At 34.8% G+C, this 127,285-nt stretch overlaps 12 protein-coding genes and 3 pseudogenes across 12 annotated transcripts; 8 read left to right on the plus strand and 7 right to left on the minus strand.

Moving 5' to 3' along the window:
* Positions 1-18,328: 18,328 nt before the first annotated feature.
* Positions 18,329-19,102, minus strand: LOC113558331 (protein ALP1-like). Its single transcript, XM_026963795.1, has one exon. The coding sequence runs from the start codon at positions 19,100-19,102 to the stop codon at positions 18,329-18,331; it is 774 nt and encodes a 257-aa protein (XP_026819596.1).
* A 16,546-nt stretch (positions 19,103-35,648) lies between these two features.
* On the plus strand, positions 35,649-37,739 carry LOC113558330 (annotated as a pseudogene).
* A 247-nt stretch (positions 37,740-37,986) lies between these two features.
* Positions 37,987-38,755, plus strand: LOC113558329. Its single transcript, XM_026963794.2, has 3 exons — positions 37,987-38,380; positions 38,446-38,556; positions 38,616-38,755. Exons 1-3 carry the CDS (start codon positions 37,987-37,989, stop codon positions 38,753-38,755), a joined length of 645 nt encoding a protein of 214 aa, XP_026819595.2.
* A 330-nt stretch (positions 38,756-39,085) lies between these two features.
* LOC113558574 lies at positions 39,086-40,110 on the plus strand. Its single transcript, XM_028188636.1, has 4 exons — positions 39,086-39,254; positions 39,304-39,408; positions 39,462-39,957; positions 40,014-40,110. Exons 1-4 carry the CDS (start codon positions 39,086-39,088, stop codon positions 40,108-40,110), a joined length of 867 nt encoding a protein of 288 aa, XP_028044437.1.
* A 7,374-nt stretch (positions 40,111-47,484) lies between these two features.
* On the minus strand, positions 47,485-48,212 carry LOC113558986 (annotated as a pseudogene).
* A 376-nt stretch (positions 48,213-48,588) lies between these two features.
* On the plus strand, positions 48,589-49,334 carry LOC113558328 (annotated as a pseudogene).
* A 7,785-nt stretch (positions 49,335-57,119) lies between these two features.
* On the plus strand, positions 57,120-60,175 carry LOC113558326. Its single transcript, XM_026963792.1, has 4 exons — positions 57,120-57,259; positions 57,334-57,532; positions 59,525-60,048; positions 60,106-60,175. The coding sequence occupies exons 1-4, from the start codon at positions 57,120-57,122 to the stop codon at positions 60,173-60,175; spliced, it is 933 nt and encodes a 310-aa protein (XP_026819593.1).
* A 7,356-nt stretch (positions 60,176-67,531) lies between these two features.
* Positions 67,532-68,954, plus strand: LOC113559022. The gene is made up of 2 exons (XM_026964615.1): positions 67,532-67,763; positions 68,842-68,954. The coding sequence occupies exons 1-2, from the start codon at positions 67,532-67,534 to the stop codon at positions 68,952-68,954; spliced, it is 345 nt and encodes a 114-aa protein (XP_026820416.1).
* A 4-nt stretch (positions 68,955-68,958) lies between these two features.
* Positions 68,959-71,008, minus strand: LOC113558325. The gene is made up of 2 exons (XM_026963790.1): positions 70,577-71,008; positions 68,959-69,774 (listed from the first exon to the last, which is right to left on the minus strand). Exons 1-2 carry the CDS (start codon positions 71,006-71,008, stop codon positions 68,959-68,961), a joined length of 1,248 nt encoding a protein of 415 aa, XP_026819591.1.
* Positions 71,009-76,117: 5,109 nt separating this feature from the next.
* LOC113558324 lies at positions 76,118-76,510 on the plus strand. The gene has a single exon (XM_026963789.1). The coding sequence runs from the start codon at positions 76,118-76,120 to the stop codon at positions 76,508-76,510; it is 393 nt and encodes a 130-aa protein (XP_026819590.1).
* Positions 76,511-81,546: 5,036 nt separating this feature from the next.
* LOC113558323 (protein ALP1-like) lies at positions 81,547-83,694 on the plus strand. The gene is made up of 2 exons (XM_026963788.1): positions 81,547-82,050; positions 82,924-83,694. The coding sequence occupies exons 1-2, from the start codon at positions 81,547-81,549 to the stop codon at positions 83,692-83,694; spliced, it is 1,275 nt and encodes a 424-aa protein (XP_026819589.1).
* Positions 83,695-86,178: 2,484 nt separating this feature from the next.
* On the minus strand, positions 86,179-87,316 carry LOC113558322. Its single transcript, XM_026963787.1, has 3 exons — positions 87,220-87,316; positions 86,932-87,152; positions 86,179-86,508 (listed from the first exon to the last, which is right to left on the minus strand). The coding sequence occupies exons 1-3, from the start codon at positions 87,314-87,316 to the stop codon at positions 86,179-86,181; spliced, it is 648 nt and encodes a 215-aa protein (XP_026819588.1).
* A 755-nt stretch (positions 87,317-88,071) lies between these two features.
* Positions 88,072-90,008, minus strand: LOC113558321. Its single transcript, XM_026963786.1, has 4 exons — positions 89,958-90,008; positions 89,092-89,396; positions 88,531-89,038; positions 88,072-88,443 (listed from the first exon to the last, which is right to left on the minus strand). The coding sequence occupies exons 1-4, from the start codon at positions 90,006-90,008 to the stop codon at positions 88,072-88,074; spliced, it is 1,236 nt and encodes a 411-aa protein (XP_026819587.1).
* An 18,231-nt stretch (positions 90,009-108,239) lies between these two features.
* Positions 108,240-110,363, minus strand: LOC113558318 (E1A-binding protein p400-like). Its single transcript, XM_026963784.1, has one exon. The coding sequence runs from the start codon at positions 110,094-110,096 to the stop codon at positions 108,240-108,242; it is 1,857 nt and encodes a 618-aa protein (XP_026819585.1). The 5' UTR covers positions 110,097-110,363.
* A 12,041-nt stretch (positions 110,364-122,404) lies between these two features.
* LOC113558474 (glutamate--cysteine ligase-like) lies at positions 122,405-127,279 on the minus strand. The gene is made up of 3 exons (XM_026963933.2): positions 127,255-127,279; positions 123,072-123,253; positions 122,405-122,994 (listed from the first exon to the last, which is right to left on the minus strand). The coding sequence occupies exons 2-3, from the start codon at positions 123,251-123,253 to the stop codon at positions 122,820-122,822; spliced, it is 357 nt and encodes a 118-aa protein (XP_026819734.1). The 5' UTR covers positions 127,255-127,279; the 3' UTR covers positions 122,405-122,819.
* Positions 127,280-127,285: the final 6 nt, after the last annotated feature.

Consider the following 127,285-nt stretch of genomic DNA (forward strand, 5'->3'; position numbering starts at 1 on the left):
CAGGTTTCAATAATTTAACTTAATTTCTCTAATAATCATTAAAAAATAAATATTACATATTTATCTCCATGTTTTATAGTAATCAGAAAATCAGGTAACAATGTAAAAAGTAATAGTTAATTATGGAAAATAAGAATGATAATCGATATCTAACTGTCAAGGTGTGAATTTTTAACTTTAATATTTTTTTCTAAAATATTCATTTAAAAATATAAATATTACACATTTATCAAAATAATCATTTAATTACATGTTTTATACTGATTAGATTAATTAGGTATAATTTTAAAAAATATTAGTTATAACAGCAATTATATTGTTTAAGTATACCTAACTGGCAAGATTTAATATATTAACTGAATAATTCATTATAATAAATTCATTTAAATATATAAATTTTATACATTTCTCAAAATAATCATTTAATTACGTGTTATATTGTGTTTATAATTTAGGAGGTAAAATTGTATAAATAACAGTTAATAAAGTAATAAGAATGGTTTTCTCTACCTAATGGTCTAAGTTTCAAAATTTTAACTTAATATTTAATATCTATCATATTCATTTAAAAATATAAATGTTTACACATTTACCCGCATGTTTTATAGTAATTAGAAATATCAGTTAGCAATGTATAAAACACATTTGAGTATGAACAATAAGAATGATTATCTATATTTAATGGCCATGGTTTCAATAATTTTACTTTATATTTAATTTCTCTCTCACATTCATTCAAATATATAAATATTACACATTTATCTGTATGTTTTATAGTAATTAGAAAAATTAGGTAACAATGTATAAACATATTTAAGTATGAAAAATAATAATGATTATTGCTATCTAACTGTCAAGGTTTAAATATTATAACTTAACATTTGATTTATAAAATATTTCATTATAATTTATAAATTTTATACATTTATCAAAATAATCATTTAATTACATGTTTTATAGTGATTAGAATTATTAGGTATTATTTTAAAAATTAGTTAATAACAGCAATTTATATTGTTTATGTATACTTAACTGGCAAGATTTAATATATTAACTGAATAATTTATGATATATTTCATTTAAATATATAAATTTTATACATTTCTCAAATAATCATTTAATTGCATGTTTTATTGTGTTATAAATTAGCAGGTAAAGATGTATAATTAACATTTAATAATGTTAAATAAGAATGGTTTCTCTATCTAGTGGTCAAGGTGTCATATAATTTAACTTATTTCTCTAATAATCAGTTAAAAATATAAATATTACATATTTATCTCCATGTTTTATAGTAATCAGAAAAAACAGGTAACAATGTAATAAGTAATAGTTAATTATGGAAAATTAGAATGATAATCGATATCTAACTGTTAAGGTTTGAATATTTGAACTTATATTTGATTTCTAAAATATTCTAATTAGACAATATAAATATTACACATTTATCAAAATAATCATTTAATTACATGTTTTATACTGATTAGATTAGTTAGGTACTACTTTTAAATCAAATATTAGTTAATACCCGCAATTGATTAATCTGATGTTTCGTATAGCGCTAACACTTGCAAGATTTAATATATTAACTGAAATATCCTTATAGCTAAATTCATTTAAATATATAAATTTATCCATTTCTTCAAAATAATCATTTAATTACGTGTTATATTGTGTTTTATATTTATGAGGTAAAATTGTATAAATAACAGTTAATAAAGTAGAATAAGAATGGTTTTCTCTACCTAATGGTCTAAGTTTCAAAATTTTAACTTATATTTAATATCTATCATATTCATTTAAAAATATAAATGTTACACATTTACCCGCATGTTTTCATAGTAATTAGAAATATCAGTTAGCAATGTATAAATAACATTTGAGTATGAACAATAAGAATGATTATCTATATTTAATGGCCATGGTTTCAATAATTTTACTTTATATTTAATTTCTCTCACATTCATTCAAATATATAAATATTACACATTTATCTGTATGTTTTATAGTAATTAGAAAATTAGGTAACAATGTATAAACAATATTTAAGTATGAAAAATAATAATGATTATTGCTATCTAACTGTCAAGGTTTGAATATTATAACTTAACATTTGATTTATAAAATATTCATTATAATTATAAATTTTATACATTTATCAAAATAATCATTTTAATTACATGTTTTATAGTGATTAGAATTATTAGGTATTATTTTAAAAATATTAGTTAATAACAGCTATTTATATTGTTTATGTATACTTAACTGGCAAGATTTAATATATTAACTGAATAATTTATGATATAATTTCATTAAAATATATAAATTTTATACATTTCTCAAATTAATCATTTAATTGCATGTTTTATTGTGGTTAATAAATTAGCAGGTAAAGATGTATAATTAACATTTAATAATGTTAAATAAGAATGGTTTTCTGCTATCTAGTGGTCAAGGTGTCAATAATTTAACTTAATTTCTCTAATAATCAGTTAAAAATATAAATATTACATATTTATCTCCCATGTTTTATAGTAATCAGAAAAAACCAGGTAACAATGTAATAAGTAATAGTTAATTATGGAAAATTAGAATGATAATCGATATCTAACTGTTAAGGTTTGAATATTTAACTTATAATTGATTTCTAAAATATTCATTTAAAAATAGTAAATATTACACATTTATCAAATAATCATTTAATTACCATGTTTTATACTGATTAGATTAGTTAGGTTTAATTTTAAAAATATTAGTTAATAACAGCAAATTATATTGTTTAAGTATACCTAACTGGCTAAGATTTAATATATTAACTGAATAATTCATTATAATAAATTCATTTAAATATATAATTTTATACATTTCTCAAAATAGATCATTTAATTACGTGTTATATTGTTTTAAAATTTAGGAGTTAAAATTGTATAAATAACAGGTTAATAAAGTAAATAAGAATGGTTTTCTTCTACCTAATGGTCTATAAGTTTCAAAATTTTAACTTAATATTTAATATCTATCATATTCATTTAAAAATATAAATGTTACACATTTACCCGCATGTTTTCAAGTAATTAGAAATATCAGTTAGCAATGTATAAATAACATTTGAGTATGAACAATAAGAATGATTATCTATATTTAATGGCCATGGTTTCAATAATTTACTTTATATTTAATTTCTCTCACATTCATTCAAATATATAAATATTACACATTTATCTGTATGTTTTATAGTAATTAGAAAAATTAGGGTAACAATGTATAAACAATATTTAAGTATGAAAAATAATAATGATTATTGCTATCTAACTGTCAAGGTTTGAATATTATAACTTAACATTTGATTTATAAAATATTCATTATAATTTATAAATTTTATACATTTATCAAAATAATCATTTAATTACATGTTTTATATTGATTAAAATTAATAGGTATAATTTTAAAAATATTAGTTAATAACAGCAAATTATATTGTTTAAGTATACCTAACTGGCAAGATTTAATATATTAACTGAATAATTTATTATAATAAATTCATTTAAATATATAAATTTTATACATTTCTCAAAATAATCATTTAATTACGTGTTATATTGTGTTTATAATTTAGGAGGTAAAATTGTATAAATAACAGTTAATAAAGTAAATAAGAATGGTTTTCTCTACCTAATGGTCTAAGTTTCAAAATTTTAACTTAATATTTAATATCTATCATATTCATTTAAAAATATAAATGTTACACATTTACCCGCATGTTTTATAGTAATTAGAAATATCAGTTTAGCAATGTATAAATAAACATTTGAGTATGAACAATAAGAATGATTATCTATATTTAATGGCCATGGTTTCAATAATTTTACTTTATATTTAATTTCTCTCACATTCATTCAAATATATAAATATTACACATTTATCTGTATGTTTTATAGTAATTAGAAAATTAGGTAACAATGTATAAACAATATTTAAGTATGAAAAATAATAATGATTATTGCTATCTAACTGTCAAGGTTTGAATATTATAACTTAACATTTGATTTATAAAATATTCATTATAATTTATAAATTTTATACATTTATCAAAATAATCATTTAATTACATGTTTTATAGTGATTAGAATTATTAGGTATTATTTTAAAAATATTAGTTAATAACAGCTATTTATATTGTTTATGTATACTTAACTGGCAAGATTTAATATATTAACTGAATAATTTATGATATTAATTTCATTAAAATATATAAATTTTATACATTTCTCAAATTAATCATTTAATTGCATGTTTTATTGTGTTAATAAATTAGCAGGTAAAGATGTATAATTAACATTTAATAATGTTAAATAAGAATGGTTTTCTGTATCTAGTGGTCAAGGTGTCAATAATTTAACTTAATTTCTCTAATAATCAGTTAAAAATATAAATATTACATATTTATCTCCATGTTTTATAGTAATCAGAAAAAACAGGTAACAATGTAATAAGTAATAGTTAATTATGGAAAATTAGAATGATAATCGATATCTAACTGTTAAGGTTTGAATATTTTAACTTAATATTTGATTTCTAAAATATTCATTTAAAAATATAAATATTACACATTTATCAAAATAATCATTTAATTACATGTTTTATACTGATTAGATTAGTTAGGTTTAATTTTAAAAATATTAGTTAATAACAGCAAATTATATTGTTTAAGTATACCTAACTGGCAAGATTTAATATATTAACTGAATAATTCATTATAATAAATTCATTTAAATATATAAATTTTATACATTTCTCAAAATATTCATTTAATTACGTGTTATATTGTGTTTATAATTTAGGAGGTAAAATTGTATAAATAATAGTTAATAAAGTAAATAAGAATGGTTTTCTCTACCTAATGGTCTAAGTTTCAAAATTTTAACTTAATATTTAATATCTATCATATTCATTTAAAAATATAAATGTTACACATTTACCCGCATGTTTTATAGTAATTAGAAATATCAGTTAGCAATGTATAAATAACATTTGAGTATGAACAATAAGAATGATTATCTATATTTAATGGCCATGGTTTCAATAATTTTACTTTATATTTAATTTCTCTCACTTTCATTCAAATATATAAATATTACACATTTATCTGTATGTTTTATAGTAATTAGAAAAATTAGGTAACAATGTATAAACAATATTTAAGTATGAAAAATAATAATGATTATTGCTATCTAACTGTCAAGGTTTGAATATTATAACTTAACATCTGATTTATAAAATATTCATTATAATTTATAAATTTATACATTTATCAAAATAATCATTTAATTACATGTTTTATAGTGATTAGAATTATTAGGTATTATTTTAAAAATATTAGTTAATAACAGCAATTTATATTGTTTATGTATACTTAACTGGCAAGATTTAATATATTAACTGAATAATTTATGATAATAATTTCATTTAAATATATAAATTTTATACATTTCTCAAATTAATCATTTAATTGCATGTTTTATTGTGTTAATAAATTAGCAGGTAAAGATGTATAATTAACATTTAATAATGTTAAATAAGAATGGTTTTCTCTATCTAGTGGTCAAGGTTTCAATAATTTAACTTAATTTCTCTAATAATCAGTTAAAAATATAAATATTACATATTTATCTCCATGTTTTATAGTAATCAGAAAAAACAGGTAACAATGTAATAAGTAATAGTTAATTATGGAAAATTAGAATGATAATCGATATCTAACTGTCAAGGTGTGAATGTTTTAACTTTATATTTGATTTCTAAAATATTCATTTAAAAATATAAATATTACACATTTATCAAAATAATCATTTAATTACATGTTTTATAGTGATTAGAATTAATAGGTATTATTTTAAAAATATTAGTTAATAACAGCAAATTATATTGTTTAAGTATACCTAACTGGCAAGATTTAATATATTAACTGAATAATTCATTATAATAAATTCATTTAAATATATAAATTTTATACATTTCTCAAAATAATCATTTAATTACGTGTTATATTGTGTTTATAATTTAGGAGGTAAAATTGTATAAATAACAGTTAATAAAGTAAATAAGAATGGTTTTCTCTACCTAATGGTCTAAGTTTCAAAATTTTAACTTAATATTTAATATCTATCATATTCATTTAAAAATATAAATGTTACACATTTACCCGCATGTTTTATAGTAATTAGAAATATCAGTTAGCAATGTATAAATAACATTTGAGTATGAACAATAAGAATGATTATCTATATTTAATGGCCGTGGTTTCAATAATTTTACTTTATATTTAATTTCTCTCACATTCATTCAAATATATAAATATTACACATTTATCTGTATGTTTTATAGTAATTAGAAAAATTAGGTAACAATGTATAAACAATATTTAAGTATGAAAAATAATAATGATTATTGCTATCTAACTGTCAAGGTTTGAATATTATAACTTAACATTTGATTTATAAAATATTCATTATAATTTATAAATTTTATACATTTATCAAAATAATCATTTAATTACATGTTTTATAGTGATTAGAATTATTAGGTATTATTTTAAAAATATTAGTTAATAACAGCAATTTATATTGTTTATGTATACTTAACTGGCAAGATTTAATATATTAACTGAATAATTTATGATAATAATTTCATTAAATATATAAATTTTATACATTTCTCAAATTAATCATTTAATTGCATGTTTTATTGTGTTAATAAATTAGCAGGTAAAGATGTATAATTAACATTTAATAATGTTAAATAAGAATGGTTTTCTCTATCTAGTGGTCAAGGTTTCAATAATTTAACTTAATTTCTCTAATAATCAGTTAAAAATATAAATATTACATATTTATCTCCATGTTTTATAGTAATCAGAAAAAACAGGTAACAATGTAATAAGTAATAGTTAATTATGGAAAATTAGAATGATAATCGATATCTAACTGTCAAGGTGTGAATGTTTTAACTTTATATTTGATTTCTAAAATATTCATTTAAAAATATAAATATTACACATTTATCAAAATAATCATTTAATTACATGTTTTATAGTGATTAGAATTAATAGGTATTATTTTAAAAATATTAGTTAATAACAGCAAATTATATTGTTTAAGTATACCTAACTGGCAAGATTTAATATATTAACTGAATAATTCATTATAATAAATTCATTTAAATATATAAATTTTATACATTTCTCAAAATAATCATTTAATTACGTGTTATATTGTGTTTATAATTTAGGAGGTAAAATTGTATAAATAACAGTTAATAAAGTAAATAAGAATGGTTTTCTCTACCTAATGGTCTAAGTTTCAAAATTTTAACTTAATATTTAATATCTATCATATTCATTTAAAAATATAAATGTTACACATTTACCCGCATGTTTTATAGTAATTAGAAATATCAGTTAGCAATGTATAAATAACATTTGAGTATGAACAATAAGAATGATTATCTATATTTAATGGCCGTGGTTTCAATAATTTTACTTTATATTTAATTTCTCTCACATTCATTCAAATATATAAATATTACACATTTATCTGTATGTTTTATAGTAATTAGAAAAATTAGGTAACAATGTATAAACAATATTTAAGTATGAAAAATAATAATGATTATTGCTATCTAACTGTCAAGGTTTGAATATTATAACTTAACATTTGATTTATAAAATATTCATTATAATTTATAAATTTTATACATTTATCAAAATAATCATTTAATTACATGTTTTATAGTGATTAGAATTATTAGGTATTATTTTAAAAATATTAGTTAATAACAGCAATTTATATTGTTTATGTATACTTAACTGGCAAGATTTAATATATTAACTGAATAATTTATGATAATAATTTCATTAAATATATAAATTTTATACATTTCTCAAATTAATCATTTAATTGCATGTTTTATTGTGTTAATAAATTAGCAGGTAAAGATGTATAATTAACATTTAATAATGTTAAATAAGAATGGTTTTCTCTATCTAGTGGTCAAGGTTTCAATAATTTAACTTAATTTCTCTAATAATCAGTTAAAAATATAAATATTACATATTTATCTCCATGTTTTATAGTAATCAGAAAAAACAGGTAACAATGTAATAAGTAATAGTTAATTATGGAAAATTAGAATGATAATCGATATCTAACTGTCAAGGTGTGAATGTTTTAACTTTATATTTGATTTCTAAAATATTCATTTAAAATATAAATATTACACATTTATCAAAATAATCATTTAATTACATGTTTTATAGTGATTAGAATTAATAGGTATTATTTTAAAAATATTAGTTAATAACAGCAAATTATATTGTTTAAGTATACCTAACTGGCAAGATTTAATATATTAACTGAATAATTCATTATAATAAATTCATTTAAATATATAAATTTTATACATTTCTCAAAATAATCATTTAATTACGTGTTATATTGTGTTTATAATTTAGGAGGTAAAATTGTATAAATAACAGTTAATAAAGTAAATAAGAATGGTTTTCTCTACCTAATGGTCTAAGTTTCAAAATTTTAACTTAATATTTAATATCTATCATATTCATTTAAAAATATAAATGTTACACATTTACCCGCATGTTTTATAGTAATTAGAAATATCAGTTAGCAATGTATAAATAACATTTGAGTATGAACAATAAGAATGATTATCTATATTTAATGGCCATGGTTTCAATAATTTTACTTTATATTTAATTTCTCTCACATTCATTCAAATATATAAATATTACACATTTATCTGTATGTTTTATAGTAATTAGAAAAATTAGGTAACAATGTATAAACAATATTTAAGTATGAAAAATAATAATGATTATTGCTATCTAACTGTCAAGGTTTGAATATTATAACTTAACATTTGATTTATAAAATATTCATTATAATTTATAAATTTTATACATTTATCAAAATAATCATTTAATTACATGTTTTATAGTGATTAGAATTATTAGGTAAAGATGTATAATTAACATTTAATAATGTTAAATAAGAATGATTTTCTCTATCTAGTGGTCAAGGTTTCAATAATTTAACTTAATTTCTCTAATAATCATTTAAAAAAATAAATATTACATATTTATCTCCATGTTTTATAGTAATCAGAAAAATCAGGTAACAATGTAAAAAGTAATAGTTAATTATGGAAAATAAGAATGATAATCGATATCTAACTGTCAAGGTTTGAATATTATAACTTAACATCTGATTTATAAAATATTCATTATAATTTATAAATTTTATACATTTATCAAAATAATCATTTAATTACATGTTTTATAGTGATTAGAATTATTAGGTATTATTTTAAAAATATTAGTTAATAACAGCAATTTATATTGTTTATGTATACTTAACTGGCAAGATTTAATATATTAACTGAATAATTTATGATAATAATTTCATTTAAATATATAAATTTTATACATTTCTCAAATTAATCATTTAATTGCATGTTTTATTGTGTTAATAAATTAGCAGGTAAAGATGTATAATTAACATTTAATAATGTTAAATAAGAATGATTTTCTCTATCTAGTGGTCAAGGTTTCAAAATTTTAACTTAATATTTAATATCTATCATATTCATTTAAAAATATAAATGTTACACATTTACCCGCATGTTTAATAGTAATTAGAAAAATTAGGTAACAATGTATAAATAATATTTAAGTATGAAAAATAATAATGATTATTGCTATCTAACTGTCAAGGTTTGAATATTTTAACTTAACATTTGATTTATAAAATTTTCATTATAATTTATAAATTTTATACATTTATCAAAATAATCATTTAATTACATGTTATATTGTGTTTATAAATTAGGAGTTAAAATTGTATAAATAACAGTTAATTATGGAAAATAAGAATGATTATTCCTATCTAACTTTCAAGGTTTGAATATTTTAACTTAACTTTTTATTTCTAAAATATTCTTTTAATTTATAAATATTACACATTTATCTGTATGGTTAATAGTAATTAGAAAAGTCATGTAACAATGTATAAATAATATTTAATTATGGAAAATAAGAATGATTATTCCTAGCTAACTTTCAAGGTTGGAATATTTCAACTTAATATTTGATTTCTCTCATATTCATTTAAAAATATAAATATTACACATTTATCTGCGTGTTTTATAGTTATCAGAAAAATCAGGTAACAATGTATAAATAATATTTAAGTATTAAAAAATAAGAATGATTATTGCTATCTAACTGTCAAGATGTGAATATTTTAACTTAATATTTGATTTCTAAAATATTCATTATAATATATAAATTTTATACATTTATCAAAATAATCATTCAATTACATGTTTTATATTGATTAGAATTATTAGGTATTATTTTATAAATAATAGTTAATAACAGCAAATTATATTATTTATACAAATCACAAATTAAAAATATAAAAGCATGATGTATAGTGTTTTTGAAATATCAGGTAAAATTGTATAAATATAAGTTAATAATGATAAATAAGAATGATTTTCTCTATCTTATGGTCAAAGGTTCAATATAGTTACTTAAAAATAAAATATATTATAGTCTATAAAAAATATGAACTTTAATATTTCATAAAATCTTTTTTTAAACCCTTTTATTTAAGACATTTTTAAATATTAGGTTAAATTTCAATTTAAAACCATTTTCTCTATCGTATTGTGTTAATACATTCACTTAAGAATTAATTATATTATATTCATTTCAAAAAAATAATTCTATACTTTTGATTATACCATAATATATAATAATATTTTATAATGTTTATGTAGTAGTAGTTAAAATTTTATAAATAATACTTAATTATACAATATTTCATTGTTTATTTATACCTAACTGGCAAGGTTTAATATATTAACTTAATAATTCATTTAAAAATAAAAATTTTATACAAATGACAAATTATAAAATAAAAGTATGATTTATAGTGTTTATGAAATATCAGGTAAAATTGTATAAATAATATTTAATAACGGTATATTAGAAATAACTTTATTTATTTAGTTTTTATTCATCCTTTATTATGATTATTTTTATTTTATTAATTAGATTTTTACAAAAAAAAAAACGAATGCTGCGTTTTGCATTAAATTAAGTATTAATTCTTTCCTAGTTTGTGGATTTAATATAAATTAGTCATCGCAATTGCTAGATATCTAAGAATCCATGCATGGATTATTTATACAATAGCACATATGTGGGACAACTTATAATCCTCATGACATGCATGTGCTGCTTTTAACGTAAAGTACATCTTATAGACAACTTAAACTTAAACATCAGTGTGTGTGCTGGTTCAATTTATCGTCCTGACTTCTAATCTAGCAACTGAAATTAACATTTAAGTAAATTATATCTTTTCTTATTTTACAGAATTTTCTAAATTTAATTAAATAAATAATATTATCGTACTTTTATCACATAATCTCAAAGTGTGTGGATTTATTTTATATGGTGCACATGAAATGATAACCTATTGTAATGATTCATAGATGGCTAGTGAATAATGTTTATATATACTTAAATACACCAATTGCTATTCAGCGAAAACTGAACGAGAAAAATAAAATAATATGCTTATCAGAGCAATTGAATGATATTTGCGCTAGGTGCATAGGGTACGTTAAATAAGGAATGAGAAACACTTACATTGTTGTACCGAAAATACATTTACTTAAAATGTATTAACAAATCGTAAAATGGCTGTAGACTATATATCATTACTGCTCGCGGTTACATATGTGAACACAATAAATGGAAACTAGATTCACACACACACTGATATGTACAAAAATATTGCTTAAAATTAACTTATTATTAGCTAATGATTAAATCCCAACGCGATCTCAAGAACACTTTGTATGATGTTGACATTGGACAATTCCCATTTTCCCAGATGCAATTCTGAAGCATTGGTGATATCAGTCGTGATAATGATAGTACACACGCAAGCCCTATCCGGTACCACTATAGACAGCACATCCAATGTAGTAGGTAAATATAATGTATCATTGTTGGATCATTCCTGAAATAACACGCAGGCAACAGTTGTTCTTTTGACATTAATTATTTCCTAATACAATCGGTATTCTTATAGGACATTTAAGTATTTCTGGTGAATAATGTATTTTGATTTTGGTAACCATAAGTGCTTGGCCATCTACCCGATACGAGTATTAACCCTTTAAATATTCCATGTATGTCGCATGACTCACATTTCCTTTTCACAAAAATCCTGGTAAGTTCACCATCTATAACATCTCACACTTTTATTGGTTTCAGATTCACCACGGAGTATCATTTGAAGATAGCGGGTGTAAAGGGTCGCTAACCCACGCCCCCCCTCAATATATTCTATTACATAAATATCATAATTCTCAATGTATTATAATAATAATTACTACAGGTCATTAATAAGTTAATTTTATATGGACTTGAGCACTCTATGAGTACTAGGTAAAATTGCGCCTATGAGCGTATGCTAAGAATAATAATATAAATGTACAATAAGAATACCGGCCAAAGAAATTGTTTATAAATTATGGTCCAAAGAAAATACGTTACCAATAGTACACGAACAGAACATGTTTCACACACCAACCAAGGGCGCAACGAAAGTTGGCGGGTGATGGACCCGATGAAGTGTTGCACCGTCGAGCTCCTAGGAAATGGCAGTTGGCTTTGATGACTTGCGAAGTGTTGACATCTAATATAAAAATATAAAATTAATGTAATAATTAATATAATATAAGCGGAGACATCTGTTAATAGACGAATAATACAAATACAAACACCTTGCGATATACAAAAAAATCTAGTTTTCTTAAATATATCGTAACATAATATGTATAACGATATAAGAAACGTTTTTCAGTGTCCCTTGAAATTCGCTATACCGTGAGTTGGCTATAATAAGTACTTAATAAATAAGAGCTGCATTACAAAAATAATTTTGATAATAAATACCGGACAGTTATACATTAAAATCTGCACCTTTTTTATTTACGGTTTCAAGACAATAACTTAATAATTGGGCGTTTTAGAATCATTTAAAAAAAAAGAAATATTTAAATTAGTCAAAATAATCATAAAAGAGAATATTTTATAGTGTTTATCAAATATCAGATATAATACCTATTACATAATATGATAGTTAATAACGACAAGATTGAATAATTTTTAAATTACTGTACTTTAGTACAAAACCCACTAACTATACATTTGTAAATAAACCGCTAATAGACAATTATTTGAACTCATTTATGAAACTTTTATAAATAAATTGCTCTCTAGAGGTTTTTCATAACCCCAATATAGACCAATTAGAAAAATAAAATGAGAATTCAATAACGGAACACATTTTAGAATAGGCCAAAATTAGGCCATAAAAAGTTTATCTGAAATCAAATCTGATATTTGATTTTCATTAGTAACAACAACATTATTATTAACAATTATGTCTTGATTTGGTACATGATTTCTTGATAAATTTGGGTGTTGACAAATTCTGTTAACATCATTTACTTCAATTTATTCTAAAAACTACTACAAACTAGGTATAGTGAATTCAGCGAGACATATGTCAAATAATAATAACCATAAAATCTTTTTATAAATAGTTATTAGGTTAGTTAAAATTAATATAATTTAGTATACAATTTAATCTAGAACCTAAGTAAATAATAGATATAACACAATACAGCAAATTTAAAAAAAGCATAGATAGATTATTTTAAAAATAAAAGTTACTGAACTCTAAAGTTTAAATAATGAACAAAATAAGTAGGTATATTATTAGAGTACCTATTTGTAAAGTATATGTATACTGTATACAGTCAATTGTAAATGTAGATGAGTACAAAAGATATCCAATTTTATTAGCTAGGTATATTTTGTTGACATATTATAATATGTTTACATAACTTTAAGTTGAGGTTAACCGCCAAAGTGCTTAAATAGTTATATTATTTAAAAATATATATTAAACAAGTACCAGCTAAATATTATTAACAAGGCTAGGATGTATTATTTACATGCTAATAGTAACAAGAAAATATGTGTTAGTGTTTATAAAATCTTTAAAAATATGCATTCAATTTTTATCAGATACACACAAAAATTATAGGTAGGCACAAAAAAATATTTAACTGATATAATTCAGTGATTGACTGATTGTCATAACATAATAATATGATTGATATTAGAAATCAAAAATTATTTATATTCATAAATTATATTAATTCACATTCAACAGTGGATGTACATGTATTATAATTGCATGTAATCACTACATGAACGCGCACACAGCTTCTGTGCCTTAAAGGCACTAATATGCTCATACACTATATTGATATCAGAATGAATTTACTACTGTAAAAATAAATTGCAAGAAATAACTTTCTGTAATAATAGATTTTGTTATATAATAGTATAAAAATAAAACAATAATTGATGGCCTCTTTGGAATAAAATATCTAAAAGACAATAAATTAATTGGCCTGCTTAGCACTATATAAAATATGACATAAAATACCTAATATGAACAAAAAATATATGGTTATGACCCAATACAAAAAAGAATAAATTATATAAAATAATATAATATTGTTGGCCTATACTAGTTCAATAAGAGTACAAGAATAACAAAATGTAAAAAAATAATGGTAACAATATTATTATATGATTGATCTAAGCTGGTACAATACATAGTAGTAATACTTAAAGCATATAATTGGTCTAAGCTGGCTCGACAACAATGTATGAAAATATAATTATCTGAGAACTGGTGTCCATTGGTGGCTTCGAACCAAAACGCTACCGTCTCGGGATGCCCACACTTGTACAATAAAAAGAATATAATATCAAATAAAATGTATGACAATCCCGAGAACGTACAATCAACGGGTCACCAGCTCAGACAAATAACTCAAATAAAATACGCACAACAAAATCAAAAATACAAACAACTAATTCATGTGATTCTGCGAGTATGTCTATCGTCGCTCTGAAGTGGGTGATAACATTAATGGCTTAATAAAAAAATAATGACGATACTTACAGAAACCAATATAAATACACAAGACGTTAAGAACAATAAGAAGAACCACTGGCTGGTTATATGTGTGAAAAATGTTTCAATGCTGACAAAAACTGCTTGTATAAAAGAAAGACCAGTGGCTAAGAACTGTCGTGCAGCTAGAGAGGCAGAGAAAGAAAAGCGAACGTAGAAAAATAATTTGAGGTTTTGGCCGAACTTTTACATAAAAACACAATGACCAATTAAAAGACACATATTAACAAAAAATGCATTTCAGCACTACCTTAAACAAATATAAACATTGAAATACCGATTTTCGGTGGCACTGAAAGCATTACATACGATTTAAGACATAAGAGAACATTGAAGACGTAAAATATAAATAAAAAGTAATAACCGTTGGGGACCTACGCACGCCGCTCACTATCAGTCCGATAAAAGCATATCGCTATATTACTATCATGAGCCGACAGTGAGACAACGTACGCAATCGCGGCACAATAATTCTCGCGCTGCCTGATGACACGAACACCACATATTTTATATCAATTTATTTATATTACCGGTTTAAACATAATAAATACACTCGTACTAGAATATTATGCAAATATATGCACTAGGCTCAATGTATTATGCGAAAACATACAAGTTAAAAATAGTACCATTTCCGTTAGAAAAATATGAATCGTAGTACCGTACATATTATTACTTTTTCATTTAAACTATATAAACATAAAAAATAAAACGCGGTGTACTGGTGTTGCATACAAATCTTCGCCCTGATTATTATAAGTAGGTAGGTACTTACCATTAGGTATAACTACGACAGCAAGCGTAGCAACAATAAAACACCAATAGACACTGCAGAATGCAGATGACTGTCGAGTCATTGAACAGACGAAGAAAGAGTTATGAGTTTATGACGATTGACAATAAATAATCGTTCGAAATTTTCGATTATTTTTATTCTATTTACAAAATTAAATTGTATTGTTTTCACACGCGACGTGCCGACGTCTTACCACAGTTGTATCGCACACACGAATTAATTCGTGGTATAACATGATATGATGACTGACGTCTGGCGGGATAAGAAATGATAATTTACGACACTTTCAATGTTATTAGATATTCTATTTTTTATTTATAAAGTAATTATTTACTTCATGTCTTATCAAACAGCCTTTCCGGTCGAGACCGCCGTTTTCACTGGGCGGGTGTACATATTATAAACAATATACATACATACATATTATTATTATAGGTAGGTACTTTATCTTTATAATTCGCTGGAATCGTCTAAACTGTTTCGGTGTATAGATACGGCGAAATAAGTTTTAATGACAATTCCGAATCGACGAACACCCTAATTTTCTCCGTCTTGCAAGTGTATATCATGGCAAAACTATTTGCGTGGGATAGAACCACTCAGGCTGTGGTGATAGTTAAGTATCCAAATTAATACATAATATAGTTGAGAATATTATCTATGAAATATCGCTTTTTTTTTTTGATATCACTCATACGAAAAAAAATTCTTTTTGTTTCAAAATCCATTATTTTTGAACTCTAATAACTTTTTTGTGGTTCCCTACTAGAATTTTTTCCAGGGAGGGCATAGTGGGGCAAATATTTCTTTTAGATGGGCTAAGGTTTTTTCAACAATCAATGAGGTTATTTAAATAAAATATAAATATTTTCGATCATATAACATAAGATAATAATATATTAATATAGCTATTAGCTATATAGTACAAACTTTTAAATAGTTAAAAATGTTTTAAGAATAATGCCATATATGTACATATATACATATATACCATATATTTTTTTGTGTATCTTATGTGAAAAAAATTTTAATCACAGACCTTCAACAACTATATTAATAATAATGTACACAAATGATAATAAATTCTTTATTACTTTAATATTACATATCTTTGTAAATGAACGATTATGTTTTTTTACTTACATTTCATAAATATAAATTAAACTTAAAGTAATTGTGTTTAGTAATAAACAAATGAATTTGTTTGACTCAACTTTAATGCAATGATTTGGGATACGTTTGTTTGTTTATTTTTATCCAGTAATTAGTACTCAATTAAGGTAATAATAAATAAATAAAAGATTTTTTCTTATTTTACAAATTTCAAAACATATTTTATTGAAATTGTAGTAAATTTTTTCCTTATTAGACAAGATATCTGGAAATTCACCCAATTAATTCACTGTGTGACTATTCACCGCCAATATTTCACCGCATTTACAACTCACCGCGTGCACAATTACCGCGGAATTTAGGACATCTCGACGAAAATAATTTCGGCAAAAATATATATTGGCGAATGGATAAATTGGCAAACGGATATATTGGCGAAAATGCATTAAAGACAAATCTTTAAATAAACGTAACACAGAGTTTGTTCGTAATTGAATACGTTATCGATGGGGATCGTATGATCACAGGTTTTATCTTTAATTGTATTTTCGATCATAACGTTGTTATTTGTCCGATACGAAGTAGGCTCCCGTTTGTCTGCTTCGGCTCCCGCATTTCACTTGAAAGTGGTCGTACGTAAAATATAACTATGTATGGCTGGGGTCACACGAGCGTTATATTGACGTACGTTAAGACGGACGTTATAACGTCCGTTGTTGAATTATATGATTTTACTATACGATGGTCACACGCTTGACGTCCGTTGGATTTACCGTCCGTTCGACGTTGCTAACGTCCGATACATGCTACGACGGACGTAAATAGCGCTTATCGGACGTCGTAGTTTATTATTAGATACTATTGACTCGGTCACACGATCATTGTTTTGACGTACGTTAATCGTGAAAACTGTGAATTTTTCTGCAGAAAATATTTAAAAAAACATTTGAAAATGGAGGTAGAACTATTAATAACAGAAATAGAAAAACGTCCAGTTAAATGGGATGTAAGTGACGAACTGTATAAGGATAGAAATAAGAAAAATGATGGATGGATGGAAATTGCAACTGTTGTATTTGAAAATTTTGGTGAAAAAACTAAAACAGAACAAAAAGTTATTAGTAAGTACTGACTATATTAATTTATTTTCATATGATATTAATTAAATAATTAATAAATAAATAAGTTTATTACTATTTACTAATTATTTAATATATATGTAATATGTATACTGGATATACAGATGGACATAAATAATAATATTTTAAATTTTTTCATTCTGCCATGCCACTTGTCCTAATTCACTATTGAAATAATTTGTCAGTGCATCCCGATATCTGTTAATAGATCTGTTTACATTTAAATTATTATCTAGTTCAATATCGTCCATACCAGTTACCATAAGAGAATCTTCAAATTCATATCCATCACGTGCGCGAACAAAATTATGCAAAACACAACAACATTTCACAATATCAATTGTTAATTCTATATCAACATCTATTGCGCAGTGAAATATTCTCCATTTATTGGATAAAATTCCAAACGCACACTCAACATAGCGTCGAGCACGTGAAAGTCGATAGTTGAAAATCCTTTTATTGATTAGTAAACATTTTCCTGCATATGGTCTTAACATATTTGTAGATAACCCAAACGCTTCATCGCCCACAAATACATATGGCATAGGTATCTGAATACCACGTATTAGATTAGGTTTTGGAATGTTTAGTGAATCATTTTGTAGTTTCTTATATAAAGTTGAGTTTTTAAATATTGTAGGGTCTGAGTCTTTGCCAAATGAACCAACATCAATAAACGTGAAACAATAATTAGAATCAACCACTGCTAATAAAACTATAGAAAAAAAGTGTTTGTAGTTAAAATAATGAGACCCACTTCCATGTGGTTTGATAACCCTGATGTGCTTTCCACCAATAGCACCTATACAATTAGGAAATTGTGCACGTTGTTGATAACCTTCCGCGATTTCTAACAATTTTTCTTCATTTGGTGTTGGTATACATTCATTGTGCATAACTTCCCATATTTGCGAACACACTCTCCGTATAATACCACATAAAGTCGATCTACCAATTCTATATTCGTAGTGTAAATCTTGAAGACTGTTTGTACTACCCAGGTACCTGCAAAGGGAAAACTTTGATAAACATAGAATTACAAAAATAAAATTACTGTTAAAAATAAAATTAACCAATTACTAAAAGTATGTTATATAGACCATGGACGTATAGTATGTTATGCATAATATTAAATCTTGCATTTTAGATTCTGAACGAAGTGATGAATGTGTAGATTTCAAAATGATGTGTTTTTTTGTGTGTCTATAGTCTATGTAAAAAAAAAAAATCAAAAATCGTTAATTACGATTTACGATGCGTTTGAATTTTAAATTTTTATGAAATCGCGTAATGATAACGATTTATCTTCAAATGAATTTAAATATTTAGTATTATTCAAAAGCATAAGACGTATAACTTGAAAATTTTACTAGTTATTTAGATTGCCATTTTCTTTAAATTTAATTTTCAAAATATTACGCTTATTTTAATGCTATATTTATAGATATTTGATATATTTGTTTTTGATCAGTTTGTTTTTTGTTTTTTATAAATATCGATAAAAATTTTTTGGCGGAGTTAAAATACTTGAAAATTGAATACAAAGTTCCTCATAAGTTAGTCTTGTAGTGATTCAAAAATTGTAAGAATACATAGGCACAATTTTTTTTTATTAGCATTTGAAGTTCAAATATTAACAAAAAATTCGTCAAAATCATGAATATTTACAAATTATTTTGTAGGTATAATTCATGAAAATTTTTTCATATACAATGATACTTATCATTGGATTCAAATTTAATACATCTATTATAGTGACCTACTAATTGGCTGCTAAACAGCAGAGCGTTACTCACTTGTTTTTTCTATTTGTTTTACACAGTACAAGATCTTATATCAAAATGGAGAAGTGTACGCGATAATTATATTCGTAGTTTAAAAAAACAAGCAGAATGTAATAAGTCTGGAAGTGGTAGAAAAAGAGTTCAACGTTATATTTTTGAAGAACAGCTTTCATTTTTGAAAAAAAATAGAGAACTTCGTCCCACTACTAGTAGTATTCAATTAAAATCGAATGAGGAAGATCTTGATGCAACGCAATTGTCAGATAACATTAATGTAGTAGATGAAAGTTTAATAGATGATAATATAAATAATATAAATAATGCAGAAAAAACTATTTCGACACCTCCACCAATTAAAAAAAAAGAAAATTAATTTAGAAGAAAAACTTGCTTTGTTTTTGGACTCGAGACAAAAAAAAAGTAATGAACCAAACCAAGATACTGATAACGAGGACCTAAACTTCTATAAGTCAACATTACCGTTAGTTAAGACATTTAACATGGATCAAAAAATGCAATTTCGTATTCAACTCATGCAGCTTCTACAACGTATAAAACTAACCAATAATGCACCTTCATATTTCCAACCACCTGGTCCAATTTTTGACCCCAATTCTGGTGTATCGATATCTTCATTAAATCATAATTATAACTCATCTATGCCTATGTACCCGTCTACAATACAACACACTCCAATGTACAACTATGACGAATTGTCACGAGGAAGTATACCTAACACAACTTCACCATTATCGTCTAACAACTCCGTTACTGGATATTTTAGTCAGTTTTCTCCAGATGAACAAAACACGTCTACAAGTAATATGTAAATTTAAAATGATACATAAGATAATGTATATAATTTTAATTTTTTTATTAATTAAATGCTAAAGAATAAGGATCACCAATAAGCATACTAAAAGTGTATTGTTATTTTATTTTTAAATTTTTCATTAAATATAATTTTAAAAAAATGCAAATATAATTATTTATTTTGTACATATCACGTACCTCAAAGTAACGGCCAACATCTCTTCTGCTGGTATCGCAGATCTCATAACTGTATCTTGACGCATTATTTTAGACTTAATTTTGTTGAATAGCTCGTCAAATGTACTTTGTGACATGCGAAAATAATTGAAAAATTTTTCATTGTCAGCTCTTAGCATGTTGTATAGATTGTAAAATGTACCACTTAACAATCGTTCACTATTTATTGGATGAACCCACCATCTTCGATTCGCGCGTTTTATTTTTCGTAATACTCTTATAGCTGAGTATACAAAAATTGCGGTGTCTAAATCGTCCATTTTGTAAGATGTGAAATTGTCGACTGACGTTTTACGTTCATGTGACTAGGGTAGTGACGTCCGTTAAGACTTAACGTCCGTTGCAACGTCCGTTCTTTCAACGCTCGTGTGACCCCAGCCTATTCGTTATTGTAATCGAACGCAATACGGCGGACGGCAAGGGACAACGACCCGGAGACAATACGGACTCATTAACGTCTAGCGGGAGCCGATACGGTATCATCCGTCCGATAACGTCATGACGATAACTTTCAGTCAAACCGTAATAATCGAATGTGTTTTTAAAGTTACAATGTATTGGTGATCAAGTCGAGATCAAACGGTTCCTCGTTCCATATTTATTTTGTTAAACACTGTGTTATTTTTTATATTTTTTAATTTTTATAAGCTATGAATACAATAACAATTAGATCGAAACCAAAATTGGTGGACGAAAGTAATTATTTGCTACATTATAGACAAATCGTATAACGGAAAAGTAAGTAAAATTATATTATGTTATTAATAAATATAAAGTGTACAATTTTTATATACTTAGTTATTTTTTTTCGTAAATTAAACTTAGACATACTAGAGATGTGAACAAAAAGATGATTGTCCAGCACGGGTTCACACAAACATAGATTATCGGCAAATAATATTTCGTTAAAAAAATACACAGTCATGCTCCAAATTTAGCAAAAGTTATTGCACTGGAAGCTACAGTCGAAATGATAAAAAATGCAACACTCGGAGTCAATTCCAATCAACAAATTATTGGTGAAGCTACTAAAAATCTAAATGATGCTGTATTAGCTCAACTTCCGAAATTAAACACAATAAAACAAAAGTTAAGGTGAGTCATTTAAATTTAAATAAAAATTTAAAAATCAAGTGCTCATAAAATATAGTTTGAGAATTATTTTTGTGGATTTACGCTAAGAATTTTTTTTTTGAAATTTCCATTAATATTTAACTTAATTAATATTAAATGTTATTAGGCGAGTAAAAGCACGTGCTACTTGGCATCCACCTTGTCCAACCAGCATAAGAGATTTAATGATATCGAACTAGTATAAATGTTTATCTGATGGATCACAATTTATTCTTCATGATTCTAGTGTAGATGATGACGAAAGATTCATAATTTTAGGATCAATGACTGGACTTCGTGCACTATCTATGTCAACACGATGGCATGCAGATGGAACTTTTAAAACAACACCACTTATTTTCAAGCAATTGTACAGCTTACATGCAGAAATAGGAAACAATTCTCTAGTGGCGGGTGCGTTTATATTATTGACACGTATGACCGAAGAAGCATATACTAAGTTATTTTGTTATTATTAATTAATAAAAATTGAATGTGAAAAAAAATTGATATGTTTATACTTTTTAGATGTATTTCCTGTTTAAATACATTGTTAACACGCAATTCGACAAATTTAAATATAGTGGTAGATTTGGAATTAGCAGCTATTAATGCATTCACATCTGTATATCCTTCATGTCAAATAACTGCCTGTTTTTTCCACGTCTTCCAATGTCTGTGGCGTAAAATTCAACAAGAAGGCTTACAGACAATATATTCAACAGATGTTGACTTTGCAGTTAATGCGAAAATGTTGGCAGCGTTGACTTTTTTACCATTACAGGATGTAGTCCAAGCATTTGAAGAACTTGTAGACTATTTATCTGAATGTATTTTACCAGTAGTAGACTATTTTGAAGACAATTTTATTGTTAGGTTATATATTATAAACACATATACCTATGTATATATATGCACAAGGTGATTTTTTAAGCATATTCACCCAATTATTTGCTTAAATTATGCATATATTCAAATTCTGATTTTTACACAGTTTCAAGTTGTTAAAAAACATATTTATTAAAAAATTATATTTTTAAATATTTTTTATCCTTAAATTTTTTTAAGGTTTTTACCTTTTTGAATGACAACATAGTTTTAATTTCATATTCCAAGCAAAATATTTTTTTGGGTATTTTGATACATGAAAATCAAATTTAGGGCGAGTAACTTAAAAAAATCATCTTGTGTGTATATATATATATATATATATAATGTATAATATTTAACTAATTTTTGAAAATTTTAATTTTGAAGGAAGGTCGATGAGACAGATAAGACGAACAAAATTTCAATCAAAATTGTGGAATCTCTACGAGACTGCCATGCAGGGACTAGCTTGTATCAATAATGGTTTGGAAGGATGGTATAATGGCTTTCAAAAGCAAGTTGGTGTTCATCATGTGTCAATTTGGAAGATGTTTGAAGGTCTACAAAGGGAGGTTGGACTAGCTAAATTAAAAGTGGCACACGTCGAGGCAGGCAAAGAAGAAAATCAAAAATTAAAACGGAATAAACCACAGAAAAAATTAAAACGAAGGAGAAAAATTATTCAAATGTAGACATATTACCATATTTAAAAAGTTTGGCATACAATATTGACTTTTAAATTTTAAATATTGACTAAATTATTGAATTATATAATATTGAATTTAAATTATTCAAAAAACTTTAGCTGGTAAATTTTCGGTTTCGTTGTTTTGCGGATTCGCCGATTACCCATTCGCCGATGTATCCGTTCGCCAAAATGACCGGTTACCTTTACCGCGCGTACAATTCATCGCAGTTGTTTCTTTGATAATGTAAAATGTTTAAACACAATATCTTAAAACCAATTTATCAGTCGATATCTATATATTAAATTACGACATGGCATTTTTGATATGATGAGCCATTAAGTTTATCTTACTGATACAAATTGATTTCCTTATCCAAAATTCTAAATTTAAAAAAATCACCAGATTGGCATAAGTTATACGATTACATACGTTGCTGATTATTGAATTATTGTGTTGGAATTGTCCAGTACGTATATCGACATATACAAGAGTATTTCATTTTATAGCTATGAATAATATATCGTATATTAAAAGTGAACGGGGTAAAGATAAATTAATATGGAAGTGCGAAAATTATTAGAAGATAAAATGAAAAGGACATTTACATGTTTGTAATGACGAAGTAATAAAAGAATTTCAACATAATCATGTGCCGGATTGTGCAAAAGTTGAAGTATGCAAAGCAATCAACGAATTGATAGAAAAAGCTATCGAACGACCCGATTTAAGAACACTTACAGTTCTAGGTTCAATTTCGACATCTGTAAGTACACTTATTTAAAATACTACTTTTATTAATTGTAAAACTATTCTATTTTATAATATTATAAATCTTGTAGTTGACTACTTCAGCAACAGCGCATTTACCTAAATTAAGTTCTCTTAAACGAACAATTGGGCAGATAAGAAATGAGAAAGATACTTCACCACCTAACCTAAAATCACTAAGTGATTTAATGATTCCCCAAAAATACCAATTGACGAACGATGAACAACCATTTTTGCTGTACGATAGTGGTCCAGGAGATAACCGATTACTTTTATTTTCGACCGAAAGAAATTAACGTCTTATAGAAAACTGTAAACATTGGTATGCAGACGGAACATTTTCGACATCGCCTTCATTATTTACTCAAATATATACAGTAACTGTTTTAAATTATTTTTTTTAATTCAAGTACACTAATAAGGGTATAAATAATAATAGATAACCAATCAAACGTTATAATTTAGTTACTTTTTTTTTTAACATTCTTAGTTAAAATTAAATATATATATACCCGCATTATATCGTCGGAGTACGATTGCGTGCATTTTACCTTTTTAGATATAAGATTGCGCGTGAAATTGCAATCGTACGCCTAAAAAGGTACCACGTGCCCCATCATACACATATTTAAATTTTTTTTTTTTTGTACTTGTAAATAATTTTAATGAAATAACCTAATACATTACAAATAAAATAACGCGTTAATTCTCTTACGTTACTACCCAACACTGGTATTTAAACAATATATTTTTTTTAACTCAATATGTAATTTACTATATATTTTTACAGATACGTGTACAGTACAGTAATGTTTTCCCATTAGTGTTTGCATTATTACCAAATAAAATGGAATCTACATAATATTGTCACCTATTCGAAGCATTGAAATCAATAAAACCTGAATTGAATCCGGATACATTTATGATTGATTTCGAGAAAGCTGCCATAAATGCCATCTCAAAAACGTTTCTAGTTACAAAAATTTGAGGTTGTTTTTTTCATTTCACACAGTCTCTTTGGAGACGCGTTAAACAAGCTGGACTTCAACAACAATATACTGAAGATTCAGAATTCACTCTACAAATAAGAATGATGACCGCTCTTAGTTTTGTACCTGTAGTTAATGTTGAACAGGCTTTCAATGATTTAATGGATACGAGTTACTACACAACACATGAAGAACTTTTAACTCTACTAGTTAATTATTTTGAAGACACGTGGATTGGTCGAATGGACCGTAGGAACAGAAAAAGCCAGTCTTATCAAGCCTTATTTTAAAAACATTTCAAGAACAAACTATTATAGAAGGTTGGCATAGTAGTTTTTTATCAACATTAAATGTAATTCATCCTAGTATTTGGAAGTGTATTGAAGTGTTTAAAAAAGAAGAATCATTAAATAAAATCCCTGTTGAACTGTTTATAGCCGGGCATTCAATGGGCATTAAAAGAAAATACAAAGACTTTGCTGAAAGGTTAGAAAATGTGTGTGACCACTATCATAATAGAATAATAGAAGATTACTTAAGAGATATAGCCCATAATTTTCAGTTAAATGTTTGATTATTTATGTAGATAGTAATTTATTGTAATATTATTTTTTTTGGACAATATGTAAATCTATTTGCATCATTTATAACTTTTAATTAAATGAACAATAATTATACTATTATGTTATTAATAACTTATTAATACATTTTATTATATTCACGACGAATTGTAACCGCAGTGAATTGTAAATACGGTGAAATGTTGACGGTGAATTATCCGCGATCCTTAGACAATACTAGTAGGTTAATCCATAATAAAGAGACCAACGATGTTATTTGTTCAAACTTCATTAATTCAATTAATATAATTTATAATAAATTCAATTTATTCCTCAATTGATAATGTTTTATGACTTAATTATATCGTTCCTTTTTTTTTTTAGTGGTGTGGAGGGGGAGGAGGGGGGCTGTGGAGGGATACCGATATCGAAAAAATAAAAACGATATTTCACTTAGTCAAAGTTCTCCGTTTTATGTGGTGAAAATTTCATTTCATAGTTATGACTTAATAGGTTATGATTGTAGCCTTTTTGGTTTTTTCTGCACATGAAAGTTTTTGCCATGTTCTACGAGGGTTATCCATTTGTGCCGAAAAAAATTAATTCGTTTTAGCCCATTTGCGCCAAACTTACCTGAGTAAACATATTACATTAATAACTTGGTTAATTCATTTATTTAAAACACGTCATATCTGTAACATATAATAAAGTTATTTTTATAAAAGTTTATTGATTTTAAAGCTCTGTATATTATTGTGTTTGTTTTTCGCCCGTACAAAAAAATAATAGTTCGTTTGGGCGGCGACTATCATTTGTATCGTATGGGCGAGTGAAATTATTTTTATCTATATGCGAGGTAAAATCCTGGTGACAGATACTGTTGATATTATTGTTAATCATTATTAATCACTATTATCGACAATTTAAACAATTAATTGTTGAATGTATATCATGAGCATTTTAATACAAAGCCAATAGATTACTTAAAATTTACTAATTATATTATATATGTAATTTTATTTATCACTTTTTGATTGTAGATTACTATCTACCTACCTATATAAAAATATTATTAATATCTATACCAATAATTTTTTTTTAAATCAGACTTTTTATTAATTATTTATATTTTGTATCATTTTGTTTAATTAAATTGTTGAGTATATATTATAATATATTATAAGAATTTTCGGACCTTTTCCGTTAATTCACTACCACTATTTTTTTTGGTTTTTCCGTTATTTTAGATTATTATATATTATTATTCACTACCACTATTTTTTGGGAGGTTTTTCCTGTATCTTATGTTATTGACTTATCTTATCGCTTTGAAAGAACGCACGTAGGATCAGCACATTCGGTGGTCAGTCAATGGTTGAATTTGAGTAGGTAACCATGAATTTCCTTACTCTAGCTAGCGAATGCGATACAAAAAATAATGCAGTGAGTTTTTTACAAACTCGTGGCATTTTGCATAATCCGAGATTATGTAAAAATAAACATGAAATGGTTTTGCAACTCACTGAAAAACAAGATCGTTGGTGTTGTTCAAAACGTGAGTGTGGACAATACGCGCCATTGCGTGCGGATAATTTTCTGGCTAGTTCTCGTCTCGACTACAAAACAATAGTAATGTTTATTTATTGTTGGAGTAAGGAATACACTTCAATAAAGTTTTGTGAGGAAGAACTTAACATGAACCACAACACAACAGTGGACTGGAACATGTACATGCGTGAAGTCTGTGAATACACTTTAACAAACAATAGTGCTAAAATAGGTGGTGTTAATACAACTGTTGAGATCGATGAAAGCTGTTTCAGTAAACGTAAATATAACAGAGGAAGATTGTTACCAAATCAATGGGTTTTAGGTGGTATTTGTAGGGAAACCAAAGAAACTTTTCTAGTTCCTGTTCCCGACAGATCAGCACGAACATTGTTGCCAATTATTATTGAACATGTTGCTGCAGGCACGACAATAATTACTGATGAATGGCGCTCCTACCAAAGGCTAGATCAAACTTTTCACCACATGACCGTGAATCATTCTATTAATTTTGTAGATCCTAATACTCTGGCTCACACTAACACTATTGAGAGTTCTTGGGGCAAAATAAAATCTCGAAATAAAAAACAGTGGGGTACCTACCGACCAATGCTGAATAGCTACTTGGTCGAATACATGTGGCGTAAGCGTTACGGTCCTAATAATTTATTTGAAACAATGCTACAACATATTGCACACTTCATTCCCCCAGAATCAAAATAATATAATATAAAAATAATCTAAAAAAAACGGAAAACCAAAAAAAATAGTGGTAGTGAATTAACGGAAAAGGTCCGAATTTTCATAACGCCCAAACGGTATTTTTAGTTGAATAAACCCTCGCCTAAACGGTATACATATATTTATTCGCCCAAACAGACCATATTTTGGATCGATTCGTCCAAACGTAAACGTTTTTCGCCCATACAAAATGAACCCGTGTTAAGTTCAGTTGCCTATAACTATAATGCTAACAATGCTAACATTTAGCGTTAGAATAAAAACTAATTTTGGTTTTCTGATTTGGGATATTAGGAAAAAAGTCCGAGAAAAAATTATTTAAATATATTAATTATTAAATTAAAATAAAATTAGTTCTTAAAAAATCTATTAAACAAAAATGTTTTATTGAGTTTAGTTATTTTTTTCAAAATTGTTTTCGCTCTGTATACTCAAGTAGTCAAATGTACTTACTATTGAGACAAGACGTACGTTTCCCCAGCCCCCCAAATATCAATTTTTGCAAATTTTCTTTTGCCAATATTTAGTACATCATTTGTTTATATTTGTTTGACTATGCTCAGAATTTGTTTGATGTCGGTTCATCTCGAAAAATCGGTTTTCAGTAGGTAACAGTATTTATATACAAGGTTATTCATTTATCATGAAACACTCATTATTTCAAAAAGTATTCACGTTTTTGAAAACATTTTTTTATATAGTTTTAAGTTGTTAAAAAATCAACATTTTTATTAATAAATTATATTTTTAAATATTTTTATCCTTTTATTTATTTAAGTTTTTTACTTTTTTGAATGACAACACAGAGAGTTTTAATTTCATATTCTAAAGCATAATATATTTCTGCAATACTTGAAATTGCAAAAGTTCTCGCATGTTTATTTGCATAACTATGATACGTAATATATTATACATTTGGCTAGCCTCCCCTTCAATGAGAAATTAAAAAAAATAACTATGCAGATATTTATCACGTAATTCGCACAAATTCGAAAGCCTAGTTTCGAAATTTGCACGACACTCCTTTCCCTAAAAAATAAAAAATTCATGGAGGGGCAGCAACACATCTCACCAGCCCCCCTCATAGACAAAATTACAACTTGTTTGGTCTAACTTTGTAAATTCGAAAGTTTTAATTGGCCGCCCGGATCATTTGCAAATTCTAAAAATACACTTGCAAATAGTTACTAATTTTAAGGCTTCGTTTCATACCATTTTCAAAGTTTTAGGACAACTTGGCTGGGCCAACTTCACAAGTACAAAAGTTAATAATGGCCACCCAGAGGACTTGCAAATTGTAAGAAGGGGCCTAAGATTACTTGCTTATCATTAGCTTTCGTTTGATACCGATTTCGAATTTCTGGGTCAAACGTGGAGTTGGCCCAACTTTAAATTTTTCGTTTTCACGGTGAAAGTTTGGACTTGCAAATTCTAAAATCTGACTTGCAAATACTTGCAAATTACTTGCAAAATAATTGCAAAGTTTAAAAAAATTGCAGTACTTAGGTGAGCCAACTTCACGAACGTCATAATTACTATGTTAGGTTGAATCAATTAATTTCAAAAACAATGAATATATTATTTAATTTGCGTAATTCCCTTAATTTATTGATTATTTATTAGGGACGAAGGAAAATAATAGATATTAAAATGTTAAATAACTTGGGCCAAATTTGGCTAAAAAAAACTGCTTGTCGAAAAGTTTTCGATTTTATTGGAATTAATATTTATAACTCAATGCCTAGCCATTTAATAAATATGCAACTACCACTTTTTAAAAAGCAAATCTCACAATGGTTAATGTATGAATACATGAATATGACGCTTCTAAAATATGTGAATTATGAACACCATTATCTATTATTTATTTTAAATGTTTGTCTTTAATTTGTATACGCTACTTATGTATTAATTTATTTTTATCTATATCGGCGTGTAAACTTTTTAATTGTAAACTCTATGTATGAAATTTAAATACGTTTAAGATATAGATAACCCTGAGCCTCCACACGAGTTATCTCAGTGAGGCCCAGTAATCTATAAAAATTTTTTTTTAAATAAATAAATTAGAAACTAATTCGGTATTATAGATAATATAAAAAATAAAAATCATTTAAGGAGCTAAAATAATTATTTTACGCATGAATTTCCAAATTCATAAAAATTTTAACTTATAATTATTATTCACTTAAACAATTTTTATGGAATTTAATTAATTTACAGTAGTATAAAATAGACAGTTCAGAAGTATGAGCCCTTGAGCCATTGAAAATTGCTGAACCCGCCGCCCGATCGCGTACGTGTGTGACGTATATTTTACCCCTCCCCATCTCATGAGTCTTATGGTGGTTACACACGAATGTCGCAAAAACAGTGGTTGACTGAATTTATAGAAATATATAAAAATGAGCCTTGTTTATGGCAGAATAAAAGTAAAGAGTAACCATGATTGGGATTTAAAATTAGCAGCTTATAAGATTCTTCTAGAAAAATTTAAAGAAGTGGACCCCAATGCAACTATAGATACAGTTAAAAGTAAAATTAATACTATTCGTTGCACATTCAAAAAAGAACTTGGCAAAGTAAAAGCTTCACAAAAATCTGGATCTGGTACTGATGAAATTTACATACCAAAATTATGGTACAATGATTCATTACAATTTCTTAAAGACCATGAAGTACCAAGAGAATCACGATCAAATATAAGTGGAAATGATGAAGAAACAATAATCGAAGACGTGAGTAAATAATTTTATAATAGTTTATTAAAAATAAAATAGTATAAAGTAGTTTATTGATATTAAAAAAAAATATAAATATAAATACTCTAATATCTATGTCCTATCTGGTGATGTGGTTTTTATGAAATGATTGTGTATAAGCGTAATGACGTATTATATAATAAATAATAATATATAATAATACGTATTTTTATATTATTTTTAATCGAGGTTATCTCTAGTTTCTACATGTTTACGTATGTTATTATTATTATTATTTTAATAAGTATTTGATTTATATCTAAAAATAAATATTCTATTCAGATTATTTTCGGGCCACGACGTACGGCACAGTCGCCGTTATCGTAATAATTGAAATAGATATTTATAATATTTATAATTAATTATTTATATTATTTATATTTATAATATTTCACTATTCATTAGATTACAAATAAATATCTATAAAATGTGCGCCCCCCCACAGAAAATTCCTAGATCCGCTCCTGTATTATTATATATATTAATATATTATTATAATAATAATTAATATTATAAATGGTTAAAAAGATAAATCAGGCGAATCTATATTTATTATTATTTAATCTAAATATTCTATATCATTTGCCACTGATTAGATTCATAATATCCTTCAAATGGTGTTATTTGGGGCACAATTGGCAAATTATGATTGTAGATAAACAGATAAAGTAAACATGAAACTTAAAATATGATTTAAATGTGAACTGTTGGCAGTTAAATAATAATACTAACATAAATACATCTTTATCCATCTATTACATTGGTTTGTATTTTGTATCAATACATTTTTAATTAAATGGTTATTGTATAATTTAATAACTTAATAAATATTTGTATACTAAAAAATATTATTACATAGTTTATATTAATATATAGCATATTAATATACGAGTATAGTGTTCTATAAAAAAATTAACTAACAAAGTTACTCTGCCATGGAACTTGTCCTTCATTCACAAAATAGTCCATAAAGCTTTCCCTTATTGTCTTTGCTGCATTCGTTACATTTCCTTGTTGTCTTCCATCTAAATCTATCATGTATGAACCTGCCGAAGTTGAACCCGGTATAATTGTACCATCATCAAACATTTCCGTATCATGGGTTTCAGGAGGACTGTAAGAAGCTTGATTTGTTTCAGTCAAGTAATTGTGTAAAGCACAGCTTGCCATAACAACAGATTCAATATTTTTTAAATCAATATTTATATCTGTATGGAATATCCGGAATCGAGACGCTAAAATACCAAATGCATTCTCTACAATCCTTCTTGCTCTTGATACTCGATAATTGTTTATTTTTTTCTCATAAGTATTTAGGTCTGCTTGTCTGAATGGTTTAATCATATTAGTTCTTAGAGCAAATGCATCATCAGCTACAAATACATAAGGTAAACTTTTGTTGCTATTTCTGACAAGTTCCTCGGCCGGGATGTTTAATTTATTGTGTTCGAGTTTATCGAAAAATACAGTATTTCGTAATACACCACCATCTGAAATCCTCCCATTAGTACCAAAATCACATAAAATAAACTTATATTGGGCATCCACAATAGCCAATAAAACCATACTATGTCGGTTTTTATAATTATAAAACTCTGATCCACAACCAGGTGGTAGAGTAATTGAAATGTGCTTTCCATCAATGGCTCCTAAGCAATGAGAAAAGTTTCATCTTTTTTCAAAATGTTGAGCTATATATTTCCAATCTTGTTCTGTTTTTGGAAACTGAAAATAAAATATAGATATGTATTAATATTTAATTGTGTGTGTATTATTGTTACAGAATGACTCTAGACCAGGTTCATCACTGACAGGTGATTCTACTTTAAGTCAAATTGGATCTGATGAACCAAATGTAGCAACATCATCATCACCATCGACTACAGCTCAACGTTCGAGACCAAAAAAAAGAAATCCTAATGCACTTGATCCAAATTTAACAAACGAAGTTCTATTAAGTGTCAATGATCATTTCAAACGTCCTATACAGCCCGACGATCGTTTCGATATTTTTGGGAAAAATGTGGCAATGAAGTTGCGTGATCTGACTAGAGAACAGCGCATTTTGGCCGAAAACATTATCAACGAAACACTATTCTTAGCTGAAATGGATACATTGACTATAGGCCACAAAATATCGGGTCCTTCATATAATAAACCTCCACCCATAACTATGGCTAACCGAGCACCAATGCAACAACAATATGCCACACTCTCACATTTAAATTATTTAAATTCAAACAATGAAGCGTCAGAAACCATATTTCAACCATACAATTTAGAAAACAATGCAACACTTGTAAAACTACCAATGAATGAAGTACCCAGAACTTGTGAAGCACAAAATACAAGCACTGCAGCATTATATTTATCTCAGTTTGGGCAAGAAGATTCATTGAACTAAGATAATACAGAAGTAAGATAATAATCTGAAAAGTGAAGACCCTATATAATTTAATTTTTAAGTATATATAATGTACCTATAAGTATGTATTTAAGTTTAATCATAATAAAAATATGCATTACAAATGTTCAAAGTTTTTATTACCTTTAAATATTTTTTGGAAAGAACTTCATATATGGCTTCACATGTTTCCGGTATTATGCTGCTGAGAGCTTGAGGTGAAATAATAGTAGAAAATTTCAAATCCTCGTAGCTTCTGCCAGTTGCTAGAAATCGTAACGTCGCTGTTAATCTCTCGTGTGGCGAAATGGCTTTTCTCATAACCGTATAATTTTTTCTAATGAGTGGAGTTACTAGAGAGAGTAGATTGAAATAGGTTTCTTCATTCATTCTGAAATAGTTGTGCCAATCCTTTGGAAAAACTTTAAGGCCTGTTAATAAATTTACATTAGAATAAACATTCCTTTTTTCAACCACTCTTTGCACCATTCTTTACGTTTATTTTTGTTTTTTTATTTTTCAAAATTAATAATAGTGAAAACACGGCTAAAACATCATCATCAGATGACATCTTGTAATCACAACTACACAACACAAGCAAATGAAAAAAATTATGTTTATTTTCAGTTAAAAATGAACGTGTGTGTACACAAAGGACGTCAGTTTTAACTGACAGTTTTTACTGAACAGTTTCAACTGTCAGTTAAAACTGATCGTGTGTAGCCACCATAACTCACCCACCATCTACTCACGTATGTGTGTGACGTATATTTTACCCCTCCCCACCTCATGAGTCTTACTCACCCCGCCACCTCCGATTCGAACATTGCTGAGCCATTGAACATTATTGAGCCATTGAACATTGCTGACCCCGCCGCGCGCCGCCTGATCCGCTACGTGTGTGACGTATATTTACCCTTCATCACCTCACCATAGCCCTACTGGTCCGCCACCGGTCGCGTATGTATGCGATGTACATTTACCCTCTCCCCGATCTATATATTTAACCACTACGTGTTTACATCTGATCAGTTATCAAGTTATCATTATCATATTATTGTATACATTAATAGCTATAGGTATAACAACAAATTAATATATACCTATTATTGAATAACATACAATGATATCAGAATCTTCCCACGAAATACTATCATACCTATTAGTTAATAACAATAAGATAAAATTAATATTATTGATTAACATATTAATTACTGATATACATAAAGATATTTGTACTTTCCCACGAAATACTATCATACCTTTAAAAAATCCTAAAACATTATTGAATGGTCAATGATATAGAATCAATCTGTTCTAGACATCTATAATTGTACGCATACGTTGTTCGTTACGTGTTTTCGAAGTCTCCACGCAATTATTTTACCGTTTACAATAAATTGTCTACTATTTTACAATTATCACTACGTGTTTTTCTGTGTTTATTTTTTTTAACATATTATATTTGTTATCAATTATTCCTTAAACTATATCATTATGTTTAAATGCAATGAATGTTCATCAGTCTTCACCGTGAAACGTAATTTGACCGTTCACCAGAAGAGGCACGCGGATGTATGTTTTAAGTGTTCTATATGCATCAAGACATTCTATAACAAGTCACATTAGAGATACCCAATTCATATTTTGCGACCCCGAAAATGCTGAGATTTCTGGACACTCGCTCCGTTGTCCGCCAAGACAGAGTCAGTCTGTTTCAGACACCCATAACTTTAACTGAAATGCATTTCGTTCTCTCCAGTGTATTCACAGTCCTTACTCAACAGTATTTAAAAATTTTCTAAGTGTTTAATTTTTATCAGTGAGATTATTTGTCTGTGTTTTTTTTAAACACTATTCGTTTCACTAGTTTTCATTTCACTAGTTTTCATTTCAAGAATTTTAAACATGTTTAAATGCGTACAGTGTCCGTCGGTTTTCTCCGCGAAACACAATTTGACTGTACACCAAAAAACTCACACAGGTGTACGTTTCCCGTGCACTGTTTGCCAATCAACATTCTCATACAAGACCAGCCTCAACAAGCATCTTAAGAACGCTCATGGTATGTACTAATAATATAAAGTTTTATTTCTATCTTATACAATATTAATTTATATTATTTTCCTAAGGTATCGTCAATATTCCACCCCATTTGAGACCAATGCCTGCTGCACCGATCGCTAATCCCGTTCAACCAGCACGACCAAGCGTGATACAGTTCGCGCCTCCTACCACTCCACAGATCCAGATAGCACCGCAAATATTTGTCCCTGATGTCCCGGCTGGTGGTTCAAATACGGTGTCCGATGACGACGTTATGTGTATGCAAGCCATGGACAAATTTGAGGATACAGGTTAGTTTTATTTTATTTTTCGGAATCAATTAGATTTTTAAAAGACCCGTTGATTTTAAACGTCTTGAATTATTTATACGAAGAAGTTGAATTTTTAAAGATATGCTGATATGAAATATTTATTGACCACAAGTTAATTAAATTTTTTAAAATACATACCGTTAAATTAGATTTATTATTCGATACATGTTAAATACATGTTAAATAGCTGAAATTAGTAGTGAGGTTAATTAGATTTCTAATAGATTCGCTATTAAATTTATTTATTAGATATTAATATTAGGTATTTTATTTTTAAAGATTCTTACATCGTTTCCATTAACGGTAAGCGTGTTTCGTCTGCTAATACCACCTCAGCTGCGAACGTTAAAAAGGTTAGGTTGAATATGGTTTAGTCCCCCGGGTTTGTTGAAATTTTATCGTCCGCGAACCGCAAAATCGTCTGGTTCTATGCCAAAAATATCACCAATATAAAAATTTATTCAGATTTTTTCCGTCCACTTATGCCTGAGCTAGTAAATTTGCTGAAAACATACATACAGAAACATGCAATTAAATTCAATTTGAAACTCGAGACAACATACAACCGACCCAACATGCCAAACTCATCGGAGAACAGGGCGTTCAAAACAGTGGCGGTAGAAATTTTCCCAGATAGTGACATCAGAACGATTGCAGAGAGGGCGTATATCAAGTTGATGAAAGAGAAGGACGAATATATGGGAAGAGGAAGTGGATTTACATTAGAGTCGATAGACGGGTTATTAGTTGCTATATATAAATATATACCGATGGGTGGATCGTCGTATATTGAGTTGCCGGCGTTCATCGATAGGAAGCGGGATACCATCAACCCACAGAATACGGATCAGGAATGCTTCAAGTAGGCGATTTTAGCGAGGCATGTGATGGGACCGGGAGCATTTCGTATCGGTGAAAATTATAAAAAGCAAGAGGACAAGTATAATTTTGAAGGTATTTTATTCCCGACACCTCTGTCCGATATATCCAAATTTGAAAAAAATAACACAAACGTTTCTATTAACGTGTACGGTATCGATAAAAAATTTCATCCACCCAAGAAATTCCCCACGTACGAGGTGTACCCGCTACGTGTTGTTGACGAAGAAAAATCCAATCATTTCGACTTATTGATGGTGACGGACGGTGATAACTCGCACTACACATATATTTCTAATTTTTCACGGCTCGTTCGTGCACAGAAAACCAGACATGATGGACGCGTTGTTTTCTGCAAAAGGTGTTTCACGAGTTTTGACAAACAAAATTGTAAGTTCAAGTTGAGTGGGCAGGAGGCGTTAGAGCAGCACAAGCTGATATGCGGGGAACACAAACCAATTTTACCGGAGATGCCGAAGGAGGGTGATAGCGTTGAATTCAAGGCGTGGAAAAAAACGGTTAGGCACCCGTTTGTCATATACGCCGATTTTGAGTCATTGCTGGCGAAGACTGAGGAGAAAAAAGGAGATAGCACGACAGTTATACAGAGGCACGAGGCGATGAGCTACGGGTTTTTGGTGAAGGCGAGCCACAACGTACCGGCAGCACTTTTGGAAGAGTACGAGATACCGGCGGGGCCGGTAATATACAGAGGTGATGAAAACAGGACGGACGTGGCGAGACATTTTGTGGAGTCAATAGTTGAGGTGACCCAGAAAATTGAAAATCTGATGAAGACCAATATAGCGATTATTATGACCGAGGGCGAAGAAAAAACACACCAAGAGTGTACTGTGTGTAACTTATGCAAATATAGTTTAGCCGGGGGCGATAAGGTTAGGGATCATGATCATTTGACGGGCAAATTTAGGCAGACCTTGTGCTCTAGGTGTAACTTAGAGTTGCAACAACCTAAATTTGTCCGTCTTTTTTCATAATCTCACAAACTACGACTCGCACTTCATAGTCACTGAACTTGATTATGATACTCAGACTATCAACATTATACCGAACAGTGAGGAGAAATATATATCTTTTTCGAAACATATAAGTAGTACTTTCACTGTTCGGTTTATCGACACGTTCAGGTTTATGGCGTCGAGTTTGTCGTCCCTGACCGAAAATTTAGTTACACCCGAACATGACAACTTCCGTAAGACAGCTAAACAGTTTGTCACCGGAGATATGCCGCTCGTGACTCGGAAGGGGGTGTACCCTTACGAGTACACGGATAGTTGGGAGCGGCTGAAGGAAACAAGATTACCGAGGAAGAGAGACTTTTACAGCACGTTGATGGAGACTGGTATAAAGGAGGAAGAATTTGAACACGCGAAGGACGTCTGGGACCACTTTGATTGTGAAATGCTCGGGGATTATAGCGACCTCTACCTAAAAATCGATGTTTTACTACTGGCAGACGTTTTCGAAAACTTTCGTGACGTATGCATGAGGGCGTACAACCTGGACGCTGCTCACTATTATACTGCTCCCGGCTTAAGTTTTGACGCTATGCTAAAGTTCACGAGTCAAAAGTTACAGTTGCTACACGATTATGACATGTTGCTAATGTTTGAAAATGGTTAGTATATATATAAATATTATTTTTAAAAATGTACATATAATAATCATATTTATTTTTTATAGGTATACGTGGTGGATTGGTGCAGACGAGTAAACGGTACGCGAAGGCGAACAACGAGAAGACCCCGGGGTATGATGAGGTGAAAGAGAAATCGTGGATTATTTATCAGGACTGTAAGTATATATTTTTTATTAATTTTTTTCTTACTTATTAATATTTTTTATTTTTATAGGCAACAACTTGTATGGATGGGCCATGTCGCAGTACATGCCATACGGTGGGTTCAACTGGGTTGAGCCCACTTTGAACGGATTAGATGATTTAGAAGATACATCAGCCATAAGACGTGTATATGAGGTGGATGTGTCATGAGAAAAAAAATTATATTATACATTATAGGAATCTGCATCAAGCGATTAAAAATGGATTAATAGTTGAAAAAGTAAATATTTATATTTTATAAGATTTTAAAACAGATTTTTAACATTTTTCTTATTTTTACAGGTACATAGAGTGATACAATTTAACCAGTCTGACTGCCTGGCTAAATATATTAAGTTGAACACCGAGATGAGGAAGAAGGCGAGGAATGATTTTGAAAAGGACTTTTTTAAATTGATGAATAACGCTGTATTTGGTATGTCACTTTATTTATTAAATTTATTCTATTTTTACTAACATTTTATTTTTCTAGGAAAAACTATGCAATCAAAGAGGAAGGAGATGAAGATGGAGTTGGTGTCTTGCGAGAGGAGGTTACAGAAACTAATAAACAAATGTACATTCAAGCACTGTACAAATTACAGTGAGAACCTAAATGCTATTGCTTTGGAGAATAAAATTATAAGATTTGACAAACCTATTTATATTGGTAAATATATTACACTTTTATCATTTATTAACACATTTATTATTTACAGGATTTACAGTACTAGATATAAGTAAGACACTGATGTACGACTACCATTATAATGTAATGCAGAGACATTATGGAGACAAAATTAAATTAATGTACACTGACACAGGTAAATATTTTAAAACTATACTTATATAATATATTAATTTATTATTTTTTCAGATTCACTAGTATATCACATTCAGATGGATGATTTTTATGTGGACTTGGTGGCTAACCCTAGCTTGTTGGACAGGATGGACACCGCCAACCTGCCCAGTGACCATCCTTGTTATATAGCAGAGAGAAAGAAGGAGCCGGGGCTGTTTTCTGATGAGGTGGATGGGAATATAATCACTGAGTTTTGTGCATTGAGGGCAAAGTCCTACGCTTTCAACATACATTCTGGAGCGGAGGACAGAGTTGGTGGTGAAAAGATCAAGGCGAAGGGGATCAGAGCTCATGTGGTTAAGAATCACATGACTCTTGAGGACCATAGAAAGTGGTTGTTTGATGAAGCTGGAGTGGAATTATACAAGGAGAATGTATCGATACGGTCGTTTAACCACCAACTTAAAACAATAAAAACTAAAAAGTTGACATACAACAGCTATGACGATAAGAGGGCGGTGTTAGAAGATAAAATAAATACACTGGCCCATGGACATTATAGTTTAGAGTAAGTTATTACAAAATATATATTTAAATTATTTTACTAACAATTTATTTTTACAGGGAAGATGACATATGGTCAAAACTTGAGGAAGATGGATGGAACTGGAACGAGGAAGAGAAAGATTTGATGAGACTGCTACTGCAATGTATAACCTAATTTATGCTTATATAGTTTTATTGTAAATATAAGTTTTTTTCTGTTTCAGATAGATGGAAACCCTTATATTTAATTAAAACCTTGTAAATACCGACATATAAATGTTAGCATATAAATAAATAAAAAAACAATGTTAAAATATTATTATGTTTATTCAATAAAATGTATACAATTTTTAAAATTAAAAAAAAAAATAAAAAAAATAATATTATGATTATGTTTATTACATATTATTATATATCATATATAAAATTGTTACGAATTATTTATAAACCATTTCCTTATAGCAAATACTTTATAGAATGTACATTGTTTTGGATTAAATTCCATATGAAAAATACAGCAAGGTAGAGTTTCTTCATCACATATTTGATCCAAACGTGGGCATCCATGGTCTTCGATGTTGATGAGTGTGACTTGAGGTATAAATTCCATAAGAAGTTGTTTTTTCTGTTCGCCTTTGACGTAAATGCACGTGAACTTTAATGAATTTAAGATTCTATTTAGTTCTTCATACTCTACGTCACCATATTCTATAGTTAGTTTATGATAGTTACGTTCCAGCCACTTGTTAGTTTTTCTACTCTTGTTGTCCTGCATTGATTTTGAATTTTTAAAAATCCAATGTTGAGTTGCCCATGTTTGTGTGTCGATTATAGACATTTCTTTAATAAAATACTTATTGTTTGCTCCAAGAATGCATTGCATGTCTATGATGGCCGAACACATTATGACTCGCCTTTATAATGAGATTCGATAGTATTTATTATATCAGGTGATATTTTTCTCAATTCAATACTTATATAGTTTATCAAAACTCCAATACTTTTCACTTGCTCTGCAACTTACACGATAATTGTAACGTTTTTATTTGTTCTTCCTGTGCACGATTAGATTTGTAATTTTGTTCAAGTAAATGCTCGATTTTATCAAATTTATGCGTATATGTTTTGAAAAATTGTTCGATATTTGTAATAATGTTTTTAGTATCACCCGACTGAGAACTACCAAACACGTTCATAGCTAAAATACGACTGACACTATTTTTTAACATCACATGCATTTATCCAACTATTATGTGTATTATCAAACCCGAGCCACTTGACAAATATTTGTTTCCCCTTCTTACGAATTATTTTTTCGATCAAATATTCGTTTGGGAAATTAGTTTTGAATATTTCCTCAGAATAAAAACAACCTGCAATAGGTTTACCCATATAATCTTGTAATTGATAAGTAACAGGTAATGTTTTATTTATTTTTATAATCTCGAATATTTCCGTAGACCAGTTTGGTAGATAACCTTTTGTAAACACGCCTTTTTGTGTACTGATACGAACGTTATCGCCGACTTTGAATTTAATTTTTGCATTATTTATTTCACGGTGTTTTATTTTAACCGACTCAGGGTTAGCATTTGCCTGTAATCGTGACATTCCTATAGTTCTATGTCGTGAATTATTGTATTCTTCAAGCAACTTCGGTAAAATAGAAATCCACTCGTGTGAACCACGTGCAGTGAACTCACTAAACATTTTTTCTTTAAAGTTCTATTAAACCTTTCTACAATACAAGCTTTTAAAATACTGAATGTCGAATATTTGTGTATGTTATACTTGGTCATTAATGCATCAAAAGTGGTGTTATAAAATTCTTTACCGTTATCGAGTTGTAAAAGTTTTGGCGAGTCTTCAAGTAATATTTTTGACATTGCGCTAGTGACTTCTTTACCTGTTTTGGACTTTAATGGTAATGCCCAGGCTCGTTTCGTGAAACAGTCAATTACGGTCAAAATGTACTTGTAATTTTTATTTTTTTTGGAATATGGTATCATTTCAACCAAGTCAGCTTGCCATAAATCATTTTTTCCATATACGTTAACTCGACGCCTAGTGAAATTTTTCCTTGCTGGCTTGTGAAGTTCATTAGCTATTTCTCGTTTAGACATTTGGAATTCGTTTTATTAGTCCGACCTCGCGTAATTCGTCGAAAATCGATATTATTTCGTTTGAAACTCCTGTATTGCCAGCTGCCTTTGACGCGATAAGTAGACGTAATCGATCGACTAGTTCATTCGGATCGTCCCAGTACACTAAGTTATTTTTCTGCAATTTCATAAACAGTTCACCACCTGAAGGAAATAATTTATTAATAATATTAGAATATTTATTACCCGTCTTTTTAATAGTTAATCCGTTTGCAGTTAAATTTGCTGATGTTTGAATTAATACCGATTTATATATTTTCAAATCATTATCAGTATATATAAGTGGATTTTTCAAAAATAATAATTGAAAAATACCTGAGGTAGTTGGGTAAGTAGTATCGTCGACGACAAGTATTTTATTTTGCAAAAATTTGACTTCTTTGTTACCCATGGTAATTTCTCCGCTCGTAAGTTTTTTCGGTCCATAGATTTTATCTATATCAGAAGACTGGAACCAATTTTCAATTTGTTGTTGGTAGTTGATATCATCATTAATAGACGAAGTATCATTGTTTGATTCATTTATTGTTTCATGGTTATTAATATTTCTAGGATCTTTATTATTTTTTTTGTCTGTAAATTGTGTAATCGATATTTTAGTTAAAGGATCAATAATAGGTTTTAATGTCTGTGTCATTAGTTGTTGAACATTATCTGATCCAGTTTTTAACGCGATATATTTTCGTTTAATGCTTTCCTTAGCTTTGACAAACTCATCTAATACAGTAGTTTCTTCCGTCATGGCTGTGTTTTAAATGATAATATTTATTTTTTGTGTCGTCTTATATAACCACATATGTGTCAAAACCATAACGATGACGTCCGTTATCATATTCGCTATCTTTGCAAATAACGACAAAGGCAAACCTATCGCGGTTCCAACATGTCATACAAAAATGTTTAAATTGTATATATGCCATGTCCCCAAAACAGTGCTCTTGATATATATGCTTTAAATTGGTTTCATCTTGTTTGAATAATACTATTAAATTAGCATTGTCACGTATCAACTGTTTAGGTACTTTTGAATAACTCTGAGCCAAATAAAATATATCTATTTTATTGTGGCGACCTCGAGAGAAATAGTCCCTTATTACGTTTTGGTGTTCGCCGATAACATCGTCCAAGATAAAAATTGAATTCGGTAAAACTTCCTCGGGTGGAATTACTTTATCATTTTCGAAAAAAGTAAAAATGTTAATATCATAAATACCGTCAATAATACGTTTTAATAATTTATATTTTGGTTGTTCCAACGTTTTTGAGTAAATGTAAACGTTTTCAAATCGTAACCCGTTTTCATCTACTAGTAGAAAATACATCAGATTGGTTTTTCCGCATCCCGAGCTTCCAAGTACCAATGACCTTATCGTATTTAGAAAAAGCTCTCCATGTCTTTGTTGAATTGTCTCGGGGGTATCAATATTATAAATTCGTAGTTTTTTCTCTTGCTCGATAAAACGCATTTTTTCACTATAAATATAGATGCTATGTTAGCGAGAGCGTCACACGATGTCTCATGTTCGTAAGCGAAACAACAATAAGGGTTCTGGACTTATTAACTCTGTTATAAATCATTTACCTGTGGAATTACATTTACCTGGTTATAGGTAAGTCATAATAATATATTATTATTATTAAATACTAATTAAATTATATATTTGTTATAGATTTGCTGGCCCAGGGACCAAATTAAAAGAAAGATTAGCACGTGGAGAACGTGGTATAAACAGACTGGACGAGTAGGCCAGAGCTCACGATATTGCATACGACGAAAGTAATTCACTCACTGATAGACACAGAGCGGATGAAATATTAGAAAATCAGGCGTGGGAGGTGTTCAAGTCTAAAAACACCGGTATTAAGGAAAAAGCTGCGTCTTGGTTAGTCATCACAGCTATGAAGGCAAAGCGTAAGCTTGGGGCCGGATGTGGTTTTAAACAAATGGTTTCAGCGGCTAAAAAAGCAATCAAGAATAAAGTGAATGAAAAGAATATAACTAAATTAGTAAGAACTTGTCTGACAGCTGCAAAAAAATCGAAAATATTTAAGAAAAATAAGAATACTAAAACTCCAAGAATTATACCCATACCGAAAAAGGGTGGTGTTTTACCTTTAATACCTATTTTTGCTGGTTTATCAGCATTAGGTGCACTTACCGGAGGTGTAAGCAATATAGTAAAAGCCGTGAAAGAATTAAATTCTGATAAAAATAGTCCTATTCATTTGGGCAAAGGCTTATATCTTGCACCTCATAAGGGTAGTTCTTATAAAATTGTACAAGGTAAAGGATTATACCTAGTACCATACAGGGGCGGTTCAGTTAAGTCAAAAAACTAATATCTACGTTACCCAATAGAGCGTTGTACGATTACGAGATTATAAAGTACGCTGTGTTGTTGAAAATACCTCATTTCATCGGTGTATTTTCTAGAGACAAGTTGCCTCAACGATCACATAATCAAGAGTCTGGTGTAGTTAATTTAGACATCGAAATCGGAACAGGTACTCATTGGGTGGCGTATAAGAAAATCGGAAAACAAGTTAAATATTACGATAGTTTTGGTAACTTACTCTCTCCACTGGAATTACAGAAATATTTCATCGGGTGCAATATCGAATATAATTACGATAGACATCAGAAATATAATACAACAAACTGTGGACACTTCTGCTTACAATTTTTATCATGTATACTATAACGTTAACCGGTAACTCAAGCGAATTGTCATGTGACTTTTTCCCTCCGATAGAAGTCAGTGAAAATGCAAAAATCTGCCTATTGGGTTTTCAAACGAATAATTCTATTCCTAATGTAAACAATAAGTGTAATAAAATAGGATTCGTATATAAGAGTAAAACGAATCTTTTAATCAGCGATATATATACATTACCTATAGGCTCATATGAGTTGAAAGAAATCGAGACGGTAATAAATCGTTTATTATTATTATCTGAATCTGGAGGAACGTTTGAGTTGAAGGCAAACATTAACACATTAAAATGTGAAATGTCATGTAACATAACTGTAGATTTTTCCGTGACTAATAGTATTGGACAGCTGATGGGGTTCAAAAATCGAATATATGATGGTAATGTCAATTACGAATCAGATACGTTGGTCAATATTACCAAAACAAACTGTATATATATCGATTCAAACCTAGTTATGGGTTCATTCAACAACGGCAAGCAGTGCCATACAATACACGAGTTTTACCCGAATGTACCTGCAGGTTATAAAATAATAGAGGTACCAACACATTTGGTATTTTACCCTCTTAATACTACATCTGTAACACATGCAAATATAATTTTTAAAAATCAAGACAACGAGTTGATCGATCTACGAGGTGAGCCAGTATCGATACGATTATTGATTCAAGACTCGTGATGGGTCTGCCATTTTATAATATAAATACGTCTGCTTACGTAAAACCTGTCAGTCGTGTTAAAAACATTAACAAGATAACAACTCATAAGAAGAAAAAATATTCTAGACGTAAACAGGTCGGACTAACAGCAGAAAATTTAGCTTTTTTACGCTCACTAAACGCTATTTAATACGGACGATATGTATTTAGATGTCACGGCGGGGTACACCGACGATTGTAAAATAACTCAAATCGACTATCATTCTTTTTTGCCATACTCAACATCAGCTCTTTCTAATAACGATTAGGTGCGTATTGCGTTACATAACACAGAGTCTTATACTTTACCATGCGAGAGTTATATCTACATCGAGGGAACAATAACCAAACCCGCAGAAATAACCGATGAGATTAGATTTGTAAACAACGGACTGTCATTTCTTTTCTCTGAAATGAAATATGAAATAAACGGTACTCAGATTCAAAAACTCGTCAATCCAGGAATATCGACTACATTAAAAGGATATTGTTCGTATAATAAATCAAATATTATATCACATCATAACGTTGCCTGGGATAGTGATATTAAAAATGCCAATAAAGATTTTATCGACAGCGGTAATTTTAACGGGTGTGTTAATTTTAAAGATTTGTTTTGTTTTTGTGAAGATTATAAATGTATTTTAATAAACTGCAACCAGCAACTTATATTGAATAGAGCATCACTCGATATAAATGTAATCAAACAGTATAAAAATAATGAAGTTGTTTCAGACGCACCGAAACTAAAAGACGTTAAAATAAACATAACGAAAATATTATGGAGAATACCGATAGTGAAAGTGAGTGATAGAGAAAAAATACGACTGTTGAAAGTAATTAATAATCAGAAACCGCTTACATGTGCGTTTCGATCGTGGGAACTGTGTGAATATCCATTTTTACCTCAAAACACTTCGCATTCATGGAAAGTAAAGACATCCAACAAATTAGAAAAACCTAGATATGTCATAATCGGTTTTCAAACCGATAGGAAAAATAGCTCGAGTAAAGCAATGTCATATTTCGATCATTGTAAAATTAAAAACTTGAAGGTCTATTTAAACTCTGAAGTATTCCCCTATGAAGATTTTCAAAGCGACTTCACTAAGAATAAGATGTCTACATTATACCGAGCGTATGCCGAGTTCCAAAAATCTTACTACGGACATAACGAAGTGACACCTCTATTGAACAGATCAGATTTCAAAAATCTGTCCCCGATTGCAGTTGTTGACATGAGCCGACAAAACGATAACGTGAAAATGTCAACTGTGGATCTCAGAATCGAACTCGAAGCCAACGAAGCGTTTCCAGCTTCAACTTCAGCATATTGTTTAATATTACACGACCAAATTATAACTTATAATCCATTTAATGGAGAAATAAGAACCTTGTAAATACTTATTGTAAACCTTAATATTAATAAATGAAAATACTTTTTTTATATATCACGCTTGTTTTTATTTCACATAAATTATTTAATTATTTAACCTTATTAAAATAGACGCGGCTTAACATTGCGTACTGATGTCGGATGTTCGGCGAATGTTGGATGAGACCGTTTGCGAAATGGCGCTGCATGTTCAATGTGAGTTGCTTGAGACGATTGTGAAAGTGAGCTAGATCGAATGTGTGATGGTGTGTAAGTTGATGGTGAATAAAATAGATTGAAAAAATCTGGTCCGTCGTTTACGTCGACCGATTGTTGATTGGAAATCTCGTCTGGTATCTGTGGGTTGTCAATATGATCCGGTGTCTGTGGGTCGTCAATATGATCTAATGGCTGGAAAAAGTAAATAAAATTAATATTTTTTTTTTATTTTTAAAAATATGATTATATAAATTACATTTAACTGTCTAAGTATAGCATATGTAAGTGGATCGTCGTGTATGCTGAATATGTTGGTGACCGGTGAATAGCTTGGCGACGTCGGTGAATTCATCTCAACATTCTGAAATAAAAAAATGTTATTAAATATTTTTTCTACATGTAATATTATATTTATGAACTACCTTATTTAGCACAGATTCTGCTAATTGTTTAGTTGAGCACATTTGTATTTGAGCTGATAGGTTTGGAAAAGATTTTATACCTCGATCGTCTTGTACGTTTTTAATGAATGTCGTCATCTCATCCAAATTTTTAGCTGGCGACTCCATCTGTGTACATTTTTCGTAGATATGTCACAAACTCTTCGGACTGGTAATGAATTAATGGTACGGTGTATACTTCTTTTCGTATAATACTTTCTATAATGCTCCGCTCCAGATATTGTAGTCGAATAAGGTCCTCCCGGTTCAATAACACTCTGCAACCGATTTGAGTTTTATCTTCAATCACCAACACATTTTCACCGGTATATACCGTGGATGATAGTTTCATTATTTCATCTTCGAAAAATATAACGCGACTATATTTCTGCGGTGTATCCAGTATGAAGGAAAGTATATGTCCCATATAAGAATATATATTTTTTTAAAAAGTCTGTAGTAATCTGAACGTATCGCGATGAAGTTAATATATTTACAACGACCTGGTAGTTTTCATCTGATAGAATACCAACTTGTACAAATTTTCGGACCGCAAAGTCGAGTGTGTAGCTTGTGGATTCAATGAGGTCGGCTGGTGGCGATGGCGGCACATAAGTAAAGGCCTTCTTCTTGTATAACGTTGCGTTTTCTTCAATTGAACCAGCCATGTTTTTAAAAATCGTTTTAAAATAATAAACACTTGGAAATTTAAAATCGTTTTAAAATAATAAGCACTTGAAAATTTAAAAGATAAAAATTACTTTTAATTCCATCCTCAACGGCAATAATTGCTTAAATTCTGATATTCCGCGCTCTAACGGGTTTCACGTAAATATTCCCAGCAGCCTCATATACTCGTATGGAATCATTAAACTAGATATTAATATTTCCGAAGAAGAATTTTTCGAGGGTCAATGTTCACCTGTTACAATAGAGGCATTCAAACGCATCTCTATTCAGAAAGATGGAAAAACTATCCAAACTCGCACAGTAGAACTGAAATTCATTGCACCTAAAATACCATCCGGCATTTCTATCTACAATATGATATTCGAAGTTATGCCCAGCATCCGTTCCCCTGTCCAATGCAACCGTTGTTTAAGATTCGGTCACACCCAAAAATACTGCCGTAGTGAAGCTAGATGCAGCCACTGCGGTGAAACCAAGCACTCAATAGACTCGTGCCCCTCCACACAAGCCACCGACCCGATCTGTCTGTACTGCAAACTTCCTCACCTAGCCACTGACCTGTTCCTGCCGGGAATGGTTACTTCAAAAGTATATTAAAAAAATCATGGCGACAGAAAACCTATCCTACAAAGACGCGTTAATATTTAAGAAAAATAAATGTTACACACCAGCCTTTAAATATTCCGATATTGTAAACAGCCAGCCTCATATCTCTGAAAACATCGAAATCGACACTTCTCTCCAGAATGATCACTTTCCTAGTTTAAACAATTCCCACCATTTCTTCAATAATAAAAAAAAAAAAAATACATATCTAATCCATCCCAGGTGTACAATAATAAAAAATATTTCTTACCTGTTGATTCCTCTTATACCACCCCAAACAGGAGCTACTTAATTAATCCCAATGGCCCAATTAAGTCACCCGATGAAAGCGATAATGACTTCTCCTGGATACACACCCTTCCCTCAAATTATCCGAATCTCTTATAAACGCACCTTCACTCTCCTCTCCTTTTTCCCCGTCTTATCTTCAGAACCTAATTGAGTCGTCATTAACTTCCCTCCTCGCCGTTCCAAATTTTGTTACAACCGACTAGGTAATGTCCATATTTTCAACGATTCTATAATTCATAATAACTAAATTACCTAACATGTCCCAAAATTTCAATAATAAACATCTCATTAACCACTACAATATACTGCAATGGAACGTTAGAAGTATTACAGCCCGACTTCCTTCTTTACAGCATTTACTCACCACTCACAAATGTTCCATAGCCATCTTATCGGAAACCTGGCTACTTCCTTCACGTACTTTTAAATTACCAGACTTCAAAAACTTCAGATTCGATCGACCTGATGGTTATGGCGGCGTAGCTATTGCCATTCATAACTCTTTTAAAACTAATCTTATGCCCATTAACGACATTACTAGAGATAGACTCTCCCATCACAATATCGACCTCATCGGAGTAGAGGTTTTAGGATCAGATTCTTCTAATCCTTTAAAATTATGGTCTTGTTATATTCCTAACAATATAAATGTTCCTATCAACCTCTGGCAAACTATTTTCAACCTAGTAACGCAAAACTCTCTACTATGCGGTGACTTCAACGCCTTTCATCCCGCATGGGGATCAAACTCATTTTCACGTCGTGGAAATCATATATACAATATAATTGACTCACTCGGCCTCTGTATCTTAAATGACGGCAGTCCTACCCACATTGGGCGCTTAAATTCTACCGACTCAGCCTTGGACCTCTCCATTTGCTCTTCCGATCTTATTTGGAATCTATCTTGGCACACATTAAGTGACCCTCATGGCAGTGATCACATTCCGATCATAATAAAGTTAAACTCAAGCTCTACCACTAACATTTTTCTCTCCACTACCCATTCTAACCCTAGCCAATATAATCCAATATACTATAATTTCAATAAAGCTGATTGGGCAGCCTACTCTCTCCTAATACAAAATTCATTTTCCGCCCTATCAGATAATATATCCTCAACAATGTCCTATTCATCTTTCACTAATATTATAACTAATTCCGCTAATGCATCTAAAATATCTTCTGCTAGAACTAAAACTGAAGCTATTGTTAATAATGTCTTAGCCCCACATTCATTAAAAGAAGTTTTAAAAATCATTAATGATAACAATATTTCATTGATTGAAGTTTGTACAGATGGGTCTAACCATGGTGCTGTGAAAATTTTTCCTCTTTTAATTCAATATTTTGATAAAAATTTTGGGATTAAACATAATTTAATTGAACTTAAGTCATTACCAAATGAAACTAGTGAAACAATTTGTAATTTATTGATAGAGACTTTAGAAAACATGAATTTACTTTCGAAGTGTATAGCCTTTTCTGGAGATAATTGTAACACCAATTTCGGTGGTGTAGAAAGACGAGGAACAAATAATATTTTTTATCGTCATCAACAGTATATTAAAAAACCAATTATTGGAATCGGATGACCTGCTCATATTTTAAATAACTGTGTTCAGCATGCAATTGATGGCTTACCGATAGATATAGAGTCTATTATATTAAAAATATATAATTATTTTTCAATTTATACAGTACGTACAGAAGCATTAAAAAAATTTTGTATTTTTGTCGATGTTGAGTACAAAAAACTTTTATTTCATTCAAAAACAAGACGGTTATCATTATTTCCGGCTATTAATAGATTGTTACAAATATATCCAGCACTTCAGTCATATTTTTTGTCACAAAATCATATACCGATTGCAATTAAATCATTTTTTGAAAATCCATTAAATGAAAGTTATTTATGGTTTATTCATTCACTAATGTATGTATTTCATTCAAAAATTGAAATAATGGAAAAAGAGAATAATTCGATTTGGGAGATTTCGTCAATTTTGTTGTCTGTAGAAAATGCTTTACACGAACGAAAACAACAAGAATTTTTACCCTTAAAAGTAAAAGAAATATTTAAAAATAATTATAATCAATCAGGTGTATCTAATTTAAAAAAAGAAATGTTAAATGTTTATGATCATGGTTTGTGTTATTTGAAAAAATGGACAGTCAATTTTGATCAATTTAATTGTTTAAAATGGATGTCTTTAAACACCAAACCTTTATGGACTGATATAGAAAATAGCATTGTATTTTTAAACAAATATGATCTACAATTAAACGACTCTTTATTATTTGATCAATCTCAAAACTTAAATTTGTTTTTGTCGCAAATGGAAAAAAATGAAGACTTTTCATCATTATTATCAGATAAAAAGTGGGTGAAATATTTTGAACAAAGAAGCTATGATACATCTTCAGAACTATTAAAAATATGCACGTTCTACTTCGCCATACCTGCTCAAAATGCCAATGTCGAGAGAATATTTAGTCTTATGAAAGCACAATGGACTGATGACAGAAATAGACTTCTACCCGATTCTGTAAAAAATTTGTTGATGACACAATACAATTTTAAGCATTTTGACTGTACTCAGTTTTATGATTATTGTATTAAAAACAAATGTTTGCTATCAAAAATACGAAGCAGTAATAAATATTAAATTCTTAAACATATATATTAATCAAATACCCGTGTGGCGTGTACCTAATTAAAATTATAAATAAAAACTAATTTTTAACCAAATATATCATAGGTATATGATAATATTATGTATTTCAGTATTAACTATTAAGTATTTCACACATAATTTAGTATATAAAATGTCTTGTTAATTAAATAAATATCAACTATGAAATTAGAGTTTTTATATTATCTTTATGGCTTTATATATTACGTACTCTTTTCCTAAAGACAAGTCTTCTCAAGTATATTGTGCGATATGGAACGAGGCTTTGGTTGGACGCTCGGGCAATGATCTAGCTAGTGCTGTTATTTTTATCTTAACTAAAATTGTTGAAGACATAGATAGTATAGAACATATCATAACTTGGTCTGACAGTTGTGTACCCCAAAATATAAATTCCATTATATCCACTGCTATGATCAATTTTTAATCGAATAATCCAAAAATAAAAACAATAACAATGAAATATTCTATTCCAGGCCCTTTTTGTATTCAAGAAGTAGATAATGCACACTCTCAGATTGGAAAAAAAGAATAAAAAATTTAGAAATTTGGTCCCCACTTGGGTTCATTAGAGAATTATTAATGAAAAAAACCCCTTACAATTTTACAGTTAAATAAGAATACTTTTAAAAATTACCAATTTACATCCAAACAATTTAAGTTTAATCTCATTCCTTTCAATTCTGTAATTCAACTTCAATTTTCCAATATAAATATAAATATAGTTAAGTATAGAACATTACATGGTGTAGATGATTTTATTCAAATTAACTTGTGTTCTAACTCAACTCCAAATTTTATACAATCTTTAAAAAAAATAAACTTAGCTGTATCAACTAAAAATAATCCAAAAATAACAAAAGAAAAAATTCAAGATGTAGAGTATTTATACAAATTTATGCCCGAAGGTGAACGTATGTTTTATACTAATTTGTTTCGCAGATAAAAAAAAAATATATTAGTGTATAACTAAGAATTTAATAATCTTTTATTAGTTAAAAAAAATTGTTTGAATTTTGATTCTTTTATTATTATTTTCATTGTATTTTATTTTATTTTTATGAATTTATTATTAAATGTATTTAATGTTGCTTCACAGTATTATACATTTACACAGAATATTTAAATAAAAAGTGATTTAATAAAATATTAATAATTGACGTTTTAGATAAAATTATATCATAATATAATTATAATTGGCTTAACTGATCAAAATTATGTAATGTGCTATAGGGTAAATAGGTTCTATCTATTAAATAAAAAATATTTAGAGAATAAAATAATCCTTTGTATAGAACCTTTTTACTACAAACAGTTTTTTTGATGTTTTATATTTTTAGAGAATTAACGAAAAAAATGAGATGTTATATTTGCATGTTATATTATTATAGACAACATGCTTGATTTTTTTATGTCAATTATAAACAATTATCCCCATATGATAAAAATATATTTGACAACAATCCTTAAAAATGCTCTCCTGCAAAATTAAATATTAATAGCAATTATTTACTATGTATTGGTCAATGGAAACTCACAATAGAAGAACTACTTATATTTCTGGATTAATAACTTTTCATGAGAAAAAAGTAAACCGAAAACGTAGATTGACACTGAAAAAACAAAAAAAAACAGGAATACAACTATTCATTATTTTATTCCCAATAAAAATAAACTCTTAGTTAAAGTTTGCAAGGGATGTTTTCTCAAAATATTTGGTGAAACTACTAAATTTCTGCGCAATATTCGCAATAAAAAATTGAATTCTCCTGCTAATAATATGACATCTGATAAAAGGGGCCTCACACAGCCAGCAAATGAAAGAACCTCTGAGGACATACAAGCAGTTATAGATCATATAAAGAATACAACAATAAATATGTTTTGTCCTTCGATCTCCAGCAGTGTCTTCCTACTCCACTTTTGGAGTCTTCAGTTGCATTTTACAGTCGTCAGTTATGGACTTACAATTTAATTGTACATAATATAAATACTTCAACAGCATCATGTTTCATATGGAGTGAACCTATTGCAAAGAGGGGAAGGAATGATATTGGTTCTTGTGTTTTTAATTATTTAAAATGTGTGTCTCCAGAAATTAACCATGTAGTAATGTATAGTGACTGTTGCTCTGGCCAAAACAAGAACAGCATTATGATGGCAATGGTTCTTTGGTTCGTGGAACATCAAGATACTGTCACTATAATAGATCACAAGTTTTTAGTTCCTGGCCACACGCAAATAGTGTGACTAGGATCATGCATGTATTGAAAAAGGACGCAAACGATACCCTCTACCAATAAACCACCTTAATGATTGGACTCAAATGATTCGCTGGGTTGGTAAAGAAAAGTTAAATGTCATTGATATGAAACAAATCAATTTTTATGACTTTAACAGTTTGATTAAAATAAAGTAACAAAAAAAAAAAAAAAAAATACAACTGAAGAAAAATTTGTATTCCATGATGTCAAATGAATGCGTTATGTAAAAGACCGAAAGAATACAGTTCTTTACAAGGCATCACTAAAAGATAAAGCTGTATTTCTTGAAGTAGATTTGACATGGAAAAAAAGTAATGTAAGTAGCTTACCTATGGCCTATGACGAAGAACTACCCAGAAAAACTGAAAAAAAAACAACCAGATCTTATATTACTACTACCACTGATTCCAGATGTGTTTCATGACTACTATAAAAATTTAAAAACAAAAAAAATGTGAACGACCCAAAACTGTCTGATGACGAGTAACGTTCTTTGGTTGTTATTTGTTGTTAATATTATGATATATTTTAATTGATATTATTTTATTATTTTTTAACCAGTACCTAGTCACAAAGAATGTGTGCAATATTATTAAAATTTAGTTTGTTATCTTTATTATTTAAATACTAAAATATACATTATTAGTTATTGTATGTCTTTATTTTGTTTTATTACCTTATAATATTAATTTATATTAATCAATAAGCATTATCATATTAATTAAATTTATGAAGTAAATGAAAAAGAGCATAAGTCAATTTCTTGTTTTATTAAATGTGTTATAGGACACAAGTCAGTATATGAGAAAGGTCACAAGTCAATATTGTATGTGCAATTGGTCACAAGTCATTAACAAATGAGAAATAATGAAATTTATTTTATACAAATAGGTTAAAAAACATATACAATTATAAATAAAATATAAACAAAAAAAAAATTTAATTCAGAAAAAATTAAAATTTTGGGAATGTTTTATGAGTCTCCTAACAACTGACAAAAAATGATTTGTGCCCCTTTACATAAAAACCGTCCAAATATACAGTGCCAAGATAAGACACTACAACAGGGCGTTGTATTACATTCAAAAGAAGATGAGTTTAATAAAGATCATCTATTCATCTCACTGTTTGCAGTCAAACAAATCAACTAATTGTGCGCAGTTTGGATATAGGTGAGCAATCATTTAATAACCCCAGTGACATCAGTGATCATAATTGTGTATTAACAAGAGAAAATAGTACAAGTCCAAGAGTCATTGAGAATATTAATAAAACTGTTGTTAATACTTCACCTGTGGCTTCGACTACCCAAATTCCATCAGACATTTATAGGCACGCAATTGTATGGAAATTGTCCACTGATAAGTCTCCAACAGTTTCAAATACTGTTGTCCGTCGAAAAATTACATTTCACTGCCACCGTGTTTTCTTTGGCGTCAACACCGTTCGTTTGTAAACCAATTTAATTTAATAAACAAACTTCAAAAATGCCCATTGTCGAAAGAGTAAGTATTTACAAGTTCGCGTAGCGCGCGCAATATAAAAACACGAGTAGGCGTTCTGTTATAGCGTTGGGTGATGGAAAATCCGACGGTTGTTCGCGTCTGTTTCCCACTCATCGATGAATCAGCGTCGTACCCGCGCAATATTGTTAATATTGTATTAACTACACCTGAGCTAGTTGTGTATGAAATAATTGAAACGGGAACTAACAAGCATTCAGGCGTTTATCAATTATTAAAATAATTGCTTGTGAAATTGGACAAAAAAAAGTAATTTCAGTTGTTTCTGATAATGCTAAAAATGTGGTAAAAGCTTGGGATATATTTATAAAAAATAATCCATCATCACAAATGGATGTGCTGGTCATGTATTAAATTTACTTTGTAAAGATATTGTAAATCTGCCAACATTTAGAGAAATTCAAAATTTGACCAAAAATATTATTAAACCGTTCAAGTACTCTCATACACTTAACGGATTGTTTAAAGAAATTCAAACTGCTGGGATTAGTACTGAAGGTGTTCAAAGCAGTCATAATATAACATTGAAACTACCAGTAGCTACACGTTGGAGATTTGAAGCTGCAAACTTAAGGAGCTTAATAATTAATAAAGAATAAAGCAAATAGCAATTTCAAATAAGTCAATAAATTTATTAAGTAAAAAATCAGTAACAAGTATATTAGATAACACAATATTTTGGGTTCAAGTTGAAACTATGTATAATCTTTTAAAACCAGTAGCAAATTGAATATGCATTTTAGAATCTAAAAACCTGTAATGTAGGTAATATTGTATTTTTTCTGTCTTGTCGTATAGGCCTTTTCTAGAGAACGAATTTTGTAGTATTAAAAAACTAATAAATTGATTGAAGTTTTACACTAAAAAATACCAAATATTGCATTTAAAATATTAAAAATATAACTAACAAAAAAGTTAGGAAAATTTACGAGATGAATATGAATTCGGGATGTAGAGGTTTTTGGTCACATAGCTACTAAACATCAAAACTCCCAGGTAACTAATTTTCGTGCGGCCGCAGTACAGCGTATTAATTAGTATGCGTGCGTGGTTTTTAATTTTTTTGACCGTGTTCCGGACGAGTCAAAGGAATTAACATACATAAAAAAAAAATAGGAAAATTTACAACGAGAAAGTTAGTTGAATATTTATAAATAATATTAATTATTAGTTAAGCAATTATATTATACTACTTAGTACTTAGTCTTAAGGCGGGTTCCCACGGCGCGTGGCTCGGCGAGCCACGAGCCAAATGCGCTGGCTTGGTATACTACACGCGCCGTGGAAACGCTCTTGCTCGTCTAGGCGCGGTATAGCTCGGCCAGGCTCGTGTCTATCCGAAAATTGTCGGTCCGATGTGTCCGCGCCAAAGGAAACGAGCCGAGCATTTAAACAGCGTTCCCACGAGCGCGCGGTTCGGCGAGTTTACTGTAGTGAATTAATTAAATTTTTTCATATTTATGCATATTTTTGGTTTTTTAAATTTGATAAACTAAATTAAAAACATGGAATGGACCAATGATGATGTATTAGAGTTTTTGGAGTTGTATGAAGCTCAACCAGCAATTTGGAATCCACGTCATATTGGTCATAAAAATAGAAATATAGTTCACGATGCTTGGAAAGAAATTGAAAGCAAGCTAAGGTAGCAAACTATTTTTTATTTTTATTAAAATAAAATATTTGTTTTTAATTATGTATTTTTGTATTTAATGTTAGTGTCAAAACTGATGTTACTGAAATTAAAAAAAAAAAAGATTCGCTTATGGCCACATATAGAAAACTTTCCAATAAAGTCAAAGCTAGCATGAGTACTGGTAGTGGTTCTAACGAAGTTTTCAAACCTGATTGGTTTGCCTACAACTCAATGACATTTTTACGTGATGTTTATGAGGCGAAAAAAACCATATCAACGGGTGCAAGTTTAATTAATTTTGTTTTTTTTTAATACATTTTAGTGTTGTAATTTAGTAAAGGTGAAATTTAAATTTAAAGGTTTAATTTAACTATTAAAGTAATAATTATTACCTGATTTTAACAAATTTTTTGATCTATATAATATTATGGAATTACTCTGCATTCACTTTAGCTGCCCATAAGAATGAATATAATTCTATTATGTATTGTAGGCTATAGGTCTCAATGATGTTTTTGTTCAAGGTAGGTATTCACATTTTTCCAAAATAGCGATGTTTATAGTTTATACGTTCTATATTATTATGTGGATAAGTTGTACGATGTATATCATTGTTACAATATCAATGATATTAATAACCATTAATTATATGACTTACATAAATACGCTATACGAAAATAAATATAAATAACATGAAAGAAACAAATACAAAATATAAATTTATGTTTAGTTTGATTCTAAAAATGGAAACATCTTTATTTTAATATTTTAATAATAATTGTATTTATGCTCGTTCTTGCCATGCCACTTTTCCATTTGTCACAAAATATTCAGAGAACTGATCTCTAACAATTTTTGCGTCGAGGCCGGATCTTCTTGGCAATCTTTGTAGTGGGAACATGGAACTCGAATCATTTTGTTCGGACCTCCAAGAGCCTGGAACTATACTTCCATCATTACTTTCACTATCGAAAATTCCTGGTGGTGTGTAAAAAGAACTTGATGATTTGCTTCTTCTTAAGAAGTTATGTAACAATACACATGTCATTGTAATTGTTGTTACTTTTTCCGGCTCTAGAAGTATAGGTCCTCTAAATACGCGGAAAACTGATACCATTATTCCAAATACATTTTCAACTACTCTGCGTGCTCGAGAAAGTCTGTAGTTGAAAATTCTTTTGGCGTTTCCTTTTTCGTATACTCCCGAGTACGGTTTCATCATATTTGTACTTAAAGGAAAAGCTGCATCCGTCACAAATACATACGGTAGCGACACATCCGTATTGGGAAGTATTTCGTCGTGAGGCAATTTCAATTTATCTGTGTCCAATTTTTTAAAGAACGATGTATTCCGTAATACGCCACTATCACTGATTCTCCCTTGACAGCCGATATCCACAAAGGTAAAACTATAATTGGCGTTCACTACAGCCATGAGCACAATGCTAAAAGTCCCCTTATAATTGTAGTATTCCGTTCCACTATTGACAGGGCTTTGGATAACTACATGTTTTCCGTCAATAGCTCCGAGGCAGTTGGGAAAATTCCATTTTTCATTAAAATCTAAGGCTATATTTTTCCAATCACTCGAATTTTTTGGCAACTAAAAATAACAAAAATTATATATTTTTCATTATGTTCCGTTTTGTATTTTAAATTATATTATTTTATGTATATTTTATAAAAAATTTTAAGACATTTTTCAAATAACTACTTGTTAAGAGGATGTCAGCGCACTATTTGTTTTCTCTCTCTGGCCCACGTGCAACATAGACAAAACGCATTTACGCAGAATCATTTTTTCTATGTTTTTAAGTAATCTCAGAGTGAAATCAACCATTACAAAGAAGATAGATAATAATATTTTTGAGCGAATGACATATCGATTTTATATTTTATTGTTATTTGACTTTCAACATAAACAAAATAATGTTGTAAATTTAAATTGTTTGGTTTTAGAGACAAACTAATAATATAAATTAAATATAATAATTAATATGAGCGTTATCGTCGACGCACAGCGACGACGCGGACAAAAATAGTACACCATATTTTATTTTAATCTGAATCTTGTTTATATAATCTAAATTCGGTTACTTTTACTTTTACTTAATTTGGTTTACTTATCTAATTTGGATATTTTAATAGTAGTGTACGTCTCTGATTATACACATAATTTCAAATGCAATGTTTTCGGCAAAAATTAATTCATCCTATACTGTATTAGCCATTAGGTACTAAGAGTAAATACTAAATCATATTTATTATATTTAGCAATTGGACAATTCGGTAGATGGTAGTGAAATTACGGTAGAAGATAGTCAATTGCAGGACAGTTCTGAAATGGATGTACCTCAGAATCTGAACAACAATTTCAAAAGCCCATCTAGTAATTTCACTAAAAAAAGAAAAGTTGACGATAAAGTAAAAATAATTGAAAACAGGATGGACGAAGCATTTTCGTTTTTAAAACAGATATCACTAACTCCGGCAAAAACTAAGTGTTCACTTTTTACCGACTTGTTATGCGTAAAATTACAAGCACTTAGTGAAGAAAATCAAGATATCGCAATGATGGAGATCGATAATATTATGTTTCGCCTCAAACATTCTGTTAACCAAATGGTGCAGCCATCATCTCATTATCAATACCCAAGTACCAGTTTCCCGACATATTCGCCATACTTAGCAAATGATAATTATTCAACCACATCATCATCATCATCTGCATCTTTTCAGCCACAACCATCGCCCGACTACATATCATCTATGCCATCTACTACATATTATTGTGATTTATCTCAAAACCAGCAATCCAGCTCTGGGTACTCAACCTCCATGCCATCTCCAAAATGTCAGGAATTTCAAAATCCATCACCAACACCATCACAACATAGCAATGTAGGAGAACAAAATTTGGATTAAGTACCAAAAACATATACACATGTAATAATGTACAAACATTTTTTTTTATATACCAGGAGTTACAATATAAAAATGCTTTATTTTTTATTGTTTATACATTTTATACTGCCTATTCTTAATTATTTTTTTTATATTATTCTTTTAAAAGTAACCTATTATACTTATTATACTTATACAACAGTTATTTTTAATTTGAATACAAATACTTTACCGTGATTTCAGATTCTAACTCCTGATTTAAAGCTTTGCAAACATCTTGTACACATCTGGAAACAGTTTGAACGGAAAACTTAAATAAATATGACAAGCTCTTGAAGCTATCTCCCGAGGCTAAAAATCTTAGGGTAACGGCCAGCCTTTCTTGGACAGGAATGCACTTCCTCATATTTGTATCCGTTTTTGATATTATTGGACCAATTTTTTGAATAAGGTATTCAAAATCTGTCGCCGACATCCTACAAAAGTTTTCAAATTTATTTGAAGGTCCTTGTCTCAAATCGTCTAGTAAGTTTGTGGCATTGTATCTGAAATATAATTATATTTGAATTATTCTTATTTACTATTAAAAAAATAAGTATACGTTAAAGCACTCGCTTCTAATGTATATGTAACGAATAACGATTAAATGATAAACTATTATGTCCTTATGGGTATTATATTATGTAAATTTAATGATTAAAAAAAACTGTTAAAAATATGTGTCTTTATAAAAGTTTTAAAATTATCTAAATAAATAAATATGTTTAATATACAATGTATATATTTATACATATTTAATGTATATATATTAAAAAACTTAACACTGATATAAATAAATAAAAAATAAAATACAATTGGTGCTTATTTACTTATATTAAAAAATATAAAAAAATATTTGAATAAAAAACTCAAGATTAATTATTATTTTACTTCAGTCTTACCTAGAACGGCTTTTGTATACTTCATGCATCCAGTGTGATCTTTTTTTGGATTTTGTTTTTTGTTTTTCATTTAATTTTTCTTTTAAATACTCGCCACTTAATATCACAAAATACGCTGCTGCGCAAGCAGCAATTTGCGTCTGGTCTACAGCACTAGTCATTTTGAACTGAGAAATTTGGTGGCATCATTTTGGACCTAAAAAAAAGAGGCAACTCTATTCGGCTCGGATAAGCTCGTGGCTCGCCAAGTCACGCGTTGTGGGAATGCTGTAGACATTGAAGGCTCGTGATATGCCGAGCATATATGTAGGCTCGGTACAACAACCGCGCCGCGCCAAGATCGCCGAGCCACGCGCCGTGGGAACCCGCCGTTATACTAATGAGTATTAACATAAAAACATAAAAAATAATAAAATATAAAATAAAATATAATATATATTATATATAATATATTATAAAATTATAATAGGTATTAAACACTAGGTACCCTTTCAGTTATTCATAATATTATGACTATACAATAAAAAATATTTAAAATTGATTTATATTATAATGAACAAACAAAAGCTATTTATATTCTGAGACTGAAGTCTATTTCTTTTAGCATCATACATTAATCCTACCTCTGAAAATGATTTTACGGAGTAAACACTGGATACTGGTGTTATAAAATAATTACACTCAGTTCATTTTGAGGAAATGTAAGGCATTCATTTTCAATTTTATTCCATCTAATTTTTAAAAGAAATTAGTTTTTTTGTAATTATGAGGTTGTTTGTATTTTAGATGGTCAGAAAGATGGTTTTTTCTAGTATAATAAATATTCAGAAACTTCAAAAGTCTTGGTTGATGACCTATTCCAGGACTTGGGAATCTAATGCCCTTATACCTCAGCTAAACGAATTGGCCCAGTAGGATCCCGGTCTCGTCCTATTGTTGTTCAGCTCAACTCTCCATCTGATGTCCATATAGTTCTAAAATCTAAACGGAAACCACGGGATTTTGAGTGCTGTATAAAAATGTATGGATTCATTAGAATCTTACTCTCATTCGACTCGAGCGTTTAAGTGATAGTGGTAATCATGGAATTGGTTATAAGCAGGGCTCGGGACTTATAACATTTGCTTATTTTTTTTTTTTTGCTTAACATAAAATCTAGCAGAGTGCTATGGAGACTCCTATCATGTTACAATGATCTAAAATATAAATTTTGAAAGTTTTCCTGAATATTTTTGCTTTTTCGCATATTTCTGCTTAATTATGACACATAAACATATACATTGTGAACGTTTCTCAAAGCAATGTACACCGGAACTTCGATAATCAATACTCAACAAATCGCCAATCATATTCATATTCAAAATATATATTTTGTCATGATCATATTCACATCTATATGTATGACGTATGTATTATTATAATATATACTCAAGTATATGAATATTGTACTGTTTGGTACACACGTCGTTGAGAAAAACTTTAATGCTGTATAACAAAACCTATGGTTGAAGATATTTATAAATGTTAAGCTATCGAGAACAACAAAATAATATAAATATAATGAAATAGTGCAATTTATTGAACCAAAAGTAGTATTGTACATCGTCAAATAATCGCTGGACTTGAATCAAACATCAAGGCTTTCCGTATAAAAATATACGTGAAAATATAAACAAAAACAATAGAATCGATCGGCGTCCACAATCCTAATCACTCGTCACCATCACATGAATCCGATGTGTGTACAAATCGTATACGAACGGCTTTCGAAATACTCGTACTACGCAAATAATTGACAGATCAGACGTGAAAAACGCGAAAATAAAATAAACTTAAGAAAAATGTCTGGATGACCGTCTACGGCAGCAGTATTCATTACCGTGATTGCGACTACCACAAACGCGAACGGCAAAATAACCCGTATAAGTACGGCTCACAAAACATACTGTTATATACTCTTTCGGTAAGGCCAAAAGGTATATATATATTGTAAAAGAGTTCGTTCATTTACGGGTTGTATTCAAAACACCACACAAAATCTGTTTAACTTTAAGAAAATATTTTATTAATTATGTTATTATAAGAATATTTTAACAACACAGTATTATACGAATCGGTTACTTATTCACGACTAACTGTTGCTTATTCTACGTTCTTGTCTTGGCGACGCAGTCGCTTACAAAAAAAATACACATATTGCTTACACTACTATATTGTATAATATGCTTACTAATCTAAAGTGTGTGCAAGGGTTCCTAACAATACGCACTATGCGAATACGAAAATAACGGGTTGGAGAAACTCGGGTAAAGATTTTAAATCTATTGAAAAGCGTAAAAATTTCGCTAAATCACGTCAGTAATAATAATAAAAATTATGTTATTAACCGACCGGAGCGCATTCTTTTTTCTGTTTTCGGAACTGCGGTTAGTATAGCAAGAGCTCCACGACGCTTGTCCTGATATTGTTACTTTATTGGTACCCTTTATGAAATAATTATTTATAATAAATTATATTATCATGGTTGGTATTGTTTTTTATCACCGGCGCTATTCCTGCCGTCGTCGTTATAACGGCTGTTGATGATTTTTTTTGACGCCACCATCGCCGTTGGTCTTACCAACAATGATGGTGTTGTAGTAGCAACTATTGATAATACCATTGATTATAACTAGGGCCCGGATTTTTATGCAAATGCATATTCTTCTACATTTGACGTATAATAATTCTGATTAAATATCTTGACGTTTCGTAAAACGTAGATTCTACTGTTAATTTTTTATTTTGCATATTTTTGCATATTTCGGGGTAATTACATAAAATGTGCATATTTAATAAATACTTGATAAAATATTTTAAATTTTACTCAAAGTTTGATATACATGCCGATATTGCCCGATCGCCGACGTTCCTGACAAATATAATTCGACCGAATAAAACAAAATATTTTATAAAAGGGAATTCCGTGACAGACGTATAGACGCATTATAGACGTTATCTTATAGATAAATATATATATAATATATATATATATATCATAATCTGATTTCTGGGACATACGATTAAGCTAACATAATATTATAGTAATATTAGTTACTGGCTGTTGTTCGTCGGTGTAATGTGTCCACGGTTTTTTTTTTTAATATCAATTATCTACATTTAAAAAAATGCCAAAGGCAAATTAAGCACATTATTATGTAACCGAATATCCAGGCATTTTTAAAACAGACGGAGGTGTATTATTTTGTATTTGTTGTGGTATCAACGTGTCGTGTAATAGAAAATCACAGGTTGCACAACATTTAGAAACTTCAAAACACATCGGAAACTATAAGTTGAAGTCTAACAAAGAACAGGTCAGTCAACAATTTATTCAAAAATCGTTTACTCAAGCTAGAACAAATAACCAACATTTAAATGAGTTTAACAATGATTTAACAACGTTTATGGTAGCAAATGATATCCCTTTATGGAAATTAAAAAACGCAGAATTTAACAATTTTTTTGAAAAGTATATTAAACTAAAATTACCCGATGAATCGACTGTACGAAAAAACTATGTTCCATTATGTTACGAAGACGTATTACGTAAGATTAGGAAGGAAATAGGGAATAGCTCTATTTGGGTATCAATAGACGAAACTATTGATGTCCAAGGACGATATGTCGCAAATGTAATAATTGGTTCTCTGTCTTCTGAAAATTCAACAAAACCAATTGTTTTAACTGTTGAACATTTAGAAAAGACAAATTTTCAAACAATTTCGAAATTATTCAATGATTCAATGAGTATATTATGGCCTGAAAAAGTATTGCATGACAAAGTGTTATTGTATGTCACAGACGCCGCTCCTTATATGGTAAAATCTGAACATGCGCTTAAGGTATTTTATCCTAAACTAATCCATATTACTTGTATGGCCCATGGGCTTCATAGATTATCAGAAGCTATTAGGGATGAATTCTCAAATGTTGATTTGTTGATATCTAACACAAAAAAAGTTTTTTTAAAAGCACCTAGTCGTGTAGGTACTTTTAAAGAAAAATATCCAAACTTAAGTTTACCCCCACAACCTATTATTACCCGATGGGGAACGTGGCTTGATGCAGCGTTTTATTATGGTAAAAACTTTGACAAAGTCAAAGAAGTTATCGAAACATTTAACCCAAATGATGCAAAGTCTATTCAAAATGCACAACAATTATTTAATGATAACTCGATCAAAAATGAACTTTCGATAATTCTATCAAATTTCCAATGCATAACAGACAATATTACGTGTCTAGAAAAATCGGGTGTCAATCTTGGAAAAAGTCTAGAATTGGTTCAAAATGTAGAAAATAAATTGAGTGAAGGAGGACGAGGTATTGAATTTGCTAAAGTTAAGTTATCGGAAGTATTATCAAAAAATCCCGGATTATCACAAATAAAAAAAATTTCTGAAATTATAAGTGAAGAAATAAGAAACGACAATGAAGACCTTGCAGAGTTGTCACCAGAAGATATTTCTTGTTTCAAATACGCACCAATTGTGTCAGCAGATGTGGAAAGAAGTTTTTCGAAATACAAGGTAATGCTACGCGACAATCGTAGAAGTTTTCAATTTGATAATTTAAAAGCACATTTTGTTTCATCATGTTGGTATTCTTTCAATAATTAATACAACTTTTTATGCTTTATACAAATTTTAAAAAATTATATTTAAATTGTATTTTTTTTCACTTAATACTATATTTTTTAATTTTTTTTTAAATTTTGTATTTTTAAACAATAAATTATTTTGCATATTATTTGCATATTTTTGAATTTTTGAGTGCATATATATGTGCATATTTAACAAAAAATGTTGCATAAAAATCCGGGCCCTAATTATAACCAATACTAATACTTACGGGTCACATTGAAATATTATTAAAGAATCTGTTGTGAAAATATTACTTTTATTTGGCGGTAAAGATATGTCGTTTAATAATCGCTTTTCTTCATGCGATTTAAAATGAATATTTTCATGTTCTTATAATTTAATATTTTCTAATTCTTTTTTAATTAACTTCGTAAAATATTTATATACTAAATGCTATTAATTTATTTAATAGAAAGTTTTATTGGAATCGATGACCATAATACAACAGATATTTTGGACAATGATGTTGTATGTATTATTGAGAATGAAATAAAACAAGCAATTAAATCTATTCTTACCCTAGTGACAATGTTACAAAAAGATATGGATAAAGTATAATAATTATGATTTTGTATATTTTGCTTTGTTTTTTTTTCATTTTTAAACTCAGAATCAAGTTTTAAGTGTATATACTAATAGTATATTTTTTGTATCTTGTCGTATAGGCCTTTGCTAGAGAACGGATGTTGTAGTACTAAAAAACTAGTAAAATTGGTTGAAGTATTACACTAAAAAAAAACAGCGTTTTGTTAAAAATGTTTTAAATTTACTGTAATCACCAAAAATACAAATATAATTCAATTTTACTAGTTTTTTAGTACTATAACATCCATGCTCTATTTATTATCAAAGAAAAAATTGTATTTCCTATTCATTTAAAAGATCACAAGTACACATGACTCTTTATTTTGATAGTTAATATCTGCGCATGGCGAAGATATGAGTGTCATATATATCTTTATCCATTTTTTTTTTTTGTATACAAAAGGTATAGCTCATGAAAACAATATGACACTAGTTGCCGTCGAATGAAACAATTACCATTTTTTATATTTATATATGTTATTATTTATTTAAAAAAGAACCGGGCATGCGATATAATACACTATAGAAATACAATTCCACTTATGCACGATGTAGATGGCGGCCTACATTGATTATGTTTTATTTAATACTCCTAAACAGTAAACATAGCAATCGACTTTTACATTTTCTGCTACAATATAGCATCGACTTTCGACGTTAGGAGGTATAACAATTCGCCGTAGGATTGCCGAGAACATGTATCGATTAACGATTTACACTGATTGAAGACTGATAGCGAGACAAATCATTTATACTTTCGGTATGTATTTTTTCTTTTATTCATTCAAAAAAGAACCGGGCATACGACGGGACACAGTATTGCACCAGTGGATGACTACCTAATAGCGGCTGACATTGAATTGAGTCCCACTAATACTTTAGGGTTATCGGAGTTGAGTCCGTCCAATATTGTTAAGGTGCGTATCCATTACGCGCGGCAAACTCTCGAACATTGGCGCGCGCGGCAGCCGCGCCAAATGGATACCTAGTTGCCGCGCTAGCCAACATTTTTGTTGCCGCGCTCGAACACGCCGCGCGGCGAGCCAAATTGTGTCGGTAAAAACGCACGCGGCAAAGGAGCTTCAGTTAATTGCTCGCGAGCAGTAGGGACGGCCATTGTCGGTTCAAATTTGCTCGCGCGGCAATACGACGATTTTGCTACCACCATGGATAATGAAAAGTGTCGTGTTTTAATACAATTGTATGGAGCTAAAGATTTCTTATGGAATAGTAAATCTCCACTTTACCACAATAAATCAGTGAGAGAAGATGCGTGGAAAGAAATAAGTTCAGTAATGAACATACCTGCTGTCGAACTGAAGAAGAAAATGACAACGCTTCTGGCGTCTTATAGAAGAGAGAAATCAAGAATAGCCAAAAGTCTTATTACTGGTTCTGGTAAGTACCTATCACACAGTATTGTAAAGAATACTTAAATAATTTATTTAAGATACCACAGAAGTACATAAAAAGTATTATTTATTATATTATTCAAAACCCTTTCACTACCCATGTGTACATACAAGTGCGATAACAGCACTATTAATGATAATAAAAAACCTAAATTTTTAGAAGTAGGTATCTTTCCCACAGTTTTTATTTTATCTTCATAGTTAAAATTATCATCAATGCTGATATTTTTTTTACATGCATAAACACAATATTTATAAACTTTTTTATTCATATGGTGTTTGTTGTCAAGTAACCGTTAATCGTTATCATTACGTTATTTCGTAAAAATTTAAAATTCAAACGCACTTAAAATTTTTCCTACAATAATGTTTCGAGTTTTCTCTATAGCTATTTGTAGGAAAACTTGTGGAAAACTTAGTGTTGAATTTTTTAACCTTAGACATCAACACAAAAATTTTTTATGATTTTTCAACTACAAAATTACTTACAAATTTTCGCGACTTTGACATATTTTGTAAAAAATTGAACTATAAACGTTTATAAAAAAAAATTGTGATAAACAATTTTTGATTTTTTTTAACTACAATAAGAACAACTCATAAGGAACCTAGTATTAAATTTTCAAGTTTTTTTATCATCCAATTTTTTTTTATCGACGCTTTAAAAAAAATATTTAGAAAAATCGAAAACTTGAGTTGTCGGTGTTGAAATTGAAGCATTATTTCAATAAGTTATGCTGTACACAGACACAAAAACAAAAAAAACACACATCATTGTAAAATCAATACATTCACCAATATTAATATAAATATAATATAATATTTATATGAAATTTTATTGTATTGATTACCAATGTACCGTAGTGAAAGGGATAATGTGGCAAATAAAAAAAAAAAAATACTGTATAATATTATACTAAGTTTTTTATTTTGAATTTTACTTGTTGATAATATTTAGAATTAATAATAGTAGTAATTATATGATAATTTTTAATTTTAACATTAACTTAACATTTAACACTTTATGAATTATTAATTGTATTAATATTATTTTATTAATTTAGGTATACATCAAGTTTACGTATCAAAGTGGTTTGCTTTTGACGACTTTGATTTTATGAAAGATAAAGACGTACCTAATGAAACATCCGATACTATAACGGAAGATGTAAGTTAACAATTTAATATCTGTTTTGCCACGGTATTTCACCACTGGTAACAAAATGATGTGCTAGATGTGAACGTATTTCTTTCGCATAGTTTCCAGCTCTTCGTGGAATACAAGGCATAGGCAGTAGTGATGTAGGTGCAGGTTCATTTCTCCAAGTTCCTGGTCTAAGTTCCCCATCTGTCTCACTATCTAGAGATCCAGGTGGCGTGTATAGTGATCGCGTATTTGGTTTTTTCCTCAAATAATTATGCAAATGAATAGTGGTTAGAACAATTTTAGTAGCCGTTTTAGGTTCTAATAACATAGGCTTCCGTAGTACTCTAAATACTGAGCTCAGAATTCCGAAAGCATTTTCGACTACTCGACGTCCTCGAGATAGCCTGTAATTAAAGATTCTTTCCTGTGAACCTCTGGCTGGTTCTCCTTTAAATGGTTTCATAGTGTATTCATTAAGTGAAAAAGCTTTGTCAGCCAGAATTACATAAGGTATTTTGATAGCATAGGGGACCTGAAGTATTGATGGAGGGGGTATTTTCAAAGATTTTTCTTCTAGTTTTTTGTATAATTTAGTATTCTTGAAAACACCACCATCAGAACGTCTACCTTTACAACCAACATCTACGTACCTAAAGCAATAGTCAGCGTCTACTAAAGCCATTAGTACTATACTGAAAAAATGTTTATAGTTATAATATTCTGTACCACTGTTAACCGGTGCTTGTAACATTACATGCTTTCCATCTAACGCGCCTATTACATGAGGAAAATTCCATTTTCTTTCAAAATCTTGTGCTATCTCTAACCATTCTTCTTCAGAGTCTGGTGCCTGTAACAATTAAATTAAATAAGCATAATATTTATTTTTATTAATTTTATTCGTTATTTTATAGACATCAACCACTCAAAATGTGATAACATCTGAAAATAATGATGGAGAACCCACACCATCAGTTACGAACAGTACAGAGAAACATGTTGAAGAATCAACAGATATTTACAAAGTCCCTTATAGTCCTACAGTTAAAAAGAAAAAAAGAAAAAAAATACTGAAGAAGAGTCTCCTGTGTTGGAAAAAGCGTTTCAAATTCTAAATGAAACAACATCGTCAACCGACTCATACTTTACTTATGGCCAGCACATAGCTAACGAACTCCGTAAATATGATCAACGAACTTTAATTTACGTGAAAAATGCAATCAACAATGTGATTTATGAAGCTGATTTGGGATTTTATACTCCTACTAATATTGGACATGCTTACTATTACAATACTACTCAAAACTCAACACTATCTCCTCAGCCACCAGTTCCGTCTCCTCAGCCACCAGTTCCGTCTCCTCAGCCACCACTTCGGTCTCCTCAGACTCCAGTTCCGTCTCCTCAGACTCCAGTTCCGTCTCCTCAGACTACAGTTCCATCTCCTCAGACTCCAGTTCCGTCTCCTCAGCCACAAGTTCAATTTCCTTTACAACCATCTTCAAGCTCCTCTATCGAAGAAGATTTGGAATGGATTCTGAACTGATTAAAAGTGAATAATTTCTTTTTTTTTATTATAAAGTTTATTTTAATTTTAAGCGATTGCAATAAATGGTAATATGTTAAATTAAAAGTGTCCATTATTTACTTACCTTAACCCAATCTTTCAGAGCATTACATAATGCATCACAAACTTCTGGAACTATTCGTGAAATGGATTGTTTTGATACTCGAAAAAGGTATTGCAGGCTTGTATATGAGTCTCCAGTTGCTAAAAATCTTAATGTTATGCCTAATCTTTCCGTTACTGAAATCGCTTCTCTAAATTGTGTGTCCATTTTCTTCACCTGTGGCTCAATTAATGATTTTAAGTGCTCAAACTCTATAGTTGTCATTCTTGTAAAATTTTTTATTGTATCTTCAACGGCTTCATATCTCATATCTTCCAAAAGTTTAACACCACACTGCATTCGATTAACGTACAATTTCTTCATCCACCATCGCGCTTTTCGTTTAGGTTTTTTTTTAATAATGTGATGTATTATGATGAAAGCAGCAGCTGCTCGTGCACGTGAAACGTCCATGGTTGCACACTTGTACGCGAAGACTGAACGTTGGGATCGCACTCTGCAGCAGGAGGTGAGCGAGCTGAAAAACTTGCCGCGCGAGGTTGCCGCGCTTTAAAATAAAGTTGATACATCAAATGGCTCGCGCGGCAAATAAACGGTTTGCCGCGCGCTCCAATGTTCGAGAGTTTGCCGCGCGTAATGGATACCCACCTTTAGGTTGTTCGAATTGAGTCCTTTCAGCCTATTATTGATACATATTTATTACTTTTGCTTACATTGTTTATAATAATAACAATTATGTATAATATAATAATGTTAATAATTAAATAGTGGCTGGTAAAAAATTTAATGATACAAATTTTAAAAAGTCAAATCTTCAAATTTGCCTATTTATATATTTGTTTGTCTGCTTCCGTAAATTTTTGGTACTGGTTTATTATAGCCCCGCCGCAGCGAGTGAAAACTTTATAGCCCTGCCATTCATATAACAATAAATACATCGTATATAAATATATTAAAAATTGAAAAATAATTAATATAAAACAGTGATATAATTAAAAATGTTTATGCTTTATGTGATTCCCAAAATTCTGCTTTATCTTTCAAAATAGTTTCAAACGGATCACTATTATTCAGTTTTGATCGCCTACATAAATTCTGCCAAGTACAAGTCTAAAAAATTTCTATCCGTCTCTACGTTTTTTGTTGCCCCATTTGGCCGAACCCCACATTCTTTCAACATTTTGTGTGTGGGTTCCTGGGTTAGGGTCCACGAAATTATATTTTGTGATTGACTTGATTATGTTGAAATCCATGTTGTTGTAAATTAGCATAAGCTTTCCAATTGTCAGAAAAAATTATAGAACCATGTCTAATATACCGGTTAATAATAGATATCAATGTAATTTCTGATCTATTTAGCACACTAACTATGTAACATTCCTTAGTTTCACAGCATATACCACCAAACATCCATTGTTGAAGTAATATACGCCCTGCATTATTTTTCTAGCGTACGAAAAGACTTACATCATTTTCAACTATTAAGTTTGGACCACCTACTTGATTGTTGTTGCTCTCTATGCGCCAAACACAAACTTCTTGTAAGTAGTTGTTCCAATCGACTACCGCATTTTTTCCAATACCCAATTCACGTTTGCAATATGTCACTGAAGTAAGTTCATAAGCCCAAGAGTATATAAAATACACAATACTAAACTCTATTCCATCTAAGAGTGAACCACTCGGCCGACCAAAACTCGTTTTGTTCACGCATCCCCACCACAAGACGGGCGCCGCCGCGAACGTTGGTGTGGGCCGTCACGAAACTGCAGCTGCCTACGTAGTGAGCTGTATTAATGCACGGGTCACATTATGCTGGTTGCCAGCTGCTGCTTACCAGCGGCTGGTAGTAGTACCAGCAAGCAGCAGCGGGCAATCTGGTCACACTACTGTTGCTGCTACTCGCACTCTCCAGTTAGTTATTCACTATTCAGCAACCATGTTGTCTGTCGTTTCACGTAAAAAGTTAATTAAGCAGTTGTTAAGAGAGGGTGTCAGGGAACTTAGTTTAGAAATGCTTAACGAGCTTCACCACAAACAGAGACGATGGTGGGTCAGGCCATGGGTACAAAGAAGGGAAGAATTAGGGGCATCGTCAAGACTTCTCCAAGAACTGAAAGAAGAGGATCCAGAAACATACAGAAATGTTTTAAGAATGACGGCCCCTCAATTTCAAGAATTGTTAGAATTAGTTGAACCTTTAATTAAAAAACAAGATACAGTATTCAGACAGGCAATCCCGTGTAAAACGAAGCTGGAAATTACTCTAAGGTATCTCGCAACTGGAGATAGTTTTAGGTCTCTGGCGTTATTATTTAGAGTACCGCACAACTCAATTTCAGTTTTTTTACCTGAAGTGTTGTCCGCTATTTATGAAGTTCTCCAACCATTTATTAAGGTAAGTAATATAATTCAAACTTATTTTTGATTACTTTAAGTAATAATCACAAAAAAAATGGAACAAAACTACAAAATCTAAATTAATAATTTGTTTTTTTTTTGGTTATGGTACGTATTTAAAAAATATCACATCATATAAAATAAGTTATAAACAGTTTGAAATATAAAAACGATGTATTATATTATGCTTCTGTACATTTTTATAAACAAACTCAAATAATACATACAATACAATAAATACATACAATACATTTTATATATTGTCGTCGCCATCATGCAACAAATCTTCGGGGTTTTTACAAATACTTATTAATGCTTCGTTCAGAATATCCATGTCTTGTGGAGACTCTCTCTCCGTGAAGCACGAGCCAGATGATTCACTATATGTGTTTTCAGGTTCACTATACATAGTAGTCCCAATAAATTCGTGATGTGAAGTTGGACTAATGCTGTTTGGACGACTTATGACACCACTTTGTGATTGTAGTTCATTGTAATTTCCATATAAATTTGCGAGTTTCTCTTCAGTTATTAGGTTTTGAAACTTGCTTTGAAGTATAATGAAATTTTTCAAAGGGAGTTCTCGCATTTGAGAAGCAAGATGTCTGCCAAATTTGTCATATTGGTCTTCTGTGTCTGCAGTAGCCATTTCTGCTATCTTTTGTAATTTGTTGATTGAATTTTCAAATCTATTCGGAATTTGTTTAGTACACGGTGATCCTAATTTTATACGTTTCGGTGGTAACTTTCCTAATGACGGACGCTTTCCTAATAACTTAGGTTTACAAGAAGCAGATGTTGAAGGTTTAACAAAACTTTGTGACTCTGGCGTTAACACTTTTGATACTTCAGACGTGTGCTCAGTGTCACTTTCATTATCAGCAATACATGATGATGAGTCTAGTTCGTCTTCAGACATCGAACATTGCTTTATATTCTGAAAAAAAAGTATCTTATACTATCTCGTAACTATCATAGCAGTTTAGTTTCCACGACTTATACTTTTTGAATTTTTACAAAATTTTTAAATCGATGGGGGATAATTCGTTATTTTACTCGATTTTGTAAACATTTAAATTTAAGATTTTATTAGAGTTTATAATTTTTTTATTTAATTATTCTTAGGTACCAGAGACAACGATCCAGTGGGAGGAGATCCAGAAAGGATTTGAGTATAAATGGAATTTCCCTAACCTCTGTGGGGCTCTGTATGGGAAACATATTCGAATTAAACGCCCTCCTAATTCGACATCAATGTTTTTCAACTACAAGGGAACCTATAGTATTGTGTTATTTGCTATGGTAGATGCAGACTATTGTTTTAGATATATAGATGTTGGACAAGATGGTAGAGCCAAAGACAGCACTGTATTCAGGAACTCAACTTTAAAAATAGCACTTGAACAAAACCTCTTCAATTGGCCAAGAGGAGGACTTTGCGTAGGAGATGATGCTTTTTGCCTGACAACATACTGTTTGAAACCTTTTTCACATAGAGGTCTAACAGTAGAAGAGAGAGTCTTCAATTATCGACTATCGAGGGCCAGGCGCGTTGTTGAAAATGCGTTTGGTATGTTGGCTAGTAGGTTTCGTGTTTTTAACACGCCTATACCACTAAATGTGAATACCGTAGAAATTTTAGTGAAAACGGCTTGCTCTCTACACAACTGGCTACGACAAACTTCTCCCAGAATATATTTTCCTTCAGGATCTGTGGACGATGAAGACTTAAACACGGGGGTTATAGCACCAGGGGCGTGGCGAAACATGCCGACCTTAATGCTCCCAATAGACCGCCTTTATTCTTCAAATAATTATGGTCGAAATGGAGAAGAGGTTCGGCAGTGGTACATGCATCAATTTATGACACAATTATCAGTTCCATGGCAAATGACGTCAATTGGTATAGAACCAACACTAACAGTCGAAAATGAATAACTTTTTTAAAACGTATAAGTGTATGTATTTCACTATTTCATCAATATTATAGATAATGTAATAAAAGGTAATATAACCAAATATACATCAAAGTATAACATTAATTGACCCATGTTTTCTTATTTATTATAATAAAATAATACATTTCTGAAACTAGCATTTGTAAAATTATTATTGACTTTTTTTGAGCTATTTATAGGCAGTTGACATTTTTTATTTTTCTTGGTTTTTTTTTTAAATGTCTATAAAAATAATTTGGCTGGCCAAAAATTGTTTAAAATGTAATGTAACGTTTATCATAAGTTCTACTTATAGCCATTAAAAAAAATCAAAAATCGTATGTCACAACTTTTTTTTATAAGCGTATAAGGATCAAATTTTTACGAAATTGATAAAATCCCGAACATTTTAAGTTATTTTGTAGTTGAAAATGCATTTAATTTTAAGTATAAATACCTAAGGTTTGAAACTGATACATAGTTCTCCATAAATTTTTCTTCAAACATCTGTAAAAAAAACTACCACGCTAAACTAATATTTATTTACGTGCGTTTGAAATTTAAACTTTTACGAAATCACGTAAAACAACGATTTCTGATATTTGTTTTTAAAAAAGAACTATTATAAACTATTTTATGTAAAATACCTATAATTATTAATATTATATATATAATAAATATCAATTGGTAAGGTTATATATGAAACTTTAATAAATACATGCCAACATACAGTTAATAGATACATTAACTTTGAGGCATTCTTAAGGTTTGTAATTATACAATTTATAATATTATTTCGGTATTAATATATTATTCTTAATATTTATTTATTGATAGGTAATTGATTCTTTATTATTTATCTATTTACTTACCAAATTTGAAGACGATTCTCTTCCTATGATAGATCGTTGCCAGAATACTTCAACTGAAGAAAACCATGCAAGCTTTGGCTTGTATACATCATTTGCACCGGCACCACTTTTTTTTAACCTTTTGCAATTCCTTGCGGTAGGTATCACGTAAACTTTTTATTTTTTTTTTCAAAGAATCAAGTGATCCTGGCAAATCTAACATGTGTAAGTTGTCTAATAGTTTGTTGTACGACACCTCTTTAAAATTTCTATTTAAATAGTCTTTCGACGTAACGTCCCACAAACAACGTGCTATACTATTCTGCGTATTGCACTACACTGCACTTTCGTGAAGTATTGTAATTAAAAAAAAAATGTCTCGAGAGAAAGAATCTCAGTGTATTGAAGATTTTATTAATATTTATCGAAGCGAAGATTGTTTGTGGAAAATAAAATCTAAAGCATACCATGATAGATGCAAAAAGGACGCTGCCTACAAACTTTTAGTTGAAAAGCTAAAAGAAATTGACTCTTCTGCAACGAGGTCAGAGGTAGTAAAAAAAATAAATAACTTGAGCAGCAGCTACCGGAAAGAAATAAAAAAAGTAAAGGAATCAACTAGGTCAGGATCAGGGGCAGACGATGTCTACCAGCCGAAATTATGGTACTTCAATATGTTAAGTTTTTTTGACGACCAAGACACACCACGTAATTCACATTCAAATATTGAAAGTGATGACGAGAATAGTGCCTCTGAAGTATGTTAAATTCAATATTTACTTGATAGTTGATATTTCTAGATAGATTATTTATATTATATTATTATTTATAAATTGATATTATGTTATTGTCAATATAAGATATTTTATTTTGGTAGTGGTGCTGTCTGCTATCTACATACATAAACAGTTTTATCTACTTTCGCATTAATATTGGTGCCATATCATTATATCTTTTATTAAAATTTAAAATAATTTCTAATTCTGAATAGATGTATTTGTATCTGTGTTTAAAAACAATTATATAAGTATTTTACAAACATCATTTACATTATAATTAATAAGACCTTTAATATATTGATTATTTTTATAATATACAGCACACATAGACGTTTATATATTGTTTAATTATAAAAACAGCACACAGCTATACGTTAAATTTAATAATAAAAATGATAAATAAAATTAAATATAGTATATAATATATATTAGTAAACAAAGTTAAGTTGCCAGGGAACTTGTCCTTCATTTGAAAAGTAACTCACAAAATCCTCTCTAACATTTTTAGCATCATTGTTTGTATTTCCTTGCGTTCTTCGGTCAAGTCTATCCATGTTTGAATCTTGTGAATCCAGCCCAAAACTTGTTATTCCATTTTCTAAATCATCGTGATCCAAAAGTTCTGTAGGTGCATATGTGTTTGGCGCTGACTTCATTAAAAAATTATGCAGTATGCAACAAGCCATAACAATAGAATCAATATTTTTCGGTTCTAAATTAATTTGTGTGTGAAAAATCCTAAACCGTGCTGCCATAATACCAAAAACATTTTCGACAATACTTCTTGCCTGTGATAACCGATAATTGAATACCTTTCTTTTAATAGAAACTAAAGCAGCTCGTCTGAAGGGTTTCATTATATTTATCTGCAAAGGAAATGCATCGTCTGCCACAAACACGTATGGTAGCTTTCTAGAAGTATCTTTGACTGTCTCCATGTCTGGAATTTTTAAATTTTTCATAAAATGTCGTGTTGTTTAGAACACCACCATCCGAAATCCTACCGTTCGTTCCGATATCACATATTATAAATTGGTAATCTGCATTAACTATTGCCAATAGAACCATATTATGACGGCCTTTATAATTAAAAATTCCGATCCACTTCCACTTGGAGGAATAATGCTTATGTGTTTCCCGTCCATAGCCCCAAAGCAATGCGGAAAATTCCAATTTTTCTCAAAACGTTGAGAAATATTTCTCCATTCTTCTGATGTTCGTGGAAACTATAAATAAAAAAAAGGGAAAGTGGATGTTGTTTTTTTGGTTACTAAGCAATAAATGCTTATAAAAAAATTGTATGCCTATGTATTTTTAATATTTTTAACTGCTTTTGTAACAATTCATTTGGAGCCTTGTATTAATTTCCTAGTTTTTTGATCAAACAAATAAAATTTGATTGATATTTATAGAAAATAAAAAACACATATATTTATATCACATATTATTGAAGTATTACCTACACATATTATTTATTTATTAAAAAAAACCTTGCTACCATTTTAAATAGTCGCATTTTTTTAGGGAGAAACACAATCAGTTACCACTAATTCGCCAGACCGTGATGCAGAAAATATAAATGCATCAATTTTCACTACAAGCTCACCAGTAACAATATCACATCAAACTCAACGCATTCGCCAAAGACCACACAGAAATACATCGGATCAATCCGCGTTAACAAATGAAGTTTTGCTTAGTGTAAAAGACCACAACTAGCAGGCATAACTAACAGGCCGACCGGACCGTGTGTGGGCTACCTTAACGCATAGGCCTGGTAGTGGACCGCATCCTGGACGCGGTCGTGGCGGTTTACCCCATCGTGGTCCGCAGTAGACGTAGTGCACACACGACTACGACCATTTATACGAAGGCGCTGAGGTCTATTGTATTAGTTAGTAAATATTGGTTAGTTTCATATTAAGTTATATTGTAATATTAATATTAATTAAGAAATAGCCTATAATAAAGTATTCTATAATTGTTTAAATAGTTGAAATGGCTACGTCAACAATAATACTACGTACTACGTGCGTGTGTATTGCGTAATTTTTTTTCGTGCGTACTACTGATTTTGGGTGATGATGTGTGGGGGGTTTTGCTTTATTAATGGTGTTTATGAAAACAAATTGTTTTTAATTATTGTTATTGTTGACAATATTATACCTATTATTAAATAATAATTAATATATATTATAACCAGTAAGACAGTCTGACAGTCTTTCAAAGACTGACTATTGTTGAAAATCAGTTCTTTTAAAATTACAACGGTACACAAATAGCCTCACAGAAATTGTTTAATTTATTTTTTATTTTTTGAATAAACATGATTCGTTATGTTTCTGGTTGAATAGTGTCATAAAAACTAAAATATTTCTTTTCAATGTTAATAATTACTATAATGATTGATGTAATGGAGTCAATTACATATGTATTGCTGAAAATAACTTTTCCTTGGATATTTTTTGTTTTGCTACTTTTTAATTCCTCAAATCAAGACCCATTCTTTAAAATTGGTAATGACTTCATACTCCGTGAATTACTTATATCAAGATATCGCAAATGAGTTGGGAATTAGGTATGATTTTGATTTTCTATGTTTTTTACGATTCCAATTTTTCAAGAGCCAAGCTCTCTTCAATTTAACTTTTTTGTTCTAATACAAAAATAAATAATTTTTAAAAATGAAATAGTAAATTAATAATATTATAATACATATTTATTTTTATAATATGATTACAAAAATTTTTAAAGTAATGTGGGAAATGTTTCATACATATTTTTTTTTTTTACTTGTAAGTTAAAAGTGAAGTAGATAAATAATATATATGTCGTAGGCCATATGAAAATTAGTTTTTTCAAAAAAAAATTATGTAAAATATTAAAAATTATAATGTAATATTTCAACTTAATTTAATATTTTACATATAATTTTTTTTAGTATTATATAATTAAACTAGTAATTCAATAGTCAACAACTGTACAAAATTAATAAGTAATAAATAATAATGTTACATATTACATTTATGTTACATACATTGTACTGTGTTATTATCAATAACCCTTAAAATAAAATAATAAAATAGTTTTTACCATAAGATGATTGTAGTTCTTAAAGGGCCTAACTGCTGTTAGTCTGTATGTAATGAGCATGAATAACAGCAGGCTGTTTGGAAAAATAATAAGTAGTTCGCAAACAAGCTACCCCATTGCAAAGTACCTAGTCTTTTTGGAAAAAAACTACGAGATATATATTTATAAGCTTATTTATAATGTTAATATAAATAAATATGTTGTTAACTCGATAAAGTAAGACTTGATAGTAAAATTTGTTTTATTATAGAACAAAATATATTTATTTTTCTAATTATACTAAACGTCTACACTATTTTTTTTATTACCATCAACTATACCTATACAATAATTAGAGTTGAATAAATTATTTCTATCCTTATTTTGAACGAAATAGTAGGTAAAAAAATCAATAAATATTAAATTTAAAAATAATTTTTTATATGGGACGAGTTTTATTATTTTTATAATATTATTATTGTTATTATAATGATTTATTGTTTTTAAATTTGTATCAGATTAATAAATCTCAAACTAAATTAAAATTTTAAAATTAATAAAATATACGAATTATTTAAAATTTAAAAAAAATATTATATATACCTATATTACTTGACGGATAAGTTTTATACTCGATACTTCTTTCTTCTGATATTTCGTCATTCAATTTTCCTATTACGACGTCATCAACCATAATATTTTAAGTATCATCAATTGTATGAATAACGTCACCATGATTTCTACAAAACTCGTCTTCATTGTCAATTGTATCAGTATCACCTTCTAAAATTTCGCACGTCGTTATTTGAGGCGTAGAGTTGATATTATGTACAAGCGGTGAATGATAAATTTCATTTTTGGCAGAACGTATCAGTGAGGATCTTTTGAGTACTTGAATGTGGTTTTCCAAAAATATCTCGATATTTGTAGGTAAAGTTACGTGTTTCATAGTAATATTTTTAAGTTTCTTAAAACTTGATTCTACAGCAGCATAACTTGAAATGTCTTCTCCGTAATTAAAAATTGGTATCATTACACCTGACCACAAAGGTATATATTTCATTGTTTTTATAAGAACTGAAACCAATTCAAGGCAATATATTAGATTTATACCTGTTCCATCTTTTATTAATTTCTTACTTTCTATAAAAATAGCATCTGCCCATATTTGAAATGGATTCTCATGTGAATCTAAAGCTTCGTTTTGGCGTTCATTGTCGTTTTCTAAGAATGTGCGAGCATCATCTTGAGTTTCGCCTAAGGATAATATTATCTCATCAACAAAACCAATTGATATAGCTTCAATTAAAAGACGCTTATGTTGTTTGCAGGGAGTTTCTTCACCATTTTCAATGTCTGTTCCATTGGTTTCGTTGGTTAGCAATACAAATTGTAACGTCACGAAATTTTGGGGCTCTTATGAATCGTGTATAAATTATTATTATTATTAACAGTTACCGCGCAAATAGTATTATCAATGACAACAACAATATTATATAACACCATTCCCCCCCGATCCCGCACTCAGCAGTGTTTACGCACACGACCCGCAGCCGCTGGCGGGTATTGCCGTCACCGTCGTCGTTGTCGAAACTGGTACCACACACAGTGCTTTCTGACCCCCAAACAATTATGTACAATCCCGCAAATCAGCTGCCATGACGATTTCCGGACTCTGGCATTTTTTTTCACCGTCAACTGTATTCCGTTGATGCTATTCTTTTTCTTCTTCGATCTACTTGCATACCGACAAGACGATTTTTTCAAGTGTATAACACATGGACAAGGTCCACTCTGGTTGCTGACCACTATCCACAAAAAACCACGTGATCAAAAAGTCATCAAATATCTTCATTCTTCAATATTCCGAACATAAATAAGACCTCGTTTACACTTATCAAAGTAGCCACGTCCGTGAACCACGGATCAGTGTAACTTTGATTCGAGTACTGATGACAGTGTTTACACTAGACAGTGGTGTCCAAGTAAATTTATCAGTAGCCAAAATGGAACCAGAACTGGCAGACGTAGTGTTATCAGTCTGCGGAGTTTTGGCTCAAGAGTGTGCAAACCAAATTATTTCTAATCGTAAAAAGAAAAGAAAAATATGGTTGCGAGATTGGGTTGCCAGGCGAAATATTTTAGGTGGATCAAATACGTTATTAATGGAGCTCCGAGTGGAAGACAGACCAGGTTTCATGAACTATATGAGGATGAGTAATGGTCATTTTAATATTTTACTAAAAAAATTGGAAACCCGTATTCAAAAACAGGACACATTTTTTCGAGAAGCAATACCAGCTAAGACAAAGCTGGAAATCACATTAAGATTTCTCGCTACTGGAGAGTCGTATTCGTCACTACAGTACTTTTTTCGAGTGCCCAAATGTACCATAAGTTTGTTTGTACCTGATTTTTGTACAGAAATCTATAATGTTTTGGAAAATTTCATAAAGGTAATTTTATTATAATAAATTTATTTTCACTTTAAATAATTATATCAGTACTTATGAAATATATAATATACATAAAAAACAATTAAATATATAAAAACAAAATGATAAATACGCTGACATAACTTTTATTGACTTATGGAACTAAATAACTGTTCAAATGTTTGCGGTGCGGGTTCTTCTGTGTCTTCAATATTATACTCAAAAGATTCATTATACGTATAATTTGAACTTACTGATGGAATATTTAAATCAATGGATGAGGATGAATTAGATAGTAAATGGTATTGGCCTTCTTCGTAGTTTGATTGACGAGATTGAATAGTGTATGTATCATGATGAATTTGAGTTTGTTTATTATTTGATTCACGGCTTTCTTCGTACTTCAACAATTCCTCTGTTAAGATAGTTTGTATTTTCAATTGCGATGCAAGTGCTTGCCTTTTAGGAAGTTGATTAAGTTGAACAGCAACACTTTTACCAAAAATTTCAAACGGATTTTCAACTTTTGGCGCAGATGCAATTGCTGCAATTTTTTCCAATCTATCTACTGTGGTATCAATGTTAAAAAAATTTTGTGGAGTTAATTTTCTTTTTTTATTTAAATTTATCGGGATTGAGTTAGTAGTTGACATTGGTTTGGTTAAAGATGGATTAATAGTTTGAATGGTTTCAGTACAGTTTTCGAAATTAACTTGGTTTTGTGGTGATGTTTTTTCTGTAGTCTCTGAATTTTCGTTATCACATTTTTCATTTTCATTCTCAATGCTACTACTTTGAGTGCAAAAAATTACATTAGATATCTACAAACATAAAATAATAATATTGATAAATTATTTTATTAAGTAATTTTACAATAAATGTTTGATATTTCAGTGTCCATCAAGTGTTGAAGAATGGAATGAAATAGGAAAAAATTTTGGTTTAAGATGGAACTGTCCTGATTGTTATGGAGCAATAGACGGAAAGCATATAGTAATAAAAGCACCAGCTAATAGTGGATCTGAATTTTTTAATTATAAAGGATCATTTAGCATAGTATTATTAGCTGTTGTTGATCATGATTATTGCTTTCGCTACTTAGATGTTGGTGCAAATGGAAGATGTTCCGATGGAGGAATATTTCGAAACTCTTCATTAAAGTTAGCTATTGAAAATGATTTTTTAAATTTACTAGAAAATGGTTATTTTGTTGCCGATGATGCCTTCCCGTTAACGAAATATATGATGAAACCATATTCCAGGAGAAAATTGTCAAAAGAACATTACATATTTAACTATAGACTATCAAGAGCGCGTCGTATAGTCGAAAATGCTTTTAGGATATTGGCACATAGATTTCAAATTTATTTGAAACCAATACAACTTCAACCAAGTAAAGTCGAAGAAATTGTTAAAGCAACATGTGCTCTACATAATTGGTTGCGTATCACATCGGGGTCATCATATATGCCTCCGGGATCATATGATGAAGAATTGGCGGGAAGTACAACAGTTCGAATGGGTTCTTGGCATTCTCAAATACAACCTACAAGTTTAGTTGAAGCTCCACCATTAAGATTTGGGCAAAATTATCCGAGAAGTGCGATTGAAAAACGAGAGCTTTTATATAAATATTTCAACGAAGAAGGTGCAGTACCATGGTAAGAAAATATTTTCGATGTGTAATATTCATTGCGAATTTAGAAAATCGAAATGTATTAATAAACATAGTTAATGTTAATTTCATAATTATTTGTCGAATAATTATTTATATTACATTTTCTATCTGCTATTATATAAACTATGTTTATTATTTCTATGCTTATTAAAAAAAATGTGACTATGTATTTTTAATATTTTTAACTACTATTATAACAATAATTCTATAAATTAAATTTACCAAATTTGTTTATGATGGCCGTTGGATTACATGTGATTTAAGAAAAAAATCCATTAAATTAAACCAAGGTACTGAAGGTTTATAAATAGAATCGGTTCCAGTTCCTAAAAATAATGAAAAGTATGATGTATAAAATGAAAATTATTACTTATCTAATATAGATTAGATACCTGAATGTTTTGATGCAGACACTTTTTCACCTCTTGGCAATAAGCAGAACGTATATTATTAATTTTTGCCTTTGCTTCGTTTACACCAAAATTCTCTATGGCCATTTCATTGCATATTTTTTCAAGCGCTATTTGTCTAGCATGTTTGTTTTTATATTCAGATATACTTGTATTCCAAAGAACTTCATGGCTTTCGTACAAATGAATAAATTTCATTGTTTTGTCCTCAGACCATTTTTTTTCTGCCATTATAATTTTATGTACAAGTAAAAAATTAAATTGAAAAAAATGTATACAAAAAATATTATTGTATTAAATAAATTTAATATAAATTATATTTATTATAATAAATTTAATATTGTAAAGAACCAAACATGAATGAACATTTCACTGAATGAAAACTAGACATATTAAAAATATAAAAATAAAATGTTCTCCCTACGTATGAGAATTTTGATACATGTCCGTGCCGGCACGGATCGGACAACACGACTTGTACGAGCTTGTCACACGTACGTGTGGTGTGTTTATATTATCAAAAAAGAATCCGTGCCACTAATTTGTGGTTCACGGACGGGGCTACTTTGATAAGTGTAAACCGGCCTTAAACCAACACCACGGACCGCTGGTGCCCAAAGATGCCAGTCTATCAACTCCACAACACTATTTGCTGCTTCGTCGTTTTATTATATCGTAACTATATTTTCCCCTCTGTCCCCCCAAAAAGGCACGATTTGTTATGCGTCGCAAGACGCGAGTCACTGAAAATTCCCCTTTCAGTTGTTTTGAGTCTTGGTAAACTCAGTGCTAAGCCTCGGTAACCCTGTAGATTGTGTAATGGTTACACTAGTAACATGTAGTACCATAATCCATGACTTTCCTTTTGTGATGTTAGTGGCTTCGGTGGCAAAGGAGTAGTTGTTGTTGTGGTTGTGGTAGTAGTAATAGTAGTAGTAGTAGTATTAGTATACTCCGGCCCACGAGAGATCGACCGTAATCCGCGCATCGATACTGAACGTTGCGAGCGCTGTCAACCTGATTTTCTCCCACCATAGTTCTATTCCCACTACTCGGCGGCGTGTATACAGCGGTTCATAAAAACACATAGCAAATGCATTGCGTCGCAGCGCTAGTTCCATTGTGTATTATAATACAAGTGGTATTTTTTGTTATAAACATAATAAATAATCATAGATATTATTGATTAAATGAAGAACCTAAAATAATAAACTGGGAGAGCATTGATACATTTTTTCCACCGATATTATAACACATTTAAAATCTACGTAAATAATAAAAAAAATACCAGCATTTTTTTTTATGTGATATGGTTATCTACTTTTTTTACTAAATACCATAATTTATTGATTATCATTGTTTTTAATATTTTAACATTTATTGATTAGGCACATGCCTGTTTATAACTAAACCAAATGAAAAATATATTTAAAAAAACTTATTTTATTTCTCTACTTTGTATACATGTTATATTTAATAGTTTTTATTTTTGCCTATATTATAATAGTAGTCAAAATTCTATATACAATTACAGTGTGTAAACGGTAATCGAGAACACTCAATATCTTTGCGTAGAGACCTGCTATTTGAATTCTGTTTTTTTGGCAGTTGTTATGACATAAAAATACACATTTTTATGGTCTTTGAATTTTTTTTTACTTAACTAGTCACGCGCATGCGCATGTCAACTTTTTTTTTTTAAATGGCAACCCCCTGCCTTGACCACAAATTAATTTTTGCCTATTTTTTTAATGAATTTTGGTAGTTGAGTCAACTTTCTAAGTCCAAAATTGACCAAGTTTGACAAGATTGACATTTTTATAATTATTTATTACGGTGATATTCATACGTTATTTTAACTTCAATTACTCAATAATTTTCTCTTTAATTTGTGTAATAAATCATAACTTATTATAGCAGAAAAAACGTAAATTAGTATGTTGTTTATTTCTTTACATTTAATGGATCTATTAGAACGTATTAATAATTAATAAAAAATTCAATTCTTATTTAAGTTACCAATTTATTTAATTAATAAAAATCTAAAAATAAAAAATAAATCTAACGAATAAATTGTTCAAACTGTTCTCCGCCGTGAACAAAACATGCTTCAGCGCGCCGCATAAATTCTTTATTTGTTGCAGCAGTAATTTGTTCATCAGTCAGTCGATTGCATGTTTCTGTTATCTTATCTTTTAAATTTTGAAGATTTATAGGAGGATCAGCATACACTATTGTTTTCAAGTGTCCCCATAAAAAAAAATCTAGTGGCGTAAGGTCAGATGATCGTGGTGGCCACTCAATGGGTCCGTAAGTTCCTAGCCATCGATTTTGAAATTGTGCATTTAAATAGTCGCGAACTATGTGAGCATTGTGAGCTGAAGCACCGTCGTGTTGAAAAATAATATTACCTCTTAGAGCTAAAGGAATATCATCAAGCATCATTGGTAATTCATTTAGTAAAAAATTATAATATCGTCTACCATTTAGTGTTCCATCGTAAAAAAATGGACCAAGCAATTTACCACCAATTAAACCACACCAAACGTTTGTTCCCCAAACAGTTTGATTGTTGGTTTCAAATGTCCAATGTGGATTTTGATCGTCCCAGTAACGGTTATTCTGCTTATTAATTACACCATTATTAGTAAATTTGGATTCATCTGTCCATAATATTGAGTTTAAAATAAATGGATTTTCGTCTAAACTGGTCATCAACCACGCAACAAAAGCTAGTCTACGAGGTGCATCACCCTGACGCAAATGCTGAACTAAATCTGGTCGATATGGATGCATTTTATATTTTTTTAATATCTTACAAACTATGGTATCAGATATTCCAAGCTCTCTACCAACGTGCCGTGTTGAACTTCTGGGATTTGCTCGAACATAGGCTAATAGGTTTTCCTCGACCTCTTCACCTAAAGCATCACCTCGTCTTTGTTGTAAATTATTTACCCTTTTAGAAAATGATCCATAGGTTCTTAGATTCCTTTCTAAGTTATAAAAAAAACTATGGACAGGATGTTCTCTATCTGAAGTAAATAAAAATAACGAAACTAACTTAGAAGATTATCTAAAGAAAAATAAAGACAATTATACCTGGGTAACGTTGTGCATATGTTTGTGCCGCAAGACGTGAATTTTTTTGACACTCCCAATAAATAAACAACATATCAACTTTATCTGAATGAGGCATATTTGTCACGGAGTAACGCACGGTTTGAACGATGAAAAATATCGAAATGTTCAGTTATTTCATTTATCTCATCGTATTTAATTTTATATCAAATTGTCATACAGATAAAAGTTTACTATAAGGTAAACCTAATGTTTAATCTTATTAATGACCGAAAAATACGATAAGTATTAGATTAGCAGAGGTAATTACCTAATTAATTTGAACAATTTATAAATACATTTATAATTTAACGTTCTAATTGAAAATTATTCAGTAATTGAAGTTAAAATAACGTATGAATATCACCGTAATAAATAGTTATAAAAATGTCAATCTTTAACAATCCTATAATAATTATTTTCAGAGTTACAATCAAAAAGTTGAAAATCGAGCGCATTTTTTTTCTATTTTTTTTTTTTTTTTTTTGAATTGCTGTAACTTGGTCAATTTTGGACTTAGAAAGTTGACTCAACTACCAAAATTCATTAAAAAAATAGGCAAAAATTAATTTGTGGTTAAGGCAGGGAGTTGCCATTTAAAAAAAAAAGTTGACATGCGCATGCGCGTGACTAGTTAAGTAAAAAAAAATTCAAAGACCATAAAAATGTGTATTTTTATGTCATAACAACTGCCAAAAAAACAGAATTCAAATAGCAGGTCTCTACGCAAAGATATTGAGTGTTCTCAATTACCGTTTACACACTGTATAATTAACAACTTAAAAATACAATAATAAATTAACAAACATGATTATGTACAAATATAAAAAAATTTCAATCACTGTTTTCTGAATCAGAAGTCGTCTCTCCGGTTATAGTTAACACGTGCGATGTCGATGCCTGTGTTTCTTCCAACATCTCATCAGAAATGAAGTCCAACTGCCAAAATTTGTCCTCTTCTTTAATCGTATGTGACACAAAATTGGACCACATTTCAGGTGTCACCTTTTTTATACCGTCGTTAAATAATTGACGAACGTCGTTCAATTTATATGTCGTATTATTTTTTTTGACATGTCCTTTTACCACCGACCATGCCAACTCAATTGGATTAAGTTCGCAATGGTACGGTGGTAAACGCAATACAATTTGATTGTGTTTTTTCGCCTCTTCGTCAATAATAAACAAGTCGTATTGATGTTTGATCTGTCGCACTTTTTGAAGTAGTTCAAACTTCACCAAAGGTTCGGTGATATTGACGCCTTTTGACTAGAGCCATTCAATTATTGCTACCTTCGTCCATGAGGGGGTCGGTAGGTGATCTTTTTTCACCGAATGGTACGGTGCGTTATCCATCACTATAACCGAGTCGTCTTTTAATAAAGGTAAAACGCTACAGAACCATTCGAAAAATGTATCGCCGTTTATTTCGTCGTGGTAGTCTGATGTGTTTTTTTTGGATTCAAAACACAAAAGACAACCTGCGACGAAACCCTCGGTCGACCCAATGTGAACAACAATGAGCCGCTTGCCTCTTCCAATAGGATTCTTTGACCCGGTAGTTAAGCCTCTGTTAAACGCATCTCTGTGTGATTTCACAGTTTTGTCGAACCACACTCTTGATGAACAATCCCCGGCGTTGATCCACGTCTCGTCCAAAAAATAAATTGTTTTTCCTTCTTTGCGATAACGTCGTATGTCAGCAATATATTTCCGTCTCCATAAAATAAGATCCTCTCTTTCAGTAAGAGCACTGTTTCTATTTCTTTTGGTGTATTCGAATTGCAAGTCCTTCAACAACCTTTGAAGTGAAGTACGTGAAAAACTAGGAAGATCAGGGTCATCGTTTATCACTTGTAACATTTTCGGTAAAGTCGGAATTTCTCGTCTGAACCAAAATGCGTGGATTTTTGACGAATTGCATTTTTGTCGAAATCGTCCACTTTATCAACTACAGTTGGTCTGTTCTTTTTATTAACTGGTGAGGATAGTGTGCCAGTAGACTTATATTCTCTGATAGTCCTTTTAATTGTTCCGATTCCAATACCACTTTTTGTAGATATTTTGTTCAATAAATTATCATATTTTATATCAGGTTCTGTTTTCAATAGATCTTTGTATATATTTATGACGATTTGTTTCTGGCCAGAATGAACAACCTAAGTAAAAAATATTGTGAAATGTAATTTTTATTCGATTTTTTACTTTTATAATTATATTAAATTATTATTATAAACGCATTTACTATTTTACTCTGAAGTTAAACTAGATATTTTTACGACGGAAAAAAATGATTTTTTTTAAACGTTTAAAACATAAATAATAAACGTGCATTTTAAACAATATTTTTACTCCTGAAACCTTTAATGATTTTTAAAATAAAATATATTAAGTCGTAACGTTTTTTAAAATAAAATATATTAAGTCGTAACGTTTTTTAAAATAAAATATATTAAGTCGTAACGTTTTTTAAAATAAAATATGTAAAGTCGTAACGTTTTTTAACCTAACCTTACCAAAAAACATGGCTTTAACAAAACAAAAAACATATTTTAACAAAACAAAACACGTTTATACACATAAAAAAAACTATCTTTAAAAAACATAAAAAAGCTGTTTTTAACGGTAAAAACGTCTTAATAGTTTTTTTTTTTTAAACTTGTTTTTTAAAGCATAGTAAATAGCTATTGCATAATATAAAGATATATGAAAATGCTTACCTTTCCTCTCCGATTCCTTTTTGTGGGTGTCACTTGAATGAGATTGTCCATTTTAAATACAAAATAAATGTAATCGCAAAAAAAAAATCGGTAAAACATAAACGGCGGTTCAAAAACAAAATTGAAAAATCGTTGCTACTGCTATCGCTACGTATAAACGAATGTCAACGATGCCTGTCGGCGATCGTTGCCGACCGGCTTCCGATCGGTATATGGAAGGGGAATCGATGCGCAGCGTCGGACGAGTTTTTACGGTCGTTCTCTCGTGGGCCGGAGTATAGTAAAAGAAGTACTTGTTGTTTTTCTAATTATTGATTTCAATACTGGAACAGTAGTACCAGCAGGGATAATTATAATAACATTAAAAAAGTGGCGTCCCCATCACCCAGTATATCGCAAGGTGCACTGCAATAGCCAAAATAAGTCAAGATAACGTGTAATAGTATCATACCGCTCTCGTTCTTTGTTTTATTACTGTGTCAATAGAAGATCGTTTTTTCCGCTTTATGTTTTAACAGTTATATAGATAATAAGTGCGTGCGTATACCAATGCGTTTTTGAGTCAGTCTGCCCAAAAATACTACCGTCATAGTAGTTTTTTCGATTTTTAATGAACAAGCGGCTGCCGTGCACTTCTTGCCGTCTAGTTTTAGTACGTAAGTTTATTTAAATTTTATCGGCACAACAGTTATCGACTGTGCTATCTCGTCGTCCTATTGTTGAAGTTAGACATAATTCCTTTTTGTTATTATCTAATTCTAGCTTATGTTATTTTATAACTTTTGTATTATGATGTTTAAATAATTATTTTTTTTTGCGTTACCCAGTTACGTAAAGTATAGACCATGCTGTCATGAAACTAATTTTTCTTATTAATTAATTAATTATAAAAGTGTCTTATAATAAAGTTTACGTTGCAGTTATTAAAACACGGTTTTTCTTTTTAAATCAATAGGTTATGAGCCCAGTCACTCTATCCTGGCTATGTAATAATATATATATATATATAAAAAAACGTGTTTTCGGTTGTTGCTAAAGTTTCGTTTTTTTATAAAATGAAAGATGACAAATTCAAAGTACCGCTATTCAATGAAAAGAATTTTTCCAATTGAAAGTTTCGGATGGAAGTATTACTCGAAGAACAAGAACTTTTGAATTTCGACACGGAAGAATCAAGAACTGCGTAAGACAAAAAGAGACAACTAAAATGTAAGTCTTTAATTATTCAGAGAATTGCTGATAGTCATTTGGGATACGTGAAAGACAAAAAGTCGGCAAAGGAAATCTGGGACACTCTAAAAGAAACTTTTGAACAGAAAGGTGTTGCTGGTCGTCTTCATTTGATCAGAAAATTGCTGACAATGAAATATGATGAAAAAGATTCATTGGAGGCACATTTTCTATTATTTGAAAATCGTGTACGTGAGCTTCAGAGATCTGGACAGCAAATGGACAAATCATTTGTTATTAATATTTTGTTGTTAACTTTACATCAATCGTATGATAGCATAGTTATTGCATTGGAACCTATGAGTGATGATAAACAAACATTTAATTTTGTTAAGAGTAAATATTGGATATTGAACTACAGAAAACAGATAATAGCAAAAGAGTTAAGGAAGTGTCTGGAGCAACTTTTTCTGGAAATACAAATAAATATCCAATTAAAAACCTCAATTTTCAATTCAAATTTTACAACTGTTGGCGAAAAGGTTATAAACGCTCTGATTGTCGTGTAAAGATACAAAAGTCTAAAATTCAACAGAAAACAAGTAAAGCAAATCATACTGAGGAAGTTAGTAGTGCAAAAGAACACATCGCTTTTCATACTCAAGTTGCAGCCACCGTGAATGGGAATTTATCAAGTTCAAATATAATATGTTGGTACTTGGACTACGGAGCATTAGACCACATGGTGAATAGTAAAGAATTTTTTACAGAAATTCAAGAATTGGAACAACCTATAAAAATCGTTGTGGCCAAACAAAAGGAAATGCTCTACGCCAAATACTAAGGTACAATCCATGTATTCTCTAATGTTGAAAATATTTTTAAAAACATTACTTTTAGAGATGTACTTTTTGTATCGGATTTGTTGCATAATTTATTTTCTGTTAGAAAACTTGAAGAGAAAGGAATGAGAATAATATTCTACAATGCTAAGGTTTTAATACAACAGGAAGATAATTTAGTTGCTATGGGTGAAAGGAATGACAAAATGTATCAAATTATTTTTAATATGTATAATATGCATGATTCAGCTAATGCTAATTTAGTTATTGGGGGAAATGCAAACTTATGACATCAAAGGCTTGGTCATTTATGTAAATCAAACTTGTCTAGATTAATCAAAGAGAAAATGGTTGACGGAATTGACATTTCTACTAAGGACACTTGATGTTGTATGTGAATCATGTTAGGAGGTAAACAAAAAAGACGTCCATTTAAGGAGAGATTGCTTCAAAGATCAAGTCGCCCTTTGGAACTTATATATACGGATGTTTGTGGTCCAATATCTCCTGCGACATGGGATAACAAAAGGTACATTTTAATGTTAATTGATGACTTCGCCCACTTTACAATCGTTTATCTTTTATCAAAAAGAAGTGAAGTATTAGAATATGTCATACAGTATGAGGCTTATGTACATTAAAACATAACTGTAAAATATCTCATATAAGATGTGATAATGGAGGAGAATATATTTCTTAGGATTTTAAAGAATTTTGTGTTACTAAGAGTATACAAAGTCAATACACAACGGTGTAAATACCACAATTAAATGGAGTAGCTGAACGTATGAACAGAACCCTGTTAGAAAAATCCCGCTGTATAATACTAAATTCTGGTGTTAATAAAAAATTATGGGGAGAAGCAATTGTATCATCTACTTATGTAACAAACACAGATCCTTGTCGTTCATTACAATGTAACAAAACTCCAGCTGAGTTGTGAACAAATAAAAGGGTAAATCTTTCTATATAAAAGTTTTTGAATGTGAAGTTTTTGTTCACATTCCTGGGTAAAAGAAAACAAAGTTAAATTCAAAAACAAAGAAATGTATTATGGTTGGTTACAACATAAATGGTTATGGACTTTGGAGTGAAGATAAAAATAAAATAGTTGTATCAAGAGATGTAATATTTAATGAAAATAAATTTCCAAAACAAACAAGTATTAAAGATACACACATTATTGATGAAATTAAATGTCCAGAACCAAATTATGAAACTCGAGATATAGAGAGAACAGCTATGAATGAAGAACAACCACCCAAAACTTCAAGATTCAGAAAAACACCAATATGTCATGAAGACTATGATTTTTAGTGCATTGGCACTGAATGCAGATGCCTTGATTGATGATTTACCGTATGACTATAATTCAATTATAGGTCGACATGACGAAAAACTATGGTTAAATGCAATTAATGAAGAACTTCAGTCGCTAAATAAAATAACACATGGGAATTAGTACAATTACCTTTTTTTTGTTTTTTTTTTTTTTGAACCGGCAATACACTCACCACCCGGAAACGCCGTGAGGCAATACTTCGGGTGGTGAGTCGCCATCGTTTATTGATAAACGATAAAAACAACAACAATATATATAAAACAATATAAATAAATTATAAAAACAAAATAAACGGTATTCGTTATATGGGGTGAGGAAGGGACAATCCCCCTTCCACAACCCCTTACAGTGGTACCCTAAACCTATTGAGAGGCCTGCCCTCAGCCCGAGGCTAAGAGAAGGCCGCCCCAGCCGACGACCCAGCTAGCCGCCGAGGTCGCCCCGCCGAACGCGTCGCCGTCATCTCCGCCGCCTAGACGGAGCCACCCCCTGCCGAAACTGCCTCCCGCGTTCGGCCTCCTCCTTGGCGGTCATCACTGCCCTCGCGTAGTCGGCAACCGCCCCCCAGTTGGCCGGGTTCTCCAACATCTTGGGGACCAGCCCGCCAGGGTCGAAGGGTCCGATCACGTCGACGAGACGCTCACGTTCACCCCTGAACGCTTCGCAGCGAACGAGGGTGTGGTGAGCGTCGTCGACTTCCTCACCGTAGCCGTCGGGTGGTCCGCAGTGGGAACACCCGGCAGACGGTGCACGGTTGATCCTCCGGAGAAACCGGTTGAAACAACCATGCCACGTCATCAGCTGGGTGAGGTAAAAGGACATCTCCCCGTGCGTCCTGGACACCCACCGGCAGAGCAGGTCCGGGGGGATCAAGGTGCGGGTCCACTCGCGTCCGCTGTCCGCGGGCGGAACCTCGCGCCGCATCTCCCGAGCCCACTGTGCCAACACCCGAGCCCTCAGAGCCTGAGGGTCGTGTGCCGGCGCTGCCTCCGCTGGATCGCCCGGCGGGAGGGGCCCCCCGTCGTCCGTTCCCGTCGGCCGCGTCGCCCTTCTGGCCCCGAACGACACGAATCGTTCCTTGGCCATCAGGACGATGGGGATGGTGCGCGCGACGACCGTCACGGCGTCGTAGGACACGGTCCGGTACGCACTCACGCTGCCAATGGCGGCGATGCGCTGAACCGATGCCAACACCTTCGGGCCGGTCCTGCTGACAGCCAGGTCAGGCTCCCACGTAGGAGCGCCGTACAACATCACTGAATGCACGACGCTCACCAGCAGGCGCCTCCTGCTCTCGCGAGGACCGCCGATGTTAGGCATCAGTCCGCGCAGCGCCGCCATGACTCGCCTGGCCTTGTCGGCCGCGGCGCGAAAGTGCGCGTTGTACCACGTCCCCTTGCCCTCGTGCAAGATCCCCAAATAGTTGAGGGTCTCGCACAACTGGACGGCCTGATCCCCGATCCGCAGCCTCAGGTCGGGCGACCCATACTGAGCCTTGAAGACCACAGCCTCCGTCTTGTCGACGGCGAGCTGCAGCCCCAAGTCCCCGATGTGGCCGGCGACCGTAGCCAGGGCGGCGTTCGCGCGGTCCTGCAGCGCCGACAACGTGTTCCCCTCCGACACAATGAGCGTGTCGTCCGCGTACCCGATGATGGTTACACCAGCGGGCAGCGGCAAGCGGAACACGGTATCGAACGCGACGTTCCACAGGAGCGGTCCGAGCACGGAGCCCTGAGGGACTCCGCACGTGACTCCCACGGTCACTGGAACGCCCCCGCTGTCGTCGCACACGTGCAGGACTCGGTCGCTGAGGTACGAGTCGAGAACCCGTCGTACGTATGGCGGGAAACCCATCCGCACCAACGCCGCGCGCACCACTCCCCACCCGACGGTGTTGAACGCGTTCCGGATGTCCAGACTCACGGCAACGGCGTAACGGCGTGCGTTCACGGCGGCCGGAGCCGCCCGCGAAGCAACCGCAACGCGTCGTCCGTGCACCGTCCGCTCCGGAAGCCGAACTGCCTTTCGGACAACTCGACGCCCGAGGCGGACATGTGGCTGTTCATCCGGACCGCCAACAGGAACTCGAAGATCTTGCCGACGTCGTCCAGGAGGCACAGCGGACGGTACGAAGACGGCATCCCCTCCGGCTTTCCCGGTTTGGCGAGAAGCGCGAGCCGAGCGCGCTTCCACCGGCCGGGGAAGATGCCTTCCCTCAGGCAGAGGCTGAACACGTCGACCAGCCACCCAGGACTCACCGCGTGCACGACGCCCCAGACCCGGCTTGGAATGCCATCTGGACCGGGCGCCCTGCAGCGGCTCCGAAGCGACCGACCGCCGCGGTAACCTCCTCCAGAGAGAACTCCGCAACGTCCTCGGGCCGCACTCCCACGAGATCGGCAGGCTCCCCGTCTCTATCCCCTCGGGGGAAGAGGACGGCGGCGATGTCGCAGACCGTCTGCGGTTCCATCGACGCCGTCGCCGGGGGCCCACGGAGCTTCTTCAAGACGACCTTATAGGGTTTCCCCAGGGGTCGTCGTCGACGGTCTTCACCAACTCTGCCCAGCACCTCGCCTTCGCCTCGCGAATGCGGTGCTTCAGCTCCTTTCGAGCCTCCCGGTAGTCTCGCTCGACGTCCGCCGCGGACACGTCACCGCCGTGGGCGCGTCCGCGACGCCTGATCCACAGCCGTTTCCTTCGCACGCATTCGGCGCGCGCGGCCGCGACATTGCCGTTCCACCAGTAAACCGGTGGTCTTCCCCGAGGATGTGGGTTCCTCCGGGGGAGAGCCATGTCACAAGCCGCGGTCACGCAGCCGACCAGCCTCTCGGCCGTGGCTTCGGCGCCTCCGGAACCGGCTGGAGCTACCGAGGGCAGAGTCGCTCCCGTCCACTCTACGGTGAGAACGGCCGCGGCGAGCAGGTCCGCGTCCATCCGGGAAGTACGCCAACCCGGATGCCGCCGACCAGCCGCTGCCGCCGCCGGGGGATCACCGGAGGTGTCCGGGAGCGTGCGTCCGGTGCGATATGAAAAACACAAGTGATGGTGGTCACTCATGTTCTCCACGTCCGTACGCACGGTCCACCCCCGAATCCTCCTCGCGGCGGATTCGGAGGCAAAGGTCACGTCGACGCACGAACCCCTCCCCCTCCCGAAGAACGTCGGTTCCCGACCCGAGTTGATGACGACCAGCCCCAAGGAATCGGCGAACGCGGCGAGATCGTCACCGCGGACTTCCGTGAGGCGGTCCCCCCAGGACGCCGACCGGGCGTTAAAATCTCCCCCAACAATGAGGTCGATTCCAACACCGCGATCCCTCCTCACAGAAGCCTCGAGACGACCCAGGAACTGCCCGAACTCAGCGACGGACATGGCGGGGGAAGCATAGCAGCTGAAGGCGCGAACCGCGCCCCCCACGGTAGCCGCTACGAACCCGTCGCCCGACTCTACGTCGCTGAGTGTAAGTCCGGGGCGGAAGACAGCCAAGGCGGCTCGACCCGTGGAGTCGAAGTGCCAGCCAGTTCGACCGCCACCTTGCGGCTCACTGACCAGCGCCACCGCGATGTCTTCCGCCCTCACGAACTCCCCGAGCAGGTCCTGGGCTGCCCGGCAGTGGTTTAGGTTCGTCTGCACGTACCTTAGCTCCATCACGACTGCGGCCCCGACGACGACGACGCGGAGGCGGAACGGCCCGCCGGCCGCCCGGCCAACTGCTGCGACGACTCCTCCGCCACTGGCTGCATCTCGGCAGGCACCTCCTCCACCGCGACTGCTGTACCACCGCTAAAACTTCCTCCAACGACCGAAGATGGGCCGCCGCTTCCTCTTCTGCCTTCCGAGCAGCCCCGCGAGAGGTGGCTGGTGGCTCCACACCTGTAGCAGGCCCGAGGCTTTGCCGCGTTGCGGCACTCGGCGGCGAGGTGGCCCTTTTGCTGGCACCGGAAGCAGGTGGTTTGCTTCTTTTCAAGAAGCTTTACCCTGCAACGGGTCCAGCCGACCACCACCACCTTTGCCTCGGCCAGAGCTATGGCGTCGCGGAAAGGTAAATCTACCCTCGCGACGCGGTCGCCGCGGCTGCCACCGTTTTTCCTGATGGAAATTCGGTCAACGTCAGGAGCCGCGACGACAACTCCGGCCGCGCCGAGCCCTCCGACCACGTCCTCCACTTCTACCCATTCAGGGACATCCAGAAGGAGGACGGGAGTCTTCCGCTCGGGCCTTCTTACTCTGGCGGCCTCTCCTACCACCTCTCGGATCCTCCTCTCCAGGATTCTGGCTTTTTCCTCGCCTTCCACTTCGAGGAGGATTCCGCCGGCTTTGGTGCGCCTCGTAGTCACCACTTTGACCCCGAACCTAACCTAACCTAACCTAACCTAACCTAACCTAACCTAACCTAACCTAACCTAACCTAACCTAACCTAACCTAACCTAACCTAACCTAACCTAACCTAACCTAACCTAACCTAACCTAACCTTTTTTTTTTTTTTTTTTTTTTTTTTTTTTTTGAACCGGCAATACACTCACCACCCGGAAACGCCGTGAGGCAATACTTCGGGTGGTGAGTCGCCATCGTTTATTGGGTAAAAAACAACAAAATATATATACAACAATATAAATGAATTGTAAACACAAAATAAACGATATTCATATGGGGTGAGGAAGGGACAGTCCCCCTTCCACAACCCCTTACAATGGTACCTTAAACCTATTGAGAGGCCTGCCCTCAGCCCGAGGCTAAGAGAAGGCCGCCCCAGCCGACGACCCAGCTACCCGCCGAGGTCGCCCCGCCGAACGCGTCGCCGTCATCTCCGCCGCCTAGACGGAGCCACCCCCTGCCGAAACTGCCTCCCGCGTTCGGCCTCCTCCTTGGCGGTCATCACTGCCCTCGCGTAGTCGGCAACCGCCCCCCAGTTGGCCGGGTTCTCCAACATCTTGGGGACCAGCCCGCCAGGGTCGAAGGGTCCGATCACGTCGACGAGACGCTCGCGTTCACCCCTGAACGCTTCGCAGCGAACGAGGGTGTGGTGAGCGTCGTCGACTTCCTCACCGTAGCCGTCGGGTGGTCCGCAGTGGGAACACCCGGCAGACGGTGCACGGTTGATCTTCCGGAGAAACCGGTTGAAACAACCATGCCCCGTCATCAGCTGGGTGAGGTGAAAGGACATCTCCCCGTGCGTCCTGGACACCCACCGGCAGAGCAGGTCCGGGGGGATCAAGGTGCGGGTCCACTCGCGTCCGCTGTCCGCGGGCGGAACCTCGCGCCCCATCTCCCGAGCCCACTGTGCCAACACCCGAGCCCTCAGAGCCCGAGGGTCGTGTGCCGGCGCTGCCTCCGCTGGATCGCCCGGCGGGAGGGGCCCCCCGTCGTCCGTTCCCGTCGGCCGCGTCGCCCTTCTGGCCCCGAACGACACGAATCGTTCCTTGGCCATCAGGACGATGGGGATGGTGCGCGCGACGACCGTCACGGCGTCGTAGGACACGGTCCGGTACGCACTCACGCTTCCAATAGCGGCGATGCGCTGAACCGATGCCAACACCCTCGGGCCGGTCCTGCTGACAGCCAGGTCAGGCCCCCACGTAGGAGCGCCGTACAACATCACTGAATGCACGACGCTCACCAGCAGGCGCCTCCTGCTCCCGCGAGGACCGCCGATGTTAGGCATCAGTCCGCGCAGCGCCGCCATGACTCGCCTGGCCTTGTCGGCCGCGGCGCGAAAGTGCGCGTTGTACCACGTCCCCTTGCCCTCGTGCAAGATCCCCAAATAGTTGAGGGTCTCGCACAACTGGACGGCCTGATCCCCGATCCGCAGCCTCAGGTCGGGCGACCCATACTGAGCCCTGAAGACCACAGCCTCCGTCTTGTCGACGGCGAGCTGCAGCCCCAAGTCCCCGATGTGGCCGGCGACCGTAGCCAGGGCGGCGTTCGCGCGGTCCTGCAGCGCCGACAACGTGTTCCCCTCCGACACAATGAGCGTGTCGTCCGCGTACCCGATGATGGTTACACCAGCGGGCAGCGGCAAGCGGAACACGGTATCGAACGCGACGTTCCACAGGAGCGGTCCGAGCACGGAGCCCTGAGGGACTCCGCACGTGACTCCCACGGTCACTGGAACGCCCCCGCTGTCGTCGCACACGTGCAGGACTCGGTCGCTGAGGTACGAGTCGAGAACCCGTCGTACGTATGGCGGGAAACCCATCCGCACCAACGCCGCGCGCACCACTCCCCACCCGACGGTGTTGAACGCGTTCCGGATGTCCAGACTCACGGCAACGGCGTAACGGCGTGCGTTCACGGCGGTCCGGAGCCGCCCGCGAAGCAACCGCAACGCGTCGTCCGTGCACCGTCCGCTCCGGAAGCCGAACTGCCTTTCGGACAACTCGACGCCCGAGGCGGACATGTGGCTGTTCATCCGGACCGCCAACAGGAACTCGAAGATCTTGCCGACGTCGTCCAGGAGGCACAGCGGACGGTACGAAGACGGCATCCCCTCCGGCTTTCCCGGTTTGGCGAGAAGCGCGAGCCGAGCGCGCTTCCACCGGCCGGGGAAGATGCCTTCCCTCAGGCAGAGGTTGAACACGTCGACCAGCCACCCAGGACTCACCGCGTGCACGACGCCCCAGACCCGGCTTGGAATGCCATCTGGACCGGGCGCCCTGCAGCGGCTCCCGAAGCGACCGACCGCCGCGGTAACCTCCTCCAGAGAGAACTCCGCAACGTCCTCGGGCCGCACTCCCACGAGATCGGCAGGCTCCCCGTCTCTATCCCCTCGGGGGAAGAGGACGGCGGCGATGTCGCAGACCGTCTGCGGTTCCATCGACGCCGTCGCCGGGGGCCCACGGAGCTTCTTCAAGACGACCTTATAGGGTTTCCCCCAGGGGTCGTCGTCGACGGTCTTCACCAACTCTGCCCAGCACCTCGCCTTCGCCTCGCGAATGCGGTGCTTCAGCTCCTTTCGAGCCTCCCGGTAGTCTCGCTCGACGTCCGCCGCGGACACGTCACCGCCGTGGGCGCGTCCGCGACGCCTGATCCACAGCCGTTTCCTTCGCACGCATTCGGCGCGCGCGGCCGCGACATTGCCGTTCCACCAGTAAACCGGTGGTCTTCCCCGAGGATGTGGGTTCCTCCGGGGGAGAGCCATGTCACAAGCCGCGGTCACGCAGCCAACCTAACCTAACCTAACCTAACCTAACCTAACCTAACCAGCGGCTCCCGAAGCGACCGACCGCCGCGGTAACCTCCTCCAGAGAGAACTCCGCAACGTCCTCGGGCCGCACTCCCACGAGATCGGCAGGCTCCCCGTCTCTATCCCCTCGGGGGAAGAGGACGGCGGCGATGTCGCAGACCGTCTGCGGTTCCATCGACGCCGTCGCCGGGGGCCCACGGAGCTTCTTCAAGACGACCTTATAGGGTTTCCCCCAGGGGTCGTCGTCGACGGTCTTCACCAACTCTGCCCAGCACTTCGCCTTCGCCTCGCGAATGCGGTGCTTCAGCTCCTTTCGAGCCTCCCGGTAGTCTCGCTCGACGTCCGCCGCGGACACGTCACCGCCGTGGGCGCGTCCGCGACGCCTGATCCACAGCCGTTTCCTTCGCACGCATTCGGCGCGCGCGGCCGCGACATTGCCGTTCCACCAGTAAACCGGTGGTCTTCCCCGAGGATGTGGGTTCCTCCGGGGGAGAGCCATGTCACAAGCCGCGGTCACGCAGCCGACCAGCCCCTCGGCCATGGCTTCGGCGCCTCCGGAACCGGTTGGAGCTACCGAGGGCAGAGTCGCTCCCGTCCACTCTACGGTGAGAACGGCCGCGGCGAGCAGGTCCGCGTCCATCCGGGAAGTACGCCAACCCGGATGCCGCCGACCAGCCGCTGCCGCCGCCGGGGGATCACCGGAGGTGTCCGGGAGCGTGCGTCCGGTGCGATATGAAAAACACAAGTGATGGTGGTCACTCATGTTCTCCACGTCCGTACGCACGGTCCACCCCCGAATCCTCCTCGCGGCGGATTCGGAGGCAAAGGTCACGTCGACGCACGAACCCCTCCCCCTCCCGAAGAACGTCGGTTCCCGACCCGAGTTGATGACGACCAGCCCCAAGGAATCGGCGAACGCGGCGAGATCGTCACCGCGGACTTCCGTGATGCGGTCCCCCCAGGACGCCGACCGGGCGTTAAAATCTCCCCCAACAATGAGGTCGATTCCAACACCGCGATCCCTCCTCACAGAAGCCTCGAGACGACCCAGGAACTGCCCGAACTCAGCGACGGACATGGCGGGGGAAGCATAGCAGCTGAAGGCGCGAACCGCGCCCCCCACGGTAGCCGCTACGAACCCGTCGCCCGACTCTACGTCGCTGAGTGTAAGTCCGGGGCGGAAGACAGCCAAGGCGGCTCGACCCGTGGAGTCGAAGTGCCAGCCAGTTCGACCGCCACCTTGCGGCTCACTGACCAGCGCCACCGCGATGTCTTCCGCCCTCACGAACTCCCCGAGCAGGTCCTGGGCTGCCCGGCAGTGGTTTAGGTTCGTCTGCACGTACCTTAGCTCCATCATGGCTGCGGCCCCGACGACGACGACGCGGAGGCGGAACGGCCCGCCGGCCGCCCGGCCAACAACCTAACCTAACCTAACCTAACCTAACCTAACCTAACCTAACCTAACCTAACCTAACCTAACCTAACCTAACCTAACCTAACCTAACCTAACCTAACCTAACCTAACCTCACGTCGACGAGACGCTCGCGTTCACCCCTGAACGCTTCGCAGCGAACGAGGGTGTGGTGAGCGTCGTCGACTTCCTCACCGTAGCCGTCGGGTGGTCCGCAGTGGGAACACCCGGCAGACGGTGCACGGTTGATCTTCCGGAGAAACCGGTTGAAACAACCATGCCCCGTCATAAGCTGGGTGAGGTGAAAGGACATCTCCCCGTGCGTCCTGGACACCCACCGGCAGAGCAGGTCCGGGGGGATCAAGGCGCGGGTCCACTCGCGTCCGCTGTCCGCGGGCGGAACCTCGCGCCCCATCTCCCGAGCCCACTGTGCCAACACCCGAGCCCTCAGAGACTGAGGGTCGTGTGCCGGCGCTGCCTCCGCTGGATCGCCCGGCGGGAGGGGCCCCCCGTCGTCCGTTCCCGTCGGCCGCGTCGCCCTTCTGGCCCCGAACGACACGAATCGTTCCTTGGCCATCAGGACGATGGGGATGGTGCGCGCGACGACCGTCACGGCGTCGTAGGACACGGTCCGGTACGCACTCACGCTGCCAATGGCGGCGATGCGCTGAACCGATGCCAACACCTTCGGGCCGGTCCTGCTGACAGCCAGGTCAGGCCCCCACGTAGGAGCGCCGTACAACATCACTGAATGCACGACGCTCACCAGCAGGCGCCTCCTGCTCTCGCGAGGACCGCCGATGTTAGGCATCAGTCCGCGCAGCGCCGCCATGACTCGCCTGGCCTTGTCGGCCGCGGCGCGAAAGTGCGCGTTGTACCACGTCCCCTTGCCCTCGTGCAAGATCCCCAAATAGTTGAGGGTCTCGCACAACTGGACGGCCTGATCCCCGATCCGCAGCCTCAGGTCGGGCGACCCATACTGAGCCTTGAAGACCACAGCCTCCGTCTTGTCGACGGCGAGCTGCAGCCCCAAGTCCCCGATGTGGCCGGCGACCGTAGCCAGGGCGGCGTTCGCGCGGTCCTGCAGCGCCGACAACGTGTTCCCCTCCGACACAATGAGCGTGTCGTCCGCGTACCCGATGATGGTTACACCAGCGGGCAGCGGCAAGCGGAACACGGTATCGAACGCGACGTTCCACAGGAGCGGTCCGAGCACGGAGCCCTGAGGGACTCCGCACGTGACTCCCACGGTCACTGGAACGCCCCCGCTGTCGTCGCACACGTGCAGGACTCGGTCGCTGAGGTACGAGTCGAGAACCCGTCGTACGTATGGCGGGAAACCCATCCGCACCAACGCCGCGCGCACCACTCCCCACCCGACGGTGTTGAACGCGTTCCGGATGTCCAGACTCACGGCAACGGCGTAACGGCGTGCGTTCACGGCGGTCCGGAGCCGCCCGCGAAGCAACCGCAACGCGTCGTCCGTGCACCGTCCGCTCCGGAAGCCGAACTGCCTTTCGGACAACTCGACGCCCGAGGCGGACATGTGGCTGTTCATCCGGACCGCCAACAGGAACTCGAAGATCTTGCCGACGTCGTCCAGGAGGCACAGCGGACGGTACGAAGACGGCATCCCCTCCGGCTTTCCCGGTTTGGCGAGAAGCGCGAGCCGAGCGCGCTTCCACCGGCCGGGGAAGATGCCTTCCCTCAGGCAGAGGTTGAACACGTCGACCAGCCACCCAGGACTCACCGCGTGCACGACGCCCCAGACCCGGCTTGGAATGCCATCTGGACCGGGCGCCCTGCAGCGGCTCCCGAAGCGACCGACCGCCGCGGTAACCTCCTCCAGAGAGAACTCCGCAACGTCCTCGGGCCGCACTCCCACGAGATCGGCAGGCTCCCCGTCTCTATCCCCTCGGGGGAAGAGGACGGCGGCGGTGTCGCAGACCGTCTGCGGTTCCATCGACGCCGTCGCCGGGGGCCCACGGAGCTTCTTCAAGACGACCTTATAGGGTTTCCCCCAGGGGTCGTCGTCGACGGTCTTCACCAACTCTGCCCAGCACTTCGCCTTCGCCTCGCGAATGCGGTGCTTCAGCTCCTTTCGAGCCTCCCGGTAGTCTCGCTCGACGTCCGCCGCGGACACGTCACCGCCGTGGGCGCGTCCGCGACGCCTGATCCACAGCCGTTTCCTTCGCACGCATTCGGCGCGCGCGGCCGCGACATTGCCGTTCCACCAGTAAACCGGTGGTCTTCCCCGAGGATGTGGGTTCCTCCGGGGGAGAGCCATGTCACAAGCCGCGGTCACGCAGCCGACCAGCCTCTCGGCCATGGCTTCGGCGCCTCCGGAACCGGTTGGAGCTACCGAGGGCAGAGTCGCTCCCGTCCACTCTACGGTGAGAACGGCCGCGGCGAGCAGGTCCGCGTCCATCCGGGAAGTACGCCAACCCGGATGCCGCCGACCAGCCGCTGCCGCCGCCGGGGGATCACCGGAGGTGTCCGGGAGCGTGCGTCCGGTGCGATATGAAAAACACAAGTGATGGTGGTCACTCATGTTCTCCACGTCCGTACGCACGGTCCACCCCCGAATCCTCCTCGCGGCGGATTCGGAGGCAAAGGTCACGTCGACGCACGAACCCCTCCCCCTCCCGAAGAACGTCGGTTCCCGACCCGAGTTGATGACGACCAGCCCCAAGGAATCGGCGAACGCGGCGAGATCGTCACCGCGGACTTCCGTGATGCGGTCCCCCCAGGACGCCGACCGGGCGTTAAAATCTCCCCCAACAATGAGGTCGATTCCAACACCGCGATCCCTCCTCACAGAAGCCTCGAGACGACCCAGGAACTGCCCGAACTCAGCGACGGACATGGCGGGGGAAGCATAGCAGCTGAAGGCGCGAACCGCGCCCCCCACGGTAGCCGCTACGAACCCGTCGCCCGACTCTACGTCGCTGAGTGTAAGTCCGGGGCGGAAGACAGCCAAGGCGGCTCGACCCGTGGAGTCGAAGTGCCAGCCAGTTCGACCGCCACCTTGCGGCTCACTGACCAGCGCCACCGCGATGTCTTCCGCCCTCACGAACTCCCCGAGCAGGTCCTGGGCTGCCCGGCAGTGGTTTAGGTTCGTCTGCACGTACCTTAGCTCCATCATGGCTGCGGCCCCGACGACGACGACGCGGAGGCGGAACGGCCCGCCGGCCGCCCGGCCAACAACCTAACCTAACCTAACCTAACCTAACCTAACCTAACCTAACCTAACCTAACCTAACCTAACCTAACCTAACCTAACCTAACCTAACCTAACCTAACCTCACGTCGACGAGACGCTCGCGTTCACCCCTGAACGCTTCGCAGCGAACGAGGGTGTGGTGAGCGTCGTCGACTTCCTCACCGTAGCCGTCGGGTGGTCCGCAGTGGGAACACCCGGCAGACGGTGCACGGTTGATCTTCCGGAGAAACCGGTTGAAACAACCATGCCCCGTCATAAGCTGGGTGAGGTGAAAGGACATCTCCCCGTGCGTCCTGGACACCCACCGGCAGAGCAGGTCCGGGGGGATCAAGGCGCGGGTCCACTCGCGTCCGCTGTCCGCGGGCGGAACCTCGCGCCCCATCTCCCGAGCCCACTGTGCCAACACCCGAGCCCTCAGAGACTGAGGGTCGTGTGCCGGCGCTGCCTCCGCTGGATCGCCCGGCGGGAGGGGCCCCCCGTCGTCCGTTCCCGTCGGCCGCGTCGCCCTTCTGGCCCCGAACGACACGAATCGTTCCTTGGCCATCAGGACGATGGGGATGGTGCGCGCGACGACCGTCACGGCGTCGTAGGACACGGTCCGGTACGCACTCACGCTGCCAATGGCGGCGATGCGCTGAACCGATGCCAACACCTTCGGGCCGGTCCTGCTGACAGCCAGGTCAGGCCCCCACGTAGGAGCGCCGTACAACATCACTGAATGCACGACGCTCACCAGCAGGCGCCTCCTGCTCTCGCGAGGACCGCCGATGTTAGGCATCAGTCCGCGCAGCGCCGCCATGACTCGCCTGGCCTTGTCGGCCGCGGCGCGAAAGTGCGCGTTGTACCACGTCCCCTTGCCCTCGTGCAAGATCCCCAAATAGTTGAGGGTCTCGCACAACTGGACGGCCTGATCCCCGATCCGCAGCCTCAGGTCGGGCGACCCATACTGAGCCTTGAAGACCACAGCCTCCGTCTTGTCGACGGCGAGCTGCAGCCCCAAGTCCCCGATGTGGCCGGCGACCGTAGCCAGGGCGGCGTTCGCGCGGTCCTGCAGCGCCGACAACGTGTTCCCCTCCGACACAATGAGCGTGTCGTCCGCGTACCCGATGATGGTTACACCAGCGGGCAGCGGCAAGCGGAACACGGTATCGAACGCGACGTTCCACAGGAGCGGTCCGAGCACGGAGCCCTGAGGGACTCCGCACGTGACTCCCACGGTCACTGGAACGCCCCCGCTGTCGTCGCACACGTGCAGGACTCGGTCGCTGAGGTACGAGTCGAGAACCCGTCGTACGTATGGCGGGAAACCCATCCGCACCAACGCCGCGCGCACCACTCCCCACCCGACGGTGTTGAACGCGTTCCGGATGTCCAGACTCACGGCAACGGCGTAACGGCGTGCGTTCACGGCGGTCCGGAGCCGCCCGCGAAGCAACCGCAACGCGTCGTCCGTGCACCGTCCGCTCCGGAAGCCGAACTGCCTTTCGGACAACTCGACGCCCGAGGCGGACATGTGGCTGTTCATCCGGACCGCCAACAGGAACTCGAAGATCTTGCCGACGTCGTCCAGGAGGCACAGCGGACGGTACGAAGACGGCATCCCCTCCGGCTTTCCCGGTTTGGCGAGAAGCGCGAGCCGAGCGCGCTTCCACCGGCCGGGGAAGATGCCTTCCCTCAGGCAGAGGTTGAACACGTCGACCAGCCACCCAGGACTCACCGCGTGCACGACGCCCCAGACCCGGCTTGGAATGCCATCTGGACCGGGCGCCCTGCAGCGGCTCCCGAAGCGACCGACCGCCGCGGTAACCTCCTCCAGAGAGAACTCCGCAACGTCCTCGGGCCGCACTCCCACGACATCGGCAGGCTCCCTGTCTCTATCCCCTCGGGGGAAGAGGACGGCGGCGGTGTCGCAGACCGTCTGCGGTTCCATCGACGCCGTCGCCGGGGGCCCACGGAGCTTCTTCAAGACGACCTTATAGGGTTTCCCCCAGGGGTCGTCGTCGACGGTCTTCACCAACTCTGCCCAGCACTTCGCCTTCGCCTCGCGAATGCGGTGCTTCAGCTCCTTTCGAGCCTCCCGGTAGTCTCGCTCGACGTCCGCCGCGGACACGTCACCGCCGTGGGCGCGTCCGCGACGCCTGATCCACAGCCGTTTCCTTCGCACGCATTCGGCGCGCGCGGCCGCGACATTGCCGTTCCACCAGTAAACCGGTGGTCTTCCCCGAGGATGTGGGTTCCTCCGGGGGAGAGCCATGTCACAAGCCGCGGTCACGCAGCCGACCAGCCTCTCGGCCATGGCTTCGGCGCCTCCGGAACCGGTTGGAGCTACCGAGGGCAGAGTCGCTCCCGTCCACTCTACGGTGAGAACGGCCGCGGCGAGCAGGTCCGCGTCCATCCGGGAAGTACGCCAACCCGGATGCCGCCGACCAGCCGCTGCCGCCGCCGGGGGATCACCGGAGGTGTCCGGGAGCGTGCGTCCGGTGCGATATGAAAAACACAAGTGATGGTGGTCACTCATGTTCTCCACGTCCGTACGCACGGTCCACCCCCGAATCCTCCTCGCGGCGGATTCGGAGGCAAAGGTCACGTCGACGCACGAACCCCTCCCCCTCCCGAAGAACGTCGGTTCCCGACCCGAGTTGATGACGACCAGCCCCAAGGAATCGGCGAACGCGGCGAGATCGTCACCGCGGACTTCCGTGATGCGGTCCCCCCAGGACGCCGACCGGGCGTTAAAATCTCCCCCAACAATGAGGTCGATTCCAACACCGCGATCCCTCCTCACAGAAGCCTCGAGACGACCCAGGAACTGCCCGAACTCAGCGACGGACATGGCGGGGGAAGCATAGCAGCTGAAGGCGCGAACCGCGCCCCCCACGGTAGCCGCTACGAACCCGTCGCCCGACTCTACGTCGCTGAGTGTAAGTCCGGGGCGGAAGACAGCCAAGGCGGCTCGACCCGTGGAGTCGAAGTGCCAGCCAGTTCGACCGCCACCTTGCGGCTCACTGACCAGCGCCACCGCGATGTCTTCCGCCCTCACGAACTCCCCGAGCAGGTCCTGGGCTGCCCGGCAGTGGTTTAGGTTCGTCTGCACGTACCTTAGCTCCATCATGGCTGCGGCCCCGACGACGACGACGCGGAGGCGGAACGGCCCGCCGGCCGCCCGGCCAACTGCTGCGACGACTCCTCCGCCACTGGCTGCATCTCGGCAGGCACCTCCTCCACCGCGACTGTTGTACCACCGCTAAAACTTCCTCCAACGACCGAAGATGGGCCGCCGCTTCCTCTTCTGCCTTCCGAGCAGCCCCGCGAGAGGTGGCTGGTGGCTCCACACCTGTAGCAGGCCCGAGGCTTTGCCGCGTTGCGGCACTCGGCGGCGAGGTGGCCCTTTTGCTGGCACCGGAAGCAGGTGGTTTGCTTCTTTTCAAGAAGCTTTACCCTGCAACGGGTCCAGCCGACCACCACCACCTTTGCCTCGGCCAGAGCGATGGCGTCGCGGAAAGGTAAATCTACCCTCGCGACGCGGTCGCCGCGGCTGCCACCGTTTTTCCTGATGGAAATTCGGTCAACGTCAGGAGCCGCGACGACTACTCCGGCCGCGCCGAGCCCTCCGACCACGTCCTCCACTTCTACCCATTCAGGGACATCCAGAAGGAGGACGGGAGTCTTCCGCTCGGGCCTTCTTACCCTGGCGGCCTCTCCTACCACCTCTCGGATCCTCCTCTCCAGGATTCTGGCTTTTTCCTCGCCTTCCACTTCGAGGAGGATTCCGCCGACTTTGGTGCGCCTCGTAGTCACCACTTTGACCCCGAGACTTGCCAAGCTCACGGAACCAGACACCCTTTTCATAACTGCCGCCAGCGAACCCCCCTCGGCCGGGCGGTCAATGGTGACGGCTGCGGTCCTAGGGGCTCTCTGGCGAAGCAATGAGATCTTCTCCGTTGCCGGAGAAGACTGGGCTTTGGGCCGGGACGGGGATTTCTTCTTTCCCCTTTGGACCACCTGGCTCCATGTGGGCTGCTCGGATCCCTGAGGGCCTCTTCGCCTCCGCTTCCGCTGCTGCTGCTGCTGCTGCTGCTGCTGCTGCTGTTGCTGCTGCGGCTGCTGCTGCTGCTGCTGCTGCTGCTGCTGCTGTTGCTGCTGCGGCTGCTGCTGCTGCTGCTGCTGCTGCTGCTGCTGCCGCTGCCGCTGCTGTTGTTGCTGCTGCTGCTGCTGCTGCTGCTGCTTCTGCTGCTGCTGCTGCTGCTTCTGTTGCTGCTGCTGTTGCTGCCGCTGCTGCTGCTGCGGCTTCTGCTGTGGTTGTTGCTGCTGCTGTTGCCGCTGGCGCTGTCGCTGTTGTGGCTTCTGCTGCGCCTGGTCTGTCGTCTGCGTCCCCGCACAGACCCTTTTGACCGGGTTGCTCCCAATCGCAATGGTCTGCGTAGAGGCACATACGCCCGTCACGCCTGCTGCCGCACCACCACTCCGGGACTGACCGCCATCGTTGACCGCCTTTGTCATGGCGTTGGCAGCCTTTGCTACCGCTTCACGGACTGAACCTATTGCTGCTACAGCAAGAAGCACCCCTTCTATAGCCGCCTTGGCTTCGATGCTTCTCACTTTAACAGACCACAGCTCGAGGTCCCTCGCTTTGGCTGTCAGGAGTTTAAGGTCTCCGTCCTGCGCCTTCAAACAGCCCCTAAGGTTTTTCCAACCGTCGGGGATGCTCATCGAACCAGCTCCAGTTGATCCTACAGTATCTTCAGTGGCTTTCCGGCCACTGGAGAGAGCCTGTTTCGCACTCCCTCCGGCAGTAACTCTACCAGCTCCGTTGCTGGCGGTAGAAGCCTGCCTCAGCACTTCTACACTTTTAGTGCTTACAGGTGATGACGACACCTGGGGCGAGCACCGTCCCCCAACCGCCGGCTCTGGGGTCTCCGATACCCCTGAAGCAGTAACCGTTTTCTTGGTGCATGAACTGTCCATTTTGATTGGTGGTTGGCTAGGCCTCCACTGACGACACCAGCCTCGCGCCGTCTGTCCGGATATCAGTCCATGGTCCAGATCTACCAGGGCACCGGGGGTCGATCAATCCCCCGATGGTGGTTTACGGTTCCTTCCGTGTCCGTTTGCTGTTGTTAGCAGGGGGACAAGACCTGCCGATACCAACCAATTAAGGTCAGGACCGGCGCGAGAGTGGAGACCTCTTAGCACCAACCAAGTGATTGGCGGTGAGCCCCCCCACCACGTCAAGGTGGGTCCCGTCGGGGGGGAACCTAACCTAACCTAACCTAACCAAACCTAACCTAACCTAACCTAACCTAACCTAACCTAACCTAACCTAACCTAACCTAACCCTAACCCTAACCTAACCTAACCTAACCTTGTCCACTGTAACCAACTGGCCCGTCATATGTTCTAGTAGATGCCGTTCTTCATCCCAGGCCGGGCACTCGACTACAGTGTGCTCCGCGCTATCTGGGCTCATATTGCAGTGGTTGCACATGTCTGATTCTTCTTTTTTAATTCTATGGAGATAGACCCCGAAGCAACCGTGTCCAGAAAGGATCTGGGTTGTATGGAAGTCCAGGTCGCCTTTTTTTCCGCACCACAAATCGACGTCCGATATTAGCCGCTTAGTCCAGCCACCGGTTTTTGCTTCGGCGATGCGCGCTTTCCACTTCCTCATGGTAGCTGCTCGGGGGGAGAGCTGGCAGCGTGAGGCAGACCTCTTCTCGATAAACATGGCACTCCTTTCTTCGGCCAGTAAGTCGGCCGGTGGACTGCCGGACAAAATGTTCGTAGCCGTGTCTGAAACCGTCCGGTAGCCGCATATGCCTCTTAGAAGCGCTTTACGTTGGACTCTATTTAAAATAGTCTTATTCCTGGGAACCAAAGACATTGTTCCCGCCCAGGATGGTGCACCGTAGAGGAGAATAGACATTGTGAGTGATACAAGCAGCTTCCTTCTTGCTTCTTTGGGGCCGCCTAGGTTCGGCATAAGTCTCCCAAGAGGGTTCGCCATCTTTTCCGCCTTATTTGCCGCTGCTTCGACGTGGACCTTAAATAGGAGGCTTCGTTCCACTACCATCCCGAGGTACTTCATATCATTCTTCGGCTGGATGGCTTGTCCGTCAAGTACTATCCTTGGGACATCGAACTTGTACATATTAGTAAACACCACCACCTCTGTTTTCGTCACTGATAGAGAGAGGGCTATGTCCTTGATCTCACCCGAAACCAGCGCGAGCGTCTCGTTAGCAATACTTTCTAATTTTGGAATAGTTTTCCCCGAGCTGATTACCAGAGTGTCATCGGCGAAGCCGATGAGTCTGGACCCAGATGGAAGCTGCAGACGGAGGACCCGATCGTAGGCCAGGTTCCAAAGAAATGGCCCGATGACAGAGCCCTGAGGGACACCGCATGACACTTGGATCTCGACTTTTTGGTCTCCAGCTGTAGTTTTGGCGGACCTCCCTGAAAAATAGTCTTGGAGAACTTTCTTCATGTATGTTGGAACTTCGGCATGGTTAAGTGCCATCATTACTTTGTTCCAACCGATCAAATTAAAGGCATTTTTTATATCCAGACTGATCGCCACGCAAAACTTGGACGAAGGATAATTAATTTCCGATAGGATCGTTTCCTTGAGTTTCCGCACCGCGTCATTAGGAGAGACTTGTTTGGTAAAACCGAATTGGTTGGGGGACAAGCCGCCTTTACTGGCTATGTGCTCGTGTAACCTTGACACCAACAGGGACTCGAAAACTTTTCCTAAGACGTTCAGGAGGCAGATCGGCCTATACGACGAAGGTTCTCCTTCTGGTTTGTTGCCCTTCTTCAAGAGGATTACGCGAGCTCTCTTCCAGTCTGAGGCGATGACTCCTTCTTTAATACACTGGTTGTATAATCCCAGCAGCATGGACGGGCATATTTTGTGGACAACGTTAATTATCCTCCCGTTTATGTTGTCCATGCCCGGAGCAGTATTTTTACGCTTGGCTCTTTCCACCGCTTTGTTCACCTATTCCATTGTGAAGGGGGGAGGCATCTCATTGACTTGGAGGACTTGCGTTGTCATCGGCTGGTGGAGGGGAAAGAGCACATCCGTGATCCGCCGTACCGACTCGCATTCCAACATGCTTGTTGGGGAAGGACCCTGAAGCTTCCGAGCAATAAGCTTGTAGGGTTTTCCCCATGGGTGACCCCATGGGTCACTATCGATTGTTGCGAGCAGTGAACGAACAGCACCTTGTCTTACTTTGTGCGATGGCGTTTTTCAGTCCTTTTCGGGCTTCCTTGTAGATGTCGTTTGTTGCGATCACAACTTCCTCTTCACTGGTTGAGTTTTGACCACGTGCGCGACGCAGGTGGACTTTTTCAATGCACCTCGTCTTGGCTCGCTTTGCCGCCACGCAGTCTCTACGTTTCGAGGCAATCTCGGCGTTCCACCAAAAAGCCGGGGGTTTCCCCGGAGGGCAGGGGGCGAGGCGCCTAAGGGCGAAATCGCAAGCCGCGGTAATGGAATGTTGGACCGCCCAGGCACGCTGGCCAGCGTTGGCAGATGCAGTGTACAGTGCACGTTCGCCGGTCCATCTCGCCAGAAGAAGTCCAATTTCCATGTCTTGGCTGCTGATCTCACCATCCGTCTTCCAGCCCCTCGGCACCCATGGGTTTGCGTACCCACCGTTTCTGGAGGCCTCCAGTTCGAACGCGATGTACTGATAGTCAGACATGCTTTCCACCTCGTCGCAGACTCGCCACCCCGTAACGCGACCTACGAGGGACTCAGACACCGCGGTAAGGTCAACAATGGAGCCTCTTCCTATACCCACAAAAGTTGGCTTTGATCCCTTGTTTAGGACCTGCAGTCCGAGAGAGTTGAACAGGGTGCTCAGATCGTCCCCTCGAGTGTTACGACACCAGTCGCCCTATGCCGCTGAACGCGCGTTGAAGTCTCCAGTGATCAGTACAGGGACCCCTGGTTCGACCGCCCTTACCTTAACATCCAGCCTCTGCAGAAAGTCTTCGAATTCGACCATCGACTTATTGGGCGACGCGTAGCAGTTGAATGTTTGGATCCCGTTGAGGCGGGCAGACATGAACTCTGGGTCTCTGTGGACTTCGGCTGCGGTGACTCCGCTGCCTGCTAGCCAGATGGTCGCTCTCTGGGTTCCAGAACTTGTGAGCCATGAAGTTGATCTTTCGGGGACGGAATAGGGGTCGGTTATGAGCGCGACCTCTACGCCCTTCTCGACCACGTGCTGCCGGAGCAGATCCTGAGCCGCCTTGCAGTGGTTCAGATTCACTTGGATGAATTTAATCATCTCTCGCTCCCTCTGCGGATGCCGAAGCCCCGCCCTCCTCTAGCCGAGGTTTTACCTCTTGCTTGCCTCGCGTTGACTCGATTTTTTGTCTTGGTGGAGCCACGCATTCTCGAGCCAGGTGTTCCAGAGATTTGCACTTGAAGCATGCCTTCGGCTTCGTCTCTGAGTTGCAGGCCGCCGCTATGTGCCCTGTCCCTTGACATTTGTAGCACACACTTTCTTTCTTCTCCAGCAGTTTAACTCTGCAAATCGCCCAGCCTATGCGGATTCTTCCAGCGTCCGCAACCTTTGACGCCACCTTCATCGGTATCCTACAGAAAGCTGTTCGGGCTCCCTGGTTATCGGATATTCGGATTTGACAGTCCCCGAAACAGCTGTCAAAGCATACCAGATGCGACACAACTTCTGCTTCTTCTATCCAGTTCGGTACGTCCCGGATAAGAATAGGTGTGCTTCTAGTCGGTCTCCTAACGGCTGCTGCCGCTCCAACGGCCTCCCTTATCCCATCTGCCAGTCTGTCGGCATCCTCCTTCCCGTCTACTTCGATAATGATGCCACCCGCCTTGGAACGTTTGGCACCTTTCACCGTGACACCGAGCGGGTTAAGGTCAATGGAGGTGACTCTTTTCATTACAGAGGCGTAGGTCTCCCCTTCAGCCAATTGGTCTATCATTATAGCCTCGGTCTAACCTAACCCCTAACCCCTAACCCCTAACCCCTAACCTTATTATTATTAATGTCTATATTATAATCATAATCTATTTTTTTTAATTCACTTATGTTCCTCATATTTTTATCATTACTTTTAACATTTTCAAGATTATTAATAGGTGATTTGATTTCATTATTGCAATTATCGTTAAGATTATTTAATTGTTTTATTGTTTTATAAAAATAGTAATTGTTATGTATTAAATTTATAACGTTTTGATGTTCTCAAGTTTTTCAATTATTCGTTATGTGTGTTTTATCTTTATGATAAATGAGAAGATTGATATTTGTGTTAAGAAATTCTGTAAAAATTGTTTGTTTAACAATTGTCCAATTACATTTGTCTATACCTGATGCAATTGTAGGGATAGCTATTTTGTAATCGTATAATTTTTGCATTGATTTTTTTAAGTTTTGAATAGTAAGCTTTAGGTTTATGAAAGTATTTTTGTTTTGTTACTAGGTGATAAATTATTTTATTTCCGATTTTTATTGGAATTGCGTCGCCTATTTGTGGGTTTAACTTTTCAAGTTGAGGCGTTGTGTTTCCAAATGTTGTTTTTATTCGAGAGGCTATTCCTTTAGACATTTTTAAGTCTGCAGATATGCAATGGGCAATCGAGTAGTCAGAATCTACAGGAAATATATCAGCTATTTTCTCTTTAGTATTATTAATATTTGTATTAGATAGATTAGTGTAAGTTTGTATTGTAATTGAATCATTTAGTGATAGAGTTTTATTATGAAAATTGATAATAGCCTTATTGTTATGCAGAAAATTATTTCCTATTATTATATGGCATGTTAAGTTTTTGACAATAAATACCGATGTTTCAAAATCATGAGAATCGATTTTAAGTTTAATTATTGTAGATCCATATACAGTTAATTGGTTGTTATTTGGGCCTGATAGAATAACGTTTTCTTTAAGTATTTTATTTTCAGGGGGAACTAGCGTGTGACTAATACAACAAATATTGGCTCCTGTATCAATAGTTATCGGTACATCAATATTATTAAGTTTAGCACGAATAAATAAAGGTTCAGAAATATGATTAATTTTGTAAGTAGTTGTTGGTTTTTAAACTGACAATGAAGGGTAACAGTGAGTGTCAGAAAAACTGTTTGACCTATTTATTAGTTTTTTTGAATTTAAAATTTTCTACAAGTTAGTGCTGAATGTCCTATCATATCACATAACTGACAATTAATCGGGTTATTTTTAAATCGACAATTTTCTGTAGTATGATTATTTCTATTACAAATTGTACATTGCATTTCGTTGTTATTTTTTGAAGTATTTTTGTTTTTGAAATAGCAAAATTCTGTGATATGATTGTTTTTAGAACATATTTCACATTTTTTTGTATTTATTTTATTGTTTGAAAAAAATTGGCGACTATTCTTAAAATTGTTGTGCTTATTAGAATTGTTATTTTGAGCTTGAGAGTTTATAATATTTTCTATATTGGTTTTAAATTTATTGTTGTTTTCATTAAGCAGATTTATTTTCTCATTTATTTCGTTTGAGATTTGATTTAGTTTATGGGTGATTATATCAGTTTTTATTTCGAAAGGAGATTGATTTATTTCGCCCGTTACCATAAATTCTACCATTTCATATTTTCTTATATTGTCTTTTAATAATTTTAGTGTTGAATTATCTAATATTCCAATGTATCTAGCAATATTTGGTTTAAGACCTTTCATTATATATCTAGTTATTTCTTGTTGAGCCATTTCAGAATCTATACGTCTACAAAGTAATTCAATTTCATTAATAAATGCCATAGGTAGTTCATCATCTAATTGCTTTCTTTGAGTAATAATCGAAGCATATCTTTATGAGCAATGTGTTCGAATTCATTTCGAAGTTGTTTTTCTAAATCAGCCCATTTATTGAAATTTTGATTTTCGATGTTTTCAGAAAAAGTTAGTGCTGGGCCCTCTAAAAATGCAGGTATGAATTGCAATTTTTCTTGTTCAGACCAGCCATTAATAGAAGCTGCTCTTTGATAATTTTTTAAAAACGCATCTATACTATCAGATGAAGAATCAGAAAATATGTTAGGTTTGAAATAAGGTTTTTTACCCTCCATTTTATTTGTTTTGGTTTGGTTATTTATGTTTTGATAATTTTCATTTATTTTTGCAAAATCGTCCTGGTAAGATTCACCGTTTAAATATTTTAATAATCTATTTTTAAGCTCTGCAACTGTTCCTACACTATTTAAATTTCTTTTATTTAATTCTAAAATTAATTGAGGTTTATTAATTTTGTTTATTTCATTTGGCAGTGAAACAAAAATTGGTTCTTCTATTTCATTTTCCTGATTACTATTATTTTGTGACATTTGTTAAAAAAAAATGTGTTTGTTTTATCTGCAATTTTATTTTATTTTTTTATTATTATTATTTCGGGGATTTTTAAACGCGGTAAGAACCACTAGTTGGGCGCCACTTTGTAATGATAGAGAAAACGGTGTTATGAGTGTTAGTTGGGGACTATTATATTGTGTCTCTAAATCATTACTTTTTAAACAATAGTTTGTTAATATTACCTCTCTAATCCTTGTAGCGACTTGCTTGTTGAAATCGTTGTTCGCGTTCAAGATATAATATGAGGTGATCGATTTATTTCTTAAAATAATTAAGTACACATTTTTTTCTTTGAATCACTATAATAATTTTATTTAATTTTTAATACACTTTTTTAACATACGAATTTGAATTAATTACAAACGTTTACGATTGAATTATTATTACATATTATTGTATGAACGATCTGCGTAGTCTCTTACACTCGCCTTTGACCGTCCATACAAAAAAACAATAATAACGCGTCTGGTGTGGAACATAAAACTGGAATGCTTATATAATATAATATTGTCTGTGTGTGTGTACATGTTTTTGTAATATCATATTATTAATGTCTAACAATTATTATACTTATCTTATTGAATATTTAAAAAAAGATATGATGCTTATGCGTACATCATTACAAGTATAACATATTACCTTCGATTTTTAGGGGTCTATTGAAATACTTGGGGGTAGCTGAACCCCCTAAGTCCCCCCTGATGTCCGCCTATATTTGTTAAGCTGGGATTTATCAATATTACCTCAATATGACAAATGTTTTGAATATTTTAATTTATATTGCACTCCGCATAAAATTAAAATAACTACATTAATTAACCGAACATATTTAAATATAACTATACATAAGACTCAATTCATATAGTCAAATCTTGACCAGTTCACTAATGAAAGTTGTTGTAAGCAAGAGACACAAATTAAACAAAACAATTTTATTTAATAATATGTAAACTTTTATAATATACCTATTTTTTATAAATTAAAACATACATATTTTTTAAATTATTCATTGTACATAATTTGTACTGTTATAAATGTCTTAATAGACTTAATGTATTGTGATTTGTAATTATAATTTGAATTATAATAATGCATTATTACTAAATATTGATTTATTTGTATTATTGTATTATTTGACTATTAATAATATGTTTAGTAAATTTAAATATCAACAGTTTACAACTTGAAGGAACAAGACACATAATATAAATATATTACAGTAATAAATAATATGACATTGTATTCTGTGTTATTAGCGTTTAGCTGCCCATTTTAAAAATGGTGGCTACCAATTTCGTAGCTTCAAATCTCCCCATTACCGATAACAACAGTTAGCAATCTAGTTTATTATCTTATGTGTGCTATTAGATTAAAACTGACTTCGCTTTTTTCATGTAAAATGTAAAAATGTTCGGGATCTAGTATAATATAGATATCTATTATGCATTTATTAATGAAAAAGCAAGAGGCAGCAGGGGGGGCGGCCCACCCGGCCACCCTGTGCGCACGCCTATGTTTATTAGTAACTAAATTAGTTGATACTCACTAATTATGCATAATATAACTCGAATTTATATTAATTTATATTTATAGGGAGGGGAATAAAAAAATTTCGAGTTTTCAAGTTTTTCTAGTTATCGCGACTCGACTGTATTAAGAGGATGCCATACCCGCATGTGTTGTCTCTGTCTTACTAACGTACATCATAACAAATTTTTATTTAGCAGAATACATTTTGTGATGTTAGCACTAATATTAGAGTAAATTTACCCATTATCAAATTTAAAGGTAAAAATATTATTTAGACGATGACATATGCTTTTAATGATGTAATTATTTTAAAGTGACTTTTTAACAAAAAGGGTTATTTAAAACTGGATTATACCTTCGATTTTTATCGATATTTAAAATCGATTTCAAGCCCTGATTTATAGTGTTTAGTAATTGTTTTAGTTATTTAGTATTTTCCTTTGACCTAAACAATTAGTAGGATATCTGGCTGAAAATTAGTATTGACCTGTCATAATTGATACCAATTGTTACTACTAATATTTTATAAAAAATCGACACAACCAAATTTTTTTTTTACAGAAGTATAAAACCAAAACAGGAAACGTATTTTTCATTTTTTAGGAACCTAAAAGAAACTGAAACCCAAATTTAAAAACCAAAAAGGAACCGGAATCGAAACACTATATAGTTTTTTTAAAAACCGAAAAGAAACCGAAGCCGAAATTTTAGTTTTTTTAGGAACCTAACTGAAACCGGAACCGTAAAAATCATTAATGTTCCAGTGTCCAGTACCTGGTTTAAATTTAAAATCCATCTTGCAAATTAAAATGTTTATTATATAGTAAATTAGTAAGTACTAAATGTTGAATATTATTATCACTGTGTAGGTATGTTCAAGGAAGTTTGGCCTGAAAATAGTTATTTTGGAAAATCAGGGTTAAATAGCGATGATGAATTAAATATTTTAAAACAAATATTCTTTGTTAATCTTGTAACGCCCACAGATATAATTGACTTCTATTTTCACAAGCTATATTTAACATTTAACATTAGCTTTTTTAATTTCAGGTTATTATAAAAACTTTACAAAATCTAATGATTTAAATGATACTGAAAATATCAACGTTTTTGATATGTAGTATATTCATGAATAATGAATAATATTTTTTTAAAGATATTAAATTATTTATACTAGGCATGAGTAAACCATATTTAATGTTCTAAATTTTCTATAAATTATTATTATAGATAAATTATATTGAAAAAATGTGGATAAGAGTTAAGAATACTTAAGGAAATATAAATTTAAAAAAAATTCAAAATAAATTGATAAAAAAAATAAGGGTTTTACGTAAATAAAATTATTCTGTATAATTTTAAGTATTCATTACTACATTTTAAAATTATTTTAATTTAATCAAACATCAATAAATAATAAGTATATTATTATTATGCTATTATCAAGTTACATTAACATGATTGAGATTGAATCTTTTATAATTCTTTAAACTTATGAAAAAATGATTGATATACAAATCAAATTATTTATTTTTTTTTTATTTGTATACATGAATACTAATTAACGCCAAACGGCTTTTATAACAGTATAGATAAAAATATTACAAAACAAAGTATTATGGTTAAAACAAATATAAGTAAATATAGTAATAATATTACTATATTATATTATATACTAAAATTATATTTTAGATGAAGAAGAATCTAGCCAAATTAGAACAGAAGAAGCTAATTTTGAATTCTTAGATTTTGTAAAAAAGTTAAATATTTTTCATTTTAATTTTGTTTTAAACTAATGCTTTTTAAATCCTTAAATTGTAAATTTTCGTTTAAAAATTATTACTGTTACTTTTAAGATTAGCAAAACCAAAAGTTTTACAAAGCTGCTGTCAACTTTTGAAAGAGTTTAATAATAATTCTACGTATACCAATTATGCAATAGTGAAACTTTTCCATCGTATTACATATGACTGCAAGTATAGTGTTTTGATGTTTCAAGCTTCTGTTTTTCAAGTTTTTCAAAAAATATTTTCGTCCAAAAATCCTAGTCATAAAGCAATTATTGTAATTATTAAATATTTCAATTTTAAAATAAGCTTTGTGTTTGACAATAAATTTTAGTAATTAAAATATAATTTAATTAAATTATGAGAAAATTCACCGAAGTAACCAAAAAAAGATGCAGATCAAAAACAAAATAAAACAACAAATTGGAACGAGGAATAAGAAGATAAGTTATATAGACTTGTTGGCGCTGCGACAGATTTTACGATATGTGCAGTTGTCTGTCGCAACCTGCGCAAGTGTTAGACAGATAGGGTGACCAACTTATTACATGAATAATAAATATAACAACTATTTGTGTCGGGAACAAACTCCCTTAACAACAATATAATAATTAGAGTTGATAATATTAAAATATAAAACTCATCAATAATAATATGAATAATAGAGGACATCCCAAAAGTACATAAAAAAGGTTAGCTCAAATAAATAATTATGTCGGCTAAAGAACCGAACAATAATTTTATACAGTAAATAACAATATTACAAAATGACAATAATAATAAATAATATCCCTAGATGATAACAACGAATTACAATTTATAATAATATCACCTGATTTCGGTGAACGTGTTGATTATATAGGGATGGACCTCAACAACCCGGCTTAGGTTAGGTTAGGTAACTTAACGGCGATCCGGAACTGGGAGAACGCCTTCTTAGCTTTGCAAGTGCTTTGTACAATTATGCAGTCTGGACCAATTGAAGACTGGTTGCTAGTTGAGACCACACAGACGAGAGTCACGTTCTATGACGGGTTACCAGGTCTCAACCTCGCACACAGCACACGACGTGCATCAAATTATTTGCGACAGCCGACAAGACAAAATTGACATACTCACAACCACGTGGTGCGACAACGGATTGACACGCGCGTATCGTCCGGCACTACAGTCCGACGATAAAAAGTAACAATGCAAAAAGACACTACGCGTTTGTTGTCCAAAAGAAAAACAATAAGTCTAACGAAAAAACGGCGCACAAAAATGACAAAATGACACGATCTCTGCTCAATGGAGTGCAACTCGGGGCCAATATGGCCACGCGAAGATCATGTCGCACGTTCACCGCCTTCACACAGGAAAGGTCGACGAAAGTGTCGTTGCAATGACCAGAGTCGGTACGCACCGGAGACGACGATAGCCCAAGCGATAAAGTCGCACGGTGTAGGGGTAAAAGGCACGAGACGCTATTGTTGGAGTGCAGCCGATAAACGCACACACTCGGTCCGGATCGAACAGACTTCATCAAGAATATGTACAAGATATACCCGATGAAGGTAAATAATATTAAGTACCTACTACCTACAGTATATAGTATATCCTTACAGTCAATGTTATGAACTATGTTTTTTTAGACCAATAAAAGTAATTGTTTTTAAATATTTTTTATATTTACTTTTTTAAGAAAGGCAAAAAAAATAATCAGAGAATTTTCTGAAGCTGACATTGTTCAAATTACTCAATTATTTCAAAAATTTAAAGATGCAACCTATCCAATACCATTTAATAATGAATAAATAAGATGTAAAATATCCAAGAAATTACACAATTGATAAGATGCTTGAATTGGGTTTGATTATAGATTGAAAAGAGCTGATTGAAAAAAATCCTAGTAATTCTAATAAATGTACTCATAGATAAATTATTTTACTTAAAATAATAAATAATCTTAATTCATATTTTCTAGTTACCAAAAATTAAAATAAATCAAGTGATGAATGTAATAATGATTTTGATTCCGATTATGAAGACACTGAACCTACTTACCATAGTTCAACCTCTGTTTATGTATTTAATGCTATTAAAAAAATAATTAATAAGGATAATTATGAAAACAGCTTTACTGTAGTAAGTTGAGAGCTTGAACGAGGCAGTAGACGATTTTGATGAAGACGAATCTGACATTCCCCTATTGCCATTGTCTAATGAATGTATGACAGCTGTTAATGATATTGATTTTCAAGAAATGATACAAATATTAGGTTTACATAAACCTTCAAGTATTCAGGTAACACATACAATAAATTCAATAATAATTGAATGGCTAAAAACTAACAAAATTTTTATTTAAAAAGAAACCTATTGGCGCGTATACCAGGTAGATGGCAAGCACGTGATATCCGCCAACGATCCATAGCTATCACAAATGATTGAAGGTAATTTTGTGACTGATGAAACAAATACAACCAATAAAGTTGATGACACTGTTTTGATAAGAATAATAAAAGAAAGTCATCAGTGACTTGAAGAGGAAATTGGTAGGATTATAAAAAAGACCAAATACTTTAAAAACGAAGACAGCGACTAAGCATGTCAATCAACTTTTATTTATTTATTTAATGTATACAATAATATATTAAAATAATAAACAGTTTTAAAAAACGTAATTTATATATTATATATATATATATATGTGTGTGTGTGTGTGTGTGTGTGTGTGTGTACCTTGTACAATATAGGTATAATGTTCTTTCCTAATAATTCCCAATAATATGCCCTATTTTATTTTATATATAATATGTTACTTTTATTAATCAATTATTATTATATTATAATATATAAAGTATAAAAATTTATGATATTAAATAAATTCTTATTTTAATAAATATAGTGTTATTTATTGTTACTGATGGTACTTCAATAAAGCACAACAATTATTATTGAATAACAGGATAACAGCAACATACTATGCACATCTACGGAGTACAAGAATATACCTTTTGCACGGCCGGCGGTATTGTTTCCTTTGTTTTTGAGTTGGCTAGCAGACAGTCTCCCAAAAGTCGAGGACAAGAAATGCGACCAGACTGGATGCCGTCGGCCGTCATTAATAGGTCATAATTGATTTCATCGCTAACGACAGAATCTCGTCTGCCGAACAAAAATAACATATTTCATTTGTACAACTAAAAAATGGTCGTAGATTGCAATGGTATTATCGTTCATACTTGTACGCCGGATGTTCTTGGATAAACCGACGTATCCAACTAGCTGTCGTGTCGATTTGGCCGGACGCACGACGCGAAATGAGCTTTAGATACTGTTGGATGGTACAATGCGTGTCTGTGTCAACTTCCATGCTAGACAAGTAACTGTGAATTAATGGGATGAGACCAGGGAATTCGCCCATCTGAAAACACGTTTGGTTAATATGTTAATGTTACGCTTACGAATAGTTGCGACACGTGGGTTAAGTAAAACATTATATTATGTTGTTTAATTTAGGATTAGGAAGTTAGTGTCTTCAAATCCGTTAAACTGTGTAAAAAATGGCTGCATCCAAGTTGGGTTCGAAAATAGTACAAGTTTTAAATTTTGTACGAATTGGGTCCGTGTAAATATAATATTTTGTACAAATGGGTCCGGTAATTTCCGATAAAATTATGTGTTGGAATTACGACCCAAAATTCCCTCCAAAATTATGGTCTGAATTTAAGCCTAGTACAATAAGTACTACAAAGCATGTGAGTCTTTCTATTCACACTTCAATTCTATGTTTTATTCTGCTCACGTAAATATATTTCAGTTTATACACGTTTTAAAAAAATATTCAAATCGAAGTTTATATTAAAATGAGAAGTCCAGAAAGAAGAAGAAACTGTATAATATCTAAGGAAAATTTCATAAAAGAAAAATGACAGAAAAAATATTGGGAACAATTAATTGCTACGAATTTGTTAAATCTGTTTCTTATAAATTTCAGCCCAATTATTAAAAAGGTGGGCAAGTAGGTATCGCTCTGTTGTATAGTAGAGATGGAGAGTAGGTCACTGGTCACTAAAATGGATGAATTAAATTTGAATGCAATGGCAGGTATCATTGTATACGAAAAACGATTCTGAACGGAGATGATTTGTCAGTCAATGATAATTAGTAGAATATATTATATTATTACCTATATTTAAATTTAATATATCGTTATTTTACGCGATTTCGTAAAAAATTTAATTTTATACGCTCATAAAACTTTTTCTATATTGACGCTGGAATTTTTTTTACAGTTACTTGAAGGAAAACTTATAGATAACCTTGTATTGGGCTTTTAACTTACGGTATAAATCACAAAAATTTTATGAATTTTCAACTTCAAAATTCCTTGCAAATTTTCGCGATTTTGACATACTTCGTAAATATTTGAACTTGAAATGCTTATAAACAAAAATTGTGACTAACGATTTTTGATTTTTTTTTACTACAATAAGTAAAACTTATAATAAACCTTGTATTAAATTTTAAAGATTTTTTGGAAAGCCCCAATTTTTTTTTATCGGCATTTCAAGAAATTAATTTAGAAAAATTGAAAATTTCAATGGTTTATAAATAGTTTAAAAAAATTCTAAATATTTTGAAAATTTAATGGTAAATAGATAACGCTAATATAAACATTTGGTGAAAATTTCAAGTATTTACAATGATTTGTTTTTGAGTTACAGCAAAATAAAAATCGATTTTGCCAAAAAGTGGTTATGCGTAAAAATTCCTGTTTTTCCGTTATTTTTTCAGGGTTTTTCTTAACGCTTTTAACAACTACTGGAAACTTTTTACTTTTGACCCCACAAAGTACTAACTAGATTAATTTTCCTTTCAAAGAGGGGCTAAAGTCAAAAATCAAAGCATTATTACTACTCCAAAACGTAATGACGACACAAAAAAAAAAAAAAACCACACATCATTATAGAATTAATATATTCATCACTCCATTCGGAATCTAAAATTATTAACTAGACGAGTTTAATTATATTTGTGTAATTTATGTAAATCACAAAAATAAAATAGTAAACATTAGAAAAAAAATATTTTTAACCATACCTATAATAACTAGATGTTATTTGACAGTCCTAAGTCTGTAAAAATGGGAAGGAAAATATTTGTTTTCTGGAACCCAACTAGTACAGTAGGCTTTTTAGCATAGGTCCCAACTAGTAAAGTAGGCTTTTTTACACGGGACCCAATTGGTAAACAATTGGAAAATGGGGACCCAACTAAAAGGTGGAAACTAACAAACACGATTTTAAAAGCTATTATTTTTAATATTCTTACACATTACATATATTTTTAACCTAGTCCTTACTACTGATGTTTTTCCACATTCATTCAAAAATATTATCATTATTCCGCTACATAAACAGTTTAATATAAAAATGATTGTAAAATTATCGACCAATAGTGCTACAATTACACTATTTAAGTATTAGAAAAGTGCATCAAGGATAGGCTTTTATAATTTTTTAGAAAACATGCTCAATATTTTCTAATAACTCATTTGGTTTTAGGAAAAACCAAAGGTACCAATAAAGCTTTAATGACTGTAATTAATCATATTTATAAAAATTAGACAACATGAGTAGTAATAGGAATTTTCTAGATGTTAAAAAAGCTTTCGATTCTGTTGACCACTCAATATTGCTAGCCAAATTAGCAAATCCGGTTATCAGGGAAAATACAAATACACCTTATATGTCATTTTCTAGAAATCGTAGTCAACAAGTTAGAGTAAATAAATAAATAAAAATCATATTCATAATAAATCTAATCATGTATGAGTATCGTCAAAACATGGTTTTATATAACCTCCTGGAACTTAATTTAATAAAACTTGCTTTATAAACTTTAGTATAAATAAATTGTCACTCACTGGAAATAATTATCTTAAGCACATCTCAAAAATTGTAATGAATTTAATATAAATACAGTGTCTGCTATTAGTAATGACAGTAAATGTAATTGCACTTCTATTATTCAGTACAAAAGTAAAATACCTAGGTATTACTATAGATGCTAACCTTAAATGGCAAACTCATATTATTAATACAACTAGAAAAATCAGATTATTATTCTATTAATTAAAACTTTTAGTAACATATTATCACCCCACCACAATGAGAATGGTTTTTACAGCTATGGCTCAGTCAATTTATTCATATGGTATTGGGAGTTGGGGTGGTGCCTACAATACATATCTCAATTCACTTGAAACCACAATAAATGCTCTTATTAAAATATCTTTAAAAACACCTTATAGAATGAACACTGTATTTTTATATAGAGAATGTAATCTATTAAATTTAACTCAATTATATGCAAGACATATATTAATGAATATATTTTCCTTGATATTCAAAAATTTAAATTTAAACATAACCATTGTACAAGAACGAAACAAACTAATATGTATTTAATTCCTATGTGTAGAACGGAATTTGGAAAAAGACCCCATTAATGTTGGAATTAAGAAGGCAATGGAATTAAATATAGACGTTGGTTTGTTTAAAATTTTTAGATTATATAAGAAAATAGTAAATTAAAAATTAAATTACTAGTATAGATAATTTTGTTAACTGTATTCCAGTCAGATTGTTATATTTATTATGTAATTCTAAAATATTTAAAATATATAGTTATAATAAGCTTATAATCACTATATCAACCACGATCGACTTATTTGCTAATTTAAAATATATATTTAATTATTTTTAGTAAATATACGATACATATTTAAGAACCCTTGTCTCCACAACAAGCCTAACTTACGGAGACAATCATTTTATATATAATGTCTTATAATAAGTATTAAGTATTTATATTTGTACAAATTTACATGTATGTATACCTTAAATTTTTAAATGAAAATAATAATAATAAAAAAACTAGTATGCGCCGTAAAAATATTATATTAGCTTTTTTAAAACACGAAATACTATGTCTCAATTTGTCAAAGTATATTTTATTTTAATCACAAAATAATATCTCAACTAGGTAATAATTTTGAGGAATAATTAATTGCGATTTTGTAATCCTCCGGATAAATTAAACTTAGGTACAAATGTATAATTATAATTTATAATACATGATGCATTGTTTCAAATAAGTGTATAAAATGCGAGTACATATAGCTATATAGGTAATAAATTATTTATAAAAATGTCAGTGATGCGCGTCGTTCTGTTCGCTTTCTTCGAGTTGTTTTTACAGCATAAATATGTAAACTAAGAATTTCGAGTACCCCGAGCCCACTAAGGCGCAGATCCCAGGGGCGATATCCCACTCCCCCATAAATATATTTTAAATCTACACCTGGCCTAACTGTACTATGTTTATAAAATTATAAATTTAACTATAATCTAATTTTACTTTTCCGTTAATGATTTCATTTATGGACATC

The sequence above is a fragment of the Rhopalosiphum maidis genome, chromosome 3, assembly GCF_003676215.2.
Source record: "Rhopalosiphum maidis isolate BTI-1 chromosome 3, ASM367621v3, whole genome shotgun sequence".
NCBI lineage: Eukaryota > Metazoa > Arthropoda > Insecta > Hemiptera > Aphididae > Rhopalosiphum > Rhopalosiphum maidis.

Excerpts from the sequence above, each read along its gene's own strand:
- LOC113558318 (XM_026963784.1), bottom strand. The coding sequence starts at position 110,096 with ATGGACAGTTCATGCACCAAGAAAACGGTTACTGCTTCAGGGGTATCG.
- LOC113558323 (XM_026963788.1), top strand. The coding sequence starts at position 81,547 with ATGACAGTGTTTACACTAGACAGTGGTGTCCAAGTAAATTTATCAGTA. Across the intron at positions 82,051-82,923 it reads TTTTGGAAAATTTCATAAAG|TGTCCATCAAGTGTTGAAGA; the intron begins GTAATTTTATTA and ends TTGATATTTCAG.
- LOC113559022 (XM_026964615.1), top strand. The coding sequence starts at position 67,532 with ATGGATAATGAAAAGTGTCGTGTTTTAATACAATTGTATGGAGCTAAA. Across the intron at positions 67,764-68,841 it reads AAGTCTTATTACTGGTTCTG|GTATACATCAAGTTTACGTA; the intron begins GTAAGTACCTAT and ends TTATTAATTTAG.
- LOC113558325 (XM_026963790.1), bottom strand. The coding sequence starts at position 71,008 with ATGGACGTTTCACGTGCACGAGCAGCTGCTGCTTTCATCATAATACAT. Across the intron at positions 69,775-70,576 it reads CTCTGAAAGATTGGGTTAAG|GCACCAGACTCTGAAGAAGA; the intron begins GTAAGTAAATAA and ends TAATTGTTACAG.
- LOC113558321 (XM_026963786.1), bottom strand. The coding sequence starts at position 90,008 with ATGGACAATCTCATTCAAGTGACACCCACAAAAAGGAATCGGAGAGGA. Across the intron at positions 89,397-89,957 it reads AAAGGAATCGGAGAGGAAAG|GTTGTTCATTCTGGCCAGAA; the intron begins GTAAGCATTTTC and ends TTTTTTACTTAG. Across the intron at positions 89,039-89,091 it reads CTTTACCGAAAATGTTACAA|GTTGTTGAAGGACTTGCAAT; the intron begins GTGATAAACGAT and ends TTCACTTCAAAG.
- LOC113558329 (XM_026963794.2), top strand. The coding sequence starts at position 37,987 with ATGCCGCTCGTGACTCGGAAGGGGGTGTACCCTTACGAGTACACGGAT. Across the intron at positions 38,381-38,445 it reads GTTGCTAATGTTTGAAAATG|GTATACGTGGTGGATTGGTG; the intron begins GTTAGTATATAT and ends TATTTTTTATAG. Across the intron at positions 38,557-38,615 it reads GTGGATTATTTATCAGGACT|GCAACAACTTGTATGGATGG; the intron begins GTAAGTATATAT and ends TTATTTTTATAG.
- LOC113558474 (XM_026963933.2), bottom strand. The coding sequence starts at position 123,253 with ATGGGCGAATTCCCTGGTCTCATCCCATTAATTCACAGTTACTTGTCT. Across the intron at positions 122,995-123,071 it reads CAAGAACATCCGGCGTACAA|ACGAGATTCTGTCGTTAGCG; the intron begins GTATGAACGATA and ends TTTGTTCGGCAG.
- LOC113558322 (XM_026963787.1), bottom strand. The coding sequence starts at position 87,316 with ATGCCTCATTCAGATAAAGTTGATATGTTGTTTATTTATTGGGAGTGT. Across the intron at positions 87,153-87,219 it reads ATATGCACAACGTTACCCAG|ATAGAGAACATCCTGTCCAT; the intron begins GTATAATTGTCT and ends TATTTACTTCAG. Across the intron at positions 86,509-86,931 it reads CTGATACCATAGTTTGTAAG|GACGGTGCTTCAGCTCACAA; the intron begins ATATTAAAAAAA and ends ATTTTTCAACAC.
- LOC113558331 (XM_026963795.1), bottom strand. The coding sequence starts at position 19,102 with ATGCACAATGAATGTATACCAACACCAAATGAAGAAAAATTGTTAGAA.
- LOC113558326 (XM_026963792.1), top strand. The coding sequence starts at position 57,120 with ATGGAATGGACCAATGATGATGTATTAGAGTTTTTGGAGTTGTATGAA. Across the intron at positions 57,260-57,333 it reads GAAATTGAAAGCAAGCTAAG|TGTCAAAACTGATGTTACTG; the intron begins GTAGCAAACTAT and ends ATTTAATGTTAG. Across the intron at positions 57,533-59,524 it reads AAAAAACCATATCAACGGGT|CAATTGGACAATTCGGTAGA; the intron begins GCAAGTTTAATT and ends TATTATATTTAG.
- LOC113558574 (XM_028188636.1), top strand. The coding sequence starts at position 39,086 with ATGCAATCAAAGAGGAAGGAGATGAAGATGGAGTTGGTGTCTTGCGAG. Across the intron at positions 39,255-39,303 it reads TGACAAACCTATTTATATTG|GATTTACAGTACTAGATATA; the intron begins GTAAATATATTA and ends TATTATTTACAG. Across the intron at positions 39,958-40,013 it reads CATGGACATTATAGTTTAGA|GGAAGATGACATATGGTCAA; the intron begins GTAAGTTATTAC and ends TTATTTTTACAG.
- LOC113558324 (XM_026963789.1), top strand. The coding sequence starts at position 76,118 with ATGTCTCGAGAGAAAGAATCTCAGTGTATTGAAGATTTTATTAATATT.